This window comes from Gossypium arboreum, chromosome 9, assembly GCF_025698485.1.
Source record: "Gossypium arboreum isolate Shixiya-1 chromosome 9, ASM2569848v2, whole genome shotgun sequence".
Taxonomy (NCBI): domain Eukaryota; kingdom Viridiplantae; phylum Streptophyta; class Magnoliopsida; order Malvales; family Malvaceae; genus Gossypium; species Gossypium arboreum.
In genome coordinates this window covers 6,697,586-6,841,764 of record NC_069078.1, presented here as the reverse complement: position 1 = coordinate 6,841,764, position 144,179 = coordinate 6,697,586, and the positions used below count along the sequence as shown (strand labels likewise).

Below are 144,179 nucleotides of genomic sequence, written 5' to 3'. Positions count from 1 at the left end.
CTCAAATTAATGGTAGAAATAGATAGATTAGGTTACAAGGATTTCAAAAACATAAATATCATTAAAAACGGGGCTAGAACGAACTTACAATCGAGCTTGGAAGATGAAAAACCCTAGCTATGGTTCGCCTTTGAAAATTTCAGCCAAAGGTAGAAGATGAGAAAAAATTGACTTTTAATTTGATTTTTAATTCATTCATTAGCCAAATGACCAAAATGCCCCTAACTTAAAACATGAAATTTCTTTTACCTCATGTCTATTTTTGTCCAACTTAAAGTAAAATGGTCTAATTACCATCTAAGGACCTTCAATTTAAAATTTCATAACAATTAGACACATCTAGCATGTAGACCTTAACTTTTGCACTCTTTACAATATAGTCCTTTTTACTAAATTGAATGCTCAAACGTAAAAAATTTTTAACGAAATTTTCATGAAATCATTCCATAAAACTGTAGACCATGAAAATGTAATAAAAATATTTTTTTCTATGTCAGATTCATTGTCCTGAAACTACTGTTCTAACTAGGCTCAAAATCGGACTATTACAAATACGTTATTTAATCATATGAACTTACCTCAATAAACAAAGCGTAAAAGCGTAATCGATCAATCTGAGGCATTCGCTTTTCTTCGATCTAAATCCGTACGAGGTCCATCTTGATCTAAATAAATAAATTCAATTCATTTAATACTTCTATTATTCAATTCAATCCATATTTCATATTTTTGCAAAATTATAATTTTGCCATTAACATTTTAACCTTTTTATAATTTAGTCCTTAAGCTCGTAAATTGAAATTTAAATATTTTCATCCCCAATTCATGCTAGCAGAAATTGACTAGGACATCTACCAACTCAAACAAATCACCATTTCATGAATTTAACATAAATTTTATCATTTTACAAATAAGTCCCTAAATGACAATTTCATCAAAAACCCCTTTACAAAACTTGTTTATTTAACAACAAGAACTCATAATCTTCCATCAAACATAAAAAAAAATCATGTAAGAACATTCATGGCAAAACCCTAACTCTTTAATAGTTTTGCAAAAAAATCCTTGGGCTAGCTAGTTAAGTTACAACGATCCTGAAAACATAAAATCCATCAAAAAAAGGGACAAAAAAACACTTACATGCAAGGAAGGAGCTAGCCGAATGTTCAAGGTGCAACAATGGAGGTTTCTTTCCCATTTTCGATGGATAATTCCATTTAGGAAGATGAACACTTATTTTTATTTTATTTGTTTTATGCTTAATTTATTAATTACCATTTTAACCTTTATTTTTATCATTAAAATCATTTAATTATATGTCCATCTTTGTCCACTAACATTGTAAATGGTCTAATTACCATTTAAGTCCTCTTATATTAAGTTTCATAGCTATTTAACACCTTTAGCTAATAGAACTCTACTTTTGCACCATTTACGATTTAGTCCTTTTCATAAAATTAAGCATGCAAACGTCAAAATTTCTTAACCTAAATTTTAATATGACCCTACTAACATTCTGTAGACATTAAAATAATAATAAAATAATATTTTTTATCAAATTTTGCTGTCTCAAAACCACTATTCTGATTTTACTAAAAACGGGCTATCACAAGTATGTTGTCTTTTAAAGGGTTGTTTCTATTAACTGATATGATTGTGAAGCTGCAATTTGACCTAGTCTTTAGGTAAATATCATCCCTTATTTTGGTCAAATAAAATCATCAAAAAACAATTTAGATTATGATTTACTAGTAGATTTTTCTGCATTTTAAATTTATAAACTTGTTGTATAAATAAATAGCTTGAGAATTCAACAAAAGACAATAATTTTAACAAGTTCTTTAATACTTTCAGTTCTAGTTTACCTACAAATTGGTATCAAGAACTATTTCTTAAAGGACCTATGAAATCAAACAACCAAAAAAAATAGAACCCATAAACACTCTTTATCCACCTACATAAATACAAAACCATACCCATTAAAAATATGAATACAAAAGCTTCGTTGATTGCAATTGCTCATCTGATTTTTTACGGCTTAAATTATCAAGGATGGGCTATTAGAATGGAAGCCTATCTTGAAGCTATTGATGTGTGGGAAGCTGTAGAATAGGAATATGAAATTCCTTCCTTACCAAACAATCCAACGGTGGCTCAAATGAGAAGTCACAAGGATCGAAGGTAGCAAAGATCAAAAGCCAAAGCTAGTTTGTTTGTAGCAATCTCAAGTTCTATGTTTTATAGAATAATAATCTTGAAAACAACCAAAGAGATTTGGGATTTCTTAAAGCAAGAGTATGAAGGAGGCGAAAAGGTTAGAGGTATGAAAGCTTTGAACTTGTGCAGAGAATTCGAGTTGGAAAGGATGAAAGAAACAAAGACGATTAAGGAATACTCCAATAGAATTCTTGGTATTGTCAACAATGTTTAGTGTCCAAGAAATCTTGAAATGGTAAACTTGATGTTTAAGGTTCATTTAGGTGCACACGGTTTGGGACACCCCCGTGCCACCCAACCGTCTACCACACATGGTCTAAGACACGACCGTGTAAATTAACTCAGTGTGTTACACAGCCTAGCACATGGCCTGCGACACGGTCGTGTCTTATAAGTCAGGGAGTTACACGGTCTAGCACACGGTCGTGTGACCCAACTCATTAAGTTACACAGGCTGGGACATAGATGTGTGTCCTAATTTCGAAAGTTACACGGCCTGGGGCATTCTACACAGCCATGTGTCCCTTGTTTTTGAAATTTTTCATATTTTCCTAAAATTTTCTTATTTGTTTCAAATTAGTCCCTAGGTGTTTTAAGATCAATTCTTTAGTCCCTGAGGCTCGATTTAAGCCTTGTAAATGTAAGTTATTTTTGTAATTCAATTACTTTATGGTATTTGAGAAATAATATTGAAATGATAATGATTTTACTTGTTTATTTCTGTTGACTTGTTGTAGCATTCCTGTAACTCTATTTCTGTGACGGATATGGCTTTGGGGTGTTACAAATTTTCTTCTCCTCTGCCCGTGGTTTTTTTCTTAAAAGGGTTTCCATGTAAAATTCTATGTGTTCTTTTTTCCTTTCTTTTTTGTGATTCATTGTCATTATCAATGTTCAATTTTAACAAATTAGTATCAGAGCTTTCGGGGTTGCTTATCTCAATCACAATAATGGTTTCACTAAATTATGAAATTCTGTTATTGAATCGCAACACCAGATTCGCGTTGTGGTAGATAAAGATGCAGGCAGTTCTTACGAAGATGGATTTGGAGAATGCCCTGCTAGGGATAGATAATATGCCTTTGATATTGACGGTGGAAGAAAAGAAGCATAAAGATCGAAAGGCTTTGATGAAATTACATCTACACTTGTCGAATGAAATTCTGCAGGATGTGATGAAAGAGAAGAGCACTACTACATTATGGGCAAAACTGTAGCAACTATGCATGTTGAAAACTCTAACTAGTAAGTTACATATGAAGCAGCATCTTTATACTCATCGTTTAGAGGAAGGTGCGTCTGTGCACAAACACTTAACTGTGTTTAAAGAAATTGCCTCAAATTTGGAGACTATGGAGAAGATCTAGGGTTATTCTACTTTGTTCGTTGCCCTTGTCTTATTCAACCTTTAGAAACACAATTTTGTATAGTCGTGAATCTCTCATAGCTGATGAAGTCTATACTTCTTTGGCCTCGTATGACAAGATGAAAAATTTTATGGTTGGATCTGAATTTTAGGGAGAGGGTCTCACTATTTGTGGGAGATAAGAACGAAATATCGATGATGATTGTGGGAGGACAAAAGATCAAAATTCTCATAGTAAATCTAAGGGTAGATTGAGATCTTCAAACAAAGGTAAAACCTGTAAGTTCTACAAGAAGAAAGGGCACATTAAAATCTGAGTACTATAAGTTACATAACAAGATCAAAAGAGAGGCTATGAATCTAAAGGGAAAACAACCAGAAAAATATGGTGAAGCTGATGTTGTAAAAGACTACAGCAATTGTGAACTCTTAGTTGCTTCTGCCAACAATTCTAAAGTCAGTGAGGAGTGGATTCTTGATTTTGGCTGCACCTTCCATATGAGTCCCAATCAGGATTAGTTTACAACTTATGAAATAATGTCTGAAAGTATTGTTTTGATGGGAAATAATACTTCATGTAAAATTACAAGTGTTGGCACAATTAAAATCAAGATGTTCGATGGAGTCGTTAAAACTCTTAATGGTGTACGACATGTACCAAAATTGAAGAAGAATTTAATTTTATTGAATACTCTTAATTCAAAAGGACACAAATACAAATCTGAAAGTGGGGTTCTGAAGATTAGCAAGGGTTCCCTCGTTGTGGTGAAAGGGTAGAGAAAAACTGTCAAGTTATATGTTTTGCAATATTCTACTATTACTAGTGATGCAGCTGTCGCTTCCTTTTCCTTGTCAGATGGTGATGTTACTAGATTTTGGCATATGTATTTAGGGCATATGAGTGAGAATATCATGGAAGAATTGAGCAAAGGATGACTTCTTGATGGGCAAGGAATTTGCAAAATAAAGTTCTGTGATCACCAAGTTTTTGGGAAGCGAAAGAGAGTTCGATTCACCAGAGGAATCCATAACACAAAGAGAACTTTAGATTATATTCATTACGATCTTTGGAGACCATCTAGGGTTCCTTCGAGAGGTGGAGCTAATTATATGCTAAAACTTATAGTGAGACACTTGACAATTCGTCATACTCCACAGCAAAACAGCGTTGCTGAACGAATGAACAGAACGATCATGAAGAATGTTCGATGTATACTGTCAAATGCTAATTTGTCGAAGTCGTTTTAGGCTAAAACAGCCTCTATTGCAAATATTTTTATCAACGGATCTCTATCCGTTGCCATTGAGAAAAAGACTCCACAAGAGGTATGGTCTAGTAGTCCTGCTGATTATTCTGATTTAAAAATTTTTTAGTGTCCGGAGTATGCTCATTTTGATAATAGGAACTTGGAACTGAGATCCATTAATTGTGTTTTTCTTGGCTATAAGGTTGGTGTTAAAAGGTATAAGTTATGGTGTCCTGAAAATAGAAAAGTTGTGATTAGCATAGATGTTATTTTTTATGAAACTGCTATGCTACCTAACTTATCTCTTAAAAACTCTTCCAATAAAGAACAACAAAAGTAGGTGGAGCTTTAGATTGATCCAGGATCTACAAAAGAGTCGACTCCTCAAGATAGTACAAAAATTTAGAATAGAGCCACTTCTTCACCATAATATTCTATTGCGAAAAAAAAAGCTCTAAGAGAAATTAAACCTCCAAAGATGTATGTCGAGGGTGATCTAGTTGCTTATGCTTTAATGTGGCTAAAGATATAGATGTAAATCAAGAGTCATCTACTTATTCTGAGGCAGTTAGCTGTGAAGACTCAGAAAAGTGAATTTTTTCTTGCAAGAAGAGATGGAATCATTCCACAAGAACAGAACATGGGATCTTATAAAGCTTCCTAAAGGTAAGAAGGTTGTTCGTTGTAAATGGGTTTTCAAAAAGAAAGAAAGGACTCCAGGAGTAGAAGAACCCAAATATAAAGTAAGGCTTGTTGCAAAAGATTACAGTTAGATTCCATGTCTAGACTTCACAAACCTGTTTTCTCCAGTTGTGAAGCATAGTTCGATTCAAGCCTTACTTGGTATTGTGGCCATGTATGATTTGGAGCTCGAATAGTTAGATGTAAAAACAACGTTCTTACATGGAGAACTTGATGAGGATATTTACATACAACAACTAGAGGGCCTTATAGTCGTAGAAAACGAGGACTATGTTTGCTTGTTGAAAAAGTCTCTTTATGGCTTGAAACAATCACTAATGCAGTGGTACAAGATGTTTGATTCTTTTATGACAACTCATGATATCAAAAGAAGTAGTTTTGATTGTTGTTTTTATTTTAAGAAAAATAGTGGCAGTTCTTTTGTGTATCTACTCCTCTATGTTGATGACATGTTGATAGCAATGAAAAATAAATGAGAGATAAGAAAGGTCAAAGCCCAGCTTAGTGAAGAATTTGATAGGAATGATTTGGGAGCAGAAAAGAAGATACTAGGTATAGAGATTCTCAAAGATATAAAATCAAGGAAATTGTACCTAATTCAGAAAGGGTACATTGAGAAATTTCTTTTCAGGTTCAATATGCAGAGTGCTAAGCCTGTTAATACTCCTTTAACAACCCATTTCAGACTTTCATGTCTTTGTCTCCACAATTAGATGATGAGATTGACTATATGTCATGTGTTCCATATTCCAATACAGTGGGATCTCTTATGTATGCTATGGTTTGTTCACGTCCAGATTTATCATATGTAGTCAGTGCAGTTAGTATATACATGGCGAATCCCGTAAAGAACACTAGAAAGTAGTTCAGTGGATTTTGAGATACTTACGAGGTACTACTATTGTTTGCTTACAGTTTGGAAGAAATAGAGATAGAGTCATTGGGTATGTTGATGTTGATTTTGCTAGAGACCTTGATAAAAGAATATCTTTCACAGGTTATGTCTTTACAATTGGGGATTGTGCAATCAGTTAGGAAGCCACTTTGCAAACTACTGTCGCTTTGTCTACCACTGAAGCTGAGTAGATAGCGATTACTAAGGCTTGTAAAGAAACTATTGTGTTAAAGGGGATCTTTAGAGAACTTAATGAAGACCTTCAAATCAATACAATATTTTGTAACAATCAAAGTGCCATCTTTCTTACGAAAGATCAAATGTTTCATAAGAGAACAAAGCACATTCATGTTCAGTATCATTTTGCTTGTGATATTATTTCTCGAGGTGATATTATTATGAGAAAAATTATTCCTCATGATAATCTTGTAGATATGTTGACTAAGTCACTTCTTATAACCAAGTTTAAGCATTACTTAGACTTGGTCGGTATTCATTGTTTAAGATAAACACTTAAGGGGTTTCATGGAAGAGGTGGAGAACTTGTTCGTTAAGAATTTATGATGAACTTATTTATTGAGAATTTGTGTCATGATGGAGATTGTTAGAAGTTGTGCGACCCAAATTCTTATTAAAAATAACATACAAGTGGCAAGATAGGGCGAATGCCGAGGGGCAAAGGCCCCCACGATACAGTACAAGCTGCACAAGTAAAATCCGTATATAAGTTTACTTCCCCTATTTGATGTTGATTAGAATAAGATGTTTTCATCTACTGCATTACGTTTTCATCTACTGCATTACTTCTATTTGACTTTGATTAGAATAAGATTTTTTAAGCCTAGAAATAGACGTAATTGTCTCTCCTCTTGTATCATTTGAATTTAAATAGTTAATTTTCTTCTCTTTTGCCCATGGTTTTTTTCCCGAAACGTTTCTCTCTTTCTTTGTGATTCATTGTCATTATTGACATTCAATTTTAATGAAAGAAATTAAAATAAATAATTAAGATAAATAAAATAGAACAATAAAACTGTAACAGCCCGTTTTTAGGTCAAATCAAAACAGTGGTTTTGGGACCACAAATCTGAAGTCAAAATATTTATTTTATTATTTTAATAGGATTTAAATAATTATATACTTATTATGTGAAAGTTTTGTAAAGAAATTTTACCGTTTAAATGCTTAATTTGGTAAAAAGGACTAAATCGCGTAACGCGTAAAAGTTGAGTACTATTGTTTAAAGGTATTAAATAGCTATGGTTTATTAATATGGAAGTCCTTATAATTTTATTTGACTATGATTAATATTATTGGACATTTATGTCCATGAATTACATGATATATTACGTTTTATTATAAGGTTATATTAGTAATTTAGTTATTAAGTTTAATTTAATAAAACAAAACCAAAAATTTTGTCATATTTATTCATCCTTAGCCGAAAATAACAAAGAAGAAGTTAAATCTTTGATTAAGGTACGATTTTGACTCGATTTTTAATGATTTTTACATTTTTGAGCTCGTTGCAGCTTAATCTAGCTAGCCCGTACCTTCGTTTTTGAAACTGTTATAGATTTTGAGATATGCCATTGTTGAATACTTGGGTATTTTGAAGTTTCTTGTTAGATTATTAATGGTTGTTAATAGATATACAAGTTTTACAAAGTGATTTTTGACAAAAATGTAAAAATAGGGATTAAACTATAAAATTGTAAATTTTTATGGTTAAAAGTGTGAAATAATGAAATATATAGGCTGCTAGGAGTCCCTCTGAAATTGAGCTATCATGGGTTATAGCTTAATTGTGCAATTTTGCATTTTTATGTGCTAAGGACTAAATTGCAAAGTAGTTAAAAGTCTAGTATGTATGTCCTGTTTCCACACAGTCTAAGACATGGGCGTGTCTATTAACCGTGTGAGGCACACAGCCTGTTCGTACAGGCGTGTGATATTTGAAATGTTGAAAATTTTATAAGTTTCTAAAATTTTTATATGTTATCAATTTAGTCCCGAATGCATGACTAAGGCTTTGAAAGCTTGATTCAAATATATAATGAATGTGTATGAGTGACATTTACTGAAATGTAATGTTATTTGATAATTAATCATTCTGAACTGAGTGATAAGTCCTGTAATGCCTTTTAACCTATACCGGTGACGGTTACGGGTTAGAGGTGTTATATTTGTTGGTATCAGAGCCACAATTTAGTTGGCTCGTTTATTATATTACTATTAAATTTTAATTGAATTTGAATTATGTTAGCACCACTGAGTAAATGTTACTCAGTGTATGATTTTGTTTGTTTTCGTGCGCAAGTCTTGAACAAGTGCTAAAGAAGATCATAAGTCTTGAACTATGTGTGTGTTATGTTTCACATTTATGTATATATATCAAAGTTGAATTTCATCCTCTGATTGGTAAGCATTTATGCTTGTTTATATGAATTTGACTATTCAAACTAGTTGGTTATATAACAGCCTGGTTTAGACCCTAGTCAGAATAGTAGTTTTGGGACCATAAATCCAAGTCAGAAGAATATTCCAATATTATTTTCTGTGATTACAGTATGTGTTTAAGCATGTGTGAAAGTTTCGTATGAAAATTCAATCATTTGTGTGCTTAATTTGATAAAAGGATCTAACTGCGTAAAATGAAAATTTTGCATTCTATTTGTTAAAGTGCCTAATTGCTATGTCTCCTTAATTGTGAGGTCCTTATGTGGTTATTTAACCATGGATTGTATTAAATGACATTAATAGACATTAGTTGGTGGAATTTTAATGATATTAATAAGGTTATTTGAGTAAAATGTATATTAATGTTATTAGATTAATTAAAAAAAACATGAAAATTAAGTCATTATGCTCATCTATTACCGAAAATCAAAGAAAAATAAAAGAAAAAGAATCATTTAGGGTTCGGCTAAGCTAAAGCTCAATTGAGTTGTGATTTTTGATCGGTTTTTGATAATTTCTACGTTTTTGTGATCATTGCTTAGAGTTCTATCAAGCCCATGTTTGAATTTCTAAAATTATTGATGATTTTGAGTTGAGACATTGATGAAATTATGATTTTTATGAAGTTTGATGTTAGTAACTGAAAGATAGGTATTGGGTTAACATATTTTGTCTTCAAATTTTTGATGAATTTGAGTAAAATGAGCTAAATTGTGAAATTTGTAAATTGAGGGACTAAAATGTGAAATAAATAAAATATGTGGGCTTATAAGAACTCTATGAACATTCAGCCTAACATGTGTAAAAGGAGATTTCATGTATTTTGTGATTTTGTGAATTAGGGACTAAATTGTCAAAATGTGAAAATGTGAGGACTAATTTGTAAAATGTCCTAAATATGTGTATATGGATTGAATTGAATGATTTTTTGAATAAAAAGGTTAATTTTGAATACATATAGATCAAGAAAAGAGGAATTCAGAATTAGATCAGGGGAAATCGAAGGTTATAGAGTAAATGATCCAAATCGTCAATTCCGTTTACAAGGTAAGTTCGTATGTGATAATTGATGTTAAAAGTATGTTTCAATGCTTTGATAATGCATAAATTGTATATATATATATTTGACTATGGTTTGAGTAAGATGATAAAAAGACTATGTTCGGCACTAAGTGTGCGATTTGAAATAGCTTCGGCTATATGAGGCACTAAGTGTGCGATACTGAGATAGCTTAGGTTATTTGAGATGGCACTAAGTGTGCGGGATCGATCCAACTTCAGCTAACCGTTAGAGTACTAAGTGTATGAATTCTTAAAGCATGGAAAGACTTCTGAATGAATTAATGTATTTAAACTAGAGGTGAAAATGAATAAATAAGGGAAAGTTCAGGTATGTACGATAACTATGTGGTAGATGATATTATGTGTATGAAGTTTGATGAATTAGCATGAGCATATTAATTGTGATGGAATAGAATTGATGGATAATTTGAGAACTACTAAGTGTTCATTAGTTGATGTTTTGTATTATATAAATTCTTAATTATATTTAGTATGAACTTACTAAGCTTCAAAGCTTACTGTGTGAAATGTTATCTGTTTTACAGTGTTATAAAGTTAGCTCGGATCCGAGAATCGTCAGCGACTCATTCATAGTATCGGACATCTATTTTGATACCATTTTGAGAGTTGTACATATGGTATATGGCATGTATAGGCTAGAAGTATGTGAATATGTTTTGCAAAGTATATATCATGCGATGTGATATGGCTAGATTATGGTTGAATTTATGGTTTGATTTTGGTATTTAATATGTGATGCAAAGTTGGTATAATTGATGTATCTATATGACCTAGTGAGGAATGGTCAATTTGGTAAGTTAATAATGTGGTTTGGTTATGAAAATGGTATGTTTTAGTTTGAATAATGTGCATGAATTTAGTCGATGAATATGTGATATGAATGATGAATGTTTTGTGGTTGAAATTGGTTGGAAATATGATGTATTTGATGCTTGAATGGCAATTGTAGGGAGGACCCTAAAGGGGTGGCATCATGGCCTTGTAAATGGCCTATTTTTGCCCACACAGGCAGGGACACGGGTGTGTGTCTCAGCCGTGTTGCTCAATGGCCATTTCGAAATGAGTCTGGACAGACCACACGGTTGTACACAAGGGCGTGTATGAGGCCGTGTGGCCAAGTCAGTTTTGAGCACGGGCTAGACACATGGGTGTGTGACTGGCCGTGTGACCCAAGTCAGTAGTCTCCCTAATCTTCACACAGCCTGGCACACGGGCGTGTCTTGTGGTCGTGTGGACAAGTCAGTATGTATGCCCTGTTTTGCCATGGCTTAGATACACGGGCGTGTCTAATACCGTGTGAGACACACGGGTGTGTCTAATGCCGTGTGAGACACACAACCTGTTCACACTCTCACACGGGTGTGTAACCTGTATAACTTTGAGAAATTTTTAAGCTTTGAAAAATTTTGTATGAGCTCGATTTAGTCTCGACCCCTTTCTAAAGCATGTTTAAGGTCTCATTGACCTATATAAGGGACTCTATATTGATGTATGACTATGATGCTATGTTGATTGTGAATTGAATTCAAAATGGTTCGATTGTTTAGTAATGCCTCTTAACCCTAGTCCGGCAACGGATACGGGTTAGGGGTATTACAGGGTAGGCATGGATGTATTGAATGTTATGATTTGGTAGTTTTTTATTCCATTTGCGTGTGCCAAATTGATAATTATGTATTGGTGTAAAGTTTAGGTTTGTTTTAGGTACATTGTGGTTTGGTTTAAAGGTTTAAAAATGTGCATGTTAGGTTATTTTGACATTGAGTCTCGAAACAATAAGAACATGTCTCAAGACCATAAGAACAAAATTTACCTTTTCGTTTAATCAATTGCTTAATGTATCAAGACTTATCAAGCTAGTCTCGAGACAACTTAATCTAGATCTAGAGTAGGGATGAGCAAAACTCGATTTGATTCAGAAAAATCAAAAAAAAAATTCTAACTTTGAGTTAATCGAATCGGGTTATTCGAATTATTCGAGTCAACTCGAATTACTCGATTTGAGTTTCAAGTTCAAGTTGAGTTTCACAATTCAAATAACTCTAATAATTCAAGTAACAGATTGGTGTAAATACCTTTTTGGTCCCTATCAACTTTGAAAATAAGCAAATTGGTCTCTTTCAAAACAAAAATTACAAAAAAATTAAAATAATTCAAAAATAATTTCTAAAATTCAAAATATTTTTAAAATTTTTAAAAAATTAAAAATTCTAAATACATATATATAAAAAGTAAAATTTTAAAAAATTTAAAAAATTCTAAAATAATAATTTCATGTCCTAATTAATTATTCAAATTTATCATACTCAAGTATCTTATTTTTAATTTTTATTTGAAAAATATTTCAAATATATACATAGTTTCAAATTTATGTGCTCTAATATGGAATTAGTTATCTTTGTAACAATATTATTTGACATGTTTAAATTTTTAATTTAACTCTAACAATTTCACTCGATTCGAATTTCATTTCACTCGATTCGAATTTCATTTCACTCGAATCAATTCAAAAAAACTTCAAATTGAGTTAGGATGATAAAATAGAACTTGTGAACTTGATTAACTCGAAATTTTTTCACTCGATTCGATCGAACACTCACCCCTAATCTAGAGACAAATTGATCTTTATCTCGAGACAAGAGCACATCAAAGCTAAAATAGTTTTTGTCCTATTCTAGGCCTCGAGACAAGAAATCATTGTCTTGAGACATCCAAACAGCGAAGATAAAATAAGAAAATAAGGGAGATTCATCTTGAGACTTGGACCTTTGTTTCAAGGCATGGTCTCTACGGTCTCGAGACATTATTTCTTTGAAGCAAAAAAAAATACTTAAAACAAATTAAAGTCAGTGTTGAGATATGGATTTCCCTGCCTCGAGACATTATATTATAATTTGATATAAAGAGATGGATTCTTCGAATCCTGTAACAACCCTAATCTGTATCCGTTGTCGGATTAGAGCTACGAGGCATTATCAGACATAACGGAACATTTCGCAATCACTTCACAACCATAAGTCATATCATAATCAAATATTATCATAAAGTCCCTTTCTTAGGTCAATAAGACCTTAAACATGCATTAGAAGAAGGTCGAGACTAAACCGAACACATACAAAATTTTTACGAAACTTTTGAAAAAAAATTTGCTTCAAATAAGGGAACATGCCCGTGTGGCTAGGCCGTGTGCAAATCTAACTTAATTCGAAATTAAATATTTAAGGACACGATCAAGATACAAGCCCGTGTGCTCAATTGTGTAGGCAATTATATGACATTTGTAAGGCTAATTTATCACCAATTTGGGTCCTCCTACAAGTACAAAATCAAGCATCATATATGCAACATTTTCAGTCAAATTCAACTTCATTCATGTATCAATCAATCCATAATATCATCAACCAATTTCATGTTCACTCTCTATACCAAAACATACCAAAATCACATGCCAAATTCATTCACTCATACATGATCAACATCTCAAATTACCATATCAATCTCATACCAAAATTTATACCATACATACATACCATGAAACATACTTCCCAAAATAAGCTTATACCATACCTAAATGTACACAAACATTAACATCATTAACAAGCCATTTTCACATGGCTACATATATACAAATCAAAATGAACCATAACGAAACTAGCCTATACATGCCACTTAACCAAAACTCAAAGCTTTTATTTACCGAAACGATAATCGAATAGTGTGACAAGATCTCCTTCAACTTCCAACCCGAGCAAGTCTCTGAAACTCTATAAACATAGGATAAACACACAGAGTAAGCTTAGAAAGCTTAGTAAGCCATAAGCAAATAAATCATCTCAATGATATTTATAATTCAATTTAATTAGGTCGAATTTATCAAATCTCAACCAGATATATATTCATCATACTCGTAAATTCATATGTCCAAATTAAGTAACTCCACTTATCTTATTTACCAATAAACATAAAACCATGCTTTCAAATTTAAATAACAACCATTAGCTCAATCATAAATCAAGCTCACACATATTCATTAAATCGCCAACCAAACCATGGTCATTTATTACAAATCATATATAAAGTTATATCAACTTCTTTATAAACATTTCCAAACTCGAACATCATAGTTCGCCTTTATTCACATAAACCAATTTTGCATTCATGAATCATATAGTCAACCAAGATCAACTTTATTTTACTAATCATATATTACATACAAAGCATACTCCAACTCGACCATTTTAATCCCATTATCCATTCAAATTTTCAAACCAAACAATCATACATCAAAGCCATGTTTCATGTTTCATAATTCTCAAGTCCAAAACATAGGACCACAATTTCATATAACGAGCGTCTATAACATATCATTCATTTATATACATTCATATCATTCGTTGTCATATATTTCACATATGGCCATATGATACATAATCACCTTTCATTTCTGAATTTCATAAACAAATCACACGTACCTGAATCGGATGCCATTTCACCTAGTTATTCATTTCTCAGAATGCCCGTTGAACCGTTCGAAATCAATAAGGATACTCGGATAGCTCATAAGCTCGGACAATGCCAACGTCCCAAACGTGATCTTACATGTAATCAAATATCAATGCCACTGTCCCAGACAGGGTCTTACACTAAATCATATACGCTGTCGATGTCCCAGACATAGTCTTACACGCAATCTCAAATCGATGCCAACATCTCAGATGTGGTCTTACACGGTAACACATATCGGAATCCTATGTCATTACATATGTATCCTAACTATTCCTAGGTTCGTATGGGGCTTTTCGAATGTCGACACATTATCGGAACTTTCTCAATTGCACATATTCAATCAATCCAGGGTTGAAACATATTCTCCAAAGCTTAATTCAATTCGGCATCACTTATATATTTCTTTACAACTCAATTCAGCACATATAATGCACATACATTTCAATCACAAACGGACCGGAACGACTATTCGACAACTTTCGACTTTCCCAGATCCAAAATCGATTTCCTCTTTTCTTGATCTAATTCAATACAAATTTGGCTTGTTTAATAACATATTCATTTAATTTCATTCAAAATTACATAATTTGGGCATTTTGCATTTTAGCCCCTAACCTTTTACATTTTTACAATTAAACCCCTATTTCAAAACAACACAAAATACTCAAAATTGCATTATGCCCATGTTAGGCCGATTTTACCTTGGGTCCCTAGTAGCCTATTAATTCAATTTATTTCATATTTTGACCCCTCAATTTACAAATTTCTCAATTTAGTCCTTAATACACATTTTTATCAAAAATCACTTAATTAAACATAATAATCTATCAACAAAGATTTATTTTTCATCATCAAACAACAAATTCATCACACTATCAACAATGGAAAATCTCAAATTCTTCATTAAATCTGAAAATTAAGGCATGGGTTTACTAATATTTGAAATTACGATATCAAAAACGTAAAAATTATCAAAAATCGAACAAAGAACATACCCGAATTAAGCTTCCTAGGTGCCAAAACTTAAACAAAAACCATGGCTTCTTTTCTTCTCAACATTCGGTCATGAAAAAGATGAATACCCCATTATCTTTGTGATTTGTTTTATTTATTTCATGTTAATAAACCATTTACAATTTTAACCTTTGTAATTTAATTAGAAAACCATATAACATAAGCCCATAACTGTCCATCCCATGGTTTAATGGCCAAATTATAACATAACGATCCCATCTTTAATTAATCAAAGAAATTAAGCATTTTAACAATTAGAATGTCACTTTTACATTTTACGCGATTAAGTCCTTTTTTACAAATTGGGCACACAAACGATAAAATTTTCATTCGAAACTTTCACATATATTAATTCACATACTGTAAACACCAAAAATAATATTAAAAATAATTTTAAGACTTCGAATTTGTGGTTTCAAAACCACTATTCTGATTAGGGTCTAAACTGGGCTGTTACAAATCCTAATTTCATTTTTATCCCCATACAACCCTTGAATATACAAAATGTATTAGTTGGTATTCATTTAACTGATCTGTGAGTGTATATTGAGAATGTATGGATATTTACTTTTTTGAGTACTTCGATACTTGTTAAATGATATTGAATCCTTTTGAGTCGTTCTGGCAACATAATATGATATCACAAATTCAAATTTGGCAATTAAATTGAATGTAGATGTCACAAATACTATATGTATAAATACTTTTGCCTTTGCTTATAAACTTTCATTATTTTATAAATATTATATGTATTTAATATGTGTAAATCCTTTTAATTTTCATCATAATATGATCCCTACCACCTAATTATTTTATAACATTTCCATTATTAATATTGAAATTGTTTTAGCACCTATGATAGTACTTATGATAATACTTATGGTAATAGTCAGAGTGAAGACGATGATGTTAACAACCTTTAGGTATATTTTACTATGATTTATTTTATCATAGCATATTATTATAATTGAAACATTGTAGATTAATCATGATAAAAACATGAACAGTTGGATTAATCATGACAAAAGTGCTCTAGTGGCATCTGCCATCCACACCAATCGTTGGGATGGATGAAGGGTGTTACAAAAAGAATGGAAGATAAATTAGTATAATTTACAATTTGTTATGAATCAAAAATCATATTTTTATGTAATTTATTGTGATTATTACTTAAACATTTTTAGAAATATTGTTTGAATTGGAACAGATTGACCGGTCGGATTAGTTAGACTATGGATTGATTGGAGGACTGGTTCAAAAAGTGGCTTTGAACCGACTAGATCAAGAATTGATATAAAACAATTAAATCGATAATTAGAACGATTGAACCAGGATTTTTTTTTTGAATTTTTAAATATTTTTTAATCAAACTGATTAGACTGATCAAACTGATGAATCAATAATCTAATCGGTTCGATCTCCGATCTGACTTAAAAAAATTGACTTTTAGTTGTCAATTTTTTGAGAATTTATTGAATTCAATATATTATTGTACGGATTTTTAAAACTTTTATTAAATTAAATATAAAAACTAAAATATTTTTTATTATTTTAAATTATTATGCAATAAATAATTTTATTAAAATATAATATAATTTCTTACATTTCATTTATTTCCTAAAAGAAAGTTTAAATTCATTTCTTGTTTGTCAAGTACTCAAATTTATTATTTAAAAAATATTGCCACAAATATTATTGGAGAAGAAAAAATTGATTTATGTAGATTCAATTTAATTAAATGTATTATTTTCTTATTTAAATATTTGGAATAGATTATTTCTAATTCTAGAAACGATTTTAAAAGGATTAAGAATCTTTAATTTAACTTTTTATGTTAAAAAAAAGAAAAAGATTCTTTCGATTAGTGAATAGAAAAGAATAAATCAATGAATCAACGGTGATAACATATAGGAACCGACTCACTTCTTACATCCAACGGTCATGATAATTTTCAATAATAAAAATAATATTTTAGCCAAAACCCCAACATCCGAAATGGAAGTTGGAGTTAGGGTTTTTGAGGTCTATTTATTGCACTTCTGAGATTTACAGCTTTCAATGTTCTTTTCCCCATTGAAAAAATATTTTCGCTAGATTCTTTAATCCATTAAGATATCATGGGCAAGGGTCCAGGTCTCTACACTGAAATCGGCAAGAAAGCCAGAGGTATTAAAATTACGAATTTTTTAAGCTTTCAATCTGTAATTTTATGACTACCTTTCTGAACTTTTTTTCTTTTTGTTTTGGATTTTAGACCTTCTTTACAAGGATTATCAGACTGACCACAAGTTCACTCTCACCACCAGCTCTCCAACTGGAGTTGTAAGTTAAAACTTTTTGCTGGATCAAGTATTCAAGCTTTGATTTTCATTTCCTGGGTAGCTTTTTATTTTTGCTAAAGATTTATGTAGTTTTATGAAGGAAATGATTTTGGATTCTCTGTTCTGTGAAACCCAAGTTTTGTTTTGGTCACATTTTATAGTCTTGTTGGGATCTTTGTAGATTTATTTTTTCAGTTTCTTGATTTGATGCAAAATGCATGTGTTGTTAATTTCAATGAACCTAAACAGTGAATATTGGATTCATTTTCTAGATTTTTTTGGTAGAATCTTCCTGATGCATGTCTTATTATAAGCTTATGTTATTAGATAAAAGAATGTTTATTTAAGGTTATTTTAAAGATGTTGTCATATTTGTTTTCAAACGTATATTTATGTATATACATTGTTTTTTTTGGGAGAGGGGTTCTCTTAAGTAAGTAATTACAGTAGCTAATTTAGTGCATTTCTGTATATTTTGCTTCCAACACTTGAAATGTTGAAAGATTCATGTTTTTAGAGTTTTAGCATGGGCATCTCATTCTTTTTTATTGCTATGTATCATGTGTGATGTTCCATTCTTGATTTGCTACAAGAAATTTAACTAATTCTCTGGTATTATGGGTGTCCCCCCCCCCCCCTCCTTTTTATTGTTAGGCTATTACATCTGCCGGAACGAAGAAAGGCGAACTCTTTTTGGCTGATGTTAACACCCAGCTGAAGAATAAGAATGTCACAACTGATATTAAAGTGGATACCTACTCCAATGTAAGTATTTTGATTTGTTTCTTTTGTTTATTTCGAGTTTATTTGGCGTATAAGCTTTAGTCCTTGGTTACATATTTGTTAGCAAGTGAGATATGATGCTCTTTTCTCTAATTACTCTTTGGTCTTCATCCAATTTTTTTTTTTTTTTTTTTTTGAGAAGCTCAGTAGTTATGTTCCATGCCCTTCACATTAGAAACCTGTGCCTTATAAACTTGTTTGGAACATCGAATTACTAGAGCGTGATGTGCCTTTTAGACATCTAATCTTTTTGGATAGAATGCTATTCTATTGAAGAATCTCCTCGGTTGAGTTTATAGTTGCTCTTTTCCCCCTTGTATTCCTTTGATATTGAATAAATATGGTTCTTATTTTGGACATTATTTCTGGTGCTAAAGTAGTTTATGTTTATCAGCTCTATACCACCATAACCGTTGATCAACCTGCACCCGGGCTGAAAGCAATCTTTAGCTTCAGAGCCCCTGATCAGAGGTCTGGCAAGGTATGCAATCATGTTCACAAATTTTGGCTTTTAAATTTGAGAACATGTTAGAACTGCCTCTAGCAGTTAGAATGTTCACTATGCTGATCAACGATGCTATTTTCCCTCTTTATATACCAGGTTGAACTCCAGTATTTGCATGAATACGCAGGGATAAGCTCAAGCATTGGATTAACTGCAAACCCTATAGTTAACCTTTCAGGTGTGATTGGAACTAATGTTCTTGCACTGGGAACTGATCTCTCGTTTGACACAAAGACTGGGAATTTCACAAAATGCAATGCCGGTTTGAGCTTCTCCAATGTGGATCTCATTGCATCGTTGACTCTGTATGTGATATGTTCTATGTTCTCGTCTCTAGGCTTGCTATCATTGTATATGATCCTCATTGAGTCCCTTGTTTATTGATGCAGGAACGAAAAGGGTGACTCTCTTAACGCGTCATACTATCATATAGTGAATCCCATGACTAACACTGCTGTTGGTGCCGAGGTGACCCATAGCTTCTCTACCAATGAAAACACCATCACCATCGGTACACAACATGCATTGGATCCATTGACGATGGTTAAGGCACGGGTGAACAACGCTGGGAAGGCAAGCGCACTAATCCAGCACGAGTGGCGCCCCAGATCCCTCATTACCATTTCTGGGGAGGTGGATACCAAGTCCATTGACAAGAGTGCCAAGGTTGGACTTGCTTTGGCACTCAAGCCTTGAGCTTTATAAGAGCTCTCCATCTTGGAAGAGTACGGCAAGGTAAGCTTAGAATTTTGAAATGTAATCTGTTGACACTTTTTCATGGCGTTGCCATAGACACTTATGTCAGTGGTCCTTTTTTTCTTTTTGGCTTAAAATAAGAAGAAAACAAAACAAAAAGAAAAAGAAATGGCATGTTGGCTTCTTTTTGAACATCCCCTGTTTAACTGATATTCAGTATTTCTTTACTTGAATATATTTAATAATCCCTATCTTGCTAAAATATGTGTGTGTGTGTTAATTTTTATATAGAAGGGGTAGGGGTTGACCATAGGTAATTTGTATATTAGATTAGTATGGGATTAGTGTTTTTCATGTTGTAATTGTTGATATCTAATTTATTTTAGTAGTTTGTTTGGGTTGTATATAATATTTAATTAGATACTATTTGTCAACGTATTTGGATGGACCATGGACATCATTTGTGGATTAGACCTTATCCAATCATAAAATCAACCTTATTATCATATTACAATCAATGAATAAAAAAATTAAATTATAAGCCAAATTTGATAAAAATATATTATCGGTTCGTTTGAATTATATACAACATAAAATATAAGATTGTTGAAAAATTTACGTTTAGAATTATCAAAATTAAGATCCAAACAACTATTTTTAACCTAATTATTGAAAAAACGCTGATTATTAAAAATATATGTGACAGGAATTCTTTTTCCTTTCTTATTATTCATGATGAAATGATTAGGATTCATTGCATTAAATTTTCCCAACCCCATTTTACAGGGAAATTATATGGATCGAAATCGACCCAGCATAAATAGAATAATATTTTAAGCCAAAAAAAAGTTACTCGACCATTAGGGTTTCGACTGCGATGAGGTGTGTTTAGCTTATTTTTTATCTCACGTTACAGTACTGTTACAGTATTTAATCTCACTGCCATCGCTGTTTTTACACTAATCGCAGCTAAACGCATCGCCTATCCAAATTCACCCTAGATCTGTGGCATCTCTTAATTCACTGTCGATTTGTGGCATCTCTTAATTCACTGTCGATTAAACAGGTAAAGTCATATTATTATACAGTTTCTTTCTTTTTAATAATTTTTCTACAAAATTGATTTGTATTTTCCTGAAAAAGAAATAAATAAATTAATCTATTTTAAATATTATATTAATTTTTTAAAAAAACTATTTATTTATATAGTTAAAAGTTAATGTAATTTGCAAAATAACAAAATAATAACATGGTATACCATGTGCATTTTACACTAATACATAAAAATAAGTTTTCAACAAAATAATTAATTTATTCTTTAATTTAACTTACAAAATTAATTTATTTATTTTTAATAAAAAGACAAAATACAATTTTACTTAAATATTTGGGTTCAGAGCACATCTTCCAAATCCAAATGCTTTTTGAACGAAAACAAAGCATCTTGTGATTTATATATATGAATATTAAAAAGAGGAGCACTAAAATTGAAAGTGGAAGACAGAGAAGGAGGATAGAGTAGGCTAGGTTGAAGAGTGTATAATTATGATTGTGACACCAAACAAACTTTTGACTAATTAAAGGATTGGTGTTGGGTGGCTAACTGAAGGGGACTTTAGCTTTTGTGAACATCATACCATACCGTTTCATAATCATACCATCATCATTTCATCATCATATTCTAAGTCATGTAGTAAAAAAAAAAACCACCCTGTATGCATATATATATATATTGTACACAATTTTTTCTTATGTTAAGATGTTAACAAGACTAACAAGAGATCCATTTGTACAACAGCAAATCAAAGACAAGAGACAATGAAGAGGGGTAGGGTATATTGTGGGGTCAAAGAACAGATAATGCAACTTGCATAAAATTAGCCTCATTCTTCCCATTCTATTTCATCTACCATCTCCCTAGTTCCCATCACCATGCCATTATCCATTACCAGCATAGCTTTTCAGCCTCTAAATACGAGAGAAATAAGTGAGACAGGGGGCGGTGATGCTGCACGTTCAGTACGGCTTGTTCATTCAGTTCTACTGGTATAATTAAACAGTGGACATCACAGTCCGAAGAAGCAGATACCGGATAAGAACCGAATTCAAAGTATGAACATAGAGAAACTCAAACCTATGATTCTTTTGCTTTGGGCTTTGGCGATGGGTGAGGAGCCTGATGATTGCTTGAAGCAGACAAGCTCCTCATAGGTTGTCCTTTCCTCACTACGAATCCTGCTTGTGCTCTGGTGCCGTTTTTAGCATTTACATTGGACCTATTACGATTGGACTGCATAGTTTGGAAATAATAAGAAGAGCTAGCCATATCTTTAAGGTTTGGTAGAGGCTTTAGGATTTCAATAACTTCACTCATCCGAGGTCTGGCTTTGGGATCACGGCTAAGACATTGGGCAGCCAGCTGCGCAGCTTTCTGTGCACCTTTTATCGAAAAGTGGCCTTCAAGACGAGGATCTAAAATTCGAAAGAACCTTCTCTTGTCTCCTAGATGAGGTCTTGCCCATTCCACGAGATTGTGTTCCCCATTAGGTCGGTTTTTGTCCATGGATCTTCGGCCAGTCAACATTTCAAGTAAAACTACCCCAAAGCTATATACGTCACTCTTCGATGTCAAATGTCCTACATATATAGCCAATGATCTAGGTAAAAGAAGCTTTTCAACTCTAAACATTATAGAGAAATAAAAGTGAATACACGACATACCAGTCATTACATATTCTGGAGCAGCATAGCCATATGTTCCCATAACTCGAGTAGATACATGAGTTTTATCTCCTTCCGGACCATCTTTGGCGAGTCCAAAATCAGAGAGCTTGGCATTGTAATCCTGAAGTCGGGAACAAGTTTAGAACAATAATGCTACATATGGTAGAAGTACTATTTTTTTCGCATATTTTAGTATATACGGGAGCAATAAACTAATTCAATTTATAATATTCAACCACTCAATGACTTACTTTTAGCAAAGAGACGGGAAGTTTTCACTTATTTTGAATGTCTTATTTTTTACAAGAGTCGTTACTTATCTTTCTAATTTCAAGTTCAAATTTGTACTAACTATTCTTTTTTTTTTTTATATATCTAACTATTGTAATTCATATGTAATAAATATGCACTTCCCTCGTGTTATTACACTAGTAACCAAACGAGACATAAAAGAAGGAAAACTTATGGAGGGAACCTAGTTTCTGTTTTCAGTTACATACCGCATCTAACAGGATATTAGATGTTTTAAAATCTCTATATATCACTGGTCTTTCGGCTTCTTCATGAAGAAAGGCGAGACCCTTTGCAGCCCCAAGTGCGATTTTCATTCTAATAGACCAAGGAAGTGGCAAGGACCCTTCTGCGCAAAAAATGGTTGTTACCAGAGAAAATTAAACATCAAACACGAAAAATGCAAACAACAATGAATATGAAAACAATAACCACACATTAGATTTTTCATTCCAAGTTTCTAATGGTATGTCACTTTGAAAAGTTTCAAAGAGTTGACCACTTTGGCCTCACATTTGACGTGTTTACACAAAATTAAAATGACAAGTCAATTCTAGCATAAATTTTCACTATAATCACACATTTAGTACGGCAGCCTAATTATCAAAATCCAATTATTTGATAAATCGTTTCGTTGCCAATAGCGTTCAAGCTTATTAGGAGAAAGCATGCATGTCAACATAAAAAAGAGGAAAACTTCAGGCACCATTCCGTATCTGTAAGCTAAATTTTGTACAACTGACAACATTACCTTCCGATAACAAAACCCTAATTCTCGGTTTTGACCTAAGTTAAAGAGCACCATAGAAACCATACATTTATTAAACACAGCTAGCAGCATATGCATGGCTGAGCTATTTAAGTGTCGGAATACTTTGGTTAAACAATCATGTAAACCATGCAAAAGGTATATCATGATCCACAACGGTGTTACGTACTACGGAAGAGGTGGTTCTCCAAACTTCCTCGTGGCATGAACTCGTATACCAGTAACCTGTGATCATCCTCGATGCAGTAACCAACCAATTTAACCAAATTGGGATGAAGGAGGTTCCCAAGAAAATCCACTTCGGCCTGAAACATGAGGGGAAACATGAAATTTAAAATAGAAAGAAATGTACGGTATATGAAATGTAGATGTCATACCAGCCACTCTTTGTGACCCTGAAGTCCCTCAATGTTTAGTGTTTTGACAGCAACAGTAAGTCCAGTACCGGGTTTCACAGGAGCAGTTCCGTTCTCCTCAATCCAACCCTTGAAGACACAACCAAACCCACCCTCACCGAGAAGACTCTCAGGTCTAAAATTCCGGGTTGCTAACTTAAGGTCAATAAATGTGAATTTTCGAAGCTGCGAAGCAACTTTCAGTTCCTCACTATATTTCGGTGTCGAAGAAGCAGTTTCTGCATTACTAGTGGTTGTGGAAGACACGGGAACAACCGGTTGATCTCGGCTTTTCTCTCTCGTCGTCGATTTACTTTCAGCTGATAATATATACAAACAACAAGACAGTGAAATTAAAGATCATTCAACAATAGTAGCTATCAGATACCATTTCACATATTATATATGCATTTTTTACACAACAGTATTTAGAAACTGTATCAAAATGCCTCAAGGATTCATCTTATTGGCTTTTCCAAAATAGTAAATGGTAAAAAACTAGTTGCTTTTAAGTTTCAACTAATCACATCATTCACCAAAAACTGATTATTTGCCTAAAAAAAGAAACTCCATTAACATGCAAGTATATAGCATAAGCACCACAAAATAACTAATATTTATATAACTTTAATTAAGATTAATAAAGAGATCAATCTCAGATGAATTTCTATAAAAGTAGAAAAAGTTTTTAAAAGATATGTTGTTTAACACCAAAATACTTGCCTATAATCTAAAAATTTCTTATATTCTAGAGTTATTTATTCCTTTTTTCTTAAGATATTTTTTTTTAAAAAAAAGTATTTTTAAGAGATTAAAAATAAGATCATACCTGTTGTTCCACTCATAGAGTTATCAACTCTTGATCTTGAAGACATGCAACTTCCCAAAAATCTTAATTTAACCCAACATCCAGTTTCTTCTTCTTCATCTTTGTTCTTCCTTGATGATTTTTTCTCTCTTTCAGATTGATGGCCAAACCCCATCTTTCTAAAACCATCCAAATTCTTCTCAAAGAAAGCAACTTTTTCTTTCCTCCTTTCAATAAAACTGACAACTTTTTAATCTTAAAACATCTAAATACAAATAAAAAGTAGATTTTTAGCTGTTAATCACTAACACCCAGTTTATGAAATTTAGTCAAAAGGCAATTTTTGATAGACAGAGAGAGAGAGAGAGAGATTAAGCGCTGCTTGAGAAAGTGTTTCAACAAAGGGCAGATTGGGCAGTTTGAAACAGAGAAAAAGGGCAGCTTGGGCAAGAGAGAGAAACCAAATAAATAAGCATAAAAAAAAAATTCATCTCTGTGCTGCTAACTACCAACAGTGATCTTAGCATATTCCAAATCAACAAACAATTTTTTAAAAAAAAATTCCTGTATTTTTCCGAAATAAACTCCATTTATTTTTATTACAAAATATTAGCCATTTTCGTAATCTGAATTAAAAATTTTAATTACGCACCTTGTTAATGAACTTTCCTTAAATTAGAATTTATATTTTAAGATTATATAAGTTCATACGTGAACATATTAAAACTTGAAAATTAAAAATAAATTTATAAAATTTTAAATTAATAAATCGTAAAATTATATTTTATTTTTTAAATTTTAATATAACTCTATCCATTTTGTTATTGATTTAAAATCTAACAAGCAAAAATAAAAATAAAAGGATTAAATTTCAAATTTTTAAAAAGAAGATAGAGTAGAGGCAAAATTAGACGAAGAAAATCAGATGTTAGAAAAAAGAATGGAAGTGATATACTCAAAAAGATTTTGTTTTTTATTTATGTTAGGGTTGATCTTATATGTAAAGGGCATTAAGATACATAAAAATTCATTGAGACAAAGCCACGTTTGCATATAGGTAGGTTTATATTTTGCCTAATTAAAAAAAAACATGTTTTACAAAGAGACAAAGACAACAATCACTTTCATTGGTGTGGTTGTAGCCAAATTACCAAGTGCCTTTTCCATCACCATACGCCACTTAGTGGAATTACAAATCAATAACTTGAAATTTGATTCCCCTTTTTTTATCTTCTCATTATTTTTTTTGCTTTACTACATTTCTTTTTCACTATATACCTATACATTTTCTTTTTTTCGATTTGTGTTCAAGTTAATTATTTTAGACTTGATCATGGATCGGGTCATTTGTTTAAATTTGAAAATACGTTTAGAAAACGGAAGAGTTTAGACAAAATATGATATTTAAAAAATGAACTTGGGTAAAATTTAAAGCTTGTTCTTTATATGGGTCAAGCTTTGGGAAAGCTTTTTTGCTCGAGTCCGATCTGACCCGAATATTATGTTATAAAGCAATACTATATTAATTATATATGTTAAATAATTATTATATTTATATTAAATCACTAACCTAATAACTATTAAACTCATTACCCAAAACCTAAAAAAATTTACCCAACTAAATAACCCAACCCAAAATAAAAATTTTAAAATTATATTTAATACAATAAAATATTTATTATATTTATTTTTGTTTTTTACTATAATAAATTTTATTATATTTATGATAGTATTTTTTAATAATATTATCTTTTAATGTATTTTTAATGTGTTAGAAACTTTTATTTTAACTTTTTTAGTGCATTTAATGTATTATAATTTTTGAAAATTATTTTTAATAAAACTAATCTAAAAACTAAGTATGGGTAGGTTAGGTCAACCTTGGATTTACTTTTCTTAAATTGGGTCGGATTTAGACAAAAAAAGTAAATTAATTTTTCAAGTTAGATCAAACCAAACCCGAACTTAAAAAATTAGTCTAGATACCTTACATAACCATTCAAACCCATTATCACTTCTAATCATTATTTAATCATCATCAAAACAATTATTTTCCAATTTATTGCATAGAATTTTAATTATCCATCCTTTAATCTCTACTTTTTTTAATTTAAACATGTCTTAAAATAATCAAATCTAGCATTTCTCCTAATATTGATATGTAGAAAGATTTTTGTAATAATTTTAATTAATGTTGTTAGAAATAGGCTGAAGATCTAACTGATAATAAAAAATAGTTAAAATTTTTGAATAGATAAAACCTTAAAATTATAAATTTATTAAATAATAAATTATTTTTAAAATAATAATTGTTAACTCTATTCTAATTTAATTTTATTTGAATTTTTTTAATAGTAAAAGGATTAATTCAATCCATTTTATTAATAGATAGACTAATTTGATTAGATTCTTATCATAGAGAGACCTCTAAAGGACATCCATTTAAACTTAGCCTACTTTTAAATAGGAGAAAATACGAGCTTAAATAGTTTGAATTCACACCTTTTAGTTGTTGCTATAACAATAATACCAGTTGAACTAAGAATTAATCAATACTACTAACTATTTTTTATGAAAATTAATACTTAACAAAATCCAAAATTAAAAAAAAAAAAGTTTAATGGTCCCAAAAGGTTTTGTAATTTTCATTAGTAAAAAAACAATCAAACCACTCCATGAAAAATACACCCAATTAAGCTCTCAAATGTTAAGAATAATAATTTCTATCATTGACGATTAATGTGTTGACATGACAGTTAACAATTGCTCAGTCAATCATTTTGTTATTGATGTGGTGGTCCACATCAATAAATTTTTAAATGTAAAATTATAAATAATTTATAAAATTATTAAAAATTACTAAAATTTTTGAAATATCTAAAATATAAAAAATAAAATTATTAGAAGATTGTAAAAATTTTAAAAAATTGTTAAAATTTAAGAAATTGATTAAAAATTTAGGGAAATAAAAAGTATTAGAAAATATTAAAATTATAAAAAATTTAAATATTATTAGGAATTGTGAAATATTTAAAAATATAAAAAATAGAAAAATTAAACAACCTATTAAAAATTATAAAATAACTTTAAAATGTACTTGAAGTTATACAAAATTCAAAATTATAATAAAAGAAATTTCAATCCAAAATTAAAAATGAAAGGTGTGGTCCAAGCTCAAATAAGCTGAATAATTTTCATAAAACCTAATAAAATCTAAAACTCCTACCAGCTCAAATAAGCTTTTTACCTTTGGGGAGAGAAATTATCAAAATATTTTGTATTAACCATTTAAAAGGTATAAATTTTTAAATTAATTTATATTTAATGTATTATCATAATATTATTTATTATTATATTTAAAAGTTTAGAATATCTTATGTATAATTAAATTTACAAATAATTTATTAATTATTAAAAAATATTTAAAAAGTATATTTTGTGTATAATTATATTAAATTATTTAAATATTATCTAAATTAATTTTTTTTAAAAATTTTCAACATCCTGTTTAAAATAAACATTCTTAAATTAACACTTTCCAAAAGCATTCTGTTTTCAAATTAAAAATGAGTTGATCTATCTTTGTTGGGCCATGTAATTATCAAGGCCCAAACTTCTATTCAATTTTTATTTTAGCTTTTGTGGATTTTTTTATTAATTTTTTTTCTTCTTTTTATAATTTGGAAGAGATTTAGATGATCCAGCTGAACTCCACCATATGCTGAATGGAAGTAGCCTTTAAAACTTTTAAATTTAAAAAAAAACAAAATTAAAACTGAATATTCAACCCTAATACTTCCTATTGTCCAAAATTGATCAAATCCAACTTCTTCCATTAACATAATCACATCTATGCCACTTGCAATTATTATTGGACCATTCTTTTGATTTGGCACCACTATCCACATATTTCAAACCTTCAATTTTCTTTTCAAATCAACTTTAATCTTAACTGTAAAATTTTTATAATTTTTTTTCAGGAAGAAAATATGTACTTCAGTTCACGCGAATTTATATTTTCTTAATTATTATAATAATAATAGTATCAATGAAGTCAAAACTCAATCTATTTAATCAATATTTCAATCCAAAGAAAAATAATTAAAATAATAAACCGGAAATTTATTTCAATACAATAAAAATATTGAGATTTATTTAACAAAATTTTGACTAATTTAAACCCTCTTTTAATAGTTTAGCTTTTTTTATATAAAAAAATCAAACCCTAATTACAGATATTGACACAGGAGAAAGTTTCATACTAAAAGTAAGATTTAGTTAAGTCATTTCACGTTGAAATTTAACAAAAAAGAACGGTCACATTCAACTGGAGCAAGTGCTATTCGAGAACAATTAATCTATTTAGATTTACGAATTCTTATTGATTATTCGGTGGTAGAATGAAAATAATTAGGGGAAGAAGACCTCATGGGTAATGAATGGAAAAAATGCATGAAATTGGCTAAACATCTTATTCAAACAAATATAGAATTAGAATGGATGATTTTATGTGTATTATCAATTCTTCCTTTCGAGTTGAAACCGATCATTCAAATAGATGGGGTAAACTAATGAGTTCAATACTAATGAACTCTATAAAAAATTATCTATCGAAATAATACTCTAATCGATCTATTAACAATAAATAAATTTATGCCAAGAGAATTAATAACGTGTCAGGAAAATTATCAACCTTCAACAACAAATTTAATTCATATATATTTTTTAAATTATCTATAAACTTTCTAATTCGAAATCGATGTTCAATAGTTACTCACACCACAATTCATACACATTTTAAATGGTGATATTCAATACATTCAAGTTTTCCAAAGTGCAAATTTTATTTTATTTTTCACTTTTCTTCAAAGAAAATAAAGAAGATTTTAGGGTTTTAATAAATTGATCTTTTGGCTTCCATCTCGCATGTGATAGAATTGAGAAACTCATCATGGTTATTAAATAACTTCATAAATCAAACCAAGAGTTATCTAATTTGACAATTACAGTAAACTACATTAGCAGTCACTCAATTATTGATAAATTTCTTTTGTCATCTAATTATAAAAATTACAAAATAATTTGTAACACCCCATACCCGATACCATTGCCGGAGTCGAACACAAGGTGTTAACGGACTTAATTCATTAATTAAACAGCTCATACAATTCATTTTAAAATTTCCAGACAAGCTGGCTAACTGCATCACAGTCGCTTTAAAAATCATATCTCGAGTTACGAAACTCGAAATCCAATTCCGTAAATTTTTCCTGAAACTAGACTCATATATATATCTACTAATTTTTTTCTAGAATTTTTGGTTGGGCCAATTAGTACAGTTTATTAGTTAAAGTCTCCCCTGTTTCAGGGTTCAACTACTCTGACCTCTGTGTATTACGAATCAGATATCTCCCTGTACAGAGCTTCAATGACTATACCGTTTGTCTCTAATAAAACTAGACTCAATAAGGAATCTGTACATATAAAGCGTGACTTCTAATTATCTTTGTAAAATTTATGGTGAATTTCCAAAGTCAGAACAGGGGATCCAGAAATCGCTCTGGCCCTGTTTCACAAAAATTTAAACATCTCATAAAATATAGCTCATATAGCTGTTTCACTTATTCCATATGAAAATAGACTCATCAAGCTTCGATTCCATAACTTATTCATTATTTAATTCCATTTCTACTATTTTTAGTGATTTTTTAAACTCACGTCACTGCTGCTGTCTGAATCTATTTTATGGTAAATTTTACCTATTTCATGGTTTCCATGGATTAGCTAGCAATTTGACATACATAATACCAAATATGATCATGATTAGCCATTCCAATGGCTAATCATTACCAAGCATTTCTATTTCCATACCACTCAATAACCATATCATAAGACCATACATATAAAATGATTATAATGCTATACATGCCATACTCAAAATATACAAGCCATTATGCCAAGATGGTATACGGATAGTGTGGCGTGCCTCCGACCGTTCCGATTTCCGAGCTGGCTTGTCAACACTACAAGGAATGAAAAGGAGGAGTAAGCATAAATGCTTAGTAAGCTCACATGCAAATAGCAAGTAACATAACCATATAAGCAAACATAAAACATCATTTGCATAATCATCACCAAGACATTCATATCACCTTTTCATTTATCATCTTACCATATTGTTGTTATATCGAGTTTTCAACCCGAGGGTTAAGTACATACCTGTTCAAAGTATCCATTTCACAACACTTACCAATACGTCCCTTTCATCTTGAATATTCCTCCATTTGAGTAGAACTTTACCCGTTGAACACATCGGAATATAATTCGGACATATGGATAACTTGCACATAAGTGCCACATATGTAGCCAAGCTACCATGTAACCCGCCCATAAGTGAACTCGGACTCAACTCAACGAGCTCGGGCGTTCGCATCCATAAGTGAACTCGGACTCAACTCAACGAGTTCGGATGCCTAGTTACATCTCACGAACTCGGACTCAACTCAACGAGTTCGGACGCTCGCATCCATAAGTGAACTCGGACTCAACTCAACGAGTTCGGATGCCCAAATATCCCATGACATGTCACTTGTATCCTAATCCATTCCTGAGGTTCAACGGACCTTTTCCCAATCATGTGTCTCAACCATCTTCTACGGAATGCCGATACCGATACTCGGTAGTATTTCACATTTTCCAAGTATATCACATAATTTGACATATTATCAAACAATTATCACAAGTATAATATTTCATAATAATTATCATATCATTTAAAAAACATTAAAACATTTAAAATAATAACTATGTTACCAACCTTTACATATGAACTTACCTCGTATGCGAAAATGGCTATTTTACCATTTCGTCCACAACTTGGTATTTTCCCCATTTTAGCCCAATTTCAGTTTTCCTTGCTCTATCATTTAAAATATAGTCTAATTAGGACTCACATTATTCAAATTGACCCAAAATCATATTTTGGAAAAATTACAATTTTGCCCCTAAACTTTTGCATATTTACACTTTTGCCCCAAAGCTCGTAAATTAAAATTCAGCCTATTTTCTTATGTTTTATGACATGCTGATCATTTTTCCCTTCTATGGCAACATCAAATTCTCACCCTAACATGTACTTATGACTATTAGGTATTTTTACCGATTAAGCCCTTTTGCTCGTTTTCACTTAAAACCGAGTAGCACAAGTTGTCTAACATAATTTAAAACCTCGTATTCTATCATAAAACACCAAAATACACAAATTTCACCTATGATTATTTTTCCAAATATAAACCCTAGGTTAAATTATTGCTAGCATAAGCTAAATTGAGCTACCGGGACTCCAAAAACGTAAAAATCATTAAAAACGAGGCTAGAACGGACTTACAATCGAGCTTGGAAGCTTGAAAAACCCTAGCCATGGTTTCTCCTTGCTATATTCGGCCATGGGGTTGAAGATGAGCAAAATTGGCTTTTAATTTTGTATTTTAATTCATTTTACCCCTAAATGACCAAAATGCCCTTACTACTAAACTTTTCAAAAATTCCATCCATGTCCAATTTTTGTCCATAGACTTAGAAATTGGTAAAATTACTCTTTAATGACCTCTAATTAATAATCTAATTCAATTTTAAGCAAAATACTTCTAGAACACAAGTTTTGCAATTTATTCAATTTAGTCCCAAATTTCAAATTAAGCACTTTATGCATAAAATTTCTTCACGAAATTTTCACACAATCATGCAATCATATCATAGACCTTAAAATAATCATAAAATAATTATTTCTATATCAGATTTTGTGGTCACGAAACCACTATTCTGACTAGGCCCAAAATCAGGATATTACATAATTACTTAACTATTTGATTTTTTTCTTTTCTGGTTATCAACCTTTACGTGATAGCTTTTAGAATTGGCATGATAACAACTTTTTAACTTTTAATATTTATAAATTATATCAATTTAGTCTTAATTTTAAAAACTTAACCTTCAATGTTGACACATTACATTTCAATTTTACTTTTATTTGTGATCCTATTACCTAAAAAGTTGAAAGAATTCAAATCTAATTGTTTGGAATCAAAACTAAATTAACACAATATATAAATGTTAAAAATTAAAGTTGTTATATTCTATCAATTTATTTTTGGTGACTAAAAAAGATATAAATAATTAAATGATCATTCTATAACTTTTTATAATTAAGGTAAATTTGGATAGACAATGTGATATGATGCGATACTTTAACTTATTTTTTGTCTCATGCTACAATATCTAATCTCACTACCACTATTGTTTTTACCATTACTATTTTTACACTAACCGCAAATAAACACACTAATCATGCAAACACACTCGTATAAAAATAATATTCCATCATAGTAATACTAGGTCTTGGTACCAACTTTGATCAGCTAATTTATACTACTTTGTTACATTAAATATTTTTGAAAGCCCTAATGCGGTCAAATTCGAGGGTAATACAAGAAGGATAGAATTCATGATTAGAACATTTATTTACTATATCCAAAAAAAAAAAAAAAACGGAAACAAAAAACACAAAGCAAAAACTCAAAACATCATTTCAAGGCAAGACTCAAAAAAAGTAGTATGTGAGAAGTACAACATAGATTCATTCTCTCATGCTATCTTCACCATCTTCTTGTTCACTCAGCTCGAGATCGGCCAGCAACTCTTCCAATGGAACCGAAGGCAGATCATCCCCATCCGACACCGATACCATCTCTGATGGCTGGTAATCTTTGTTACGGTACAGTGATAAGTTGAACCTTAGCTCAGGGTTCTCTTCCAAATCCCTCAAGAACTCTTCATATTCTGTGTCCAGCTTCTGTTCGTTCGCTCTACCTTTAGATTCGTCTAGTTCCATATCAAGGGACTTAAGCTTCCATGGACGAGGCTTCCCACGCTTCTTCTGGCGTTTTTCTTCATAGCTCTTCTTTATCAGAATTGCCTCAGGAAGGACAAGTCCTCTATACTTATCGAGTTCAATATCATTATTGTTGGCCCCATAAAGGTCATACCCGAGTGCACGATCTCCAGGCTTTAGAATATGGCCTAGGTGTGTTCTTATGTAAAACAACTTCCCATAATCACTTACACGAGCCACCTCAGCATCTGCCATTACATATTTCGAGCCCCCAAGATTATATTCAGGAGAAACAACTTCAATGTTAAAGACATCATATTCCACCAGTTGCCTGCTACCAAGTAGGGACTTGAAGGAATGCCTCCAATACTGGTCAGTGTCCAAGAAACACTGCCTCAGAGTAAACGGATCCAACAACGTAATGTTGTTCGTAACTTTCGTGCAGATCACAAGAGGACCAAGGTTCCCCAAACTAGTAGCCACCTTTGGAGGCAAACAAATCAAATCCTCACGGCAAATGGGGGATATTTCGACTGAGAACGTGTACTTGTAATTGTAGCTATTACTCTTAGGATCATGAGACACAAGCTGTTTGTCATGTCTACTCTTTGTTGGAGCAACTTTACCTAAAAATTCGACAAACTTCACAGCATGACTCCTGTTGGAAAAGAAAAAATCAATTCCTTGATCCATTTGCTTGATTTTAATGGCATGGGCAGCAGCATCATGTTTCAGGATGAGCTGTTCCAAATAAAAGAAGGTTCGCCTGTGGGATACACGCTGTCTGAGTTGCACAGAAGCCACCCACTGGTCAGGATTCGCCTGATACCTCGTACAAGAGTCACACATGTTATCTTGTTGAACATACTCGACAACATAAGATTGCTCCAAAATCGCTCCATTAAGAACCTCTTTTTGAACCTTCAGCTTGACCTTGATTCTCTTAGAATGTGGTTCAGTCCAAATGAATTCAGCATTTACCAGCCTAACTTTCTTCAAATCAGTCTCCAGTCGTTTCACACAAAACGTCAAGAGCTCCTTTGATTCCAACTGAGCTTTTATCCAAGTTCTTGGGGGCTGCAAGTAGCTATCACAATCGGGACAATGCATAATGGTCACATGCTTTCGTAAACCTTCTGTGATGTCAACTTCAGACCTCAAACATGTTACACACATGTTGGCAGGATTTGGCGCCATTGAAATACCACATTTGCAACACAAGACAGTACCTCTTGTTTGAGGAACCACAAACATATCTGATGCCATAGCAACTGTTCCATAAAGATGATAATCATAAGTATATAGCAGCTCAAAGCAACATACATCAATGGCGGAAAAAGCTAATAACTAGAAACAAGCGAGTCAATCGTATGTCTGTCCTAATGAAGGGTTAACTTAAAAGCTGCTGTTTAACAACATCATTAGTTAAAACAACAGCAACCGACGTTGGAAACAATCCATATAAGTTCAACATATTCAACAAGACAACCTATTTACAAGCATGGCTGCCCATCGGCGCAAAAGGATGATTTTATATATATATATGTGTGTGTGTGTGTGTGTGTGTATTATAAACAGCTCAAAGAAACAGAAACTAAGGGCATAACACAAAGAATAGCCTTCTGGTTTTTACAATCATAAAAAAAATCAACAAAATCCCTAATTTAGAACAAGAAAAACCCAGATTTACAATATTTTTAATGAAATAAAATAAAATGAATTTTAAGAACAATCTTTCAAGTGAACATATTCAGAGAGTTACTTGTATACATAAGAAATCTCAATCACACTAAAATAATTAAAAAAAAATCTAATTCAATATGCAAAAAGAACATCAAAATCCCAAAAAATAAAAACAAAAAAGAACGAATTCATTAAAACTGATACTGCAAAATTATTGGAAACAAGAAAATTGAAGAAAAAAAATTAATGCCAGATTTTTTAAAAAAAATTACCTTTATGGCTGTCACCGCCAATACACCGCTAATCCGCGAGCAAAAAGAAAGAAGAAAATGAACTAATGCTTTCAAAACCCTATAATATAAAGCCGAAGGCGAAAGCCATTTTTGTTTTTGTTTCTTTTTTCGTTTTTATTTTTGGGAGTGTAATGGGCCTTTTGACCCATATTGTAGCGGGTTTCACTTAATTTTTTGGGCCCAAACTTTAAATTATAATTTTCTGGGCCAGAATAAAATTAATTTAATTAAATGTACTAATAATTTTTCATTACATTTGTAAATATTGAAAGAAATTATTGACAAATTATGAAAAGAAAATATAATTTAAAATAATATTAATTTAATTTATAATTTATAATTATATTTTTATCTTTATTAGTGTTAAATGTGTTTACAACATATTTTTTTCTTCTTGAAGATGTAAATTGAAATATGAAATTTTAAAAAGTTTTTATCAAACTCTAATTATGATTATTATTTAATAATTTTTTCATTAAATGTAATTAATTTATAAAGCTAGTATACTAAATCCCAATGTAGTGAAATATATAATAATATTTTAAAAAATATCCTTAAACTACTCGATAGTAAAATTCATAAAGTAATTGTGCATTTACGAAAAGTCTAGAAATTATCATGTTTGTCCAAACAAGATACATTATGATGGACCCTTCCATTTCTCAAGCCATGAGCATTGAGGCAATAAGATGAAGTTTTGTTTTTTTTTTTGCTTCTCATTTCTCAGTTAATTTTTTTCATAGCGATGAATCTACAAGAATTGTGTTAGTACAAATCTTCGGTGAGGAAAATCTCGAACACACGAACGGAACTCGAACAGAAGAAGAAATAGGACAAGGCTCCAAGGCATGTATCAAGCCACTATCTTTAAGGTTATATTCGCCCCCACCTATCTTCGGTGTGCAAACGAGTTCCAAGCAAATTAACCTCGAGGATACAATAAAGCCAATGACTATTTGCGTTTTGCACTGACGAGAATAGCCCACTACACACTGAGCAATGTATGGCAAGAAACTCAATTTCTATGAAGGATTTCTGCAGTAATACTTTACAGAATAATCTAATAATATTAGAAAACGAATGAAGGAAAGAAAGAATCTTAGAATTTGATGGTATATTTCCAAATGAAATCTCATTCCTATTTATAGGAATTTTCATGTCTCTTCATAAAGACATCTTTCATCAATAGGTGTCTTTTGAATAATAATGTCTTTAAAATTATTCATTTAATTATAACTATTCAAATAAAATTATTTAAATAGTTATAATTCTTTTTCAAAAAATCAAACAATATAATCTTTTGATTAATTACACCTATTCATTTATAGTTATTGGAACACTATAGATATTTGAAAATGTTCCAACAATCTCCCCCCATTTTCAAAATATTTTAGATTTTGATATTCTTAGAAATCAATTTGCATAAATGAAAGGTATCTTACGATTGAACCTTCACTTAGTGAAAACATGTTAAAGTTAATCGAAATTGTATGGTAGACTAAGCTTTGAACCAACTATTTCATTTGATTAACTGAACACATCTCACACAATGATTTCAACATCGGTCAATGCATAGTATCTAGGGACACTATTATAACCATGTGCCTGTGTCTTCTTTTCATGAGTGCTGTCAGAACCAAGCCCTTAAGCTCCTAGAAGCAGCCATACTTCTATTCACATAGGTTCCCATCAAGAGTGTTCCCGTAATTATAACACTCCAACATTTTAATGTTATGGGTCCATTAAGAGTACATTACTCATCCTTCCCTTATCATTACGGGTACCTAGCACTTTAGTCTTAGGATGGATTTATTTACAGTGCTAACAGACACATACTAATGATGTACTTTGTTTCATTGAACTCAAGACTTGACGTTATACCAAGCATTAAGTCGAGTTTCCATCATGGTGACTCTAATTAATGGGCTTGAGTCCTATCCCTTTTGAGGTCTTTTTTACTATATTTCTAGCAAGACTTTTTGTCAAAGGATCAGCCAAATTTTCACTTGACCTCACATAGTTAATAGTGATCACTCCATCAGAAATTAATTGTCGGACATAACTATGTCTTAATCCAATGTGTCTAGACTTTCCATTATATACTTGGCTATATGCCTTTGCTAGAGTAGCCTTACTATCACAACGGATAGAAATAGTTGAAATTGGCTTAGGCTATAAAGGTACATCATAAAGCGAATTTCTTAACCATTCTGCTTCTTTAGATACAGCGGCTAATGCAATAAATTCTGCTGCCATGGTGGAATCAGTAATACATGTTTGTTTCTTGAAACCCCAAGAAATGGCTCCTCCACCAAGAATGAAAATCCATTCACTAGTAGATGCATGATCTTCCAAACTTGTAATCAAACTAGCATCCGAATACCCTTCTAAAACTGGAAGATATCCATTATAACACAATCCATAGTTAATAGTTTTCTTTAAGTACCTAAGTACTCTATTCAAAGCTTGCCAATGCAAGCTACTTGGATTACTTGTGTACCTACTCAATTTCCCAACAGCATATGCAATATCTGGACTTGTACAAGTCATTATGTACATAAGACAACCAATTAGACTTGCATATTTCAATTGATCAATTTTCCTACCAACATTAGATACTAATTTTATTTGAGGATCCATGGGTGTAGATGCAGGTATACATTTGAAAAGATCAAACTTTTTAAGCATCTTTTCAATGTAATGTGATTGTGATAAAGCTATAGTGCTTTCATCTCGGGTTATTTTAATCCCAAGAATAACATCTGCTGCACCCATATCCTTCATAGCAAAGTTGTTTGATAAGAATTTTTTTTTTTGTTTTCTATTTGTTCCTAATCCGTGCCAAAAATAAGCATATCATCTACATATAAGCAAATTATGACACCTTTTCCATTTTTCATATTTGCTATATATACACTTATCGGATTCATTTATTTTATAACCATTAGCTAAAACAACATTGTCAAACTTTTGGTGCCACTGTTTTGGTGCTTGTTTAAGTCCATATAAAGATTTAACAAGTTTACAAACCTTATGCTCTTGTCCTGGAACAACAAATCCTTCCGGTTGTTCCATGTACACTTCCTTTTCCAATTCACCATTTAAAAATGCAGTTTTAACATCCATTTGGTGAACAACCAAATTATATATAGAGGTAAGTGATATTAAGAGTCTAATTGTAGCAATTCTTGCTACTAGAGCATAGGTATCAAAGTAATCAATATCTTGTTTTTGTGTAAAACCTTTGGCTACCAACCTTACTTTAAACTTATCAATGGTTCCATCGACCTTTATTTTCTTTTTGAAGATCCATTTACAACCTATTGGTTTGGAACCCGGTGGAAGATCAACTAAGATCCAAGTTTGATTTCCTATTATTGAATCTATCTCATCATTTATTGCTTCTTTCCAAAAAGCAGAGTCTTGAGATTTCATTGCCTATTCAAATGTAATAGGATCAGATTCCATATTATAACAATAAGGTATCTTATTACATATACTTTCACCTTTTCCTTCTACAAGAAACATAATAAAATCTGGTCCAAAATCTTTGACCTTTTTAATCCTCTTACTTCTACTTAATTCTTGACAAGATTCATCATTATTATCAATTTGTTCCAATGGAATCTCAATCTCATTTGAAGAATGAATCAATTGTTGTGGATGTAATTGTCTTGATATAGAATTAAATCTATTTTCATAAAAAATAGCGGCTCTTGATTCAATAACAGTATTAATTGAAATTAAATCATTTGGTTCAATTACCATGAACCTATATACCTTGCTATTATGTGCATATCCTATAAATATGCATTCAATTCCTCATTCACCTAACTTTTTACGTTTAGGTGTTGGAACTTTGATAATAGCTCTACAACCCCAAACCTTTAAATAATTAAGGTCTGGTTTCCTTTTCTTTCATTGTTTATAGGGGGTTATTTTAGTTTCCTTATTAGGAACTCTATTCAATATATGACAAGCTGTTAGAACAGTTTCTCTCCAAAAACCTTGTCGAAGATCTAAATATGATAATGATAAACCATAAATTATACATATTTTTACCCCATGTTTAATGTTTTATGGATGATTTCTCATTAGAATTAGTGAATTCGATGCTCCTAATGCTTTAATTTCATGTTTTATACTTAGGAGAGCAATGGAGAGAGAAAGGAACGAGAAACGGGCCAAAACGGAGAAAATAGGCTAAAGTACAAAATCAACACGGCCTGGAGCTCCTCACACGGGCAGACCACACGGCCGTGTCAATTTAGCAGGCTCGAATACAGCCTGAAGTAATCGAACACGGGCATGTGCCACGGGTGTGTCCCTACCGAGCCCAAGTTGAGTCCAATTTGGAAAAGGCCAATTTTGAGGGTTTTTAGGCGTTCCAAAGCCTATAAATACACCCTAGAGGAGGATAAAAAGGGAGACGGAGAAGGGGAGTAAGGAATTACCCCAAGGAAGCCGATTGATCCATCTCAGAAGCCGGATTCATCATCAAGACTGAAGATTTCTCCTCAATTTCCCTTCAGGAGTTTTGAGTTTTCTTTATGTTTTGTATTCTTTATTCTTCTAAGATGTTTTCTTATTTAGTTATGAACTAAAACCTCTAAATACCTAAGGGGAATGAAACTTAAGACGAATCTTGTTATTATTTTCTGAATCGTATGATAAATATTTAACTTGTTCTTAATTATGTGTTATTAATTCTTGTTTTGATATCCCAGATACTGATTCAAGACATGCTCTTATTCAGAGGAGGAATAAACCCTGTCTAAGAGTACTTTTGTCATAATTAAGCGGAGTTGATTACGCGCCTAGAAATAGGGTGACAAGATTTTGCCGGATTAAGGTGAAACCTAATAGGGGGATCCATAGATCGAGTTAATGTAACCCTAAAGTGTTAATTAGATAAAAGTCTCGGTTATTCAATTTAGGGATTAGACATTATTAGTCTTGAATAGGGATAATAACATAACTTAGGGATCTCTACGGAACAAGTTGAATGAATAAATAGTTCGATTCGAAGCCAAAATAACAAGTAAAGTCTAGGTGGATTTTTCCTTAGGTATTGTCTCAAGTCAATCGATTTTTCCAAAACAATTCCCCAAATCTTTTCTCTGTGCGTTCTTAGTTTAGATAATTGGTTAATTAAAACAAAACCCCATTATTCTTAGGCTAGATAATAAAAAGACAGTCATTACTAGTACTTTTGGTTCCCTTGAGTACGATATCCCGGTCTTGCCATTACTATACTATTGTTCGATAGGTGCGCTTGCCTTTTCGTCGTGATAATAGTTAGTCTAGGTTTGATCTTTATTATAAATATTTATTACTTGTTACGAATCACGCGATCAAGTTTTTGGCGCCGTTGCCGTGGAACTAAAATATTAGGAACGCTAAATTTTTATTACTTTAGCCATTTATTTTTCTTGAAATTTAATTTAATTTAATTTTTTTATTATTTATTAATTTACTTTTTCTTTCTCTTGGCAGACTTTTATAGTTTATGACTAGAAGAAACCCGTCGGGACCATTACTTTTTGACGAAGAAATTGATCGTACAGTTCGTAGAAATCAAAGAGAAATAAGGCGCAGCTTACAATACACGGAGAACGAGCAAGAAGATGATACTCAACTCCCAACCGATGAGATGGCTGAAAACCAAAGCAATCAGCTACCTCCTACAATTGTGACTAATCAAAATCCTACTCTACGTACTATGTATGATTATGCTAAACCTTCTTTAACAGGAACTGAATCTAGCATAGTTAGACCGGCTATAGCTGCAAATACTTTTGAACTAAAACCTAACACTATTCCGATGATACAGCAGTTTGTTCAGTTTGATGGTTTGCAGGATGAAGATCCTAACGCTCACTTAGCAAATTTCCTGAAATTTTGCGATACATTTAAAATCAATGGCGTTTCTGATGATGCCATTCGTCTTCGGTTATTTTCTTTTTCATTAAGGAACAAAGCTAAACAGTGGTTAAACTTGTTACCACGAGGGTCAATTACTACTTGGGAACAAATGACTGAAAATTTTTTACTAAAATACTTTCCGCTTGCTAAAACGACTAAATTACGTAATGATATCTCTTCTTTTGTGCAGATGGATTTAGAAACACTTTACGATGCATGGGAGAGATACAAGGACTTACTGAGAAGGTGCCCTCACCATGGGTTACCGCTTTGGCTGCAAGTACAAACGTTCCACAATGGTTTGAATCCCTCGACTCGGCAAATGGTTGACGCAGCTGCTGGCGGAACCACCAACAACAAAACACCTGAAGAGGCTTATGAATTCATTGAAGAAATGTTACTAAATAACTATCAGTGGCAAGTCATGAGGACTAAGCCAACAAAAATAGCCGGCGTTTATAACGTCGACTCAGTTACTATGCTGTCAAATCAGATAGAACTTTTCAATAAAAAGATTGATGGTTTTCTTAGTTCTACGCAAGTACATCCAGTAATTAGGTATGTCTCAAGCGGATGAGGTGTGCATACAGAATATCAATCATTCAATCCTACAACCGAAGAGGAACAAATCAACTATATGGGTAACAATAACTTTAGATCTCAAAATAATCCATACAGTAATACTTATAATACAAGTTGGAGGAACCACCCAAATTTCTCTTGGGGTGGTCAAGGGAATCAAAAGCCACAAAATCCTTAGGGTTTTCAACAGCCACGGTATCAACAAGAGAAGAAACCAAACCTTGAAGAGATGCTCTCTAAATTTATCTCGGTATCAGAAACCCATTTCTAAAATACCGAGACAACACTTAAAAATCAACAAGCATCGATCCAAGGGCTCGAAACTTAGATAGGCCAGCTATCCAAACTAATCTCCGAACGACCACAAGGTAGCTGGTACTCAAGGGAACACCTCAACGCAATTGATACTCAAGATAAGGAATGATTCATTGCACCTGAGCCAGAACCGAGGTAAGAAACTGTGGTAAGCAAATGGAGAGATTAGGTAGGTCAAAATACAAACAAACCAGTGACTGTTGAATATAAACCTCGTGTGCCATACCCTAACTCGACAAGGAAAAACCGCTCAGACGAACAATTCGATAAATTCCTTAAACTTTTGAAAAAAATTACATATTAACTTACCATTTATTGAAGCTTTGTCACAGATGCCAAATGAAATGAAATTTTTAAAAGAGCTTTTAGTAAATAAGCGGAAGTTGGACGAAGCATCGCATGTGGAGCTAAATGCAAATTGCTCAGTTATTCTACAGAATAAGCTACCCCACAAATTGAAAGATCTAAGGAGTTTTACAATTCATTGTTTAATTGGTAGTTTAGATATAAGTCATGCATTAGTTGATTTAGGGGCTAGTATTAACGTCATGCCTTACAAAATGTTTAAGCAACTAGGTCTTGGGAAACCTAAACAAACTAGGATGAGCATTCAATTGGCAGATAAAACTATAAGATTTCCTAAGGGTATTATTGAAGATGTACTCGTGAAAGTAGATAAGTTCATATTCCCTGTTGATTTCGTTGTTCTAGACATAGAGGAGGATAATAACACCGCTTTGATTTTAGGAAGGCCCTTTTTAGCAATTGTTAAAACAGTTATTGATGTTGGCACAGGTGAGCTTACACTACGTGTGAGAGACGAAACGATCGCCCTTCAAGCTCGTAATTCTGGCATCACATCGAACATTGAAGGTAATAGTCCACACCAATCTACTAAAACTGACAATATGACTTTGCAGAAATTAAGCTTCAAAGAAGTTCACAAGCCATGTTCCAGAAATGATAGAGGACACATTCATGAAGAATGAAGGCTACGGATAGAGGAGCTAGATGAATGGCGAGCACACAAACCGAGAACACATGATAAACCAAAACTACGTCAAAATAAGGTCGATACCTCTCCTAATCAACTTAAGGTTGGTGATAAAGTCTTACTAGATGCTGCAGATCCCCACATTATCACTACCATACCGAATGAGGAAATCTCTCTTACGATACTCAGTATTTTTCCATTCGGTACGATGGAGGTAAGTCACCCCAAGTTCGACACTTTTAAGGTAAACAAAACCTGATTAAAACCCTATTTTAATGAGATTGATAGCAGGAATGAGGAGTATAAACTCTTCAAACCACCCTGACCATTCACTAAAGAGGTAAGTCGAGCTTGGACTATAAATAAGCGCTTCTCGGGAGGCAACCTGAGCACTAACATATTTTGATTTCTTTATTTTTTATTTTTTATTTCGAACACTATAAATAATTAGATTTATCTTTGAATTGCAAAGTTTTTTAGCACACACGGCCAGGAACATGGACGTGCCTAAGATCGTGGCCAAGCAGGGGAAGAAACACGGTCGTGCAATATAGCCGTGTGGAAGCAGGACATGATCTCCCTAAAACACGGGATGCGATAAATCCCTACGGCTGTACGACATAGCCGTGGGTGAACTTGATAAGAGAACACGGGCGTAGGAATGGAAAAACACGAGCGTGCCAAGGGCAAGGCTTGATTCTGTTTCTTCGACATGGGCGTGAGACACGCCCGTGCCGTGAAGCTGTGGACAACAATACACGGGCGTGGTACCTTAACATACGTGCGTAGGAGAAGCGAACAAAGCTAGGCACGGCCGTGCGATATGGCCGTGGGCCACACACGCCCAAGACACACTGGTGTTGGATAGTAGCCGGGCACGATCTAAATTGCAAAATTCGAAAAACACGGGCTCACTTTCAGAGTACATGGGCGTGGCTCTAAGCCGTGTGGTTTTCCCCTATATAAGCAAACCACTATTTATTTTCTTCTTCCTTTTAAAACCCTAGCCGAAATCTCCCCTTCTCCACTCCCTAATCCTTTCCGACCACCATTCCCTAGATTCTCATTTCCCTAACCCCCAAACAATCATAAAATCCACTTCCCCTGCATTAATACTTACTTTCCCATTTCTTTTCCCTCTATTTGCCTTCCACACGGCTGTACCCCCTGCCACGCCCGCGCGTAGCCTCCAACTTCATTTTTAAAGTTCAATCTCTCTCCCTTAGCACTTTCAATGTTATCTTCAAGAGGAAAGAAAACCGTCGTACCAGCCTCGAAGAAGAGGAATTCACCGATGTGCTCTCGGGTTCGATTTCGGAAAAGGGCTCCACACATCTCATCGCAAACCATCCAGTGATGAAGATGTTTAGAAATATTTATTTTATTATTTTATGTTTTTAATTTTTATTCAAACTACTTTTTATTTTTTATTTTTATTTTTATTTTTAGCAGATTTAATATTTTATTATAAATTTCGGTTATTTCTTTTCGAGTATTTATTCTTCCTACTATCCCCTAAAAAGTTCCTGATTTTATCACAGTTATATAGAGCTCTTAAGCTCATCCTCACATAGGAACTAAAACTCCACCGGAAAAGGTTCTCCACGACTGCCATGTCCTGCTCGACCACGACCATAGCTACTACTAGATATAATATTCTTTTGGCGCAGGACTTATGGCCTAATGAACCTCTACGACCGTCGGAGTATCCTCCTCAACTCTTGAACCGATCACTCTCCAAAACTCTAGTTCGAGGAATTCATCATACAGGAAGTTTCACTTCTCTCCCTATCTTATTTTTATACTCTAATATCTATCTTTGTACATTGAGGGCAATGTACATCTTAATTGTGAGGGGAGTATTTATTTCATTACCAGAAAAATCCCTGAATAATCATCTTGTTCTCTTGAAAAAAGTCTCATATCATATTTAGGATAAATTTTAATTAATTTATGATTTTGATTGATATATCTTGAATTAAAACATAGGGATTTATGCATTAATTATTTAAACTTTAAGATAATAGAGAATCAAGCATGATGAGTTGATTTTTAAGAATTCAAAATCTTAGGCTGTTTCCCCAAGTCTAGGTATTACTTTGAATTGGAATTCACGAGTCTAAACATCAAAAAGCCATAATTTTTGTGAGATTTTTGAACCTTTTGAGCATCTATTCATCCTTTCATGCTAACTTTTATTATTGCTTTGAGTGCGTCAGTATTAAACTGTTATTCTAGAACTTGCTTGATTATGCATGTCGAGACCACACCATTTGATTTGATATATCAAAATGATTAAGGCAATTAGGATTAACCCACTCATGCCATGAAAAGCCTACCCCCACGATTAATCCCTAGTAAACCTCCTTGAGCCTAACAAACCAATTTTTGTATTACCTTTAATATTAACCTTTAACCCATTATTGAAATCCCCTAAATTAATCCCTATTTTTGTCGAGATTGAGTTGAATGGATTGCCTAGCAATGTTTTGTTCTTGATATTTAGTCAATATTTTTTAACTTGTTCTTAAATAAGCTCTGTTGTACGCAAGTGAAGATTAACTCTTTTTCTAGTTAGGCAATTTTTCAATTCAATCTCGATTCTAACCCTTTCTTTCAGCTTGTGACCACACCCCCCTAACCAAGCCGCACTACAACCCTTTAAAGACCTTTTGATTGATGTATCATCTTAAATTATAGTGGTGGAGATTTGATTTTCATGCAAGCCTATGGTAATGACTTTTCATTATTGACTATTGAGTGCTTCATTTATTGTCCTTAAACACCTCGAGTGATTTGAATGAATCTTTAGTGAGGATGTGAAACTCTGTGATATTCTGAATCAAAGGTAATTACTTAGATGCAGAGAGACACCTATGTTTGCATGATTAAATACTTAACTTGGAATGTTTGAAACTTTTATGTTCTTTTAGTTGAATTCTCAATGTATGATTACCTATGGATTATTTTGAGATATTATCGATAAGAATTATAAGTTGAGGAGAATTTATTTTGATTATGAGATGAGGATTTTACTTAAGGACAAGCAAATGCTTAAGTTTTGGGGGTATTTGATAAACCATAAGTTATACATATTTTTACCCCATGTTTAATGCATTTTATGGATGATTTCTTATTAGAGTAGTGAATTCGATGCTCCTAATGCTTTAATTTCATGTTTTATACTTAGGAGAGCATAGGAGAGCAAAAGGAACGAGAAACGGGCCAAAACCGGAGAAAATAGGCCAAAGTACGAAATCAACAAGGCCTAGAGCTTCTCACAAGGGCAGACCACATGGCCGTGTCAATTTGGCAGGCTTGATCATGGCCTAAAGTAATCGAACACAGGCGTGTCCCTACTGAGCCCAAGTTGAGTCCAATTCAGAAAATGCCAATTTTGAGGGTCTTTAGGCATTCCAAAGCCTATAAATACACCCTAGAGGAGGAGAAAAAGGGAGACGGAGAAGGGGGTTAAGGAATTACCCCAAGAAAGCCGATTGATCCATCTCAGAAGTCGGATTCATCATCAAGACTGAAGATCTCTCCTCAATTTCCCTTCAGGAGTTTTGGGTTTTCTTTATGTTTTGTATTCTTTATTCTTCTGAGATGTTTTCTTATTTAGTTATGAACTAAAACCCCTAAATACCTAAGGGGAATGAAACCTAAGACGAATCTTGTTATTATTTTCTGAATCGTATGATAAATATTTAACTTGTTCTTAATTATGTGTTATTAATTCTTGTTTTGATATCCCAGGATACTAATTCAAGACATGCTCTTATTCAGAGGAGGAATAGACCCTGTCTAAGAGTACTTTTGTCATAATTAAGCGTAGTTGATTACGCGCCTAGAAATAAGGTGACAAGATTTTGCAGGATTAGGGTGAAACCTAATAGGGGGATCCATAGATCGCGTTAATGCAACCTTAGAGTGTTAATTAGAGAAAAGTCCTTGTTATTCAATCTAGGGATTAGACGTTATTAGTCTTGAATAGGGATAATAACATAACTTAGGGATCTCTAAGGAACAAGTTGAATGAATAAATTGTCCGATTCGGAGCCAGAACAACAAGTAAAGTCTAGGTGGATTTTTCCTTAGGTATTGTCTCAAGTCAATCGATTTTCCCAAAGCAATTCCCCAATTCTTTTCTCTGTGCGTTCTTAGTTTATATAATTGGTTAATTAAAACAAAACCCCATTATTCTTAGGCTAGATAATAAAAAGACAATCATTACTAGTACTTTTGGTTCCCTTGGGTACGACATCTCGGTCTTGCCATTACTATACTATTGTTCGATAGGTGCGCTTGCCTTTTTGTCGTGATAATAGTTAGTCTAGGTTTGATCTTTATTATAAATATTTATTACTTGTTACGAATCACGCGATCAGATAACATTGAATTTACCATTTCGGTCAAGACTCTATTTTTCCTTTTAGCTACACCATTTTGTTGTGGTGTGTAAGGGGCTGAAACTTGATGGATAATCCCAGTGGATTCAAAATAACTTGGATTATAGTATTCTCCACCTCTATCTGATCTTAAGCACTTGATAAATGATTCACACTGAAGTTTAAATTCAGATTTATAAACTTTAAATTTATCAAGTGCTTCATCTTTTGAATGCAATAACTATACATAACAATATCTAAAACAATCATCAATAAAAGTAACAAAATATTTCTTTCCACCTAATGTAGGAGTATTATGCATGTCACATAAATCACTATGTATCAAATCAAGCAATTTTGTTTTTCTTTTAACCTTAGGTGCTCTATTAGTCTGTTTGAACTTTCTCTTGAATGGTTTAGTAGTCTGTACTTCCTCCATAACATGCACTTTGGCATTTTCAGAATTTAGATTCTGATCTTGCTTTCGATATTCTTCTTCAATACGAAGATGATTTGCCAAAGCCTCAAGAGATATTTCCTCTTTCTTATGTTTTAGACTTTTTTTAAAGTCTTTCCAAGATGGAGAAAGTTTATCTATTATGGAAGATACAACAATCATTTCATCCATTTTCATATCATATTGCTTGAATTGATTCAGCATCTTTTCAATATCACAGAATTATTCCATAACAGAACGACCATCAACCATTTGATAATTATTGAAACGACTGACAAGAAATTTCTTACTTGTAACATCCTCGGTCATGTATCTTGTCTCCAATTTGTCCCATAATTTTTTAACAGTGACCTCGTTTTGGTAGGTATCGAGCAAACCATCAGATAAACCATTCAATATGTGGCCCATGCACATGTAATCAGCATTGTCCCATTTTTGTCTTTCTCGGGTTGCAGCAACAAATTCGTTTTCAGTCTCGTCAGGTCTTGGAGTATCCAAAACATAAGAAATCTTCAAAGTTGATAATAAGAAGTGCATCTTTTTCTGCCATCGTCGAAAATTGCCACCATCAAACCGATCAAGTTTGACAAAATTGGAAGCCAACGCCCTTAGTGTTCCACTTTCATGAGTTGTGGTAGTCATCATGAAATATAACCTTAAAATTGTTAGTACAAATCTTCGGTGAGGAAAATCTCAAACACACAAACGGAACTCGAACAGAAGAAGAAATAGGACAAGCTCCAAGGCGTGTATCAAGCCACTATCTTTAAGGTTATATTTACCCCCACCTATCTTCGGTGTGCAAACGAGTTCCAAGCAAATTAACCTCGAGGATACAATGAAGCCAATGACTATTTGCGTTTTGCACTGATGAGAATAGCCCACTACACACTGAGCAATGTATGACAAGAAACTCAATTTCTATAAAGGATTTCTGCAGTAATACTTTACAGAATAATCTAATAATATTAAAAAAACCAATGAAGGAAAGAAAGAATCTTAGAATTTGATGGTATATTTCCAAATGAAATCTCTTTCCTATTTATAAGAATTTTCATGTCTTTTCATAGAGACATCTTTCATCAATAGGTATTTTTTGAATAATAATGTCTTTAAAATTATTCATTTAATTATAACTATTCAAATAAAATTATTTAAATAGTTATAATTCTTTTCAAAAATCAAACAATATAATCTTTTGATTAATTACACCTATTCATTTATAGTTATTGGAACATTATAAATATTTAAAAATGTTCTAACAGATTGGACTCACTACATGAAAGTTGCATAGATAATGTCTACAATATATATATATATATATATATATATATATATATATAGTAATTAATATTAAGATTACTTCATTATTAAATATGAATGAAAAACTTCAACAATCCTACAATCAAATATTAAAAGTAAATATTAATACAGAAAGTTAATATCATAAAAACGAGATCAAGGAAATTGATGACTTGATGACATGAAAGCCGGTGAGTAAAGCCCTGGTCAACTATGGCTATAACTATAAGAGTTCTAATACAATAACGAATTTAATGTTTCAAGATAATTATTAAGTTAATTAACCGTATTTTTAAATTTTTTAAATGTAATATAATGATAAAATGTTTCCTACATTTGGGCTTTGAGTTTGGAAGTATATTTATGTTAGGTAAGGATTTGATAAATATTTTTTTGAAGGATGGCTAATATGCTTAATTCAACATTGAAAAGTTATTTTGGTTTAGGGTGGGTTTGGATGAGCAGTTAGGTGTGATTCAGTGCGTTTAACTTACTTTTTGTCTCATATTACAGTATCGTTATAGTATCTAATCGCAAGTAAACACACCGTCCATCCAAATCCACTCTTAATCATGTTGTGGACAAAAAATAAAAATAAAGTGATTTGGGTTAATTATAGAGAGGTTTTTAGTTTTGGTCAAAAGTGAAAAATAAATGTTACGTGTTAGTCATTCAATAGGTTAATGTGTTACGTCAATAACCTGTTAGTAGATTAATGAAATTTTTAACGATAGTGATTAATTTGGACAATTATCTTAATTAGAGTGACTAAATTAAGAAAAAAATTAGAGTGATCAAAATAGCACAAATCTAAAATGTCCTATTTTTAGAGTAACTATGGATGTAATTTACCCATTATTCTTTTAGAAGTAGTGACTGGTTAAAGCTGGAATTTGGGTGAAGCGATAAATTTTTTAGAGAGTCAGAACTAAATTATAAATATTTTGTACGCTCAAAATGTAAATTTATCTTGTATTAATTTATAATTTCATCATTTCTTGAAGGGATTAAATAGAAAATATTTTATTTTGAGAGATCTATAATATAAGTTTACCATATATTAATTTCTAATTTTATCTTTTATAGAAAGACAAAAAAGTAATTTTTTCAATTTGAGCGACCAAACCCTTGCTCACCCTCTAAATTCGCCTACAATAGAATCTAAAATTAATATCAACTAAAAGTTTAAACATAAATTTTTTGCATTCCACTCGTGATTCAATCAAATAATAAATTTATTTATTTTTAGATAGACTTTTAATACAATACAAACTTAAATATTGTATAACATTACATGTAAATATTAAATGTTTATCGCTAGTTATTAGTATTTTTAATTCATTAATAAATTACCTAATTTTAATTTTAATTTTAATTGTAGATATTTGAAAAATATGAGTATTCAAGCAGGCCAAGAAAGTTCAGAACATGGTAAGAGGAAAGCGATTTCGATAAACTTGGGCCAATCTAGTTTTTTATTCTCAGTTTAAACGTTGAGGGGATGTAGCTCAGATGGTAGAGCGCTCGCTTAGCATGCGAGAGGTACGGGGATCGATACCCCGCATCTCCATTTTAATGTTTTTCTCTTAAGGTTTTTTAATACTTCAAACAAGCTCAGTTCAGTGCGCTGCTATTCTCTAGCCGGTGGAATATTTTCTGTTAAAACCTGTGCTTACAAACCTAAATTTTTTAAGTTCTTTCTTCAGCGATAATAGGTAAAACCATCTTTCCATTGTTGATGATATGTGAATATATATGTGTATATATATATAGTTTCAATGAAAAACAATCAGTTCATTGTTCTTAGTTTTGTTCAATGCTCATTCATTTTCAATTTCTCATTACTGGTATCATATTTTTCATTAAAGGGGAGAATTGATCATCCATCTTAAACATGTATTTACTTTATATAATAATCCTTAAAAATACATTTAAACTATAACATAATAAAATTCATTAAATTTACTATCTCCTATGTGCTAATTTTTTTTTTTAAAAAAAGTCTAGAAATTATCATGTTTGTCCAAACAAGGTACATTATTAGGATGGACCCTTCCATTTCTCAAGCCATGAGCATTGAGGCAATATGATGAAGTTTTGCCTTTTTGCTTCTCATTTCCCAAGTTAATGTTTTTCATGGTAATTGTAAATGCCCAAATTTGACAGGGCCTTAATAACAACTAAGCCCAAACCTAAAACTAAAACAAGCCCAAACTTATGGGGCCCAAAGGCCCAAGAACCTAAACCTAATCAGAAATCCTAGGGTTTCTGAAAGGTTAGGCGCCGCTCCTCCTACCCTCCCATGTGCATTGTCAGTGCCTCCAAGGCCCCGTCCCATCGCCTTCACTGTCACCTGCAAACAAGCAAAGAAGAGGACAAAAAAGGGAGCAAAGAACAGTAACAAAAGGAAAAAGAGAATAGAAGCAGGAAAAAAGCAGTAAAGGCAGTAATAAGAAATAGAATATTGTATATGATAGGCTATAAAGCCACAGGTAGAAAACCAATAGAGGGAGGGGGAAATCGAATGTAAATGAGGTTTTTTTTAAGATACAAAAAACGTTGTATTACATGAGATCAGAGAAATCAAAAACAAAATAAAAAAGGTTGTTTTTTTGGATTCTAGGCTCTTTTTTTTTCTTTCGATCCTTTTCCTTATTTTTGGTTTCAAATCTATTTCAAAAGAAACAAATAGAAAGAAAAGGGGTACTTACCTCGGGGTTTAGCCTTCGTCGATCGGGTTCTTCGTCTAAAACGAGAGCCTTTCGCGCTTTACCGGCCACCGGATATGGTGGTGGTCCGGCGACGGCATGTTTTACTTAGGGTCAAAACCCTAGAAGAGCAAAAAGGGAGTGTTCTACTGTTTTAAAAAAAAAATCAAGGGCCAAATGCAGTTTTTTAAAAAAAAAATTAGATTTATACTGTATATGAAACGGCACCGTTTTTGTGCTTAGGTTTTGGATTCTAAACGGCACCGTTTAGGCGCTAGACTTGCGACTCGACCTGTACCCAAGCAGGGATCCGCGCGTTTCCCATTATTGGGATATTTATGCGTGAGGTCCCTCCACCTCTGCGCGCGTCACGATTTGGCCCTTTCATTCATTTTACTCATTTTTATAAATTTGCCCGCATGATTTTTTTGATCACATTCAGGTCTTTTGAAACGCTGTGCATAGAGGGCTGGGAATATTTTCCCAATCAGTCCCTCGTTCTTTATGCGCGTTGCAATTCGGTCCTTGATGGCTATTTTTTCATTATTTACAATTTTGCACCTTCATTTTTAATTCAATTTCAGCCTAGTCCTAATCTATCTAATTTGTCTATTTATTTATTTATTATTTCAACTTTCTAGGAACTGTTTTGCTGTTTTTCATCTTAAGTTTATTTATCTTACATTATTTATGCTAAACCATATTATTATTAGTTATTGTAATCCTTTTACGTTTTATGAATTGTGAATCGTTACAAGTTTTAAATGTTTTACATATATTATTTGTATTAAGCTTATTTATTTTATTTTTTAATCTCTCATACATTATTTGTATTAAACTTGTTTATTTTATTACTTTAGGTTTTTTTCATATGTTATTCATTGTTAAACTTATTTATTTCTTTTATTATAAATCTTTCATAATATTTATTTGGAACAGTTTTATTATTCCCTTTTTAAAGTCTATTTTCATATAGAGTTTGTTTTAAATTACTTTATCACATTATTTATTTTGATCTATTTTGTATTATTATTTTCAATTATTTTATATTATTTACTTTACATTACTTTATAAATTATTTACTTCAAATTGTTATATATTTTATTTATGTTGGAATCTATATATATATATTGTTTATTCGAATCATTTCATTTATTATTTTAAATTCATCATATATTGTTTATTTTAAACCACTATACATATTACTAATTTGAGGTTTTTACATATCTTTTATTATAAATTATTTTATACATAATAAATATTTTAAATTTCGTATATGTTGTTTGGTTATACCATTTTATGCATTAATCATTTTAAATTCCTTTTATTATCATTTATTTTGAACTCTCTGTATATTACTTACTTTAAAATATTTTTATATATTCCTTATCTTATATACATATATATATGTATAGTTTGTGTTAAAATTGCCTTATTATATATATTATTGATTTCATGTTGTCTTATATATACATCTTTTTTTTTTTCTCTTTTAAACCAATTTATACATATATATATATATATATATATATATATATATATATATATATATTTCCTTTCAAATCCATTATGTATATAGTTTACTTCTTAAAAGAAATTTTTTATATACTTTTATTATTTAAAACTCTTCCATATATTATTATCTCTTTCATATATTATTTATATTGAGTTTTACATTGTATATATCATCAACTTGAAATAGACATATTTTGTTCTTTAAAATATTTTGTATATTGTTTGATCCAAACCCCTCTCTCATAACATCTATTTTAATAATCATTCATGTATTATTAGTTTTAATTTATACATGAATATTATTTCAAGTTTAAGCATGTGTTATTCATTTTTAATTTCTCATATAATTTCTAAATTGTTTTGTATCATATTGGTTCCTAGTTCCATATTGTTTTCTATGTTATATGTTTTATTATTTCATATATTGTTGTTTTAAGTCATTTTCATGTTGACTACCTTAATTTGTTCCATGTATTATTTTCTTCATCATATTTTTACAATTGCTTCTTATTTTCTTTTCTTTTGCTTTTGTGTTTATTTATTTTAATCGTTTATTAATTTAGATTTCATCATTGTTATCATTATTATTGTTATTTTTGTGTCATTATCTTATGTTAGTTATTTTCTTATTTGGTCATTCATATCAAATAGTTAAGAAGTAAGAATTATGTGATTATTGTGAACCGTTTTAGTATATTCACATTCTTGTTATTTATTGACATAATAATCTTATTCGTAAATTATCATTTTATTTTATTCCGAACAAAATAAATACACATCGTTTTAAATTTCATATTTGCTATTATTTCATAAAAAGAAAATTCTCTAATAAAAGCAATCTTCCGTATTCGGAAATGTTTCGTGTTTCGAAATTTAGAGAAATCGTGCCCTACGTGTTGGGTTTCGATTTATCTTTTGACCGAATAACCGAATATCCTTTTAAAAATTTCAATGCGTGAGTTTTGGAGATCATGAGATGATTTTGATATCGAAGGTTTGAAATGTCGTGTCTTACGTGCTGGATGTGATATTTTATCTCCTTGAAACAAAAGAATCTTAATATCCACTTCGAGTTACCCAAACATTCATAAAAAGGGGTCGCATTTTAAAGTTTATTTTAAAATCTTTTCAACTTTCGATATTAAGACGTTAATTAATCGATTAGTTACCAATTTTGGGCGTGACGAGGGTGCTAACCCTTCCTCGCACGTAACCGATTCCCGAACCCGTTCTCTCAAGTTTCGTAGACCAAAAATGTCGTTTTAGTAAATTAAAATGTTTTATTAAAATGACCAAACTTCTTGGTGATCCGATCACACCTAAACAAAAAAGATTGGTGGCGACTCCCAATTTTCGTTTCCATTTTTAAAACCAAAGTAGATCCCTGTTTTTTCAAAAAAATGGTTTCGACAGTAATGTTTCTACAAGGTCTGGATTCATTGCAAGAAAGCTGCACTGCTGTTTCTTTATGTGATGTGCCATTGATGTTTTCATAATCTATATTGTTAATCTTTACAGCTGATGTCTGCAAAATATATATAGTAGTTAACATTAAGGCTACTTCATTTTTAAATATGGACGAAAAACCATTAACAATCCTATAAGGGAATAAGAAGTCACGTTGTCCTACAAGTTGAGTTCCATATCAATAAATTAAACTAACGACTTACTTGATTCTTGCATTGTTTATGAGGGCAATAATATTGATCGGTAACAATAGGTCGAGTTGAAGCATGAGAAGTTATATCTTCAAATCTAATGTTCCTTGCATGACCATGTCCTCCCTAAACACACAACAATGCTAATTATCAATTATATAATAGTTATTAATATATATATTTTAAAGAAATGCATTATATATAACTGCCAAGTTTTGATTCTAACTCCATTAGTTGTTCCATGGAAAGAAACATTTCTTACATGAACAAATTCAACTTCCTCAGTTTTCCCCATAATTCCAAGGCTCCCAATGCTTCATGTGGCAATTAATATTAACACAGGAAGTTAATATCATAAAGCAAGAAAGGAAGATGATTGTAAAAGAGCATACCTTATTCCGTGACCCGGACTGCATTCGATGTTAGTGATATTAATATATTTAGAGCCATCTCCAATTGATATACAATCATCACCTGAATTAATGAATAAATATATATAAAATATTAAAACAAACATACATATATACAAAGTAATATGGAAAGTATAATGAAATGAAACCAGCAAAGGAAGAAAGAAAGAAACCGGTTTGAATGGTTGTATTGTGGATAGAGACATTGGTGGAACGTTGGATGTGAATGCCATCAGTGTTGGGGCTGTTTCCCGGAGCTTTGATTGTAAGTTGAGTGGCATGAATTGAAGTAGAGTCTTCAAATGCAATGTGCATTTTGGGACTGTCTTCAAAGGTTAAACCTTTGATATCTACATTCTTGGAGTGTCCTATCATAAAACCCTAAAACCAAAAGCCACATAATTCTCATACAATTACAGTATACACAATTTATGTCAATCTTTATTCTTCCATACCTAAAAACTTAGTATATCTTTGTAAAACATATCTTTAGAAACTGAAAAACTTGAAATTTGAACACATACCGTTGGTTTCCGAAGTTGGCACGTCTGTTACAAAGAGCAATGGACATGTATATATCAGTAAAACCCAACAAGAAAGTTTTACCATAATGTAAAATCTTATGTGCTTATACTACAATATAAACAATTACCTTTTGGTTATCTTTGCAAGAAAGTTTCCACCAATTATCTCCCTGGCCATTGATGGTACCAGATCCTTGAATATGGAGACCATCGAAATTCTTAAAGCCAATCCAATGGTGACAATTTGTATTGCATTCCCATGCAGAAGGTTTGGTTGGGGCTATGATTCTCCCATCAATCTGCACCCCAATTCATATGCAAAGTTTCTAATTAATACAATATTATATATCCTTAGTTTTATACACTACTGGTACTATTGCTAAATATATATAAATGGAAGTAGAGAAAGATAGATAGAAGTACCTGGAAAGTAATGTTATTAGAGTTGCAATGTTTGCCGTTGAAAGTTAAAGGTTGCAGCAGAAACGTCTTCCCTTGAGGTACAAGAAAGGTTGGTGACGGAGTTGATGAATCGCAAGCAGCATCCCATGCACGCTTAAACCCCTACAATACATAGATATTATATTATACACGACATTGCATTTATTATCAGTAGGCATACAACACCAGTACTTAAAATTAGCACCACAAACAGCAGATAAAATTAAAAGGAAAAAAAAAAAAAGAAAACCTTAGAATCATCCTTCTTTCCATCTCCAATAGCTCCAAAGCTAATGACATTGAATGTATTGTCACCATAGCTATCAATATTTATGTTGCTCTTCTTCAACTGACGAGAAGAGCTAGTGAATATAGTGCACTGGATCAAAAGGACAAAGAAGAAGATTTTCAAAGTTGCCATAGTATCGATGATTTCTTAATTTGATGCGTATGTGGAATGGAAGGTACATACATACATGCATGCATGCACACATATATATATATATAGTAAATTGTTTTCATAATCCAACAATGAAAAGTAGTTGGTTTTTGTGTTAATATTTACGTGAGTTTGTGTTCCTTTTCCTACTATAACTATAATAACTATATGAATATGTATTTCCTTTATTATTATTATTATTATTTTAGTAAGTAATCGAAGAGGTATAGTAAAAGTAGGAATCTTGAGTTGGAAGCATAGTCAGAAAGAAAGAACAATGAAATATAATAACACAATTAATTAATAAATTAAATGGATAAACTACAAAAATAGTTAATTTTATTTATCTCAGATTACATTTTAGTCACTTATGTTTGAAATATTATGTTTTAGTCACTTACGTTATTATTTTGTTAAGAAGGGGTTACTCTACTGTTAAACTCCGTTACCTACCTAACGACAGTCTTACGTGGCAGTCCAAATAAGTTTTAAATGTCAACTTGGATGTCCAATTACTGAGATGAAAATAGGTTTTTTTATTAAATAAATTTAATTTGGACAGTCACGTAAGACTGCCTGTTAGGGAGGTAACAAAGTTGAACGGTAGAGTGACTATTTCGTAACAAAATGATAACGTAAGTGACTAAACATAACATTTCAAACATAAATAATTAGACAAACAAAAATAATTATTTTTATAGTTTATCCAAATTAAATTAAATAATGAATTCAGGCCCATCGTTAAACCTACTATTGACTAATTATTTTGTGGTCTTCTCTTTAAATTTGCTACAACGTAAAAAAGAATTCATTATTGGAAATGGACATGATTATGACAAATTTTGACCAGATTATTTCATGATTTTAGCTATTGTTGGAGTAATGAAGTTTGGATATAAATAACGCTACTAACTAAATAAAATTTACACATTTGTTATTAAGTTGGAGTTTGATTTTCTGATTTCACATAGGAATAGCCAAAATATTAAAAAAACATTATCTAAACTAAAATGAAATTAAATTTATTTTCAAAACTATCACAAATTTATAAAGGGATAGCAATAAGATTTGTTTAAGGATTCAACGTGGGACTTCATCCATGGTTCAATCAACCATTTACCTATAATTAATAGAGATTTTTTTTTTTTACATTATTAAAGGAAATAGGTGAGATGACACGATTTTAACTCATGTCATCTAGATGTCTATGAGAGCGATGACACGATTTTAACTCATGTCATCTAGATGCATATGAGAGCTTTATTTCATAAATTGGTATTAAAATTATATTTTTTTTCATTTTGATCTAGATTTTTTTTTTTATATTTCATAAATAGTTTTAGCTTCAACGCAAAATGTATTGTCTGTACTTGAAATTGATATAGGTGATTGACAGGGGCGAAGCCAGAAAATTTTTTTAGGGGAGGCCGGATGAAATTTTAATTTTTTGTAGTTTATATTTTTATAATTTATAAAGGATTAAATTAAATTTTTATAATTTTAGGGGGGGCAAAGTGCAATTTTACCTTTACTAATTTAAAATTTTTAAAAATTTCAAGGGCCTAAAATGAAATTTTCCATTTTAGGGGGGGTCGGGGCCCATGCCATTTCCCTTGCTCTGACCTTTGGTGATTGAGTAGAGAATACTTAGTCTAAAAAAATCGGTAAAATAGTACCGTAACTTCAAGAGAAGAGGTACCTCTTTATAAAGGGTTGTAGTGACTAGGCTTGAGCAACTATTTACCAAAAAAAAAACAGTCCAAAGTTTTAAGATAATATATAGGGGCTTATGCTTACCCAGGGTTGAGAGATCAAGAAAGTTGATGACCTGATGACATGAGAGTCAATGACAAAAGCCTTGGTGAACCGCGATTGTAACTATAAGAGTCCTAATACAATAATGCATTTAATGTTTCAAAATAATTATTAAGTTAATTGACCGTATTTTTAAACTTTTTTTTGTGGTTAAAAAGTAGAAAAAATAGACTAATTACAAAAACTAGAGTAGCCCCTCAAAGGAGGAGGTCTCAAACAAGCATAAATCATAAGTTCTATGTTGGACCAATTTGACCATATGATTAGCTCCCTGATTTTTCTTTCTAGAAATGTGTCTAATGCTCCACTTTCTGAACCGTGACAGCGTCTGATGGATTCTTCGGACCAAAGCAGAATTGGACCCTTCATAAGTCCTTTCATGAATAGCTATAACCACTTCAAGACAATCAGATTGAATTAATAAACTGTTATAACCTTTCTCAATTAGAAGAGACAGTCCTTTTAGAATACTCCACGACTCAGTGTCAAAGATAAAACAATTCCCCAAATATTTATTAAACCCAAGAATCCAAGCTCCACTTTAATTTCACATTATTCCCTGCGAAACCAACTTCCTTCAGGAAAGGACCATTTGTACACAAAATGACCCAATCAGTAGTTAAAAAAGAAGACGAAAACTTACCTCGTCAGTCATTTGCCTTGCGCCTATTAGACAAGACGTATTACTTCGCTCAGCTATACGACACCCTGATAGTTTTACTATCACTCCATGAAGCACTTTGAAAAATGAAAAGATTGTGATTCTTCCACAAACACCAAGTGATGATCCCAAACAGACATTGTCAGTCAACATCTCTCAAACACCAACCTTACTAATTTTGCAAATTTAGAACAAGCCACTCATGTAAATTTCTTGCGTAATATATAGAAAACCATTCAACTGAATTAATTGGTCCTAAACATTTAATTGGTCCTAAACATTTCTCACAATAGTATAATACCTAATAGCATGAAGCATCATATTCAAAACCATGACCACAAACCCTACAGCCTGGATCATGCCCTATTACCCTCCGAGCTAGTTCCACCTTAGTATGCAGAAGCTGGTTGAATGCAAGCCAAAAAAAAAGTCTAACCCTTTGGGACCATTGGAATTTCCAAGAGATGCGCCACATCAGTTCTTTCGGATTCCACAACCCTTCTCGAAGCTTCTCATAAGCATTTTTGAGGGAAAAACAATATGTCGATGTACCTTTTCAAATGATCTTATTAACCTCTGCTATCAGGTTAGGTGGGGGAATCCTAACAATCTCTCGAACCACCTCCTTTATGAGCCAAAGGTGGAAGATATCTAGGTTCCAATTGCCACATCAGTTACCATATCACTTAGAAGGCACTCCATATCTAGAGAGAAATGAATAGGAATGATGTTAGCCAACAAACCCACTCTCGAAATCCATGGATCACACTAACACCTAATACTAGTACCATCTCCTACTAACTAAAGTAAATTTTCTCGAATGAGTGGCCAAGTTTTAGTGAGAGTTGCCCATAAGAAAGAACATCTACCCCGCGAAACAGATTCTGGCAAACCAGTAGATATCCCATATTTTTTCCTTAGAACTTGAATAGAAAGGGCCCTAGAATCAATTACAATACTGTAGCCCAATTTCATCATAAAGGAAGTGTTATGGTCTTACAGTTTACGAAAAACCAATCCCCCATGATCTCGAGGCTGAAAAAGGTTCCAACTAATTAAAGCCAATTTCTTCTTACAATTCGAAGACCCCCAAATGAACTGCCTAACCATTCGTTCAATTTCTTCACAGAGCCCTTTGGGAATCATCATTAATTACATGAAATAGCTGATAATTGCCATCAAAATTGACTAAGCCAAAGTGGCCCTTTCGAAAAGTGACAACTTCCTGGTGTCCCAGTTTTGAAGTTTACTGTGAATCTTATTAACGAAAAAACACAAAATGTTGTTAGTCACTCTATTGTGAAATAGTGGAACCCTAAAAATTTTTTCAAGATTCTGAACTCTGTGAAATCTGAGAATATGACATAAACTCCTTACTAAGTTATCATCCGCTCATTTTGAAAAACAAATACTCGTTTTATGCGCATTAATCTTGTGGCTAGAATAGTTGCAAAAATTGTCCAACACTTTTTTTAGAACCCTAGCTGAAGTCTCCTTAGCTTGATCAAGAAGAATCAGGTCATCAACAAAGAAAAGACGGGAAATAGAGGGACTTGAACGGGATAAATGAATAGGGATCCATCATGCAGAATTGATATCGAAAAGAATAAAATGTTTGAGCCATTCCATGCACAAGACAAATATATAAGGGGATAGACGACATCCCTGACGAACGCCTCTGATCGGCCAAAATTTCTAGGTTAGAGTGCCATTCCATAAAATCTGCATGGTGGATGTAACACCCCTAACCTAAATTCGTTGCTGGAATAGGGTTACGGAGTATTACCAGACTAATCTCATAAATAATCATACAATTCGAATTACAATTCTCACACCAATTAAAAACATTCAAACACAATTATATAGTCCCTAACATGAGCCCTCGAGGCCCCAAAAGAAGCATTAGAAGTGGTTTGGGACTAATTCGAATACTAAATAAATTTCTAGAAAAACATAGAAAATTTTCAAAGTGCAAGGGACACACGCCCATATGGTCAGGCCGTCTGGACATTCAAAAAGAGATCACATGGCCGTGCCCCAGCCCGTGTCTGACCCCATGTAACTCTCTGACTTGGGTCACACGGCCAACCACACGTCTGTATGACTAGCCCATGTACCCTTCAAAAGGTCCTCACATGCTCGTGTGCCAGGCCGTGTGAAAACTAGAGGGTATATTGACTTGTGTCACATGACCAGGCCACACGCCCGTGGGTTAGGCCATGTGAAGCTACTGACTTGGTTTTTAAATAAGTACCAGAGGATACATGGCTGAGACACATGCCTGTGTCTCTGCCCGTGTGGACAAAAATAGGCTATTTTCCAAGCCATTTTTCTCACCCAAACTTGCAACAACCTAAACCCATCAAATATCATATGACCATATCATCAATAGCATTCAAACCAATCTCAACCAAGTTCAAATCATGCAATATCAATACTAACAACCACAAGGCTCATAAGCATCACACTTAACCATTCAAAATCATACAAATATGCCTCCAAAGTATACCTAAATGATTAAAACTTACTTATTAGACTTGTGCCTAATTTAACATGCATACCACATTCTCAAGTTCAATTATTTTGTACTCAAAATACCAACTCACAATTAAGACATTTCCATGGTAATCCAAATACATACCAAAATGGGAATAACCACATATATACATACATAATCAACATATGCCAAATCAAGTAATATTAAATAACTAATTACATAACCAGAACATATAGGCTTTCATTACCCAAAAGACCTATACATGCCATATAACCAAAATACATAAAGCTCAAAAGTACCAAAACAATAGCTGGATAGTGTGATGAGATCTTCGACAACTTCCAATCCGAGCAAGCTCCGAAATCATTGTAACAGCTCGATTTTGGGCTCAGTCGAAACAATGGTTTTGAGACCACCAATCCAAAGTTATAGAAAGTATTTTATTACTATTTTAGAATTATAACATGTTTATATTAGTGCAAGAAAAATTTGGTGAAGAAATTTTAGCGTTTGAGAGCCTAATTACTAAAAAGGACTAAATCGCATAAAGTGTAAAAGTTTAATTTGATAGCTAAGGGTGTTAAATTGCCATGTATCATAAATTGGGGATATTTAAAGGGAAATAGACCCTAGAATAGTGTTTGGTTGGCCATGAGACAAGGAAGTCAAAATTAGGTGAGGTTTTAGTTACCTATTTTAACTAGTAATAATATTAAAATAAAACAAAAATGCTTCATATTTTTATTTCTTCTTTTTCACCAATTTTCAGCATCAAAAAGGGGGTTTAGAGAGCTCAAAATATCATCCATTAATATCTCTTTCCAGTAAGTCATTTAGAAGGTTATTCTTTATGATTTTTGTATTTTTTGGACCCCTTATAATATGAGCTTTCTAATAAGGGGACTATTTTGCAAAATGGTTGAGAGGCTAGGGTTTTTCCATAAAAGCATATGTGTTTTTAACTGAAATTTTAAGGAAGAATATGAGTTATGGGTGTGTAATAAAAAACTTTTGTGAAGTAGTTTTCATGGAAACCTTAACTAGGGACCATTTTGTATAAGTTGAAAATTAGATGATAAATGTGAGAAATGATGGAAATTTTGGGTTGCTATAAGAGTAAAAAGGGTTCGACTAGGATTAAGATATGAAGAGATTCAATAAAAATCGATTTTCAGACCTAGGTGTAAAATGATCATTTTGCAAAAGTATAAGGGCAAAATGACCATTTTGCCCAATTTTTAAAATTTTTGAATACCTAGATTAATAAAATGATTAAATTTGTGAATTTTTATCATTATAGATCAAGAATTACAAAATTCGAACCTAGACCGGGGGAAGGCCAAGCAAGTAGATTAAATCAACTAGTCGCCACATTTTGAGTTCCGAGGTAAGTTTTATGTAAATAATGCAACTACATTGTTATTACATGTGTTTGAATTGATATAACATAAATTTCTTGTTTGTGAAATGATTATGTATGATGAATATTAAGATATTAGAACTTCCGTTTGAACTTTAGGAAACAAATTGAATATTCATGCCATGACATTCGGGTTATTTGTGTGCTAGTGTAAGACATGTTTGGGACATGCATCGGCCACATTATGAGAGCCAGTGTAAGACCATGTCTGGGACATGGCATCGGCTTTGAGATGAGAGCTAGTGTAAGACATGTCTGGGACATGCATCAACCTCGAGATGTAAGCCTGTGTAAGACATGTTAGGGACATGCATCAGCTACGAGACGTGTCAGTGTAAGACCATGTCTGGGACGTGGCATCGGCACGTATAGAGGTGTCAGTGTAAGATAATGCCTGGGACATGGCATCGGTATGAATATGAAAGAGCTAGTGTAAGACCATGTCTGGGACATAGCGCCGGCCTCGATTTCGATAGTCAATGTAAGACCATGTCTGGAACATGGCGTCAACTTGATGGATGAGCCAGTGTAAGATCATGTCTGGGTAGCGCCGGCCTCGATTTCGATAGTCAGTGTAAGACCATGTCTGGAACATGGCGTTGACTTGATGGATGAGCCAGTGTAAGATCATGTTTGGGACATGGCATCGGCATTATACCCTATGTTGAGGCTTAATGAATATCCGATAGTATTCCAAATGGTTCAACAGTAAGAGTTTCAATTTAAGTTAAACGAGAAAAGTATAACCATGTTGTGAGTGGTATAGGTACCTATTTGAAACGTATGAGATATGAGCTCAATATATGCTATGTGAATTGTATTGGATAGTAATGAGTAAGTTGTGTTTATGCCTATTTTTGTACTATGAGCATGATGATGAATGGTAAAGTTGTTGTTATATTCATTTGCATGCAACTTACTAAACTTTATGCTTACTCCCTCTCATTTCTATTTTCTTATAGTGCCACCTAATTAGCTCGAGGATCATCGGATGTCGGAGGCATCGATCATACTATCATCCGAAGCATTGGTATAGTTAGATCTTTTATTTTGATTATGGCATGTATAGGAAATTAGAATTTTGAGTTTTGCGTCTTTGTTAATTGGCCAAATGTGATGGCTTCCTTTAGTATTAAGGTCATGAAAAATGGCTAATATTGAAAGTTATTATATGAATGCAAGATAGTCTTTCATGAATGTGAAATTGTTGGTATGTTTGAGTATATGAAATGTATATAAGCCTTAGCTATGGTTGTTTGGTTGAGGAATCATATTAAGTTAGATTTTGATATGTTGGTTGGCATTAGATTGTGTTTCAGGGTGGCAAAAGGCTTGGTAGATAGCCTCATATTGTCCATCCGGGTAGACACACTGGTGTGCACGGCCAGCCCTATAGGCGTGTTGTCTGATCGTGTGTCCCCTGCACATAAAAATTGCAAGTCAGTATGCATGGTAATAGACACACGAGCAGAGACACGGCCATGTGTCTCAGCCGTGTGGAGGACACGGCCTCTGGCCACGGGCGTGTGCCTTGGCCGTGTGCCCCTTATTGGATGCTGATGTCAGAAACAGAATGTCAAGGTTTTTAGACACGGGCTAGGACACGGGCATGTCATGGCCGTGTGAGGGACACGGGCCATAGACATGGGCGTGTGTCAGGCCGTGTGAAAAACCCTGTAGGTTCGAATTTGGAATTTAATTCACACGGGTACGGGACACGGGTGTGTCCCTAGATGCTTAGGCCGTATGTGTCACACGGGCCATCAGCACGGCCATGTTATAATGACCACATGGGCGTGTAGCCCTTCCATATGGACGTGTGCCCTATTTCATGAGTTATTTTTATAAAGATAGTTAAAGGACCCAGGTTGGTCCTAAATGGTTTCCAATAGATGTTTGGAGCCTCATAGGTCCATATTAAGGAGTTTAAACAAAGTTCAAAAAAATTTTAAATTTGATCAAGTCTTGGTGACTCGAAAACATTTGAATGCATGTGTTTAAGTTTAGTAACACCTCGTATTCTGCCCCGGCGTAGGGCACGGGTGTGGGGTGTTACAATCACTATAAAACACAGAAAAGTTCTACTTACCATTCATTCACAATTTAAAGAAGCATAAGTAAAAATAGGTAAGTTTCAATCAAATTCAATGGTTAGCACATAATCATAACCATGTTAGTCATGTTTGAATACATCAACTATGAATTACTTATTGTACTTCTCACAAATACCTGAACTGATTTGTATATTTCCTTATACCCTCGTATTGAACCATTTGCAATACTATTGGATACTCGGGAATCTTGCACACAAAGTGCCAAAACATGGTCAAAACCATATCAATCTCAAATCTCATATAAATGCTCACTCTAGAGCTATTACTGGGTCTGCTCACACAAGCTGATGGTCAAGACGTAGCTACATGGTGCTGCTCACACAAGCTGATGAGTAACCACAACACATGCCGAAAAATTCAGCCACCAGTAGAATGTACGAACCAAGTCCTAAAACACGGTAACCCCTAATGAGATGTCATTTGTATCCTAATCTATTCCTAAGGTTCAAACGGGATTCATACATTGTCGATAACTCGTCGAGAATTTCCATAGTATCGTATCGTCTCAATTATGACAATTTACCATTCAAACACATATAAATTAATGTTAATTAAACATACGAACTTACCTCGATCACAAAAACGACAAAATAGGATCAACTAGTCCGATACTTTATCTTTTCCTCGATCTAGATCCGTATGAGGCTTAACTTGATCTAAATAATCAAATTCAGTCTATTTAGTATTCATTCTATTCAATTTAATCCAAAATACATATTTTGTAAATTTATACTTTTACCTCTAATATTTTAACTTATTTACAATTTAGTCCCTATATCATAAAAATGTAGATTCATGCAATTTAATCCACACCCATGCTAGCCGAATTTCACACATTTACCACATAAATTTCATATTTCTCAATTTAATCCTTATTTGACATTTTCAACCAAAATCACTTTACAAAACTTGTTTATTTAACAACAAGCATTCATTTTCTATCATCAAACATCAAAACACCTACACATTCATCAATGGTAAAACCCTAAACTTTTAATAGTTTTGCAAATTAGTCCATTGGCTAGTTAGATTAAGCTACAACGACTCCAAAAACATAGAAATCATTAAAAACCGAATCAATACATGCATGGATGAGACATAAATGAACATTCAAGCTCTATTAATGGTGTTTTCCTAGCTTATTTTCGGTGGATGAATAACAAATACAAGATGATAGCTTTTGTTTATTTGATTTTTACTTAATTTACTTATTTAATTACACATTTAACCTTTTTATTAATCTTTAAAAACAACATATATAATGTTCATAATATTCCAATCATAATATTAATGGTTTATTTACAATATAAACCCTCCAATCATTTAATTTCATGTAACAGCCCGATTTTGACTCTATTCGGAATGGTGGTTTCGGGACCACGAATTCGAGTTAGAAAAATATTTTTTAAAATTATTTTTGGTGTTTATAATGTGTGAATTTGTGTGTGCTAAATTTTCGTTTTAAAATTTTATCATTTGGATGCCGATTTAAAAAAAAAAAGGCTTAATCGCGTAAAATGAAAATTTGATGGTTGAATAGAAAATGACCGAATTGAATATGTATTTTAATATGGAGTATTTATGGGGAAAATATACTATGCTATTAATAATGGATGGCATTAACCTTGTTTTATAATGAATCCAAATTATTATATAAAGGTTATTTAGGTAATTTAATAAAATAATATAAATTATAATATAATAAAACATTAAAGAAATCATGCATGTGTTCATCTTTATTTGACCGAAACTAGTAAAGAAAAGAAAAATAGAAAACAAATGACATTCGACCATTGTTGATTCAAATTCAAGGTTAGTTTGGTTTCGGTTTTTGATGATTTTTATGTTTTCTAAGATTGTTGCTTCGAATACTATCCGACCCATGCTAGAATTTTTGATTTCGATGAATATTTTGAATTATGCCATTGATGAATATTTGTGTTTTATGATGTTTGATGATAAATTATCAAATATAAGTTTTGGATTAATATGTTTTAGATTGGAATTTTTGATGAATTTGAGTAATTAGGGCTAAATTGTAAAAAAATAAACTGAAGGACTAAAATGAAAAATAAATGAAATGTGTGTATTTGTATGTACTAGAGGAACATTCGGCCCAAGCATTTTCCATGGAGAGTTTGTTTATTTTGTGTTTTATACAACTATGACTAATTTGTAAAAGTATGAAATATCAGGGGTAAAATGGTAATTTGCCTATTTATGTGTTGTTGGATTAAATTGAATGAAATTGTGTTTAAATGAGATTAATTTGAAATTGTATAGATCAAGAACAAAAGAAATCGGACTTGGATCGGGGAAAAGCAAAAATAGTCGAATAGTCAATTTACATTGTTCGTCAATATCTGAGGTAAGTCTATAAGTAATAAATGTCGTTAAATTTGAATGTATATGATCTTTATATGCTGGATTTAATTGTATGAATTTCTATTAGTTAGCTGAATGTATAAACGTTTATGAGATTTGGGAACAAGCTCGATTCATTTGAGATATGATGTTTAAAAAGCTTCGTATGAACCTTAAGAAATAATTAGGATTTCTGAAATATGAATTATGTGTAAGATCGACTTTGTATCCGTGATATTCAGGCTTTATTGCCTAGTAGGCTTTATGCCGGTGTATTGTATCAGGCCCTATGCTGGTGTATTGTATCAGGCTTTATGCCGGTGTATTATATCAGGCTTATTACCTAGCAGGCTTTATGCCGGTGTATTATATCAGGCCTATTGCCTAGCAGGCTTTGTACCGATATATTATTCTAGGCTTTATGCCTAGCAAATTTTATGTGAGCAACGGTAAAAGTAATCAAATGTGTTAAACGAGCTAAAGTGATCAGGTATGTGAATGTGGTTTACTTATTTCAAATGAAGACAAATTGATTGAAAGATATGTGATAAAAATGTTTGTGATGCTATTGAAAATGTATATAATTATGGGTAGTGCATTCGGTCTTATGATAGGTATAAGTATGTAATTTAAAAGCTCGATTTATGAGTATGTATATATGATTGCATATGTATAATCGATTATATATGAAATTATAACTTTGAAATTGGAGAATATATTGATAATTGATTTATATGTATATTCGCCATGGTATATTTTGAGTATAAATATATGTTTGATATGGTTTTTTTTAGAATGGAAATGTACATATATATATATATATATATATATATATATATATATATATATATGAAATTGTTAGTCTGATTCGGTTTTATTTTATTGATCTATCAAGATCATTAATTTGTTTAAATTGCTTATAACTTACTAAGCTAAGTTAGCTTACTTTGTGTGTATATATTTGTCTTTGTTTTATAGATTTTGGAGATCGTTATATGCTCGGGGATTGTCAGTAAAGTCAATCGCACTATTGTTTTTCTCGGTACTTTTGAAAGTTTTAAATTCAAACTTATGGCATGTATAGGCTATATTATCCTTTGGACATATTTGATTTTGATATGTATATATGTTAAAAAGCCATGCGAAAATGGCTTGTTTATCTTGTGAAGCATGTTTATATGGTTGAGTAAATGATGTGGTTGATATATTTATAAATAAGTTGTGGTTGACATATTTGGCTAGGAAACATATTTGTAGGTGAATATGTTTTGAAGTGTTTGATTGCAAAGTGAATAATTTATAAATAGCTCATTTAGTAAGCTTAATATATATATATATTGATTTGCAAGTGTGATGAGTTGTATGATTCGGCTTGTAAAGGTTTTACATGGTGAGTTTATAGTCAATTGTATAGTGATTATTTTATTTCGAATTGTATTGGCTAAGTGTGCACATTTTGTACATTTGAAAGAGAGAAATATTTGTATGATTCATGATGGTTATGATATGATCTCTTAAAGGTTAAAATAGTTGTATATCATTTGATGAGTTGAGTTAATTCGGCTCACGAATATTTGTTATACTAGTTATTTACTTTCGAATAAGGTATCCATGTAAAAGTTATGTCATAAAATGGAGTTGTATATTTAGTATATGAGGTTTGCATATTTGGATTGGTAATGAAATATTGAGGACAACTGGATATGACTTTTAAATTTTTAGTGGCATGCCATATCTTATTTCGATGCTATTATATTATTTAAGAAAAAATTTGGGTAAGTTGTGATTATATATATTTATATGTTTAACATTATTCGCTTATAACTTATATTGGACATATCTTGATTAAATGGTTCTGATATAATTTATAGAGATGTTAAATTGATTATTTATGTTACAATTGCTTGGTAATTGAGTAGTATGCTTGAGTATGGTTGTAATTTCCAGAAAGTTGTGTCTCGTTTGGTAATACCTCGTAACCCATTATGGCGACGGACATAGTTACGGAGCATTACCAGAGTTTACAGAATAAATACAATTAATTCATGTCATTTACTATTCATATTTGAAACCAATCATATTCAAACATATTGTCCCTTAAATGGACCTTCGATGCCCAATTTACGCATTTGAAACAAGTTAGGACTAAATCGGGAACTCAGAGAATTTTTCGCGAAATTTCAAAATTTTTCTTAAGTACAGGGGACACACGCCCGTGTGGCCAGGCCGTGGGGCTCACACGGCCAAGTGACATGCTCATATCCTAGACCATGTGTGCATTCGATGTGAGGCACACGGCTGTGTCCCAGCCCGTGTTCATACCCGTGTAACTCTCTGACTTGGGTCATACGATCATCCACACGCCCGTGTGCTAGGCCGTGTGGACAATTTTATTTTTGAAAATTAGGTGCAGGGGTCACACGACCAAGTCACACGCCTGTGTACTAGACCGTGTGACACACACGCCCATGTTTCTACCCGTGTGAGCAATTCAAAGTATACTATTTCTCAAATTTTAAGATGTAGGGGACACACAGCCAAACTACATGCCTATGTGCATGGCCGTGTGCCACACACGGATGAGATACAAGCTCGTATCTTTACCCATGTGGATAAAATAAAGCCATTTCCAAGCCTTATTTCTCACCTAACCTGGCATCAACCTATCCAACCAATTTTTTTACCATTACAAGTTACAATAAGACCTTCAATTCAACCCAATTTCAGTTCAATACATGTCATAACATCCCATTTATCTAAGTACTTAATCTTACCTAACTGACCATATAAACATTTAAGTATAATTGTGTAACTTCCATCATTTAACCATTTCAATACACACATCAAGAATGATAAGGCCTTATATAACTACATCAAAATATGATTAACACTAGCTATTCCAATGGCTAGTTATAACCAAAACATTTTATCATTATGCCTACTTAGCTTATACATGCCATTATACCAAAAGTTAGCTTGCTTTATACAGAAGTCCGAGGGATAGTCTGATGTGTCTCCGACCAAGTTCCAACCTTCACGAGCTTTCGAGTACTATAAAATAGAGGAAAGAAAAACCGAGTAAGCATTTAATGCTTAGTAAGTTCGTATAACTATAAATTTAACTTACCATTCATTTTCATTAAAATAAACATATAAATGACATCCAAGCAATTTGGATAAGAGCCTAAAACACAACTTCACTAATTATGTTAGTCAAGTAACTTATATAAATACCAAGAACATGAATGAGCTCATCATGTAATAACTTTCCTATACACATGCTTTTCATATCATATTTTCATATTTCCATATACATTTCCATGACAAATCATCTCAAGTTCAGTTTAACCATATCAAAACTTTGCTTGTTGAATTTATTTGAAATATCGATGGATACACATGTAGTACACTCGAAGTGTACAAAACTATAATTCGTCAACTCATATTCAGAGGTACCCATTAGGGCACATAACCAGGAAGCACTCTCTCGAGCTATAAAATAGGAAGCTCACAAAGAGCCTATTTGTAAGGCCTTGATAATTTATTTCTATTTCTATAAAATCTGACACAAATGTGAATCTAGTTCAGTGGTTAAGTGTTCTGGGAGAGTCTAAGAGGTCTTGGGTTCAAACCTCACTTCTGTTAAATTTTAATATTTTTTGGAAATAAGCCTTATCCTTGTCCAAAGGGTTATATTAAATTTCCCATAAATTCATATCAGAATAAGCTTGCTGATTCAAGTGGTTAGGGCATTAGAATGTTGGAGGTCTTGAGTTCGAATCTCTACACGAGCAAGGATGTTATTTTTGACTCAGTTATGTGCAAGTATTTCGATGGAGTTTGGATTTTGGGGTAGTTGTATGTTAGTGGAATAGAGGGAGAAAAATAAGAGATGTGTATCATATTTTTATCTTTCTTATTTTTGTTTTATTATTTTCTTTTTCCCAAATTTCGATTTCTCCTCCAAATTTCTGACGTCCTTTTTTCTTCTTCCCTTTTTTCGTCTACTCTGTTACTTTTTCTTTGATTGGTACCCTCTTTTCGTTCACACAAATTTTAGTGTTTCAGTCTACAGTATTAGTGCACTTTGGCAAGTGGTGATTGTAATTTTTGCTCGAGTAGGGGTTTGTTCTTTAAGTTTTTTAGAGTGATGTTATCTTTTCTGGTTGTACTAAAATTCGTGTTTTGGCAACGAAGAATTGTAAGGAACAGAGCTCTGCTCTTACGAAATCATAGTTGTTAACATTCGAAGTGTTGGGGTTGAAGTGTTGTCGGTTTCGTAATCATGATGTAATCGTATTTTGAGACTGACTTTGAGTGTTGAAAATGTCGATTGTAGGTTCTGGAAGGCTTGGGTGTGATTTCACATCAAATCAATACCAGATGTGTACCTTAAATGCAAAAAAAGGAGGCTTCAGCAAAAGCCAAAAAATTGCACTATCGACGCTTTAGTGTTGCCATTGATGATAGCTTGATGTTTTTGAGTGTTGATGATGGAAAATAAATCATTGTTGTTAGATTAACAAGTTTTATAAAGTGATTTTGAGTAAAAATGTCAATTTTGGACCAAATTATATAAGGTGGAAATTTAGTGGTTAAAATGTGAAATAAATTGAAAATATGGGCTGATAGTAATATATGGAAAATTCGGATAGCTTGGGTTTGTTTTTAATTTCATGAAATTGTGATTTTAAGTGATAAGGACTAAATAGAAAAAAATGTGAAATAATAGGGGCAAAAATGTAATTTTTCCAAAATGTGTAAATTGTGTTAAATTGAATGAAATGTTAATTAAATAAGTAAAATTTGATATTATATAGATTGAGATAATCGAAATTGGATCTAAAGCGGGGAAAAACAAAATCTGGGACTAATTGATCCGTTCAAAATCGTTTTAACGATCGAGTAAGTTTGTATGTAATAAGCATTGTTAAATTTATGCTTTTAATGCTTTGATATTATATAAATTGTATATACGTGACTATTTTTATGTTTAACGACATATCGGCTAAAAAAAAATGGCACTTAGTGTGCGGTTCGGAATAGCTTTGGCTAAATATGGCACTTGGTGTGCGATTGGAGATAGCTTCTGCTATATATGTATATGGCACTTAGTGTGCAAAATATTAAGAATGGCACTTGGTGTGCGAGATATTGAGTATGGTAGTTAGTGTACGAGATATCGAAGATGCAATGACTTTACGTATATGTATGAAATGGTAAGGATCGATACAGGTATGTACATGAGTTATGATGCATCCTTGTAAAGAAGTAAATAAGTAAGTCATGTTTATGAGAATGATTTTGTGATGACCTTGTGATTCTGGGTCCATGTTTATGTTGTATAAATATGTATTTATACCATGATGGTGGAAATGATTGGTGAAGGTGTGATGAGCTTATTTATCATCATTTTTGTACTAAAACTGTTTTGGACAGTAGCTATAGTCCAATTTTGTAAATTCACAAAAAAATTGTGGAAATCGAGTTAGAGGATGAATAAAATATGAAATTAGAAGAAACGGAATGCGCAAAAGAATTTCAGATTATGAGATATTTGAATTTTCGTGAGACAGGGTCAGAATGATCTTGGAATCCCCTATTCTGATTTTGAAAAATCATTAAAAATTGTAAAAAATAATTATGAGTTATAGTTTATATGCTTAGAATCTTTGATGAGTATACTTTCAAAAGAAACAAACAGTAACATCATTTGAATTCTGTATGAGGATATAATTAATTTTTAGTGAAGAGGGGTTGGAACTGTTGGAAGCGAAAAAAGGGGTAACTTTGAAGAATAAACTGTACTTATTAGCTAAACCAAAAATTTTGTAAATTTTATGGTAAGAATATAAGTGAGTCTTGTTTCAGGTAAAATTAATGGATCTTAATTTTGAGCTCCATAGCTCTAGAATAAATAATTTAACGACTATTACTCGAGTAGACAGCTTGATTGGAATTTGAACAAATAGTGGAATAATATGCAATTATAATTGTGATATCTTGAGAACATGTTGTAAGAATTTGGAAAAAGCATATTAATAAATTTCTTATTATTTTCATATGAACTTACTAAGTTTTATAGCTTACCGCCTCCCTTTTCATCTCTTATAGGTTTATATAGTTAGCTCGGGTTGGAGATCGCCGGAGATTCAATCACACTATCAAGCTATCATTTGGGGTATAAGTATTCAAATGCTTAAGTCTACGGTATGTATAGGGGCTCTATCTTTGTAATTATGTCAATGCTAATGTGGCCAAATGTGTTGGCCTATAATGGTTATAGTCTAATTTATATACAGCCATGAATGATGGCTTATGCTGATCATATGATTATTCATGTGTATTTGCCAATGTTTTATGGTGTGATCATTGTTTGATATGGATGACTGTTTGCATACGACTTAAGTACTCGATGATTGATTTTGGCATAATGGGCATATGGATAAATTCTAGCATAAGTGTGAAATGTGAAAATGTATTAATGATAATCTCGGTATAAAAGTTGTTATGATTAATCTTGATAAAGTATGATGCCTTGTGTATGCGTAAGTTGTTATGAGAATGTCATGCATAAGCTATATTTACGATTATTAAGTGTTCATTTATGCCATGTTGGATGCCATTGAGATATGTGAGTGTGCATGTGTTGTGAGGGTGGCAAAATGGCTTGGAACATAGCCTAGCATTTGTCTACACGGGCGTGTGACCCTACTTCAATATGAAATTTTCTAAGTTTTCCTAAAAGTTTTCAAAGTTTTCGGTTTAGTTCCGAATCATCTTCGATGCGTGTTTAGGGCCTCGTAAGCCCGTTTAAGGGACGTTATACATATGTATGAATGTTTTTTATTTGAATGAAGTTTTATGGCCCGATTTTATTTGATTGTGTATGTTTAAGTCCAGTAATGCGTCGTATCCTGTCCCGGCCTCAGACTTAGGTAAAGGGTGTTAGTTAAGCGGATCAAAGTTTTAATATAGCTACAGCTCTTTATACTACAACTACTACGGGTTCAGGCTTTCATTCGTTGAACTGTTTCAAGACAATCCAACCCCTTCGAGAAATTTTTCGAACAACCCAAGCTTGGGAAATCACATCAAGTAGTATAGTCTGATCTTCATCATCAATCTGGACCTCAATATTCTTTAAATCATTCAAAAGAGTAATAAATTGACTAATTTGATCTTTAAGGTGTTCACCTTCATTCACATGTACAATCCCCGCTTTAGCACTTATTGGTTAGCCAAAGGCTTTTTCGCGTAAAGGGTTTCTAACCTTTTTCATAAGGTGAATGTCATTTCTTCCATCAATACCACCTACAACACATTATTTGCTAGACATAATTGAATCGTGGATAGAACATATTTATCTAACCTCTCATTATCTGATTTATCCATGTCTACAAGCTTCTTCCCTGTAAGGGCCTTCTCAAGATCGCCTTGAATCAAAATTGTTATCATTCGAACTTGCCACAGATTAAAATTTGTGATGTCATCGAACTTATCAATGTCAAACCTGTGTTGCTGTCATCTTTGAATAGGTTGATTGCAAAAATCAAACTAGCTTTAATACCAGTTTGTTGGGGATAAACTCGATTAATCAATGAACAAGTAAAATAACAAAGAAATTGAAAAAATCGAACAATAATATTTTACATGGAAAACCATAGGCAAAGATAATTTCACTACAACGGAAAAAAGGAAAAGTATAAAGATGGAGATAAAACTAAACCCTAAAACCTAAAAAAGAACCCTATAAATGTAAACACAACATTCTCTTAAAGCTTGTAAAAGCTAATACCTAAATGTGTTATGGGTTATTTTTCTAGGGTGAGAAAAAGGGCCTATTTATAGGTAAAATAATATTAAAATAACCTACACTAGTAAAAGTTTAAGTGGAAAACTAAAAACAATTTAACTGGGAGAAGAAAAGCCGAAAAATACGAGGCATAACTTCAAAAATCTCCACATTGACTCGTATTTTCACAACGCATTCTTTACCAAAACCCGCCACTAACTTATCTCGAACTATGCAGGATATTAATTGAGTCGAAGCTATGTTTAGAAGTTGAAAGTCTTCTAGTCTTTGACTTGTGCATTGTCAAATCAAATCTGACTCGGGTCTGATTTCCACGAACGTAGTGCCCTATCTTTTTTATACATGCACCCAAAAGAGAACCTCTCTTATATTTTGTATGGTCAAAATGTAAATTTATCTTGTATTAATTTATAGTTTTATCATTTCTTGAAGGGATTAAATAAAATTTTTATTTTTATTTTGAGAGATCCAATGTATAATTTTACTATATATTAATTTATAATTTTATCATTTATAAAAGATGAAAAAACAAATTTTTTCAATTTGAACACAATTTTTAATTAGACTTTTAATACAATACAAAATTAAACATTGTATGGAATTACATATAGATATAAAATGTTTACCGCTAGTTATTAGTATTTTTAATTCATTAATTCATTACTTAATTTGAATTCCAATTATATATATTTAAAAATATAAGTAATTAAAGATTTCTACAGATTTTCTTTCATTCCATTTATGATTCAATCAAATAATAAATATATTTTGATTGAATTAGACTATCAATATCATACAAACTTAAACATTTTATGGAATGACATATGTATATTAAAATTTATCACTAGTTATTATTATTTTTATTCATTAACAAATTACCTAATTTTAATTTTAATTATAAATATTTGAAAAATATGAATACTCCAACGAGGCCTAAAAAGTTCAGAACGTGGTAAGTGGAAAACTTGGAGCAATTTGGTTTGTAGTGTAGATTTAAATAATTCCACCGTTGAGGGGATGTAGCTCAGATGGTAGAGCGCTCGCTTAGCATGCGAGAGGTACGGGGATCAATACCCCGCATCTCCATTTAATTTTTTCTCTTAATGATTTTTAATACTTCAAACAAGCTCAGTTCAGTGCGCTGCTATTCTCTAGCCATTGGAATATTTTCTGTTAAAACCTGTGCTTACAAATTACCGAAGTTTTTTAACTTCTTTCTTCCGCCATAATAGGTAAAAACATCTTTCCATTGTTGCGATGGAGATGATATGTATAGTTTCAATTAAAAACAATCAACTCATTGTTCTTAGTTCTGTTCAATGCTCATTCATATTCAATTTCTCATTACTTGAATCATATTTTTCATTAAAGGGGAGAATCAATCATCCAGCTTAAACATATATTTACTTTATATAATAATCCTCAAAAATACATTTAAACTATAACATAATAAAATTCATTAAATTTACTATTCCCTATGTGCTAATTTTAAAAAAAAAAAAAAGAGTCTAAAAATTATCATATTTGTCCAAACAAGGTACATTAGGATGGACCTTTCCATTTCTCAAGCCATGAGCATTGAGGCAATACGATGAAGTTTTGCCTTTTTGCTTCTTATTTCTCAAGTTAATGTTTTTCATGGTAATGTTTCTACAAGGATTGAATTCACTACATGAAAGTTGTACTGCTGTTTCTTTCTGTGATGTGCCATTGATGTTTTCATAAGCTATATTGCTAATTTCTAGAGCTGATGTCTGCAAAATATATATAGTAGTTAACATTAAGACTACTTTATTTTTAAATATGGACGAAAAACCATTAACAATCCTATAAGGGAATAAGAAGTCACGTTGTCCTACAAGTTGAGTTCCATATCAATAAATTAAACTAACGACTTACTTGATTTTTGCATTGTTTATGAGGACAATAATATTGATCGATAACAATAGGTCGAGTTGAAGCATGAGAAGTTATATCTTCAAATCTAATGTTCCTCGCATGACCATGTCCTCCCTAAACACACAATAATGCTAATTATCAATTATATAATAGTTATTAATATATATATATATATATATATATTTTAAAGAAATGCATTATATATACCTGCCAAGTTTTGATTCTAACTCCATTAGTTGTTCCATGGAAAGAAACATTTCTTACATGAACAAATTCAACTTTCTCAGTTTTCCCCATAATTCCAAGGCTCCCAATGCTTCATATGGCAATCAAATATTAAAAGAAATATTAATACAGAAAGACAATATCATAAAACAAGAAAGAACATATTGTAAAAGAGTATACCTTATTTCATGACCCGGACCACATTCGATGTTAGTAATATTGATATATTTAGAGCCGTCTCCAATTGATATACAATCATCACCTGAATTAATGAATAAAAATATATAAAATATTAAAACAAACATATATATGGAAAGTATAATGAAATGAAACCAGCAAAGAAAGAAAGAAACCGGTTTGAAGAAAGAAACCGGTTTGAATGGTTGTATTGTGGATAGAGACATTGGTGGAACGTTGGATGTGAATGCCATCAGTGTTGGGGCTGTTTCCAGGAGCTTTGATTGTAAGTTGTGTGGCATGAATCGAAGTAGAGTCTTCAAATGCAATGTGCATTTTGGGACTGTCTTCAAAGGTTAAACCTTTGATATCTACATTCTTGGAGTGTCCTATCATAAAACCCTAAAACCAAAAGCCACATAATTCTCATACAATTAGAGTATACACAATTTATGTCAATGTTTATTCTTCCATACCTAAATACTTAGTATATCTTTGTAAAACATATCTTTAGAAACTGAAAAACTTGAAATTCGAACACATACCGTTGGTTTCCGAAGTTGGCACGACTGTTACAAAGAGCAATGGACATGTATATATCAGTAAAACCCAACAAGAAAGTTTTACCATAATGTAAAATCTTATGTGCTTATACTACAATATAAACAATTACCTTTTGGTTATCTTTGCAAGAAAGTTTCCACCAATTATCTCCCTGGCCATTGATGGTACCAGATCCTTGAATGTGGAGACCATCGAAATTCATAAAGCCAATCCAATGGTGACAATTTGTATTGCATTCCCATGTAGAAGGTTTGGTTGGGGCTATGATTCTCCCATCAATCTGCACCCCAATTTATATGCAGAGTTTCTAATTAATACAATATTATATATCCTTAGTTTTATACACTACTGGTACTATTGCTAAATATATATAACTGAATTTACAATGGAAGTAGAGACCTGGAAAGTAATGTTATTAGAGTTGCAATGTTTGCCGTTGAAAGTTAAAGGTTGCAGCAGAAACGTCTTCCCTTGAGGTACAAGAAAGGTTGGTGACGGAGTTGATGAATCGCAAGCATCCCATGCACGCTTAAACCCCTACAATACATACATATTATATTATACACGACATTGCTTTTATTATCAGTAGGCATACAACACCAGTCCTTAAAATTAGCACCACACACAGCAGATAAAATTAAAAGGAAAAAAAAAAAGAAAAGAAAACCTTAGAATCATCCTTCTTTCCATCTCCAATAGCTCCAAAGCTAATGACATTGGCTGTATTGTCACCATAGCTATCAATATTTATGTTGCTCTTCTTCAACTGACGAGAAGAGCCAGTGAATATAGTGCATTGGATCAAAAGGACAAAGAAGAAGATTTTCAAAGTTGCCATAGTATTGATGATTTCTTAATTTGATGCGTATGTGGAATGGAAGATACATACATGCATGCAGGCATACATATATATAGTAAATTGTTTTCATAATCCAACAATGAAAAGGAGTTGGTTTTTGTGTTAATATTGACGTGAGTTTGCGTTCCCTTTCCTATTATAATTAGAATAGCTATATAAATATGTAATCGAAGAAGTGTAGTAAAAGTAGGAATCATGAGTTGGAAGCATAGTGGATGAAATATAATAACACAATTTATTAAGAAATTAAATTAGTTTAAATGATGAATTCAGGCCCATCGTTAAAGCCTACTATTTACTAATTAAAAAATAAATTATAAAAATAGTCACCCAATTAATAGTGTGTATTGTTTTGATCATTCAAATTTTAAATTTTTGTTTTAGTCATTATCATTATCAAGATTTAATATTTTGGTCATTCCTCTATTAAATCATTAATGGTAGCCTTTGACGGATGAATTTTTTAGTGTGTCTATTTTTAATTTTTAATTTTGAGTTTTTAAGAAGTAAAACTAAATTGACAAAATATGTAAAGTTGAAGGATAAATTTTGTGAATTTTTAAAATTAAGATTAAATTGATAAAATCTATAAATATTGGAGAATTAAATTTATTATTATGGCAATAAAAAAGTCAAATTAGTGATTTCACGTAGGAATGACCAAAATATTAAATTTAAAAATGTTAATGACTAAAATAAACAATTTTGAACCTAAATAATCAAAACAAAAACACGCTAATAATTGGATAACTATTTTTACAATTTACGCTAAAAAGAAATACATTTGGAGAAAACTTTAACCTGTTTTTACTTTATTTTATTTATACGCTATTTTTAAGTTATTTTTTAATACATGAATTTATCAAATTTGCATCTTCAGTAGTCAAACCTTAAAAGAAATTTAACTAACAAATTAATATCTAAATTATACCCTTTTTCTATTTTGGCATCTAAATGTTTTTTAAAGCCATAACGATACTTAAACTATTCATCTATTATCTATTTTACACCAAATTATTTATCAATTAAAAAGTTCTAGTTAATAATAGACCACCACGTCAATATAAAATTTTAAAAACATTTTTAAATTCCTCTTCTCCTTTTTTTTCTTTTACATTACTTCTCTCTTTATTTATTTTTATTTTTTCCTTTTTTACTTTTTTATAATGTCTGCATGACTAGCAAGACTTGAAATTTGCCTCTTGAGGTAAAGAAGCTAGCGATTAATTTTTTTTTTCAAATTTTATTGTCTACTTGTTTGACCTAATGGAATAAAAAAAAGTTCTTTCATAGGTCAAAACTAGAGTTTTCAAAATTGAATTGGACTAACTAATCAAATCAAGAACCGACCAAGATACTAGTTTGAAGATGGGGTTGAACCGATTAATCCAAAAATTGATATGGTTGAAGTGAGCTAAAAAAATATATATGTTGAACGAATTTTCTCTAACTTTTAAATATTTCTTATTTTTATACATTTTTTTATTAAATTATTCGATCGAATTGAACCAACCAATCAAACCAAAAATTATGTACTTAACTAGTTAGATTATGAAAACTTTAATCAAAATCATGAAGCTCAAAACCCACAAACATATAAAAGAAACTTGAGATGAAAAGAAAAATAAATAAATAAATAAAATTGTATACCAGTTTATCACTAACCTAGCTCAACCCATACTATACCTGATCTATTTTAACTCTAAACCAACCTAAGCCTAAACTTCATTTTCTTTAGGAAACAAAAATTTGGAACAATATTATATTAGGATGTAGTGTTATAAGTGTAGTTCATTCGTAATTTATACTTACAATTTTTTAATAGGTTGATTTAAATAAAATTCATTATTTACATTAATATTGTTTGTATTTATTTTAAATAATTTTTCACATAAAGTAAAATGTAAGTAAATATTTGTTCATTGATTACTTAATGTTTAATTAATACTAAGTTGCGTTACATAATCAGACCGTAACGTGAGAATACAACTTGTATTAGTAGGTAATTTAAAAGATTCATAGTCTGACAAATCGAAATTAAGTAAATCAGTTAAAGTACTATATGACATCTATCAAGTCCAAATTAGAAGATATATTGTCTTGAGTATCAGAGTGGTTTACTCTTAAAAGATAGAGATATGGATGTCATTGTTTGGATTGACAATACACCGAATAGGACCCAAATTGAATTAATCGTAGATTTGATTATGGATTAATATTCTTAATAAAAATGACAATATCATCTCAATACCAACTCAAGAAAATGACAATATCATAATAAACAATTGAAGTGCATTTAATATTCCTAATTTGATATATTTACCTATTTAAATTTTCTTTTACTCACCATTTAACCTTTTTTTTGTACATAATGCATTTGCGTTATTATTAGTTTCAAATATTACGTTTCATTATTTAATATATGTTATTCTTAAATGCATATATACATTCTAAATACGTGGTTTCCATAAGTATACGTATGTGATAGAATTTCTATATTAAAAGATTACTTCATTGGAGGTTATTTCTTTAGAAGTTATGAGCATCCATAATAAAATATGATTTATAATTGTCTATAATCTATAATATATATAAAAGCACGAATCTCGATAAACTTTTATACTAACAATAATACCTTTTATTGTGAATTATATTACTAAATTGATATTAGAACAATAATAACATTAATATAATTAATAGAATAGTGTATTAATTTGAAATTAATTAATTTAGTTATATCTTTTAAAATCCTACTTTAAAAATAACATAATATAATTGAATATAATTAGATAAATTAAAAATAATAAAAAATCCAAGTATTTTAATTAATAAATATAATTTTTATACAAAAATATGATTTTATTTTATATATGATAGTAATTAATAATGTTAAAATCAATTTTTTAATAATAATAAGTTTATTTAATCTAATCTAATATATTATATTTATATTAATTATATTATGTATGAGCTATTTTATGACCAATTTATTAACTATATTAAGAAAAGAAAATTTTGAATAGTGAAGGGTTTTTACAATCTTTCAAACTCTTATAGTTTGTAAAAATGCTTTAATAACAATTATAATTTTTTATTAGCACTATTTCTGAATAATCAAATAATTTATATATGTTAATTATGTTATTAGTTGTTATTTCATGAAAATTTACTTAATATAATTAATTGAAGTAAAATTATATTGTATTTTGAATATGAAAAATTATTATAATTATTTATTTAATTTTTATTATAATATTTGAATTGTTAAATATGTTAGTATTTTTAATTATGTTCAAAGGGTCAAATAACACGACAAACTAATTATAGTACATAAAATTATATTATTTTAAAAATAATAAAAAAATAAACGCAAAAAATCATGTGTACCGCATTAGACATTATAAACTAGTAATACATATGATAGGTAGGGATAATTTTTATTTTTATTTTTGAACTTTAATAAAATCAAGTTTAAATATATATCTTTTAAAATTTTAAATTATAACTATAAATAAAATTACAAATAAATTGACAAATTTGTGAACAAAGCTCATGGATTTGCATATAAAAATTAAGATTAGGTAGTCCCATTATACTTTGACAAACTATATGTGATTTTTATAAACTTGTGACTGGGCTGCATATTTCCATATTAATTTTATAACTTCTAAAATTATAATATTGTTTCAAGGGCATGGGGATGTAGCTCAGATGGTAGAGCACTCGCTTAGCATGCGAGAGGTAAGGGGATCGATACACCGCATTTCCAAATTTCTTTCTACATTTTTTTGTTAAAACCTGTGCTTAGAAAACCCAAGTTTTTTCTTTCTTTTTTCAGCCATAATAGATTAAAAGAAAATCATATTTGCATTCCATCCCATTGTTGGGTCCTCTGAGCTAAAAAAAATAATTAGTGATGGAGATGATATGTGAATATATATTGTTCCAATGAAAAACAATCAGCTCTCTTAGTTTTGTCCAATGGTAATCAATCAAACATGTAATCTACTCATATACATGTCTCTCCAAACAATGTACATTTGGATGTACTCTTCCATTTCTCAAGCCATGAGCATTGAGACAGTGCGATGAAGTTTTTGTCGTTTTGCTTTTCATTTTTCAAGTTGATGTTTTTCATGGTAATGTTTTTGCAAAGACTAGACTCATTGCATGAAAACTGCACTGTTATTTTTTTATGTGATGTCTCATTGATATTTTCATAAGTTATATTGTTGATCTCCACAACTACTGTATGCAAAAAATATATAGTAGTTAAAATTAAGATTGTTTCATTTATTAGTTATATAATAGTTATTAATATATTTTTTTAAAAAAATGCATTAAAGTATTTTATACTTGTATCTTTTGCACAAATTGGTTTAATAAAGATATTCATTAATTACATTAATACCCTTTGTATATTGTCCTCAATGGTTTTTGCATGCAAAGCAAAATGGATGCAAATATTGGCTCATTAATTATCTAACATTTAACTAATACTAAGTGTTATTACATGACCGAATCGTAATACAGAAAGACAGCTTGTATTAGTAGATGAACCTAAACATGCCCTTTGTCTAATAAAAAATAAGCAAACCGATTGAAAGACTAATATGTCGCTTATAAAGTCCAATTGGCGAGATGTTTTATCTTGAATATCAGAGTGGATGACTCTCAAAAGATAAAGACATAGATGTGATTGATTGGACTGATAGTACATTGAATAGGACCAAAGTATAATGGATCCTGAATCTGTTTATGGATTTATTCACTTGTGACGTTCATAGTGTGACATGTAACACCCCCAACCCGTATCCCTTGCCGGAACCGTGTTACGGAGCATTACCGGAGTTTACTGATCAAACAAACATAAATTTCAAACATTTCATATCATATAATATTCAGGTCAAAACCAATTAAACTCATACATACTGTCCCTTATTCGAGCCCTCAAGACCTAAAATACGCATTAGAAATAAGTCAGAACTAATTCAGAAACTCAGAGACATTTCGAAAATATTAAAAAATTTCAAAGCTGTAGGGTTCACACGACCATATGGCCAAAATGTACCTTAAATAAATGTTAAGCAATTAAAAAAAATCATTCGTTTAACTAGTTCAAAACACAATCAAACACATTCAAAACATATCAAAATAATCATCCTAGGTGCCTAACCAATGTACCCTCATTGGTACCACATTTATATCATCAATTTATATTATCAAAACATCATTCAAATTCAAATTATAAACATACCTAATTTAATCCATTTTACCTAGTTTATGAATATTTAAACATCAATTTAACATGTCATAATAAAACTTCAAAAACAAACACATATTTATATGTATATCAAACCAATATTAAACTTATAACGTCATTTACATTTAATCCACAAAATAATTATTATTTAGACATGCCGACACAAAAGGTAAACACCACCACATTTGAGTTCGGGATTATTATTGGATGATGGATCGACAATCAAAATTGAAGTACCTAATCTGCACAAGGAAAGCAAAACCGTACGCTGGGTATAAACTCAATGGTATTTCTATAATTCGAATATTTAAAGACAAAACAATATAATATGCACATATTAATTATAAGCACAATTGAATATTTAAAACCATATTTATTCATACAATGGCATTAACCATGCAGTACTAAATTCATGAATACATCATTATATACCATACTCAATTTTCATCATTTGCTATATAATAGCTTTCCATAATTTGTTCACATATCATTTAGACAAGGGCACTATGCATTCCATATTCAATTCATGAGTATATAACTCATGTATTCCATGTATTTACAACATATTTCGCATTATATTTTCAATTCACTATATCAATTTCATTTCTCATACCATGCCATTTCAATATCAATTATAAAACTTTATTATATGTTTACCACTATTAACACGACTTAGACTCAGACGGATACACGGATCCAACCAACACATCAGTTTGACACACAATGCATCATCGGATAATTCAAAGTCCCAGTGTCTCATCGAATAAATCTGAAGTAATAAATTGACACCTAGTGTCTCTTCAGTTAAACTGAAGTAAATTGGCACCCAGTGCCTCATCGACTCGAAGAAGTCCCTGAACTCTTCCAATCCTATGGCATGCCGTTTATATCCGACTCAGCCCGATATAGTTAATAAGGTTCCAATTTACTTTCCAAATACAACCAATATCCAATTATCATATTTGCACAATATCACATTTACACGTATATATTCATAATATATATTCCAATTCAATTCAATCAATATAAATTCAATAAATTCATCACTTACCAAATCAATTCATTTCAATTGTAAAATACAATAATTCTAACCTCAACACTTACCATATGCATTAAATTGAATTATAACAATTAACAACTAAGTTCGAGTTATAGAAATACAAACCAGGAATTCCAATTTACTATGATATGGAATTGGCATGCATGAACCAAATTGAATAGGTGAAGAATTTTGAAGGACTAAATCGTAATTTTACCAAATTAAGTGATGATTCAATGATGGAATTTTAAAAGATCATAAAGTGAAAAATGGTCAATTAGAAAGAGAGAGAACTCTAGAAGGCAATGATGATGTTGGGGATATTTTATAATTATTTAATTAGATAAATATTACTTTATTAATATTTTAATAAGATATTTTATTAATATTTTATAATAAATAGCTAGTATAAAAGGAGAGAAAGAGAAAGAGAAAGAGAAAGAGAAAAAAAGGAGGACCTCCCATCTTTCTAACATGAGTGAAAGGGAGAGAAGAAGAAAACTTTGTTGTTTTTACAATTTAGTCCTTCTACCAAAAATCCACTATTTTCACCTAGAATTTCAAGAAATTTTCATAACCACCAAGAGAGAAAAGTGATAAGGAGACTATAGAGAACAAGAAAATAACCTTGGATTCAAGAAAATGGAAGTTGGAGGAGAGAGAAAATCAAATTAAAGTTTGAAATCAATAAGACAAGGTAAAAACATCACAATTTCAATAAATTTTTAAGTTTGATATTATTGAAAAAGCATGAAAATGATGTTAAAGTAGAGTTTTCTTATATAAGGTTTTATGTTCTTAATATGTTAGTGAAGGGAAATTAGAGGAAGTGATGGGAAATATTGTACAGAAATGAAAGAAGGGTGCTATAAACTTGGTTATCAACATTTTTCACTGAAACAGTTTTGGACAACAGCAGTAGTCTGACTTTGAAAATTCACCAAAAATTGTAGAAATTGAATTATAGGTTAATTAAAGTATTATATTAAAGCCTATTGAGCTTAGTTTTACATAAAAAGAAACTATTTAAGCAAAATAATTTCATATTATGAGATATATGAATTTTTCTGAGACAAGTTCAGATTTATTTCAGGTTCCCCAATTCTGACTTTGGAAAATCATAAAAAATTGTAAAAAAATGGTTAGGGGTTTAAATTTATATGATTAAATTATTAATTAGTCTATTTTCAAGAGAAACAAATGAAAACATCATCCAAACCCGTACTAAGAGATAATTAATTTTAAGTTAAGAAAGGTCAAAGTCATCAAGCGTAGAATAAGGAAAAATTTGAAGAATTTACTGTACTTATTGGTTATATTATAAATTCTAAAAATTTTATGGTAAAAATATATTTGAGTCTAGTTTCAAAAAATGAAACAGATCTTAATTTCAAATTCTGTAGCTTAAGATATAAATAATTTAGTGACTATGACTCAAGTGGATAGATTTGATATGAACTCATAAATAAATAGTGGAATTATAGATAATGTTACATATAAGCATGTTATATACTAAAAGCTAAAGATTCTAACAAATATATACATAAAGGATGTGGAATAGAGAGGAGGAGGAGGAAAAAATATGAATGTATATATTTAGTAGATGAATTTGAAATGTTTTGAAATGGTTGTAGGTGAGTATGTTTTAAACAAATTGATAAAATAATAAGTAAATAATTGTTAATTGATGTGATATTGAATTCTTTGTTAAATTTTTATGAAAATTAAATTGATTGGCACAATTTAGAAATAAATATGAAAAATATATAAAGTGGGTAAACTAATTTTACAAGTGCAAGTCCTTCAATGGTCTTATTTGTAAAACTTTAATATTTGTGTTAATTTTATAAACTTTGCTATTTTTGATTGAATATCATGTTTTTATGAGAACTTGAGATTAGAAATAGATGTAAGTGGATGATATGTAAAATGAAGTGATGGTTATGACATCTGAATACGGTTCAAGTAATGACATTAAATAAACAAATAAAAATGAAGTGTGGAACTTGTAGGAAAATAGAGACGACGTCACGATGGCAAGTTTACCATGTCACGACGTGGAAACCCCAACGTCGCAATGACGGTTCAAAAATATTTATGAACTTTACAATTTGGCATTTGAACAATTGTGTAACAGTCCGATTTTGACCCTAGTCGGAATAGTGGTTTCGGGACCACATCTCCAAGTTGGAAAAATATTTTTATATTTTTTTTCATGCCTATTATAAGTGAATTGAAATGTGTGAAAATTTAACTGTTTGTGTGCTTAATTTGCAAAAAGAACCTAATCGCGTAAAAGGTAAAAGCTATGTGCTAGATGTTAAAAGTGCTTATTTGACTTGGCTTTATAATTGAAAGGTCCTTATGTGGTTATTATGCCATTTACTTAGCTAATGGAAATATATGGCCTTATTTCAAATGATTTTTATATGTTTAAATAAAGGGTAAAATGGGTATTTGTTTAATAAATATTAGTTAAATAAAACGATGCATAAAATAAAGCCATTATTCATGTTTCATAGCCGAAAATAGCAAATAAAATAAAAGAATAAGAACACATAGGGTTCGACCATTGTATTCCTTGATTGAGGTATGAGTTTTGTTCGATTTTTGATAATTTATACGTTTTTGTTATCGTTGTTTAGTATACTACAAAGCCCATGCTTCAATTTCTGATTTTTGAGATGATTTTGAAATATGCCATGGATGAATTCATGAGTTTTGTGTTGTTAAATGGTAAATTATGGAAGGTATGTTTTGGATTGACATATGTTGTCTTTGAATTTTTGATGAAATTGAGTAAATTGGACTAATTTGTAAAAATGTTATTTTGAGGAGCTAAAATGTGAAATAAATGAAATGTGTGAACTAGTATGAGTACTAGGAGAATTCGGCCAAGTTTGTGTATATGCAAATTATGTGTATTTTCTGATTTTATGAAATAAGGACTAAAGTGTCGAAATGTGAAAACATGAGGGCTAGTTTGTAAATTACCCTAAATATGTGTTTATAGACTGAATTGAATTATTTGGTGAATAAAATGATTAATTTTGAATACTTATAGATCAAGAAAAGAGGAGAGCAGATTTAGATCGAGGAAAATCGAAGATTATAGAATAAACGTTCGAGATGTACAAGGTAAGTTCGTACTTAAAATATGATGGTAAGTAAGTTTTGATGCCTTTATTATACATGGGTTGTATATAATTGAATTGGATAATATAATGATGAATCGGAAGTTTTGGCACTAAGTGTGTGATTTAAACTAGCTTTGACACTAAGTGTGCATTTAACTAGCTTCGGCTACTTGAGGCACTAAGTGTGCGATACCAACTTAATCTCGGTTATTTGAGATGGCACTAAGTGTGCAAAAATATTTAGCTTCAGCTAATCTTATAGCACTAAGTGTGCAGATGTTTAAAATACGAATAAGTATTGGAAAGTCTTATAACATTCAACAAGAGGTAAGTACGAAAGTGAACAAGTACGGAAAGATTCAGGTATGTATGATACCTAAGTGGTAGATGAAGTTACGTGTGTGAATTTCATTGAGTTGATATGGTTTTATGGATTGAAATTGTGCAAATACTCATATGTTGTTATTTTATGTTCATATACTATTAATGATTTGAGTACGAGCTTACTAAGCTTTTTGAAAGCTTACTTTGTGTGTATGTTTGAATTATTTTTGCAGATATCGAAGCTACCAAGCTCGGGGATCGTCAAGGATTGTCGCCACACTATCAAACCTCATTTTTGGTACTTTTGGAAATGTATATATATTTGAAGTATGGCATGTATAGGCTAGTAGTTGTGGAGTATGTTTTGTGATGTATATATTTAGCCATGTGATTTGGCTGATTTGTGTTTGAACTTATAGTTGTGAAAGGCTTATGATATGTGATGTTAATTTACAATTATGGAATGTTTTAGTTGGATAATAGAAAAGATAAGTTTGGTGAGTTCATGGTATAAGAATGAATGATGTTTTTGATATAATCTTACATTATGTTTTAGTATGAGTAGGTAAGGTTTATAAGCATGTAAATGGTTGATAATATTATGGCATGAATAATGTATGTGTTTTAGCATGAGAAATTGGTTGATTGGATTGTACATATATGCTTATTTCTCTTCTTGTAGGTTGACCCAAAAATGGGTGGCAATTTGGCTTAAACCAAGCTTGCATTGTGCCACACGGCCATAGCACACGGGCGTGTCTGTTGGCCATGGGCTTAAATCAATAGCTAGTTAAGAACCACACGGCCATAGCACACGGGCGTGTCTATTGGCCATGGGGAAAAGTTAGTATGTAAACTCTATTTTGGCACGGCCTGGTTACACGGGCGTGTGACTTCAATAGAATTGAGAAATTTTACTAAGTTCTAAAAATTTTGAATGCATTCGGTTTAGTCCCGACCTATTCCTAATGCATGTTTAAGGTCTTGTTGACCTAAGAAAGGGACTTTATGTTGATGTTTAACTATGATGCTATGATGTTTGTGAAATGAATGTGAAGTGTTCTAATATATCCAGTAATGCCTTGTAACCCTAGTCTGACAATGGTGTGCTATTGAGTATTGTTTTTGCATTATAATGTCAGAATGGGCATGCTGGTCTGGTGGTTTGTTCGGTGTAATTTGTCATTGGGTTCTGGGTTCGAGTTCTTGTAACGGCATTTTGAGTAGTATATTTTACTATTGTTAAATAGTGGATTTCTTTTACGTTTAAAAATAAATATTAGTCTTATTTTTAGGATGGATTTTTATTTTTTTATTTTGTTTTATTTCTTTATTTGTATTTTTGAAGTCACGTTCTCCTCTTTCCTCTGCTCTTGGCTTTTCTTTTTCTTTTTTTTTATTTCGTTTCTCTTTGAAAACAGTGGTGTGTGATTTCTGAAGAGCCTTTGATTTCCTTGTCGTTGAGTCAAGTTTGGACGCCTCTGATCGTGCATCAGGTGTGGGATTTGAAACCCCTTTTATATTATTTACGAAATTGTTGATTTGCTATGAAATTTGGCAATCTTTTTGTGTGTTTGGTAATTGGGCAAGTTAGGCTCGTGTGCTCGTAATTTTCTGAAATGTAGTGTGTTATGGTGGGTTTTTGAAGCAGCATGATTGGAGGTCATTTTCGTAACCGGAAAACTTGATTTTTAGGCTGATTGTGGGTGTTTTGTGGCCACACGGGTGTGTGCCAGTTCACATAGCCCTGTAGAGTCAGGAATTAGGGATTACAGGCAAAACTTGGTGCAACACGGCCGTGTGGCCTATTTAGGGATTTTTGTCGATCTTCACACGACCGTGTCATCTGGGCACACAGGCGTATGTGTTTGGGAATTAAGGTTTTAGTGATGTAGTGCCACATGGCCTGGCCACATGGCCATGTGGCTAATTTGGGGATTTAGGGATCCCACATAGGTGTGTGTTTTGGGCACACAGTCGTGTCTAATGGGCACACAGGCGTATGAGACCCTTACGCGGCTGTGTCTACCCTGTACTCTATTTTAGCTCAATTGGATAGTGAGTTACTCGGCTTGTTCCCACGACCATGTTCTTGGTCCACACGGGCATGTGCCTCAGTCACACGGCCAAGTGCCTCTCTTCACACGGGCGTGTGCCCCTCTTTACACAGGCGTTTGACCTCTTGCACGGCTTGGACAATTCCACACGGTTAGGGCACACGACCGTGTGGTCCTGAATCACTTATTTGGGTTTTGTGTGTGTTTCTGATCTGAAAATTGTATCTGTGTGCTTGAACCCTTGGCTGAGCCTTGGTAAGGGTAGTTAGGACTCTAATTTGGGTTGCTGCTTATGTGTTCATTATAATAGTTGTGTGAGATGTTTAACTCTAAACTCGGTTAACTGGGTGTTTGTGTGCATATCTGTTCTGTCTGACTGTCTATTAATGTGTCACTTTTCTGTGAGATCATTTGCATACATACACTTGCATAAAGTAAAGTTTTGGGTGGGATTGCGAAAAGAAGGGAGAGTGATTCTGATCTGATCTGGCAGTTTTACTGCAACATATTCATATAGCGATTTATCACACGGTACTGCATGTGCATTAGCTTCGTTGCGTACTATTATCTGATTTTGCAGTTTAAACTGCAACATGTCTGTACTACGGATTACCGCATTGCACTGTACAATACATACGCCAGCTCTGCTTCATATCGATATCTGAGTGGCTTAGTCCACATATATAGTGTGTAGGGTTGGATGGGCCCTTGAGGTCCTATGTGGTGTATTTAGGTTGGATGAGCTTAAATAGCTCTAATGGGGTGTGATCGGGGGACAGAGAGGTGGGTTGGCTGGATAGGTGGGTTTTATTACTTGAATGCATTTTATATGCATCTATTTGTGTGTTCTGGGTGCTAGACCATCTGACTGTATTATGTCTGTCTGTGTGTGATTTGGTGTGCTTGAGTGTTATGTTCTGTTGGGACTTTAGTTCCAAGTTTTCTTTCTGACTCAGTGAATATCTGTAAGTCTGTTGTGCTATTGATTTGAATTCCGTGATTTTGTTTTTAATCTTGATTCGAACTCACACTGAGCTCGAGTAGCTCACCGCCTTAGTGTTTCCCCTTTTAGGTACTTTTTTGAATTCTGACGTTGGATTCGGTATGTAGAGGTCTCAGACAGTCTCGATGAAAAAAAATTATCAATGTGTATTTACAGTTTCTATTTTGTTATTCGATTTTTGAACTGTAAGGTTTTGTAAACATTGTGGTACAAGTTTTGTTTTTGGATTTATATCGTGAATCCTATTTTGTTCATGAATTAAACCTAACTTAAATTTTTCTGATTGAAGACTAAATGGGTAAATGATTTTGGTTCGTAAAGAGATGGTATGATTATAATGGAATTTAAGATGACTAGTGTTGTAAAATTTTCTACAATCACTTAGGTGATCAATGTAACATCCGAGATTCGGTCTAAACTTCTGGGCCTGGTTTAGGGCTTTACAGAGCTCCTTTAACTCATAATTAGTTCTACCGTAAATTCAATTATTACTAAAATTAGATAATGATATACATTAATTAAATAATATGATAAATTGATCTAAAATTTTTAGTAGTTGCTTTGGCAACAAATGTGACATCCTGATGCCTTGACTTGGCGATTAGGTCATGTATGGAGGTGTTACGCATATAATTTGATTTAAGTAAAAGCTTGAGTTTAAATAGATAAGGAATCGAAAGCTGGTACGATGAGTATATGAATTTTGCAATATGTAGTATCATTCACAATAGTGAAATTCATAGCTCAAGAAATTGATAAATGATATCCTCTCATTAATATTACATGATAAATGAAAAGTAAACGTGGCTACGAGTCGTTTGCCTTTATGATAAATGACTTAATTACTATTTGATAGTAATTGACTTTTCATGAAGGAAGATGTAATGATTACAATGAGATAAATATGATCATATTGAGAGAACGAATTTATCCCAAAGAGATTAAGGATATCTTATGAGTGTAACACACTTATGACAAGGTCATTGGACGAGCATTTTATAGTATGCTCAAAGACCAACATTACATACTTATTTTACCTTGTTTATTAATATAAAGCATTGCCATTATTATTTCAGTTTCTTTTTCTGTGTATATAAATAAATTGAATTGTAATAAAGTCCTAATAAAATATGATTATTCTTAAAAGGTCATTAGTCAAGTATTATTGTAGGTTTGAACAATAATAATGCATTGAGACTAATGTGTAGTTGACTAATGACAAAGTGTTGTCATTGACATAGGGATGTCAAAATCAATACATGAGTATGTGTTAGAGAACAACATATTGGATTGACCCACTATAAATATGTTTCTTAGATTATTATGTAATAGTCACGACATTACTCAAAGTGATAACTATGTATATGATCCTCAAACTTGAGATCATCATTGTCCCAACATCATGAGTTGTATATTTTGACACAGTCAAATGTCTACCATAATAAGTTTTACTATAAAGACTAATACTGGGTATGCCGCAATCTATGTAGTGGGAGATGATTGATCAAGATAAGATTTATCTCTCCTACATAATGGGAGCAATATCTTTGGCATCTTGATGAAGTAAGACTAGAAATGCACGGTCATACTTGAATAAGTTGATATGAGATATCGCACTTATTTGTTTATTATAATAGTCTACTAATAATATCAAGAAATATGAGATTAGACTATGTAAGTGTGACTATTCCATGACTTGAGTCCAATCTATATATTAAGGATAAAAATGATATAATACATAAAAAATTGTCACAAAAATGTTATATCGAATCATGACTTCTTGTAACTTGGATAGCAATGATGCATTACTAGATGTCATTCATTACTTGTAATAATAGAAACGTACTACTACTACTACTACTACTACTACTACTACTACTACTACTACTACTACTACTACTACTACTACTACTACTACTACTACTACTACTACTACTACTACTACTACTACTAACGTTATAAGAGTCTACAAAGTCATACCCTATAGTTGAAGCGAACAGAATCTAAACACATTTGGTATTGTATTTACTTGTCATATGAATTAAATATTTATGGAGTGAGGATTTTTTAAAAAAATTAAATTATAAATATATCTATTTTTTATTTAAAAACTTGGTAAGAAGACCTCTCCAGTCCCTCTCAATTTTGATATTAAACAAATTGGTCTTTCTCAAAAACCTTAATCCCTGTCAATTTCGAAAGTGAGCAATTAAGGACAATTAATCATGGTGCTAATGCTCGCAAAATGAGCACCCATGTTATAAATTTTGTTCATTTTGATCATTCTAGTTAAAATTACAAACAAAAATCTTACATGGCATTCCAACATTTTTTTATTTCCCACCTTGAATATTTCATTATTTTACATTCAAATAATTTATTTTCCTTTATTTTCAACCTACCAATTCCTCCTATGCCGCATCATCAAGAACATAAATAGCACACAACTTTGTTTTATATGCTCTACATATCCATCCATTGCAATTAACACTGTCTACATTTTCTTTTTTTTTTTCTTTTACCTTTTCACACTTCAAGGAGTAAGGTATTTGAATGCATGAGATGTATAACAATATACAGTTGGAAAATTACAAAAATTACCTGGAATTTTAAATAGGATTTTCGTTTGCAATTTTAGCAGAAGCTATCAAAATGAACAAACTTAATAATGTGAGTGCCCATTTTGTGTGAAATTTTTTGAAAGTTAGGTGACTATTTGTCTAGTTTACCCTAAAATCTATACTACTATATATAAATTTCTTAAAAATGAAAATTTTTTGTGCCTTCCTTACATAACACTTGTCCATTTTCTTTTTCTTTTTTCTACATGAGAAGATGGCTAAATTTGAATTTTAATCTCTTTACTTTTGTGAGATTATATAAGAAAGGTTAAATTTCAATTTTGATCTTTATATTTCACTCACATTTAAAATTTTATCTCTATAATTTATTTTTGACATAATTTGCTACCTCAATTCTTATAATGCCTTTAGTTAGTCTAGTTCTACAACCAAACAGTCTTATCGCGATATTTTTTTTTTACTTTAGATGACGCAGAAAAGGTTTCCATAGGTCTTCATGACGCTTCTCCCGACGCTTCTGGAAATGTCGTCTATAGTGCAGTTGGCATAGGTTCCACGACACTTTTGAAAAAGCGTCGGCATAATGGAAAAAACATAGTCAAAGCCGGTGTTTCGTAAAAGTTGGCATAGGGTGGAATAGATGACGAAAAAAATATTGGAATAAAGCATACTTATGATGACCTTTAAAGAGTTGGGTCATGCCCACGTCAAATGTGACGTTAAAAAGGTTGGGATAGATAGGTTCTAAGCCAACCTTAATGGGGTAGACCCGTCTAAGGAACCTTTAAAAGGTTGGGATAAACTCGTCTGAGGCAATCTTTAAAAGGTTGGGATAGACACGTCTAAGGCAATTTTTTTTCTATTTTTTATTATTTCAATATTAATATATTTTCATAAACATTTCTAGTGTACAATGATAGAAATTGTGCTTTAAATACAACTAAAAAAATATAAAATTAAAATTAAAATAAAGGTTGAATATTCACTACAAAAATTGATCCAACAATCAAAATACACTAATATTTAGTCGAAATGTATACCACCAACATTCAACCCAATGTACAAAAGTAAACAAATAAAAAAAATACTTAAGATGATGGACATTGATATTGATGTTGTACTACATAAAAGTCAATACAGTCTGAAACTGTAACCTTACTTACAAGTTCTTCTTGGCATGGGGCTAAACTTGGGGACGACCCATCATTATTTGCTATTAAACTCTCTGGACCATCCGAGTTAAGGCTTAGATCATGGGAGTGTTTAGTGCTATTACCTTCTTCATGGGAATTTGTTTGCGTTGATTCATTGTCCCTAAAATAATCCATTGCAAGTGTTTATGATCCAATACAACATTTAAAGGAAAGCAAAAAACAAGGGAAGGAAGGGCAGGGAATGATACAAACATTGGTTTTGTTTTTGGTGTCAAACATTGAATTTTCATGTGCATGTCAGAATTATAAGTGTAATAATATTCTTTAGAAAAACATTCAATTTTATGTTTCTGTTGCACGGATACGTGTGAAAGAGTAAAATTATTGTACTAAAAAAATCACACTAAGTTCAATTCCCAAGAAAGAAAGGTGGATCACGAGGATCACTTAAGTACCAAGTCTTTCCTAGCCAGAATATCCCTCTATCGTAATTTAATAGCACAATAAATCACTACAATCACATTCACAAAATATGAACAATAAATAGTAAAGAACACCAGAATTTTAACGAGGTTCGACAAATCTTGCCTACGTCCTCGGGCACTACCAAATATATTTCACTCCAAAATACAAGTGAAACTTTACAAATAGGGAGAGAGAACAATGCCTTAAGTAGAGAATGGCAAATGTGGGATGATGAGAATGAGCAATGGTTGGCCTATTTATAGTTGAGGTTCAAGGGCCACCTTGCAAAGTCCCTATTCACTTACGGACCAAAAAATTGCTATTATCCCATGCCCAACACTAAATAAATATTTGGTGCCCATAACTTTGACCTTTCCAAGGTATGGGTAGGTATGGGAAAGGTATGGGCAAGGAATGGGGTATATTCTAATAATCTCCACCTTGAAGATTTGATTAGGATAATCTTATCTTCACACAATTCTTTCTGCCTTTGACAACAATACTTGATAGTGCCTTCTTCAACTGTTAAACTTGTAGGATATTGATCAAGTTCAAACAATGTTCGAACTTGGTTGCTGTTACTACCTTAGACATCATATCTGCGGGATTATCTGCAGTCATGATCTTCTGAAGACAAATTTTCCCTTCTTCAATAATTTCCCGCACAAAATGGAATCGTACGTCGATATGCTTTGTACGTGCATGATAGACTTGATTCTTTGCTAAATGAATAGCACTTTGACTATCACAATACACGTTAATATGCTCTGAACCAACCCCAAGGTTTTAGCCATACCTTGTAACCAAATAGCCTCTTTTACGACCTCTCGTTACAGCCATGTACTCGACTTACGTGGTTGTCAACGCAATCAGAGATCTGTAATGTAGACTTCCAACTTATTGGTCCTCCAAAGTGTAAACACATAACCGATGGTTGATCTTCACTTGTCCAAATCACCGCATAGTCGTAATCAACGTACCTAATAACACCTTTACCAAGTGTATTATCCTTGAACAGAATCCAACATCTACCGTCTTACGAATATACCGTAGAATCCATTTCACGGTTGCCAATGTCCTTTTCGAGATTATGCATATACCGCTCACTATACTAATCGCCTGTGAAATGTCGGGTCTTGTACACACCATTGCATACATCAAGCTACCTTGCATTAGAATACGGAACTTGCAACATGTATTCTCGCTCCATATTCGTCGAAGGAGATAGTTGTGCGTAAAGCTTGAAATGAGAAGCCAACGGGCACTTACGGTGTTTTGTCTCGCTCGTTCATGCCAAACTGCTGTAGTACCTTCTTCAAATCCTGCTTCTGAGACAAGCTAACTCTATCATGAGCTCTATCTCTCCATATTTCCATACCGAGAATCTTTTTAGCTTCTCCTAGATCTTTCATCTCAAACTCGAGATTGAGTTGAGTCTTTAATCTTTCAATCTCAACTTTGCTCTTAGATGCTATTAGTATATCATCAACATATAAGAGCAAGTATATGAAAGTTCCTTCTTGTAGCTTCTAAAAATACACGCAATGATCAAATTTACTTCTTGTGTACCTTTGCCCTTTCATGAACTGATCAAATCGCTTGTACCAATGTCTCGGAGATTGCTTCAATCCATAAAGCGACTTTGTCAGTTTGTAAACCCAATTTTCTTTTCCAGCAACCTTGAATCCGTCTGGCTGAGTCATATAGATTTCCTCTTCCAAATCACCGTGTAAAAACGCGATCTTCACATCAAGCTGAACTAGTTCAAGATCATATTGCGCAACCAAGGCTAGAAAAATCCGAATAGACGAATGCTTCACAACTAGAGAAAACACTTCATTGTAGTCTATTCCTTCTTTCTGAGCATAACCCTTTGCTACCAATTTAGCCTTGTATTGAATTTCATTTTTATCAGGAAATCCTTCCTTCTTTGCATATACCCATTTGCATCCAATTGCCTTCTTTCCCTTGAGTAGTGTCACCAACTCCCAAGTCCTATTTTTATGAAGAGACTACATTTCTTCATTCATTGCTTGCTTCTACTTTACACCATCAGGGTTACTTATTGCTTCTGTGTAAGTAGAAGGAACATCATCATCTGCAATTGGAAGTGCATAGGCCACTATATCATCAAAGCGAGCAGGCTTACAAATTTCTCTTCTTGGCCTCCTATATGCAATTGAATCTTGTTGCTGTAAAGGTTCTTGGGTAGGAACCTCTTCATCATTTGTCCCTCCAATATTAGCTGGATCATCGTTAACCTTTTCAAGCTCCACCTGCTGTAAAGTACTACTAGTTTTGTCATCCTTTTGTGAATCCTTGTACTTTAACATGGTTGATTCATCAAAAGTCACATCTCTACTGAAAACAATCTTCCTTGTATCAGGACACCAGAGACGATATCCTTTTACTCCATCAGTTATACCCAAGAATAATGCTTTTTTTGCTCTTGGGTCTAACTTAGATTCTTTTACATGATAATATACAGTGGAACCAAATACATGTAAAGAATCATAATCGATAGTGATTTACAGTCCACATCTCCATAGGAGTTTTTTCATTTATTGCAGCTGATGGCAAACGGTTAATTAGATGGCACGCATATATAACTGCCTCAGCCCAAAATTCCTTGCCCAATCCAGCATTAGACAACATACATCGAACTTTCTTCAGTATAGTTTGATTCATGCGTTCTGCCACCCCATTCTACTATAGTGTATTCCGAACAGTGAAGTGTCGTACAATGCCCTCATCTTGGCATACTTGTAGAAATAGATCATTTTTGTACTCAGTACCATTATCTGATCAAATTCGTTTGACCTTTCGACCAGTCTGAGTCTCCACCATCTTCTTCCATTTCAGAAATGCATCCAAAACTTCACTTTTTCTTTTCATTAGATACGCCCATAATTTTCTTGAATAATCATCAACAAAAGTAACAAAATAGTGCATACCTCCCAAAGAAGCCACTTTGGTAGGTCCCCACACATCACTGTGAACGTAGTCCAGAATTTCTTTCGTATTGTGAATTGCTAGACCAAATTTTACCCTCTTCTGCTTGCCCAGAACACAATGTTCACAGAATTCCATTTTGCAAGAATTTGCACCTTTCAACAAGCCTTGCTTCGCCAATGTCTGCAAAGCTTTTTCACCAGCATGTCCCAATCGCATATGCCATAATCTGGTAGCCTCTGAATCTACATCTTTTGTAGAAAATGTTGATGTTGATCCAATAATTATACTTCCGTTTAAAAAGTACAAGTTATTTCTTCTTGTACCTTTTATCACCGTCAGTTGCCCAGCTACTACTTTTAGTAATCCATCTCTCAAAGTGATTGTAAGCCCTTTAGATTCTAGGGCCCCTAATGAGATGAGATTTTTCTTCAGGCTAGGTACGTAGCGAGCATCTGTCAAGACTTGGATTGAGCCATCGTGATTCTTCAATTGGACTGTACCTACTCCCATTATCTTACAAGCACTATCATTGCCCATAAGAACAATTCTACCTTCTAGCTCTTTAAGACTAAAAAACCAGTCCTTATTAGGATACATATGGTAAATACATCCTGAATCCAAAATCCACTCATCCGTTTGCCATGCCATTGCCATACCAACCAAGCTAAAGTCTGACTCCTCATCATGCTCCGCTACACATGTATTAGAAATAGCCTTGCCCTTTTGTAGCTTAGGACAATTCTTTTTCCAATGCCCTTTTTCACGGCAAAAGGCACATTCATCTTTGGCGGGTCTCCCTTTGGACTTTCCTCTTCTACCAGATTTGCTGCTGTGTGAATGACCTCTTACTGTTAAGACTTCTGTAGTTGCATCTCTGTGATCTCTTTTATCTTTCTTTCGAGTCTCAGATCTATACAACGCACTACAGACTGCATCAAATGTGATCGTGTCCTTTCCATGAAGCAATGTGGTGGTAAGATGATCATATTCATTAGGAAGGGAATTCAACAACAATAATGCCTTGTCTTCATCTTCAAAATTCTCATCCAAATTTAGCAAGTCTGCTAAAATTTTATTGAATGAGTTTACATGGTCATTCATTGACATACCGGGTGCATACGTGAATCGATAAAGTTTCTTTTTCATATAAAGCCTATTTTTAAGACTTTTCGTTAGAAACTTTTCTTCCAGTGTATCCCATAGCTTCTTCGATGTCTCCCTCATGATGAGTACTTCGCTCTTTGGCCAAACATAGGCGGATTGTACCACACACTGTCTATTGATCTTGGCCCACCTTGTCATCCATCTTGTCGGGTTTTTCTTCAAGGGCTATATCTAGCTCTTGCGACATAAGACATCCAGATCTCACATTGCCACATACCAAAATTATTGGTACCGTCAAATTTCTCTACTTCAAATTTTGCATGTGTCATAGTAGTCCTTGTCGATGACGATCTTTCTTTGCCATTTTTCTCCTCAATCCCAACTCATCAGATATCGTGAATGCGATCAGTATCGTGAATAGTGCCGTATACGTGAATAGTGCCAAATACGTGAATAGTACCGTAAATGGTCGTATTCCCCAAGTACGAATCTGGCTCTGATACCAATTGTTGCGCGGATACGTGTGAAAGAGTAAAATTATTGTACTAAAAAAATCACACTAAGTTCAATTCCCAAGAAAGAAAGGTGGATCACGAGGATCACTTAAGTACCAAGTCTTTCCTAGCCAGAATATCCCTCTATCGTAATTTAATAGCACAATAAATCACTACAATCACATTCACAAAATATGAACAATAAATAGTAAAGAACACCAGAATTTTAACGAGGTTCGGCAAATCTTGCCTACGTCCTCGGGCACTACCAAATATATTTCACTCCAAAATACAAGTGAAACTTTACAAATAGGGAGAGAGAACAATGCCTTAAGTAGAGAATGGCAAATGTGGGATGATGAGAATGAGCAATGGTTGGCTTATTTATAGTTGAGGTTCAAGGGCCACCTTGCAAAGTCCCTATTCACTTAGGGACCAAAAAATTGCTATTATCCCATGCCCAACACTAAATAAATATTTGGTGCCTATAACTTTGATCTTTCCAAGGTATGGGTAGGTATGGGAAAGGTATGGGCAAGGTATGGGCAAGGAATGGGGTATATTCTAATAGTTTCATTTAAATTATCAAAAATCCTACTTTAATTGAATTAGTTCATGTAATTAAATTTGCATTAAAAAGAAAATCCAAATTACTTAGGAGATAACCATCTTCCTAAGATAACTCTTTCGCTTTTTTATTTGTTTCAACCAAACTTGAATATTCTAACAACTTACAACTACTAAATCCAAAGGTAACTATTCTCTTCACTAAGTCTAGTTACCAAAAGACCAAAAGAAGTTCAGTAGATAAACCAGCAGGAAGCAACATATACATCAGATTTCATATAGATGAATTAAACAAATTAAACAAATTAAACTCATCGCCATCTTCTCCTTCATCAATCATACAAAAACATATACATTAGATTTCATATGGATGAATTATATATAGCAAATGAAGAAATTGCCTCAAAACAAATTCGTCTTTCACAAAGTGCATTTGCAAAGATTTCCACTTTTAGTTAAGAAATTTAAAGAAAAAAATAAAAAGAAAAGGAACTATTATTATTGAATGAACATAATTTCTGATTCAATTGGTTCAACCCTTTTGTTCAGTCTGGTATATCAATCGGTTCCATAAATATAACTATTTTCTATAAAAAAATTTCTTGGTAAAATGACCTTTTTGGTCCCTCTCATTTTTGATATTAAGCAAATTGGTCCCTCTAAAAAACCTTAATCCCTGTCAATTTTGAAAATGAACAATTAAGGACAATTAATCATAGCGTTAATTCTTGCAAAATGAGCACCCATGTTACAAAGTTTGTTCATTTTGATCATCCTTGTTAAAATTGCAAACAGAAATCTTACATGGCATTCCAATTAATTTTTTTTTATTTTCCACTTTAGATATTAATATCTACCTCATTATTTTACATTCAAATAATTTATTTTCCTTTGTTTTCAACCTAGCAATTCCTCCAATGTCACCTCATCTAGAACAAAAATAACACACAACTTTGCTTTCTGTGTTCTAAATATCCATCCATTGCAATTAAAACTTTCTTCATTTTTTAGTATTATTTTATTTTACCTTTATACACTTCAAGGAGAATGAGGTGAATATTAATATCCAGCTAGAAAATAACAAAAATTAACTAGAATGGTAGGTAGGATTTTCGTTTGTAATTTTAACAAGAGCAATCAAAATAAACAAACTTCATAATATGAGTGCCCATTTTGTTAACTTTTTTATGCTTAAAATGAAATTTTTTGAAAGTCAAGTGACTACTTATCTAGTTTACCCTATACTGTTTTATATAAATTTCTTAAAAATGAAATTTTTGTGCCTTCCTTTCATGACATTTGTCCTTTTTTTTTCTACATGAGAAGATGATGGTTAAATTTTAACTTTAATCCCTCTACTTTTGTAAGATTATATAAGAAAGGTTAAATTCCAGTTTTGATCTCTATATTTCGCTCAAATTTAAAATTTTATCACTATGCTTTAATTTTGACATAATTTGCTACCTCAATTCTTATAATGTCATTAGTTAGTCTAAATGTTTTATTTTGAGTAAAATGTTTCTCAATTTTTAAGAAATTTTAACACCATTAAAATTTTCTATTAAATTTAGGTCCACTACAATGTCAACTTTTTGTTACATAGATATCAAGTGAGTACTTTTTTTAAAAAAAATTCAAAATGTATGACTCAAAATTTACGGGTAACGAAATTTTGGATCTCTGTTTTCGTAAAACGGAAATAAATATTTACAAAGTTAGTTGTGTGGTTAATTAGGTTTTGAATAGGTGAATTTGTCTAAATTAAGAGGAACTAGGTATAAGGACTAGATTGCAAATAGAGTAAAAGTTGAATTATAGAATAGAGAAAATTTAAGGGACTAAATAAGCAATTAAGTCAAAAGTTGACAAGTGTATGGTGATGGTGGTGACATGTGGATTAATAAAATACATATATTAAGAATAATTACCTATTTACTTATAATTTAAGTAAATAGTATTTTATTGTATTATATTATATATATATATATATATATATATATATTGTTATATTACAATTAAATTAAAACAAACAAAAAAAGAAACAAAAGAAATAAAAAGGAAACAAAGAGTGAAACGAAATAGGAAATAAAGAAAGGAGAAAAGAAAGAAAAGGAAAATTAAGGTTTTAAGGTTCAAAGGTTTAATTGCTAATGTTGTGCCGGATACCACGGCTAAGAAAGGAAAAGACAAAGTTGACGAGGAGTGACTCGGGAATTACGGTTTGTATTTCTATAATCTGAACTTAATAATTAATTGTTGAATTTATTACTTAATATGTATGGTAAGTGGATTGAGGTGAGTAATTGATATTGTGATATTGAATTGAATTGAACTGATTTTATGGGATATGTGATTATTTGAGTTGGAATGAATGTTGTTTGATATTGAAAGGTGAATGAAACCCTATTAACAATGTCGGGCTGAGTCGGATATAGTTGGCATGCCATAGGATTGGAAGAGTTCAAGGATACTTCGACCTCGAGTCGATGAGACACTGGGTGTCAAATTATTACTTCGGATAAATTCGATGATGTACTGGGTGCCAACTTACCTCTGCATGGTCGATGGGACACTGGGTGTCAATCTATTACTTCGAATTATCTGATGAGGCACTGGGTGCCAAACTGGTGTGTTTTGGTTGGATCCCTGTATCTGTCCGAGTCCAAGTTGTGTTAATAGTGGTAAATGGATGAATTGGCAATAAGTTTGAAATTGAATGACATTGTATGTGAATTGGAATGGATAATGAATTGAGTTGTACAAATAAGAAGCATGAATCATGGGATTCATGGAATGGAAATTGACATTGAAAGATGAATGTGAGAATCAAAGTTGAGAAAAGCTATTGAGATAGCTATTGATGATAATTGAATGTGTGATAAATGATTTATATATAAATTGATTATTTGAATGGATTTAGATATTGTATGAATTAAATGTGTATGTTTAATTATTTTTTTATAAGTACTCGGATTATAGAAATACCACTGAATTCATACTCAGTGTACGGTTTGTTTTCCGTGCGCAAGTTAGGATTAAAGTCAGATCATTGAATCAGCATCCAAAGCCGATCCGGAGCTAAAATGTGGTGAAGTATTTTTCTTTTTGTTTATAATAGCATGTACCTAGGATGTTGCAGTTTTCATTTTGGGGAAATGATTGTAAATATGATATAAACTGATATTAGTTACTTATAAACATGAATACATGTGTGTTATGTTGAGGTTATAAAGTGGTATGTTAAAGCTATTGCCAATTTTGGGTTAAATTGGTATGTTTTAAAAATTAGTTTGATTGATGATTATTTTGATTGTTTTGTTAATATGAGTAAGGTATCTATGAATGTTCATTGGTTAGGCATTTAGGTTGTCTATTTGAACAAGTTTAGAGGTGTTTAATCGTGTTTTGAAGTGGTTGAATAAATGGTTTTTGAATTGCTTGATGTTCAAGATTTGCAGGGTTGGTAAACTTGATGTATAAGGCTCATTTTGAGTCCACACGGCCTGGCATACAGGCATGTGACCAGACCCTGTGAGACATACGGCTATCACATAGGCGTGTGGTTCGGCCGTGTGTCCCCTACAACTTAAAATTTTCAAAACAGAATGCCCAGGAATCTTCACACGGGCAGAGACACAAGTGTGTGTCTCAACCGTGTGAGGCACACGACCTAGCACACGAGCGTATGATTTGGCCGTGTGATGCAAGTCAGAGAGTTACACGGGGTAGGACACAGCCTGAAGCACGGGAATGCAATAGGGTCACACGGGCGTGTCCCTTAGTCACACGGGCGTACGTGCCCTGCAACTAGGAAAAATTTTGAAATTTTTGCGAAAATTTTTTTTGAGTTTCTGATTGAGTCCCGGTTTGTTTCTAACACATATTTTGGACCTGAAGGCCTATAAAGGGACAATTTGATTAATTTATGTAGTATATGCAACTTAATTTGTTTAATGCTCGTATTTGATTTGAAAAGTTCGATAATGCTCTGTAACCCTATTCCAACGACAGATAAGGATTAAGGGGTGTTAACACCAGCAAATTTAATGGAAAAACTATAACGGTGATAACAAAGGGACCTAAATTTTTTAATTCGAAAAGTAAAAGAACTAAACTCTTGAAAATAAAAGTATGGAGATTAAATTTAGAAATTTACAAAAAGTATAAGAACTTTGAACTTATTGTAACCTTTTAATTTTTACTCTATAATTTAACAAAAAATAATTAATTAACCCAACTCGAAGATCAAGTAAAAATAATATAATATAACAAATTAAGGAAAATTTAGAATTTGCAGGGAGGAAAGAGATTTCTATAAACTTGCGCTAAAAGGAAAAAAACTTAAGGCAATTTCTTTTTTAAGTAATGAACTATAAAAGTCAAAATGGTACAAGCAAAGGGGATGTAGCTCAAATGGTAGAGCGCTTGCTTTGCATGCAAGAGGTACGGGGATTGATACCCTGCATCTCCACTTTTTGTTGTTTTTTTTTTTCCATAACGAATAATAAACACCTAAATTTTATAATCTTTACTGAAAGGGATGCACCTAATAACTAACTTAAAATCAAATCCCAAATCACGTTTCATAATAACAGAAAATGTAAATAATTTAACTTCCTAAGGAAATAAAAATAATAATCATTAACGAAATAAAAGAAAAAGAAACCAAAGCCGAGACTCTCCCAGTGTCTTGTCTACATCCTAGCCTAATGGATTATTTTTAAAGATGGAAATTTGGGGAGTGAGCTATGGAAACTCAAGGTGAGTCCCTTTACAATAAACCGAATCATACAGTTATTCTATTAAAACATTAAACACACATCATATATAATTACCAAGAATAGAAATTGATTATAAATAACTGGCAATTTCAAATACGGTAATTTAGTATGGCTACTTTAGTCAAGCATTAATAATATTTTCAAACATAGACAATCAACCGAATCAATTCCAAAGTTATTCACGTTGTTCATGAAAGATATATGCACATAAATCATCTCAATCGTTTCATCAAGTAACTCATTCATACATGCATAAATGGTCAAATATGCCATACAAATATCGGTTTAAAAATTGGCTGTCCTATCCCCAGCCACTAGCGGTCCAAAATCGTGAGTTCTCTAGAACTCCCTCCACCATTACACCAATTTTTGTGGACTTAATACTACATTTGGATTTTGGTAATTGTAGATAAAAGTTGTCAGTATAAGGCGTACCTTAATACTCGGCAGTCTCCCTAAAGTATGGTTCTTTCTTTCCGCCAAACCATTTTGTTGCGAAGTATAAGGTGCGGAACACTCATGTACCACACCTTGTTCCTCACAAAATACATTAAATTCATTTAAAAAAATATTCACCACCTCTATCACCACGAAACACTTTGATTTTCTTATTAAACAAATTCTCAACCTCATTTTTAAAATGTTTGAACATATCAAACGCCTCGCCTTTACTTCTCATGAGAAACATATAAATAAATTTAGAGAAGTCATCTATAAAAATGATAAAATATCATTTTCCACCTTTTGTTAGAGTTCCATTTAATTCACAAACATCAGAATGAATTAAATCTAACACTTACGAATTCCTTTCACACTTATTAGGAAACGACTTCTTGGTAATTTTTTATTGAATAAAAATTTCACATTTATCCCCAAAATCATCATTACTTAGACTTATATAACCATTCTTTTGCATACATTGTAAAGTTTTAAAATTTAAATATGTTAAACGCGCATGCCACAAAGGATAAGATTCAACGATATAAGTAGAAGAATTAACTTTATTCATATCAATGCTCAACTTGAACATACCTTCATTACAATATCCTTTTCCTACATATATATCACCCTTAAGAAAGACAAACTTATCAGATTCCAAGATAATCTTGAACCCATTGTTACACAGAATACTTGCGGACACTAAATTCTTTCTTACATCGGTCAAGTTTCACAAACTCTTGGTTCATTACTTTGAATGTAGTGGTAGCTTTCGTTGCCATCTCCAAAATTTGTTCTCTTTGATTGTTGGAAATCTAGAATGGAGAAGATAGATTCGGAAACGATATTGAAATAAACAGTAGACTTCGAGGTGCAGGTGACGCTTTCCAAAGAGAACTATTTGCCCCCACACAAAGTTGCTAGAGGGTTAAGACAAAGGTCCTCCTAGGATACAATAAAGCTTTTGAATTTCCTTTGATTAGCAAAATCAAGGAATTCACTAACTCTTACTTTAATTTCTAAAAGATAGGATTGATTGTAATTGTGATTTGTGAGCACTATAGACCCTCTATTTATATATACTCAATAGACACTATTTTGAAGAGTCACAATCCTTTATGTTTGATTTCCATTAGACATACTTCAAAGAAAAACATGTCTCCTGGAATCAAATGTATCTTTTGAATAAATCAACATTTTCTAATAAGTGCTCATGAATAATTATGAATTTGCAATGTACAATTTCCAACAATTAACACTTTTTTCTTTTTTTCTTTTACCTTTACACACTTCAAGGAGTAAGTTATTTGAATGCATGATGTGGATACCAATATCTAGCTAGAAAATAACAAAAATTAGCTGGAATGTCAAGTAAGCTTTTCGCTTAAAATTTTAACAGGAGCAATAAAAATGAATAAACTTTATAATATGAGTGCCCATTTTGTTAACTTCTTTGTGCCTAAAATGAATTTTTTGAAAGTTAAGTGACTATTTGTCTAGTTTACCCTAGAATATATACTACTATATATAAATTTCTTAAAAATGATTTTTTTTTCCTTCCTTACATGGCACTTGTCCTTTTTTCTTTTTCTTTTTCTTTTTCATTTTTATACATAAGAAGATAATGGCTAAATTTCAATTTTGATCCCTCTACTTTTGTGAGATTATATAAGAAAGGTTAAATTTCAGTTTTGACCTCTATATGTCGCAAATTTAAAATTTATCTCTATGCTTTTAGTTTTGATAAAATTTAACGGAAGATTATAATAGTGTTAATAAATGGACCTAAATTTTTTAATTCAAAAGTAAAGGAATTAAACTCTTGAAAATAAAAGTATAGAGATTAAATTTAAAATTTACAAAAAATATAAAAACTTTAAACTTATTGTAACCTTTTAAAATTTACTCTATAATTTAACAAAAATAAATAATTAACCCAACTTGAAGATATAATGTAACAAATTAAGGAATGTTTAGAATTTGCAGGGAGGAAAGAGATTTCTATAAACTTGCGCCAAAAGGGGAAAACTTGAGGCAATTTTGCTTTTAAGTAATGAATTATAAAAGTGAAAAGGGTACAAGAAGGGGGGATGTAGCTCAGATGGTAGAGCGCTCGCTTAGCATGCGAGAGGTACGGGGATCGATACCCCGCATCTCCAATTTTTGTTTCCTCTAGCTTTTAAAACATGTTTCTATTCCCCATTTGCACTGGTGATGAAATTTTAAAGTGAAATAGATACAGATGGAATCACGTAGCAGAATTCCTATGAAACACACCTGTGCTAAATCAACTGTTTATGACGATCACCGACGCTTTATCAGCTACCCAATTAATGGAATTTTGCTGTTACAAACTCTGTGCTTGCCATAACAGAGTACACCTTTTCTTTGCATTCCATTGTTGGGTCCTGATGGAGATAATAAGTGGATATTTCACCTCACCTTTGCTGGTTTGGTCTTCGACTCTTGAGTTTGCTACTTACATTCATATTCAAATTGTCATTCACTATCATATATATGCCTTGAACAACTTTAAAATTACAACCTGTCAAGTTCCGGTTTTACTTGCTTTTCTCAACAAACATCTTTCTTGTTCATTAAATTGATAGATATGGCTTTGCCAAGCTATGCCTATGAATAAAGAATAAAATAAAATTGATAGAGATCTTCCAGGAATTAAACACTTCCAGGAAAAAATGAACTTTCCTGTAAATTTTTGAGCAATGAGGACCGAGGAGAATAAGTTCGTGGAAGAATACTGGTGACGGAGAGCCAAAGATTAGACAATGACCGGTGACGATGAAGCTAATAGTCGGTGACGGAGAATAGATCATGAGTAGTCTAAAAGTTGAGGATTCTTCGAGATGTTTTCAAAAGGAGAACATGATAGTGGTGAAAGTGTTAGTGGATAAAATAGAGATGATAGGTGATGGTGGACGATTTTGATAATTATCCCATGTTATGCGTTTATAGATTTTGATTATAGATTTTTTTTTGTTACTGCCCATTCGACTTATGTTAAAAGAAATAAAGAAGTAAGGAAAATAAAGGAGGTTAACTTAGCGTAATTGTTTGAATGTGATAATTTAACTTAGCGTCAACCGTTAAACAGAAGTGACCATTAGGGTAGTTTGCCCGTAATCTTTATTACTTTGGAGAATAATACAGAATCGGATGGATCTGGGCTTTGGTGAAGGAGACAAAAGGGTCTGATACGGAGGTAGGCGGAAGTGATAATGGGGCTGAAATGATAAATTCATTAGAGGGAAAACTAGGGCAGGAGAAAGTAAAGAGCGAAGGGTCATCGAAGAAAATGCAAAAAGGAGAGGCTGAGGGTGGTGGAGTTGAATCAAACAAGATTGAACAAGAAAAATCATATTCATATAGCTATCATTTTTTCTTCACAAACATCACAATACCTATCTCTAGTTTACTGCATTCATTTTCGAATTTGGATTGGTTTCAGATGATGGGTTTTATTATTGTGATGTTTGTGAGGCACGGAAGGTACTGATATGAAGCGAACGGGAATGACAAGGACGAGGACTCCACTTCTGGAAATACAGCCACGGCCTGGTGCGTGCTTCTTTATTATCTTTGCGAAATTGTTTTGATATCTTTTTACTGGTGGTTTTATCAATGCTTGGGGGATTTTATCATTAGTGATTAGGGTTGATAGGATTGAATTAGCTGTTTATGTGAGGGGGAGTTCCGGAATTTAGCTTAAATGGTGGCATAATGAAACTGCTATGGAGTTTTATCTTTACATGGATGGATGGATTTAACTCATGATTCCTACTTCTACTGAACTTCTTTCTTTTACTCTTTTATTTCACTTTTAATTACTTCAATAATAAAAATTCATATTTATATGTAGTTGTATAGTTGCAGTATGAAAAGGACTAATTCTATCATAAGTATTCTAACTCTTAACAACTCCTTTTCATTGTTGAATTATGAAAACAATGTACTATATCAATACATACCCTCTATACGTATGTATCTTCTCTTCCATATACGCATCAAATCAGTACTATGGCAACTTCTAAAATCTTGTTGTTACTTCTTTTGATCCAATGCATTGTATTCACTGGCTCTTCTCGTCAGTTGAAGAACACCAACATAAATATCGACAATACATTTAATGTGATTAACTTTGGAGCTATTGGAGATGGACAGAAAGATGATTCTAAGGTTTTCTTTTCATTCTCTCTGCTCTCTGTGCTGCTAATTTTAACAAGACATTGTTTAGGATTGATGTTGCATGCCTACTGATAATATATGCTTGGTCTAATGGTGTGTATGTATTTTAGATGTTTAAGCATGCCTGGGATGCTGCTTGTGATACTTCAGCTCCATCACCAACCTTTCTTGTACCTCAAGGGAAGACGTATCTGCTGCAACCTTTAACTTTCAATGGCAAACATTGCAACTCTAATAACATTACGTTGCAGGTATTTCTTTCTCTAATTTCGATTGTAAATTTATTTACATATATATTTAGTGATAGTGCTAGCAGTGTATAAAACCAAGGATACATAATACGAGGCCTATGTCTTTTGTGTTAGTTAGAAACTGCTTCCTTTACATTTGTTTTGTGAAAACTTTGCATATAAATTGGGGTGCAGATTGATGGGAGAATCATAGCCCCAACCAAACCTTCTGCATGGGACTGTGAAACAAATTGTAACCATTGGATTGGCTTTGAAAATTTCGATGGTCTGCACATTCAAGGATCTGGTACCATCAATGGCCAGGGAGATAAATGGTGGAAACTTTCTTGCAAAGATAACGAAAAGGTAATTGTTTATATTCTATTATAAGCCCATAAGATTTCTACCTATGTATATAATATTTTCTGGTTAAACTTTCTTGTTGGGTTTTTACTGATGTATACATGTTCATTGCTCTTTGAAACAGTCCTGTCAACATCGGAAACCAACGGTATGTGTTCGAATTTCATGTTTTTGCATTTATGAAGATACTAAGTTTTTTGGTATGGCAGAAAAACATTGACATAAATTGTGTATACTGTAATTGTATGAGAATTATGTGGCTTTTGTTTTAGGGTTTTATGATAGGACACTCCAAGAATGTAGATATCAAAGGTTTAACCTTTGAAGACAGTCCACAAATGCACATTGCATTCGAAAGCTCTACTTTGATTCATGCCACTGAACTTACAATCAGAGCTCCGGGACACAGTCCCAACACTGACGGAATTCACATCCAACGTTCCACCAATGTCTCTATAGATAATTCAACCATTCAAACCGGTTTGTTTGTTTGTTTGCTTGTTTTATTTCATTATACATACATCTTTATGTACATTCTAATATCCTATACATATTTGATTATTAATTCAGGTGATGATTGCATATCAATTGGCAATGAATCTAAATACATTAACATTAGTAACATCAAATGCGGTCCAGGTCATGGAATAAGGTACGTACTTTTTCTTTTTTTAATTTGTTTTCATACTTTATTGCAATGATCTGTCTTCTTGCTTCATGAAGTTAAGTCTCTATCTGTTAATATTTGATTGTCATGTGAAGCATTGGGAGCCTTGGAATTATGGGAAAAACTGAGGATGTTGAATTTGTTCATGTAAGAAATGTTACATTCCATGGAACAACTAATGGAGTTAGAATCAAAACTTGGCAGGTATATATCACTACTCTAATTCATTTTTTTTTTAATTATATTAATAAAACTGTTACGTAACTTATAAATTATTGTCGTTGTTGTGTGCTTAGGGAGGACACGGTCATGCGAGGAACATTAAATTTGAAGATATAACTTCCCATTCTTCGACTCGACCTATTATTATCGATCAGTATTATTGCCCTCATAAACAATGCAAGAACCAAGTAGCGATTAATTATTAGATTTCATTTTATATTTGAAACAATGTAGCATTCTTAATTTTAATTACTATATATATATATTGCGACATCACTGTGGAGATTAGCAATATAGCTTATGAAAATATCAACGGGACATCACATAAAAAATAGCAAGGCAGCTTTCATGCAAGGAGTCCATTCCTTGCAAAAATATCACAATGAAAGACATTAACTTGATATACGAGAAGCATAAAGACAAAACGTCATCGTATTGTCTTAATGCTCGTGGCTTGAGAAACGGAAGGGTCCATCAAGTATATCTTGTTTACAACAAGAAGATAATTTTAGGCTTTTTTCTTTTTTAATTAGTTCATAGTATATTGTTTATAACATGATAATTATTTTTAGGTTTTTTAATTAGTAAATAGTATTCTTTAGGTTTAGGTTTAATGAATTATCTATTAAATATCACATTTAATAAAAATTATTATAGACAAAGTTTTCACTAATTTTCCATATTTCAATTACAGACTTTATAATTTCTATTTTTTTTGTAAAAAGCCCTTTTTTAAATTCCTTTCTTATTTTTAAAATTATTTCCAAAATATTTTATTACGTATTAAATAAAATGGAATTATTTTCGATTCGTTTGTGTAGTTATTTTAGTCCAATGTATAGAATAATAAATCATAATTTTTTAATCCATGATTGTTTCTAGAAAATTTTAAACTCCCGAAAGACTTACACTAGAATTGATAAAAAAAAAACTTGTCGAAACTATTTTTTGGAAAAAAACGAGGATCGACTTTATATTTTGAAAAGAAAACGAAAATTGGGAGTCGACACCAATCTTTTTGTTTAGGTGTGATCGGATCACCAAGAAGTTTGGTCATTTTAATAAAACATTTTGGTTTACTAAAAAATGATTTTGGTCTCTGAAATTTGAGAAAACGGGTTTGGGAGTCGGTTACGTGCGAGGAAGGATTAGCAAAATATCTCATTTTAATAAAACATTTTGGTTACGTTCAAATTTAATTAATGTCTTAATGTCGAAAATTGAAAAGATTTAAAATAAATTTTGAGATACGATCCCTTTTTATGAATGTTTGGATAACTTGAAGTGGATATCAAGGTTCTCTTTTTTCCGAAGAAGTAAAATATCTCATCCAACACGTAGGACACGACATTTCAAACCTTCGATACCCAAAATCATCTCATGATTTTCAAAACTCATGCATTGAAATTTTTTAAAAGGATATTCGGTTGTTTGGTCAAACGGTAAATCGAAACCCAGACGTAGGGCATGTTTTCTGGATTCCCAAACGTTGAACATTGCCGTGTTTTAGAATTTAGAAAACATGAGTGAAATTCTAAAGGAATATTCGATTATTTGAACAAACGGAAATTGCAACCCAAAGACGATAGGGCACGATTTCTGAATTTCTAAACTTGAACGTTACCTTCGTTTTAATGAATTTTAAAACACATGTGAAATTCCAAAGGAATATTCGATCATTTTGAACAAACGAGAAATTGCAACCCAAAGACGATAGGGCACGATTCTCAATTTCTAAACATCAAACATCACTTTTGTTTTATAAAGTCAACCCAAAATACATTAATTTGACTTGGAATGAAATAGAATCATGAATTTCGGATCAATAAATTAAAAATTACAATGCGACAATTACGAATAAAAGGCGAAATTACAAACATGGAACAATATATATGGATAAAACACTATACAAATGAGTGACAATAGTATGAAAATAAGTGAACAATTATAGCACACACAATGACAATAATCACTCAACATACATTACTTAAATATTAATAAATAAAGTGAAATGTAATGAATAAAACGAACAATAAAAATAAGCAATAAGACGATTCTAGACGAATAATTTGTAGAAAAAACAAGCTTGAAATAGACACTATGGAAAATAATTTAAAGTAAATGATATCAATTAATTTAAAATCATTAATATACAAGATAACAAAATAATATAAATAGAATAACTTAAAATAATAATTAAAAATGATTTAAAACGCATATAAAAGTTTAGAACAAATAATATCGTAAAAAATAATAATTTAGAATAATTAACATATAGAAGATATGTACAAAAGTTTGATATAAATAACATATGAAATTTTAAAATTAATAGTAGTAGAAATATTTATAATAAATAATAAAAGAATTTAACACGTTATCATATAAAACGATATAACTAAATAACATATAAGAAATTTAAGATAAATAATATATATGTATTGTCGAAACCATTTTTTTGAAAACGGGAAATCGACTTTTGAAAACGAAAAGTTGGGAGTCGCCACCAATCGTTTTTAATAGGGTGTGATTGGATCACCTCAAAATACGGTCGTTTTTAATAAATAAATAAATTTTTCAAAACGACGATTTTGGTCTGTGAAAATAGAAAACCGGTTCGAGTCGGTTATTTACGAAGAAGGATTAGCACCTCGACACGCCCAAAATTGGTACTTGATTGATTATTTAGTGTCTTAACGTTGAAAATTAAAGATTTAGACAGAGTTCAAAACGCGATCCTCCTTTTATTGGATTTTAAAACATTTAGGTAAGTGAAATGTGTATTAAAGACCATCTTACCTCAAGGTAAAACATTACATCCAGTACGTTAGGACACAACATTTTTGACCCTCAATTGTGAGCTTGCCTTTAAAACGTGCGTTTTAGCCTTAAGAGAATATTCGAATATTCAAGATAAACAAAGAAAGCGAAACCCAATACGTTAAGGCACGATTCTTCGAATTCTTTAAATTCTGAACATTGCCTTTATTTTGAAAATTTTTTGAGAGTGAACTGGTAAGAGGATATTCGAATATTCAAGACAAACAAAGAAAGCGAAACCCAGTACGTTAGGGCACGATTCTTCGAATTCTTTAAATACTGAACATTGCCTCGTTTAAAAATTTCAAATGAAATGTAATAAATAAATGAAATGTATTTTTATAAAAAAAAACTTGATAACATAAGGAATAAAACACGTGGCAATAACATCTCATGAATAATCTAAGATAATAAGGAAATGCAAAAGAACAACTTAGAATACATGCAATAACAGCACATCATATATTATAAAAATACCACCATTTATATCCAAGGGTCAATGCATAAGAAACCAATTTTAAAAGAAGTTTCAAATAAATCACCCAAATAAAATATAACAAGTTTTTCTAAAATAAAATAAATAATAGGAAAAAGAAAATTTGGAAATATAACTACATAAACTATAAGAAAATTTTAAAGGGTAATAAATATAAGAATTTAAAAAAATAAATAGGGGGAAATAATATATCAAATAGTAATCTACAAATGAATTTTTAAAATAAATATTATAAAGTAAATAATTTGAATGAAAGCTTGAATTATATCAAAATAAAAATAAGGAAGAAAAAATATGTAGCATAAATGAAATTCCAAAAAAATAATATGTAGAAGATTAAAAGTAAATAATATACAAAGTAATATATACACAGAACGACTTAATATAAATAATACATATAGTAGTAATAATAATATATAAAGGTATTTCATATAAACAAGTACGCACATGGAAAAAAAATAATCACAAAAGTATGAAATCAAGATAATATGTTGAAGCATGATTATTCTAAAAAAACTAAAATTTAATTGAGAGGAAAAAACAGAAATCCAAGGGACAATTTATAAGTAAAATAAATTATTAAAAGAATTTTGGGCTAAAATTAAATGCGTATAAATGTTCGAGGTCTAGAATTGAAAATGCCCCAAATTTTAAAATACTGCACTAAAAGGGGAGGGCCAAATTGAAATAGCGCGCAGGTTACAGGGATAAATTTAAATAATTTAAGAAACTTAACATGGCCCGATTGAAGACTAACGCAAAAGAGGGGCCTGATTGCGCAAATTACTCATTGAAAGGTACAATGCGCGTGGATCCAGGCCAAAAGGTGCACTAATTCCATTCCCCAATGCTGTTTTGTTTCCTTACCCATTGAAACTTATTTGTTTCCTTTTATTTTAACCTTAAAAAAATTTAGAACACCCAAAATTTAAAGCAAAAAACTTTTAAAACACTCAAAATTTAAAGCATTACCCTCCTTATTCATTTTTAAAAATAGAGTGAAAGTCGAATGGCCTAAATTTAAAATTATCGAACAAAGGGTTTCAGAACCACAAATCCGATTTAAAGAGAAATTTATTTCAATATTTTTGCATGAAAATTGATATGATAGGAAAATCGTATGAAAATATTGATACAAAAATTTTACCGATTTAGTAATTAGATAGAAAAGAAATTATTGAAGAAATTGGGTAAAAACAAGGTATCGAGACCTCTATCTCATAAAACCGAGTCAAAAATAATTTTATAAATATTTATGAAATGTTATTAATGTGATATTAAAATTTCGTTAGGAAATTTTAATGTTTGGGTAGTCAATTAAATGAAAAGGACTAAATTGTAATAGGTGTAAAAGTTGCTAGAATGATTAAATAGCTTAAAATTCTAATGAGAAAGGATTTAAAAGGCAATTAGACCCAAAAGTTATTTGGGCTGGACGGCAATGGGTATGAAATCAGCAGAAAAATTGATAAATTAAGGGTAAAATTGGAATATTACAAAATTAACTAAATAAAAGTAGGACTAAATAGGAAATATCTAGATTTTTCTTCAATTCCAGCAGCTAAAAACGCCATAGGAGGGTTCTCTAAGTTTGTATTTCATAATTTTTGCACCAAGTGAGTTAATCCTTGCCTTTTTCTTGTAATTTTTGTGTTTCTAAGACTTTTACAACTAGGTCCTACTATTAAATTCATTAGTTTTTGATTTCATGGATGAAATTGAAAGTCACCATGGTTGAGTGCTGTAAGTTTATGATGAAATAGAATGAAATTAAAGCTTTAATTTGCTTATGAGATGATTTTATTAGGTAATTTCAATAGAAATTGATTTTTAGGACCTAATTGTGAAAATGCTTGGAATTAAAGTCTATTGCTGAAATTCTGATTCCTAAAGGTTGTAAACTAGTTTAAGGTGATAGAATAAAATGTTGATTGAGAAAATCAGCTCAATTGAGAGGCTAATTGAGTAGGGACGAAATTATCATTTATTAAAAGCTTAGGGAAAATGGTAATAAACAGCTTGCACAAAAACAGTTTGGACAGCAGCAGTAGACTAACTTTGAAAAATCACCATAAATTGTATAAATCGAATTAGAAGATGAAAAAAATATGGCATCAAAGTTTATTGAGTCTAGTTTCTCATAAAAGAAATAGTGTAAGCAATGGATTTGTAAATTTTTAGATATAATGAATTTTGTGAGACAAGATCAGAATGAATTTGGGTTCCCCTGTTCTGACTTTGAAAAATCATAAAAATTTGAAGAAAAACAATTATGGGCTTAAATTTATATGTATAGAATCCTTAATGAGTATATTTTTAAGATAAACAAACGAGAACATTATTTGAATTCTGTATGAAGAGATAATTAATTTTTAGTGAAGAAGGGTCAGAACTGTCGACAGCAGAACAGGGGTGAATTTAAAGAATAAACTATACTTATTGGATAAACCAAAAATTCTAAAAATTTTATGGTAAAGAGATATATGAGTCTAGTTTCAGGGAAAATTAACGAATCTTAATTTTGAGTTCCGTAGCTCAAGTTGTAAATAATTTAGTGACTATGACTCAAGTAGACAGCTTTGAATGAACTATAAATAATAGTTGAATTATAGAGAATGTTGCATATGAACATGAAATGTATTAAATTGATAATTAAATTTATTTATTTAGATCCAGAAGATTCAAATGCGAAGCTAGATCGAGGAAAGGAAAAAGTTAGGGATTAGTAGATTTTTATTGTTTACAAACAAGTATCAAGGTAAGTTCGTGTAACTTGAATTATATTCTTAAATGCTTGAGATTGTATGTTATTGATGTGAATATGATTTGAGTGTTCATTGTATGAAAATTAATGAAACATTGATATATTTGATAAAATGGGAAGAAATCCAGGTTGAATGAAAGGAAAATTCGATGGATCTCTGAAAAAGAATTAACGGTAAAAAGGATCTAGCCCGGACGGGTGATCCTATCCTGATATAGCCCTTCCGAAGAATATGTGTAAAATGAATTTAGCCTGACGGGTAATCCAAATTAGGTTCAATTTAGCCTTGGACTGGTAGTTCGATCCAAGCTCATTAGAGTAATTGTCGCTGCGGGATTTAGCTCGATGGTAATCCATTGCAAGGTTGAGGTTCATGGAGTGTGTGCTCTCGAAATGGAAATGTCGCACATGAATATGAATTGACGGACCGGAATTGTACACTAAAAGTGTACCTCTGAAAATCCATAGAAATTCCGATAAATTCAACGGGATAAATATGGAAAATAATAAGGGAATGAAAATCATGGTATTGATGAGTACATCAATCATGGTATATATTATTGGTACATGGAAATTATTGTGCTAACTTGAATGTTGAGTTTGTGCATATTAGGGTAATAATACATTGAATGGATATATGGATGTTTATTGTATTGTATTGAAAATATTAGGTAAGTATAATTCTTGTTACATGAGCTTACCAAGCACGAAGTGCTTACCCCGTTTCCTTTTTCCCTGTTTTGTAGTGTTAAGAGCTCGGAGGTCGATTTGGTCGGAGACACATTACAATCATCAACCTCGTGGATTTCGGTATATAAAGAAACTTTATTTTGGAAATCAATGGCATGTATAAGCTAACAAAGTAAATGTTAACGTGAAATGAATGTAAAGTTAGCCATTAGTATGGTTAACAAACCTGGATTTAGATATGTGATGATGTTATCTTATAAATATGCATGAATTTATCTTGAAAATATGTTGAATTGATTTGGTTGATTTGGATTGGTCTCGATTTAATATTGCAGGGAACGTTAGATATTTATAAAGGGGCTATATTGAATATAAAAAAAAAATTTAATTCGTAAACTTCGGTAATGCCTCGTACCCTATTCCGGCAATGAATACGGGTAGGGGTATTACAAAAGCTCTCTACACGAACGCCAAATTCGGCAAGAAAGAAGGCCACTGTTATAGCCATGGACGAAATCCCCTGCCCGAATCTTCACATTTCCCAAGCATTCGAGTTCTAAATCACTAAGACCGAGGTAAAACCTTCTCTTTAATTCTTGTTTCAAATTTATTTGCATAAAACCCAATAAATAAATAAGAAAGAAAAAAATAAACGTAAATATAAAGAAAAACAAAAGACCCAAAGAAGAAGTAAAGTAACCTTTAGAACTTTGAGTTTGATTTTTTTATTGATTCCTCTTTTGTGTGTATTTTCTATTTTCTCCAAAAAAAGATCCCTTTTTACATTGTTTTTGAAGGCTTTTATAACCTTTTTTTTACAATTAATTTTCGTATTTGTAGGTTCGATTAAGCACGTCTCTGATGTGGGCTAGTAGTGGAGCGTACGGCTCGGTGGAGGCGAGCGACGTGCGGTGGTGGTGCGCTGGGCGTGGGCACAAGCAACAGCTTGCCTAAAGGTTTTCCTTTTGCTGGAAAAAGAAATTAAGTTATTGGGCTAAAAATTTGGGCTAGGGTTTAGTCTATTTTTTGTATTTTGGGCTTAAAACTAGTCTGTTTGGTTCTTTGGTTTGGGGATTGTATTTTGGGTTTTAACAGGTTTTGGGCCGGGCAAAAAATTAGGTCCAACAGTTGCCCCTCTTTGCTCATTATCGTGTAACAAGAATAGAGCAAAGACTTAGAAGGGCCAATTTTGCCAGGTCCTGTCAGATCTTGGCTTATTGGTATAACCTTATCGCAACCCACTGCATCCTATTGCTTCCAAATGCCTCATAGTCATTTCATGAAGATATGATTTGTTGAAACTTTATCTGCTCCGCTCTTGCTCTGCTAAGCTAAGACCTGTAATTTTAGCCTGTTACCCTACTGCTTAGGGGATTAAGGCGAGTCTTCGACCTGCTCCACCACTGCTCGGAGAGCCAGGATCTATAAATTTTAGCCTGTTACCCTACTGCTTAGGGGATTAAGGCGAGTCTTCGACCTGCTCCACCACTGCTCGGAGAGCCAGGATCTGTAAATTTTAGCCTGTTACCCTACTGCTTAGGGGATTAAGGCGAGTCTTCGACCTGCTCCACCACTGCTCGGAGAGCCAGGATCTGTAAATTTTAGCCTGCTCCATTCTTGCTTAATGAAGATAAGGCTAGTCTTCGACCTGCTCCGCTACTATTCGGCGAGCCTAGATCTGTAAATTTTAGCCTGTTACCCTACTGCTTAGGGGGTTAAGGGAAGTCCTGCTCCACCATTACTCGGCGAGCCCAGATCTGTAAATTTTAGCCTGTTACCCTACTGCTTAAGGGGTTAAGGCGAGTCTTCGACCTGCTCCACCACTACTCGGCGAGCCCAGATCTGTAAATTTTAGCCTGTTACCCTACTACTTAGGGGGTTAAGGCAAGTCTTCGACCTGCTCCACCACTGCTTGGCGAGCCCAGATCTGTAAATTTTAGCCTGTTACCCTACTGCTTAGGGGGTTAAGGCGAGTCTTTGACCTGCTCCGCCACTACTCGGCGAGCCCAGATCTGTAAATTTTAGCCTGTTACCCTACTGCTTAGGGGGTTAAGATGAGTCTTCGACCTGCTCCACCACTACTCGACGAGCCCAGATCTGTAAATTTTAGCCTGTTACCCTACTGCTTAGGGGGTTAAGGCGAGTCTTCGACCTGCTCCACCACTACTCGGTAAGCCAAGATATGTAAATTTTAGCCTGTTACCCTACTGCTTAGGGGGTTAAGGCAAGTCTTCGACCTGCTCCACCACTACTCGGCGAGCCCAGATCTGTAAATTTTAGCTTGTTACCTTACTACTTAGGGGGTTAAGGCAAGTCTTCGACCTGCTCCACCACTACTCGGCGAGCCCAGATCTGTAAATTTTAGCCTGTTACCCTACTGCTTAGGGAGTTAAGGCGTGTATCTTTAATCTGCTCCACTATTGCTTAGGGAGATAAGATCTGTACTTCATCTTGTTACCCTATTGCTTAGGGGGTTAAAGTCTGTCTTCGACCTGCTCCACCACTGTTCGACGAGCCCAGATCTGTAAATTTTAGCCTGTTACCCTACTGCTTAGGGAGTTAAAGCCTGCTGAAATTTTAGTCAATCCTGCTACGTTGTCCACTGGGGAATCCACTTGTAAAAGTGATTTCCTGGGGTCTATGCTTATGTCAAATTACTAGGATGCCATGATCAGAATAAATCAAATGCGCCTAACTAAATGTATTATGAATGTTTAAAAGAAAGAATGCAAAATGTCATGAGAATGATCTATTTTAACACTTGATTTGTCCTTGCTTGATGTTTGCTAAGGTAATACCCTTGACGTATGTTTTCTCGTTCATCTCATAGCAAAGAACCTGGAGAGGTGGTCAGACCCTTATCTCTCTTGCGCTTCCAGCCTTTTAATCCTGGTGAGTTCTAAATAATTGTCTTGTTTCAGGTTCTTGTATTATTTAGAGATCTTTCAGAGTAATATGCAAAACTTCTTTTGTGAAAGCGTTATTAATTCATTAATCATTATTTCAATATGAAATGCTTGAAAAAGATTATAGACATGGATAAGACTGAAGTTTATTATGAACAAAATCCATAAAGAATGGATTGAGCAAAGAAAGCAAATATTATTAAAATACAAAGAATGAGAAAGTGAAACTGGTGTCCCAGATATCTCGGCCTGAGCTTCTCTGTACGAACTTTCTGAAAACCACTCTAAGTTCAACATGTGTCTGGGAGATCTGTAGTACTTTGTCGATGCCCTTAAGATGTAGTATATCTCATTATTGTTAATTCAGGTACAGGATGGCTAGCACATGCCCCTATTTCTCATCAAACATTTGAATTGCCCTTTTACGGGTTTTCAATTCAAAGCCCCTTTGGTCTCAAAGCGCCCTTTGCGGGTTTTCGCATTGGCCTCTCCGATTTTTTTGTCCTTTTTTTTTTGAACTCAAGGCACCCTTTGTGGGTTTTCACATTAGCCCCTTTCCTCCTCAGGCGAAGTACTTCTTGACTGAGTCCGCATTCACTGGGTTAGGCTGACTCTTGCCATCCATTTCAGCTAATATTAATGCTCCTCCAGAAAAGACATTTTTCACTACATAAGGTCCTTCCCAGTTTGGCATCCATTTTCCTCTGAAATCCTTTTGCATAGGGAGAATCTTTTTCAATACTAAGCCTCCCTCATGGAACACTCTGGGGTGAACTTTTTTATTGTAGGCTCGCACCATTCTCCTCTGGTACATTTGACCATGACGAATAGCCTTCAGCCTCTTCTCTTCAATCAAGTTGAGTTGATCGTAATGAGATTGGATCCATTCTGATTCGACTAACTTCAACTCTAATAAAACTCGGAGAGAAGGGATTTCGACCTCAATAGGTAAAACTGCCTCCATCCCATAAACCAGTGAGAAAGGTGTTGCCCCGGTAGAAGTTCTGACAGATGTCCGATAAGCATAAAGGGCAAATGGGAGCTTTTCATGCCAATCTTTTTAAGTCTCCGCCATTTTCCCCACAATCTTCTTGATATTCTTATTAGCTGCCTCAACCGCCCCATTCATTTTCGGGCGGTATGGTGATAAGTTGTGATGTTTAATGTTGAACTGACTGCAGACTTCTACTATTGAGCTATTGTGCAGATTCAACGTGTTGTCAGATATGATTCTTTCTGGTATACCATAACGACATACGATCTCCTTCCTCAGGAACTTGCTGACCGCCAACTTTGTGACATTGGCGTACGAAGCAGCCTCTACCCATTTGGTAAAGTAGTCAATGACCACAAAAATGAATCGATGTCCGTTGGAAGCCTTTGGCGAAATTGGCCCAATAACGTCCATGCCCAACATTGAGAATAGCCATGGGAAAGTCATAACATGGAGGGGTGAAGGAGGCACATGGATCTTGTCTCCATAAATTTGACACTTATGGCACTTCTTAGCGTAATTGATGCAATCTCCTTCTATTGTAGACCAGTAATATCCGAATCTCATGATTTGTCGAGCCATTGTGAAACCATTGGCATGTGTCCCACAGATACCATCATGGACTTCCTCTAGAATTTTCTTTGCCTCAATAGCGTCAACACATCTTAACAGCACCTGATCCTTTCTCTTCTTATATAGGACCTCACAGTCTAGGACATAGCCACTAGCTAACCTCCTCAATGTTCTTTTATCATTTTCGGTTGCTTGAAACGGCTCTTCACATATTGTAAGATATCATGATACCAAGGATGATCATCTCTCTCTTTCTCTTTATCGACATTACAGCAGTGAGCTGGAACCTCACTAATACTCATCTGAATTGGCTTCATATCCCCCTATTCATTTACTTTGATCATGGAGGCTAGTGTAGCCAAGGCGTCAGCCATTTGATTCTCGTCTCACGGGAGGTAATGAAAGGTAATATCATCAAACTCTTCAATTAACTCCAGGATTAACTTTCGGTAACTGATCAATTTGGGATCTCTCATTTCCCACTCGCCTTTAAGCTGATAAATTACCAATGCAGAATCTCCATACACTTCTAATACTTTGATTTCGTGGTCTATAGCTGCCCGAATTCCCATGATACATACCTCGTATTCTGCCATGTTATTTGTGCAGTCAAAATCCAGCTTGCAAGTTAATGGATAATGATCCCCATTTGGGGATATCAGTACTGCCCCAACTCCATTTCCAACGGCATTTGATGCTCCGTCAAAATTTAATTTCCAAGAATGATCTTCAGGCATGTCTCCTTCAGCGATTGCTACATACATTAGATCTTCATTGGGGAAATTGAAATTTAAAGGTTCATAGTCCTCCAAAGCTCTACTGGTTAGGAAATCTGCTATTGCACTTCCCTTCATAGCTTTTTGGTTTACATAGACTATGTCAAATTCGGAGAGCAGAATTTGCCATCGGGCCATCCTTCCATTTAAAGCGGTTGACTCCATCATGTATTTGAGAGGGTCTAGCTTTGAGATTAGCCAAGTTGTATGGTACAACATGTATTGCCTCAACCTTTATGTTGTCCAAACCAAAGCACAGCATAGCTTCTCAATTGGCGGATACCTCATTTCACATTCAGTGAATTTTTTACTGGGGTAATATATCGCTCTTTCTTTTCTCCCGCCTCATCGTGTTGGCCGAGCACACACCCCATCGAATTATCAAATCTTCATTAAGTACAAGATCAATGGTCTACCAGGGCTTGGTGGTGTTAGCACTGGGGGACTGGACAAATATTATTTAAACTTTTCAAAGGTTTTTTGGCATTCATCATCCCATGCCCCAGGATTGTGCTTTTTAAGAAGACGGAATATGGGGTCACATTTCTCAGTCAGTTGCGAAATAAACCGTACGATGTAGTTTAGTCTCCTAGAAAACCTCGGACTTCTTTACGAGTTCGTATGAGGCGCCTCAGATAGCCTTGACTTTATCAGGGTCGACTTCTATTCCCTTCTCACTGACTACGAAGCCGAGCAACTTTCCGGACTTAGCTCCAAAGGTGCATTTTGACGGATTGAGCTTTAATTGGAATTTTCTCAACCTCAGGAACAATTTTCTCAACACTCGCACATGCTCCTCTTCAGTTCGGGATTTTGCAATCATGTCGTCAACGTAAACCTCAATTTCTTTGTGCATCATGTCATGGAACAAGGTTACCATGGCTCTTTGGTATGTGGCTCCTGCATTTTTCAACTCGAAGGGCATCACCTTGTAGCAAAACGTTCCCAATAAAGTTATGAATGTGGTTTTTTTCCATATCCTCAGGATGCATCTTGATCTGATTGTACCCGGAGAACCCATCCATAAAGGAGAACAGTGAATAGCCTGCCGTATTATCCACCAGAGTGTCTATGTGAGGCAATGGAAAGTTATCCTTTGGGCTGGCCTTGTTTAAATCTCTATAATCAACACACATTCGCACTTTCCCATCTTTCTTAGGGACAGGGACGACGTTAGCCACCCATTCTGAATAATTGACCACCTGTAAGAATCCGGCATTAAACTGCTTCTTGACTTCTTTCTTTATATTCATTGCTACATCGGGTCTTATCCTTCGGAACTTCTGCTGAACTGGCTTGTACTCCTTTTTTGTAGGGACACTGTGCACTGCTATGTCGGTACTTAGACCAGGCATATCCTGGTATGACCATGCAAAGACGTCCTTAAATTCTTGCAACAGCTCAATGAGGCTCTGTCTTGTTTTTTCGTTAACACAAGTACTAATTTTAACTTTATTCCCCTCTTCCAGGGCCACAATTTCAGTAGTCTCTTTGTGTGGCAGGATCTACTCCTCTTCTCGCTCCACCATCCTTAACAAATCGGGAGATAAACCACAATCTTCGTCCTCTTCAAAATTCTGAAATCCTTCAAAGCACATGTCTTTCTCAAAAGGAGATTCTGGGCTCGCATCAGCATTACTCATGACGTTGACATCTGGGGGCCTATTTGAGTATAAGAGAATACCTAAAGAAAACGAAATGAATAATTCCCTTGTACGGTATGATTGTGTATGAAATGAAAAGGAAAAAAATAATAATTGCTCGAACCGATATATAAAAATGTATTTTTTATTGAAAACAATAATGTTTGAACATGAGCCTATTTCACAAAAGATTCTTATTGTCCCTAGGCTAGAAGACAATAGGTGGGTTTCGAATATTACTCTGTGTTAGCTCTAAAGATTACAGGAATTTCTTCCTCAGTCCAGTTATCCAAAACACTCCCAGGCTCATACGGGCAAATGTTTGATAAATTCCTTTCCATCGCTTCCTCTTCAAAAGTGGCGTTGATGCTCCAAATTCCCATCACATCTTCAGTCATTCCTTCTTTCACTTTATGCTGTATGGAATGAATAAACCCTCCAGATACAAATGTTTGGGAAATGTGGGGGAAGTTCATCGGTTCCCATCTTACTTCTGTCCCACTTAATCTCGCTCTCCGCTGTTCTTGTTTCCTTTCAAACTCCTTCTTCACTTGGCTTACATCTGGCCTGAATCCCAAACCGAAGCGATCCCACTTGCCACTCAAGACTGGCACTCTAACTTGTCCACGGAGGTGCCTCCCAAGTCCTCTGCCAGGTAACGCCCCTTTTCCAACAGTCAGCTGCAGGCCCATTTTCGTAGCCCCTGATATCTTAGGTATCAGAATCCTGCTTCCTTCAGCTATAAACGTTGCGTTTACAAACTCTAACGATTGAAATGAACATTCAACCGCTTCCTTGTCATTCTCTACATAGGGTGCATCACTGGTAACTGACGCAATAATGTATTCCTCTGTATTTATTGTTATTAGTCATCCCTCAGTAACCATCTTTAGCTTCTGGTGCAGCGAAGATGGCACTGCCCTAGCTGAGTGAATCCAAGGTCTTTCTAATAGATAGTTATAGGAAAGCTTAATATCCATCACGAGGAAATCTACCTCGTATATGTTTGGGCCAATCTGAAGAGGTACCTCTATCCTTCCCATTACTTTTCTTTCTGTGCTATCAAATGCTCTTACTATGTTCTGACACGTCTTCATATGGAAACTGTCTATAGGTAAACGGTTTAACGTAGCCCAAGGCAATACATTCAATGCGGACCCATTATCAACTAGTACTCCGAGTAGCGTATACCCCTTGCAACGTGTGGTGACATGCAGAGCCTTAATAGACCCCTTACCCCCTAGCGGTATCTCATCATCGCTGAAGGAGATGAAATTGTCAGTGCTTATGTTGCCAACGAGACGATCCAATTTGTTAACCGAAATTTCATTCGCAATATAGGTTTCGTTCAACACTTTCGTCAATGCGTTGCGGTGGACCTCCGAATTTAACAGCAAAGCCAATACCGATATGTGATCCGGTTGTTGGTGTAGTTGTTCCACAACACTATACTCGCTGTGTCTTAGAAACTTCAAGAACTCCTTGGCTTCATTTTCTATTACTGGTTCATTAACCAGTGGTTCTGATCTCTCTACTTCTTGCTTGAGTATGATGGGCTTCCCTTTTGCTGATTCGGCTTCTGTGTTTAGCGTGTTAATCGAACCCTCCTTCCTTGAAACTGCTATACTACAATTATAATTCCAAGGCACCCTATGGATATCCTTGAAATGGAAAGCCCTGGGCTTTTGAATAATAATTCTCGGTGCCCCCTTGCTTTAGCTTCACTGATTTTTGGCCGTGAAATGATGACCACTGGGTGACATCCTTACAAACCTTCTCTATTGACTTCTCTTCAGCAGCACATACGTCCTCTTCTCCAGTAAGCTCAAAGAACTCTAACTCTTTATTGTCCATTAAGCCCTGGACTAAGGATCTGAATTTCTTGTAATTCTGGATTTCATGGCCCTTCTCGCTATAAAATTCGCAATAGTCATTCATTTCTTGGGAGCTGCTCCTTGAGCTCCGTGTGATCAGCCCCACTTTCAGCATTTTCTTCCAAAATTCCCTGAACAGAGTCTTTACTTCGTCCACATTCAACTTAACTCTCCTCCCCACATTCTTGATTATTGCATTTACCTCACCATCAGCATGGCTGGGTAATGGGTTACCTACCACAGGTGTGTCATCAAACTTCACAACATCCATGTTAATGAGCTTCTCGACTAACTTCTTAAACGAGAGACAGCTTTTTATTGAATGCCCCACAGTCCCCACATGGTATTCACACTGAGCATTTGCGTTATACCACTTGGGGTATGGAGGCTGCAACAGTTTTAGATAGGATAGTGCTACAACATGTGCATCGAATAGGTTTTTGTACAGCTCCTTATATGTCACTGGGATAGGGGTAAACTGTATCCTCTCCGTATCTCTCCTGGTGCTGGGCTCTTGCCTTGGTGAAGCTTGTTGGCCTGTGACTACCGTTCTCGATTGGCTAACAATGACAGGTTTTGAATAGCCTGAGCTCACATTGTTTACCTCGTTTTCCTTTTTCTTCGAGGTTGACCTTTTCGTACTTTCCCTTATTTCTATCTTTCTGCACCTTATTGCATTTTCTATCATTTTGTCAGACATCACTATGTCTGCGAAACTCTTATTTGCGCTCCCCAACATATGATTAATGAAAGGTGCCTTCAAGGTATTAATAAACAACATAGTCGTTTCTTTTTCCAGCAGTGGTGGTTGGACTTGTGTAGCGACTTCCCTCCACCTCTCGGCGTATTTCCTGAAACTTTCACCTGACCTTTTCTCCATGTTCTGTAATGTAATCCTGTCAGGTGCTACATCGGTCACATGGCCATACTGTTTCATGAAGGCCTGTGCCAAATCCTTCCATGATTTGACCTGAGCACGGCTCAACTGATTGTACCATTTGGCTGCGGCCCCAGTCAAACTATCTTGAAAATAGTGAATCAGCAAATAGTCATTGTTGACATATCCCGTCATTCTCCCGCAGAACATTGTAATGTGAGTCTCAGGGCAGCTGGTTCCATTATATCTTTCAAATTCTGGCATTTTGAACTTCAGCGGAAGTATTAAGTTTGGGACCAAACTGAGTTCCTTTGCGTCAACTCCGCAATAATGATCAGCACTTTCTAGCTCCTTGAACTTCTCCTCTATCCATTTGCACCGATCCTTGAGCTGCTTTGGAAGCTCCGTCCTTACTTTTTCCCCTTCAACCTCATTGAAGTCAAGGATCATGGGATTTTCCATATTGTCTCCAGAGTTAGAGCAAGAGCCCGTTAGAAAGTTTACCAGTACCGAAGTGCAGGCTTGATACAGAGGTTTAACATTAACAGACACCCTTGGTGGCTGTGTTTGAATGTTTACTGGGGCAAAGCTTGTAGGACAAGCAGAGTCATCGTTGTCATTCCCAGTATCACCCATAGGGCCTTTTCCTTTGTCAGAACCTCCCCTCAACAGCTGTGTCAGCTGGCTCATCATGTTGTTCTGTGACTCCAGCATGTTTTTCTGGGACTCCAGCATTTGATCCCTCATCTCCTGCTGGATCCTAGCCAGTTGTTCTTGCATCTGAGCTTGCAGTTGCTCTTGCATCTCCTTTTGCATTTGTTCTAATTTCTCTAACCTCTGATCCATATCCCTTGTTTTCCTCCGTATAGTAGTGATGTTCCAGGTAACTAGATAAATTATCACTAATTAATAGGGTTCTTTTGTGCAACTTAATGTTTATGATGCTATGCAATGCAAATGCATGACATGAATGCAAAAAGGAGACATCGATTCAAATTCAATTCCATTTAGAAAACTTCACTGAAAAACAAAATCTTTTACATAAAATGAATTACATATACGGTCTTGCCCTAACACTCAAAGCTTTTACTTTCCTAAGAAGGCAGGCTAACTCTCGCCCCCGATCTGACTCTAAATCATATTTGACTCCTAGCACATCTTCTTGGACTGCCAAAGTCTGTAAATAATCAGCTACCTCCCGTATCTGAGCTATAGCTTCGTTCATGAGGTAATCCCGATCTCGGACCTGATCCTGAGATCGGTGAAGTTGCTCCCCTAGTTGCTCATTTTTTACTTCCAATAATTCAATTTGATTCTCACAGTTCTGAAATGTAGTCTCAAGTTCTTCTACTTTCCCCTTCAGATTCTCGATCTTGCTTAGGCTAGCCCTTAATTCAATCACTGAGTTACGACTCCGATGTTGCTGTAGTGCCGTTTCTAACTCTGCCACCTGAGCTCTTAACATCTGTTTTTCATTCTGGCTATCATCCAAACTCTTTTTACAAGTGACTTCTCGAGCTTGAGCATCATGGAACTTATTCTCCCATCAATCAGCCCTAGCCTTTTCCTTTTGGATTTCTTGCCTCCATTTGTTCGTAGACGTTTTACCCAAGCCAAGATTTCTCATTGACTTATGCAATGCTTGTAATCGCCTCTCGACCGTCTAGGTCTTCCTCAACCTTTCTCTTTCTCTTTCTCAAATTCTCAGCCTCAGATTTTTGAACATCAACATCCAGCTTCAAGTACACTTTTTCCTCCTTCAACTGCTCTATTTTCTTTTCTAATTCCAAGGTCCTCTTTTCGAAGTCTTGCTTTATTATTTCCAATTCGGAGGGGACCACTCGCAGATATTCCTCTATCGGTCGAGCTTCTTCTAAATTTGGCCTCGGGATATTGTCGTTAACCATTCTACTCCACCATTCATTATACTCAAAGTTACCATTGGATTCATAACAACTCCCTTTATCCGGCAGGTTTGGTTCCAGGCATTATACATCTCGCGGCTCTTTTTCTTGGAGTCTTTCTCCCAATACGAGAACCCACTCTGAGTTAGCCCATGCGTCATCGGTATAAATTGTCTCGATCTATATTGCCTTAATACAAGTAGAGGGGCGTATCCAGTGGCTCCCCAAATCCCCAACAAAGGGACTCAATCATAACTCCCACATCGGTAGAGAATCTCATCGGAAACCATCCAAGGGGCTTTCCATTCGATATCCTCCTCCTGGAGATTTTGCAGTATCGCTATCCATTTTTCTTCTGTTATGTCATCTCTTCTCGATATGGTTATTATCTCTTTCAAAGGTGAGTAATCTCCGAGAAAAGGTCGGTAAGAGGCCTTTTCTACCCTCCAAAAGTGGCTATGAAACCATACTAACAAGAGTTGTGCACACACCCAATAAATCTGCCTTCACCGCCTCCGACATGCACTCAAAGATCCGAAAGTCTCACCAAGATTGCGAGAAGGGAGTGACTCATTTACCAAATCGGTCAAATAGATCGGTGATCGCTTCATCTACATGCCTTAAAGCCTTAGGGAAAATAACCAAACCATAAACGCTCAAGGCGAAAACATCAACTTTTTTCTTCATATCAGGGTGTGTCAGGATCAGATCTCTCAAAATTTCCCAAGGGATGCACTTTTCATTGCCTTTCTGCTGAACTCGAGCTGCAACCCACTGCTCACTCATCCCAGTGATGTTCATCAACCTCTTTATAAAGGTTGGGGTGTTGACAGCTCTAAAATAAATCTTATCAACTTGAAACCTCGGACAATGAAGCAAGGCTGTATATTCTTCGACAGTAGGTGCTAGATCCACATTTCCGAAAGTAAAACAACTGTAAGCGAAATTCCAAAATTGAGCCATGGCGCGGAACAAATACCTATCTACCTTAACATCGAGGAGATAAGGAATATCACCATAATTACAGTAGAGTAGCTGCTTCATCTCCTCATCCCAGTGACTCCATAATTCTTTCAACTTCTGAAGATCGTTCTGTACCACACTAATACGGGTAAAGTCCCATAACTCCGACGTGTACCCCTTTGTCAAGCTGTCACCTTTCTCTAACTGTGCATTTTCCGACCATCTTTGGACAAACGCGTTGTCTTTCACTTTATCAAGGAATTCGTTCTTCATGGAAAAACTTTCTATTAGTAACCGAACCGTATATCAAGACCTCCTTTTATGATGAAAATGTTATGCAATCACTATTAAAGAAAGAAAGAAAACACAAGTTAGAATCATGCATAAGAATAGAAATCAAAGCAATCAAGAAATTATCAAACGCCTATTCGGGCAACCACTAAGGCTAGGTGTAATTCTACCTAAGGCGGGTCCCTACAGCTCACTATATGTGGTTTAGTTCTAGAGTAATGGTACCGAACCAGCAGATTCCTCGACCCTCGCCCATTATAGGTTCATATGGATCAAGTTTGGTTCTGGGAATACATTTCCTTATGCCTGCAAGTGAGGTGAAAACCTCACGAAGACATAAGTACGGATGTACTCCGGAAGCGATCCCCTAGCCCATGCGAGGTGAAAACCTCATGAAAGCATAGTTTCTCACTCCCATTTAAAAGGTGTGACCACAACGGTCATGCAATATGATGCGAGAGTATATAAAGAAATTCAACGAAAAAAATAAACTCAATAAGGACACAGAAAATGCAAAGTGAGGATCATATATTTTTAGAAAAATCGAATTTCTAAATTTCGACAAGAAGACAAAAAATAATCAATTTACAGTTCGACTTTCTTATTGGTCCCCAGTGGAGTCGCCAAGCTGTCGAAACCATTTTTTTGAAAACGGGAAATCGACTTTTGAAAACGAAAAGTTGGGAGTCGCCACCAATCATTTTTAATAGGGTGTGATTGGATCACCTCAAAACACGATCGTTTTTAATAAATAAATAAATTTTTCAAAACGACGATTTTGGTCTGCGAAAATAGAAAACCGGTTCGGAGTCGATTCATCGAGGAAGGATTAGCACCCTCGACACGCCCAAAATTGGTACTTGATTGATTATTTAGTGTCTTAACGTCGAAAATTAAAGATTTGGACGGAGTTCAAAATGCGATCCTCCTTTTATTGGCTTTTAAAACATTTAGGTAAGTTAAATGTGTATTAAAGACCATCTCACCTCAAGGTAAAACATTACATCTAGTACGTTAGGACACAACATTTTTGACCTCAATTGTGAGCTTGCCTTTAAAACGCGTGCGTTTCAAATGTCCCAAATAAATCACCCAAATAAAATATAACAAGTTTTTCTAAAATAAAATAAATAATAGGAAAAAAATTTGGAAATATAACTACATAAACTATAAGAAAATTTTAAAGGGTAATAAATATAAGAATTTAAAAAAATAAATAGGGGGAAAATAATATATCAAATAGTAATGTACAAATGAATTTTTAAAATAAATATTATAAAGTAAATAATTTGAATGAAAGCTTGAATTGTATCAAAATAAAAATAAGGAAGAAAAAATATGTGGCATAAATGAAATTCCAAAAAAATAATATGCATAGAAGATTAAAAGTAAATAATATGCAAAGTAATATATACAGGAACAACTTAATATAAGTCATACATATAGTAGTAATAATAATATATAAAGATATTTCATATAAACAGTACGCACATAGAAAAAAATAATCACAAAAGTATGAAATCAAGATAATATGTTGAAACATGATTATTCTAAAAAACTGAAATTTAATTGAGAGGAAAAACAAAAATCCAAGGGACAATTTATAAGTAAAATAAATTATTAAAACAAAATTTTGGGCTAAAATTAAATGCGATAAATGTTCGAGGTCTAGAATTGAAAATGCCCTAAATCTTAAAATATCGCACTAAAAGGGAGGGCCAAATTGAAATAGCGCTTGAGTTACTGTGGATAAATTTAAATAATTTAAGAAACTTAACATGGCCCGATTAAAGACTAGCGCAAAGGAGGGGCCTGATTGCACAAATTACCCTTTGAAAGGTACAATGCGCGTGGATCCAGGCCAAAAAGTGCACTAATTCCATTCTCCAATGCTGTTTTGTTTCCTTACCTAAACTTATTTGTTTCCTTTTATTTTAACCTTAAAAAAAACTTTTAGAACACCCAAAAATTTAAAGTAAAAAAAACTTTTAATACACTCAAAAATTTAAAGCATCACCCTCCTTATTCATTTTTAAAAACAGAGTGAAAGCTCTCTACACGAACGCCAAATTCGGTAAGAAAGAAGGCCACTGTTATAGCCATGGACTAAATCCCCGCTCAATCTTCACATTTCCTAGGCATTCGGTTCTAAATCATTAAGACCTGTGTAAAACCTTCTCTTTAATTCTTGTTTCAAATATATTTGCATAAAACCCAATAAATAAATAAGAAAGAAAAAAGAAACGTAAATATAAAGCAAAAAAAAAAAATGACCCAAAGAAGAAGTAAAGCAACCTTTAGAACTTTGAGTTTGATTTTTTATTGATTCCTCTTTGTGTGTATTCTCTATTTTATCCAAAAAATCCCTTTTACATTGTTTTTGAAGGTTTTATAACCTTTTTTACAACCGATTTTCGATTTGTAGGTTCGATTAACACGTCTCGATGTGGGCTAGTAGTGGAGCGTCTGCTCGATGGAGGCGAGCGACGTCTGGGGAGGTGCTTGTTGGGCGGGGCACAAGCAAAGAGCTTGCTCAAGGTTTTCCTTTGCTGGAAAAAGAAATTAAGTTATTGGGCTAAAATTTGGGCTAAGGTTTAGTCTATTTTTGTATTTTGGGCTTAAAACTGGTTTGTTTGGTTCTTTGGTTTGGAGATTGTATTTTGGGTTTTAATGTGTTTTGGGCAGTGCAAAAATTAGGTCCAACATGTATATATACATAATAATTTAAAATACAAAGATGTATATAAAATTTTAAAATAAATATTACGTATAATAGTTTAAAAGAAATAACATATGTAAAATATTTAAAATTAATAATAATATAAAATATATGTTGCTCAAAAAAAAATAATAGTAATAGTAATAGCAATAATAATGTAAATAAATACAAAAAGAAAATATATAATGTGACAAAATCAATATAAAATTAATTAGTTTAATAAGATGATGATAGCAATAGTAATAATATAATAATAAAGTAGAAAATAATAATAGTAATAATAATAATACGTTAATAAGAATAATAATAGTATATTAATAATAACAATAATAGAAAGTAATGATAAAATAATAAATAATAATAATAATAATAATAAAATAAAGAATAGTGCCAACAATAACATAAATAGTAATAGAAAAACAATAATAGAAACAGTAATAATAATAAAAGTAATAGTAATAATAATGATTAAAATAAAATGGAACATGCGTGATGAAGAAAATAAATAAAATATGAAGGTATAAAATAAGTAAAGAAATAAATAAGCAACGAGAAAAAATAAGAATAATGACAGATGATGAAATTTTGTACAAAAATAAAACCAAATATACATAACAGTAATGTTAAGTATTTTAAAAGTAAAAGAATATAAATAATATTAAACCTAGGTATTTAAAAGGATAATAAACAATAAAAAATATAAAGAAAATGAACATAAATAATCAAAGTACATAATTGAAACTTAAATAGAATTAAAAAGGTAAACTGAAATTAAAATGAAATTTAAAATCTTAAATAATAGTAAAATGAGTGATTGAACAGATATAAATAGGAAAATGAATGAATAATAAAATAAAAAGGAATAATATATAACTAAACATGTAAATAGATAAATTGATAAATAAATGAATTAAAATAAGAGGGCTCAATTATAACTTAAATAAAATTAAGAAGGTAAATTGAAATAAATAAATAATAAAAGGGTTAAAATATAAATAATTAAATAATTAAAACAGCCTTAAGGACTAAAATGGAATGCACAAGATTATCCCAGGCCTTATAAACACACCGTTCTGCAGGGGGCCAAAATAAAATAAAAATAAAATTACAGGGGCAAAATTAAAAAAGGAAATAGGACTAAATCGCAACCGGCCATGAAAGCGGAAGGGGCTAGTGTGCAAATAGCCCGTTTCAACAAAAACACGCGGATCCTAATTGGAGCGGGTCGAGTCGACCCGTTTTACTCCAAAACGACGCTGTTTTGTGTCAGTAGGCACTAAGCCAAAACGAAGCTGTTTTATACATGTTATAAAAGCCTCAAATTTTTTTTAAAATTTCATTTCAGCATTCTCCAAAAAAAAATATGAGAGAACTCTCTCATTCCCTCTCCCCCTTTGCGATTTCCAGTCATCGGACTGACCACCAGCCGCCGTGGCTCCGCCGCCGTCGACCACCGTACACGGTGGTCGGAAATAAAAAAGGTAAATTTTTTATTTTTTTATTTTGCTATATTTATATATAAATATACTGTTTTTGAAAGAAAAAAATAGAGAAAATACGTTTGTATGTGTAGTCGAAAAATGAAAATAAAAAGGAAAAAGAAATGAGGCCTTAATGCGTTCGAATCTATTTTTTTTTCTTCAATACTTGCTGTTTTTTTTTTGTATTCAAATATATGTTTGAAAACGCTGATTTTACATTCACAATTTTCTGATTTTTTTTCAAAATCCCCCCCATTTTACAACGATTTTTCGAGGCTTTTATAACTTAATATTACACTTGGTCTTTGCTATTATTTGCTACTGTTTATGCTGTCATTTGCGTCTATCTTGCTTTCTTTTTGTTGCGTGTTTGCAGATCTTTGGAGGTGCAGGCGATGAGACGGTGGCGTGCTGCAGGCGTGGCCAGTGGAAGGGTACGGCGCACATGAGACTAGGGTTTTTTGCTCAGCTAATGGGATGTTTAGGTTGTGGGCTATAGGGTTGGTTTGGGTAGTAAGCTTAGTTGGGTTTAGGTCTATTTAGTTTTTATTTGGGCTGATGTAAGTAGATTGTTTAAAATTTTTTTTTTGGTTGTTGGGCCCCGAGAAAATTTGGGCCTCTACAAGACTAAAATCTAAAATTATACAATATTTTTATTTTTGAAGATGTAAACTAGAACAAAAATGATTTTAGGTTAAAATATATATGTAACTGTATTTTTATTTTAAGAAATTAATTTTTTATTTTTAAATGTCAAAATTCAGTTTCAGTTCTTAAAATTATTAAGATTATTTTACTAAATTTAAATTTATTAAAATATTTTTTAAATTGTATTGCTATTAAATGAATGTTTTTTATTTTAAACTATCACATCAAAAAAGGTAATCATATTAATAATTGAACATAAATTTTAATATTTGAAAAGGAAAAATTAAGCTCTTAAAAATAAAAATATAAAATTAAATTTTAAATTTACAAAAGTGGTAAATTTTAACCATTTATTTGATCTCACCACTAACCTTATTTATTTACTAGATTGGACAATAATATAACAAAATGGCATGTGGATCTCGGGCTTGGGTGCCTATAAATTCTTTAGGGAAAAATTAGGGCATCGAGTGTATAGCCGAATATGCAAAAAGGCGAGGGTGAGGGTGGAGTTTGAATCAAACAAGAAAATCATATTCTTACCTTCTTTTCTTCACAAATATCACAATAAAACATGGATGAAACTATCGATGCCCAAAGCTGCTTCTTGCATCGATGATAGAGTTCTATTATTGTGATATTAGTGAGGAACAAAAGGTATTGATATCGACGGCCATGACCAGATTCTGTCGGATAACACTCACCGTGTCGCTTCGCTTTATTATCTTTGCCTCTTTTTTTTTGACTGTTGATTTTATTAGTGCTATTTCAATTCGGGAGGCGGATTTGTTACTAAAAGAGAAATTTTGATAGAAAAGAAAGGAAGAAGAAGAAGAAGAAGAAGAAGAAGAAGAAGAAGAAGAAGAAGAGAGATCGAGAGGAAGGAATAACAGATGAATAGTTAGTTGGCCCTTCTTACATTTCGATCGTGAGTCCCCTTAAAATGCGCTTCATTAGACTATCCCTATACACACTCGCTTTTAACCGATCAACACGCATCTTGTTTTACAATAATGCTCTAAACTCCTAAACGCATCGTTTACCATTTACTTTATTTCTTTAATTTTAATTTTGTTCATAACAAATACTGTCTCCCAGAAAAGATTATTGTCCTCAAGTAGGGAAAATTTGCACACAACTGCTGCTGTGGCTCCCAATTAGCATTTTCAGGAAACATATTGGCCACTCCCCTAACACTCCGGTGACCCCAAACTTGTCAGAAAAGAAGTCGAAACCGTTAGCACCCGTAAGAAAACAATCATGCAAGCAAGGTAGGTATTGAGGACCATGCTAGTGGCAAATATCTTCTTGAGCTTCCATAAGTTAGGCATAAGAGATGCCTCTTTGGAAATGGTCATAATGGTTTCATAGCTCAGTATGGCAATGCTCAAATCCATGAAAGGTGAGAAATCAAATTTCCAAATAAGAGCAAGAAACATAAATCCCAACACAAATTGGATAGTAATGGACTCAGCATATAGTTTTTCATTCTTTGAAAAATGGCTCTGCTTGTTAGAACAACATATAGTTATTTTCGTTCCAATTTCAAGACCCTTGAGGCCTATCCAGTGTCGAGGAGATTGCACAAGTATATGCCTTCCTTGTTAGCCTTGCAAGTTGAATCAACATCTGTAGATTTGAGCATAACCACTGCAAGCCACCATCCCTTAAAGGATTTAGGTCAAAACATCAATTACGTACAAGGGCTCCCGAAGATGCTACAAGTTGCTTGCTTGAATCAAAGAGTTTATAATTTTAATTTTTAATAAAAAACCCATTTTTAAAATTCCTTTCTTATTTTTTAAATTATTTCCAAAATATTTTATTACGTATTAAACAAAAATGGCATCATTTTAATTTCGTTAGTTATTTTTAGTCCAATGTATAGAATAATAAATCATAATTTTTAATCCATGATTGTTTGAAGAAAATTTTAAACTGCCTAAAGACTTAAACTAGAATTGATAAAAGAAAAAAATTAAAATTATACAATCTTTTTATTTTTGAAGATGTGAACTAAAATAAAATGATTTTAGGTTAAAATATGCGATATCTCACTGTACTTTTACTTTTTGAAAATTATTTTTTTTATTTTTCAATTGCTAAGGTTATTTTGTTAAATTTAAATTTATTATAATATATTTTTTAATTGCATTGTTGCCAAATGAGTATCTTTTTATTTTAAAATGTCATACAAAAAGGTTAATAGTGTTAACAATTCAATATGAAATTTGAAAAGTAAGGGACTAAATTCTTGAAAATAAAAGTATAAATATTAAATTTTAAATTTATAAAAAGTACAAGGACCTATGATAAATTTTAACCATTTATTTAATCTCAGTTACTAACCTTATTTATTTACTAGATTGGATAGTAATAGAAAATGGCAAGTGGATCTGGAGTTGGGTGCCTATAAATTCTTTAGAGGAAAAATTAGGGCATCAGAGGGTATAGCCGAATGTGCAAAAAAGCAAAGGTGATGGTGAGGGTGGAGTTTGAATCAAACAAGATTGAACAAGAAAATCATTTCTTACCTTCTTTTTTTCACAAATATCACAATAAAACATGGATGAAACTATCGATCGATGATAGAGTTCTATTATTGTGATATTATTGAAGAACAAAAGGTACTGATATGAGGCCGACGGCCATGGCCAGATTCTGACGGAAATACACTCACCGTCTGCTGCGTGCTTCTTTACTATCTTTGCCTCTCTTTTTTCTTTTTCTTTTTACTGTTGATTTTATTAGTGCTATTTCAATTCTTGGGGCTGGGGATTTTATCATTAGTGGCGGAAAATAGTGAGTTGATTGAATGCACTGTATTGACTGAATCTTGTTATCAGTGGAAGATTGATGGTTATGGCGCCAATAGATCTGATGCCATTAACTTCGGATCTATCGGAGATTAGACGGCTTTTTTATTAACTTCGGATCTATCTGATGCCATTAATCCAATAGTTTATATGAGCAAAACCATGACAGTGTCCCAAAATGAAAAATCCAAGCAGCTACACCACCATATTGAAATCAAAATTGAAAGAAAAGGGAAAGACCTACCTAGCTTACGGGCCCTAAAACCTCCTCCATGTATGTCCATGCATGCAAATGCAATACCCTTTATTTCGATTGATGAAGGCAACCAGCCAATGAGATAGTGGGAGATGCAGCATTCTTTTGAGATGAAGCCACCTCCCATCAGAGCTCATTTCGAAATATTACTACACACGAACACTCACCATCCCTTCTTGTTTGCAACTACAATTCAGTTTTGTTTTCCTGATATGAGAAAAGCTCTCCATCCTGATCTTATTATTTGAATCCATCCAACAACGAGTAGAATCCAACAACATTCCCACGCTTATTATTCTTATTCTTAAATATTTGGGGAATGAGGATTTTTTTCTTTTCTTTTTTTATATAAAATAAAGTTATAAATATATTTGTTTCTTTTTATAATAAAAATCTTGATTTCTCTTAATTTTGATATTAAGCAAATTGGTTCATCTAAAAATCTTAATCCTTGTCAATTTTGAAATTGAGCAATTAATGACATTTTGTAATGGCATTAATATTTTTATTCAATTATACATAAATTTGATTGATATAATAACAAATTTAGTCCTTAAAATTTACACATTTTATCAATTTGGTCCTAATTTAACAAATTTAGCCAAATGTTGCATACTAAATTTGTTGAATTTTTATAATTAAGACGAAATTGACAAAACATGTAAATACAGAGAGCTAAACTTATTGTTATATCAATTAAAATTATGTATAATTTATGGAAGACATTAACGCCTTTGATTAATTCTCCTTAATTGATCACTTTTAAGAATTTATAGGGTTAAATTGCTCCATTTTTTAAAGGACCAAAAGCTCAATTTCAAAATTAAGGGTTACTCAACTTTTAAAAATTTCATTTTAAACACTACAAAATGTTTACAAAGTTTGTTCATTCTGGTCACTCCGATTAAAATTGCTAACAAAAATCTTACATGACATTTCAATTATTTATTTTTTCATTTTCCTCCTTGGATATTAATATCCACCTCATTATTTTACATTCAAATAATTTATTTTCCTTTGTTTTCAACCTAGCAATTCCTTTAACACCGTCTCATCAAAAATAGAAATTATACAGGACTCTGCTTTCTATTCTCTACATATCCATCCATTGCCATTAACACTTTCTTTCATTCTTTTTCTTTTAACGTGTTTCAAGGAATAAGGTATTTGAATGCATGAGGTGGATATTAATATTCAACTGGAAAAAATAACAAAAATTAGTTAAAATGCTATGTAAGATTTCCGTTTGCAATTTTTAAGGGAGTAATCAAAATGAATAAATTTTATAACGTGTGTGCCATTTTGCTAATTTTTATATGTTTAAAATAAAACTTTTGAAAATTAGATGAATATTTGTGTAGTTTACTCTAGAATATAATAAGAACAAATTAATGAAAGTTTAGAATAAGCCGGGATAAAAGCGATTTACATAAACTTGGGCCAATTTTGTTGGTAATAGAAAATAAATATGAAAATTGACGTTACCATGGGGATGTAGCTCAGATTCTTAGCATGCGAGAGGTACGAGGATCGATACCCCGCATCTCCACTACTTGTTTTTATTTCAAACAAGCTTGCAGCCTCTGCTCAGTGCGATGAGAATATTATCTTCAAATAGTTGAGTGAGACTCTGTTTCCCCCAGCTTTTAAAACATATTTCTATTCCCATTTTTATTGGTGATAAAGTTTTAAAGTGAAGTACAGACAAATGGATTCCTTAGGACTGTTTTTGCCCATCAGTTTCTATGAACACACCTCCACTGCTTATCACATTCACACGCACTTTTAATTAACTACCCATTGGAAGATTTTCTGTTTGTAGACTGTGCTTAGAAAGCATAAACAATGATCAGTAGAAGAAAACCCAAGCTTTTTTTTCTGCCACAAAAATAAAAATAAAAATCATTTATAACACCTTTGCTTTGCTTTGCATTCCATTGTTGGGTCCTGATGGAGATAGTAAATGGATATGGTTCCAAAATCACCCTCACCTTTGTTGTTTTTGTTTAGTAGAAAAATAATCAAAGATTAGTCTTCAATTCTTGAGTTTGCTACTTATTACGATATGGTATTCAATATTCAAATTGTCATTAACTTGTTTTTTCTTAAGAAACATCTTTCTTGTTCATTAAATTGATTGATATGGTTTAGCTTTACCAAAGAATTTCCATCAGCTTTTAAAGCTTTTGACTTGATTGAATGATAACAAGGAACAACAAGCTTTACCTATGAATAAAGAAATTAAAAAAATAAACTTAGATCACTTTCACCACAAGCCCTATTCTATTAACTCTTAAATCTAGAGATCTTCCAGGAATTACACATTTTCTGGACCTGGAACAACATCCCTTGTAATTTTGCTGCCATTGATGATCACTTCATAATTGGCACAACATCCCCTTGACACTTTGATTCTAAATATGCAGCAAGAGTTAGCAGATTCATGGGGATCGCAATCGTGGACGAAATATAAGAAGAAGAGGAAATAACTGGTAGAAACTGCAGCAGCAAACACAAAAACAGCTACAAGAGGGTGAACAAAGGTGGAGAATTGAAGAGCAAATCCGACTAAGATAACAGTGGCTAAAACCCATATGATAGATTTCAAGAAATCTTTCTTTGGTGAAGTGTGGGTTGGAGGTAAAGCTCGGAGTTGGTTTATGCAATACATGAGACCCAAATAACCAAAGTAAACCATAACTATGAAACCCACCATGGGAAAGTCACCATGGGTGTAGGCCTGGTACATTGTGGAGATGCAGTTAAATGTCAGATAATAGTCAGCTATGGCTGTTAGATTTATGGGGATTGCTGGATTGGTTGGTGGCAGATTTGTGGTTTGGTTTTCATCACCGATTGCCTTCATTGTTTTTGAATCGAAAAAGTTTTATGAGTTTTGAGATTATGGTGGAAACTATACGCAAAAAATGCTATATATATATATATATATATTTGTGTGTATATGCTTATGACGAAGTGATTGGTTCGTGGGCAAAATCAAAGAAACTGAAGAGAAAATACCTGGAAGTTGGCCGAGGAGCATAAAAATGTGTGGGGGCAAGTCTGGAGTTTCTAGGAACTAGGAATTGGGAAACTTCTTTGCATTATTTTTTAATATATGCGTGTGTAAATTCATGGAAGAGTGATGATATGTAATTGTCAAGTGTATAAGTTCATCGAAAGGATCCTTCAAGACAGAACTTCGAAAATCTCCTATTCGAGTTAAAGATCAACATTTTCATATCTATCATATATAATATAGGAAAAGGATTGTATGAACAGTGGCGCTTACGTCATCAGATCCTTTCCAATAGTTTTATGTCATCATCGATTCTTATCTCGAATTTCGTGATTTTATTCGAAAAAATCAAATCCAAATTAAAATACTGAAATTCAGGATAAGAATACTGATGGCATAAAACTATTGGAAAGGGATACAGATGACGTGGCGTCACTGTTTCATATAATCATTCCTCATATAATATATACGCACATTAGGTGGTTAAAGAGAAGATTTTTCATCCAAAAAAAAAATGAATGCTTTGCAATTTTGTAACGCCCCTAACTCGAATCCGTCACTGGAATAGAGTTACGGAGCATTACCGGAATTATCGATTTATTTATCAGATATTTTATTTCATCTAACATTCATATTTGGAACCAATTAAAATCAAACATAGTGTCCCTTAAACGTACTTATTTTTCTCGATATGTTTTACTTGAATTTATTACTTGTCTCACTATACTTAATTTCCTTGTATCAACGTATAAAAGATAATCACATATTTACATGTCATGATAAATATCATTCTCTTGCCATTTCTTCATAAACATAAATCAGGTAATTCATTATATCGATATTTTATGCATTTAAAAATACAATTCAAGTTACAATAACTTACCCGTTGCTTGTTCATGTTTATAAT

At 32.7% G+C, this 144,179-nt stretch overlaps 6 protein-coding genes and 4 non-coding genes across 13 annotated transcripts; 5 read left to right on the top strand and 5 right to left on the bottom strand.

Annotated features, from left to right (window-relative positions):
* Positions 1-17,452: 17,452 nt before the first annotated feature.
* LOC108454159 (mitochondrial outer membrane protein porin of 34 kDa) lies at positions 17,453-20,057 on the top strand. The gene is made up of 6 exons (XM_017752507.2): positions 17,453-17,656; positions 17,745-17,812; positions 18,466-18,576; positions 18,989-19,075; positions 19,196-19,404; positions 19,489-20,057. Exons 1-6 carry the CDS (start codon positions 17,608-17,610, stop codon positions 19,793-19,795), a joined length of 831 nt encoding a protein of 276 aa, XP_017607996.1. The 5' UTR covers positions 17,453-17,607; the 3' UTR covers positions 19,796-20,057.
* A 1,382-nt stretch (positions 20,058-21,439) lies between these two features.
* Positions 21,440-25,372, bottom strand: LOC108457201 (serine/threonine-protein kinase PBL34-like). Of its 4 annotated transcripts, none has more exons than XM_017756116.2 (6): positions 24,804-25,368; positions 23,957-24,294; positions 23,749-23,884; positions 23,020-23,159; positions 22,517-22,640; positions 21,440-22,432 (listed from the first exon to the last, which is right to left on the bottom strand). In XM_017756116.2, the coding sequence occupies exons 1-6, from the start codon at positions 24,955-24,957 to the stop codon at positions 21,930-21,932; spliced, it is 1,395 nt and encodes a 464-aa protein (XP_017611605.1). In that variant the 5' UTR covers positions 24,958-25,368; the 3' UTR covers positions 21,440-21,929. The 4 variants fall into 4 exon arrangements, with proteins under 4 accessions (XP_017611605.1, XP_017611606.1, XP_052874680.1 ...); XM_017756117.2 differs by having other exon boundaries at positions 23,020-23,156; XM_053018720.1 differs by having other exon boundaries at positions 21,440-22,640; positions 24,804-25,372.
* A 7,818-nt stretch (positions 25,373-33,190) lies between these two features.
* LOC108457199 (uncharacterized) lies at positions 33,191-35,756 on the bottom strand. The gene is made up of 2 exons (XM_017756113.2): positions 35,628-35,756; positions 33,191-34,943 (listed from the first exon to the last, which is right to left on the bottom strand). The coding sequence occupies exon 2, from the start codon at positions 34,936-34,938 to the stop codon at positions 33,418-33,420; it is 1,521 nt and encodes a 506-aa protein (XP_017611602.1). The 5' UTR covers positions 34,939-34,943; positions 35,628-35,756; the 3' UTR covers positions 33,191-33,417.
* A 5,974-nt stretch (positions 35,757-41,730) lies between these two features.
* LOC128281073 (small nucleolar RNA R71) lies at positions 41,731-41,837 on the bottom strand. Its single transcript, XR_008271288.1, has one exon. It is a non-coding gene; the product is annotated as a small nucleolar RNA R71 (small nucleolar RNA).
* Positions 41,838-51,108: 9,271 nt separating this feature from the next.
* TRNAA-AGC (transfer RNA alanine (anticodon AGC)) lies at positions 51,109-51,181 on the top strand. Its single transcript has one exon. It is a non-coding gene; the product is annotated as a tRNA-Ala (tRNA).
* Positions 51,182-51,826: 645 nt separating this feature from the next.
* LOC108455163 (uncharacterized) lies at positions 51,827-79,789 on the bottom strand. Its single transcript, XM_017753764.2, has 19 exons — positions 79,526-79,789; positions 79,258-79,395; positions 78,968-79,138; positions 78,840-78,863; positions 78,489-78,696; positions 78,298-78,379; positions 78,100-78,208; positions 77,893-78,006; positions 77,547-77,747; positions 57,118-57,246; positions 56,850-56,990; positions 56,555-56,725; positions 56,427-56,450; positions 56,052-56,283; positions 55,885-55,966; positions 55,755-55,806; positions 55,505-55,618; positions 55,207-55,359; positions 51,827-51,964 (listed from the first exon to the last, which is right to left on the bottom strand). The coding sequence occupies exons 1-19, from the start codon at positions 79,694-79,696 to the stop codon at positions 51,827-51,829; spliced, it is 2,454 nt and encodes an 817-aa protein (XP_017609253.1). The 5' UTR covers positions 79,697-79,789.
* TRNAA-AGC (transfer RNA alanine (anticodon AGC)) lies at positions 77,007-77,079 on the top strand. The gene has a single exon. It is a non-coding gene; the product is annotated as a tRNA-Ala (tRNA).
* Positions 79,790-109,166: 29,377 nt separating the features above from the next.
* Positions 109,167-109,239, top strand: TRNAA-AGC (transfer RNA alanine (anticodon AGC)). Its single transcript has one exon. It is a non-coding gene; the product is annotated as a tRNA-Ala (tRNA).
* A 673-nt stretch (positions 109,240-109,912) lies between these two features.
* LOC108455162 (probable polygalacturonase At1g80170) lies at positions 109,913-120,486 on the top strand. The gene is made up of 12 exons (XM_053018562.1): positions 109,913-109,980; positions 110,249-110,415; positions 110,547-110,587; positions 111,188-111,274; positions 111,394-111,534; positions 111,709-111,879; positions 112,001-112,024; positions 112,149-112,356; positions 112,447-112,528; positions 112,639-112,747; positions 113,109-113,243; positions 120,373-120,486. The coding sequence occupies exons 1-12, from the start codon at positions 109,913-109,915 to the stop codon at positions 120,484-120,486; spliced, it is 1,347 nt and encodes a 448-aa protein (XP_052874522.1).
* A 6,807-nt stretch (positions 120,487-127,293) lies between these two features.
* On the bottom strand, positions 127,294-130,021 carry LOC108455160 (uncharacterized). The gene is made up of 2 exons (XM_017753761.1): positions 128,198-130,021; positions 127,294-128,085 (listed from the first exon to the last, which is right to left on the bottom strand). Exons 1-2 carry the CDS (start codon positions 130,019-130,021, stop codon positions 127,294-127,296), a joined length of 2,616 nt encoding a protein of 871 aa, XP_017609250.1.
* Positions 130,022-144,179: the final 14,158 nt, after the last annotated feature.

Bases quoted from the DNA above. Each gene is read 5' to 3' on its own strand.
- LOC108454159 (XM_017752507.2), top strand. From the start codon at position 17,608: ATGGGCAAGGGTCCAGGTCTCTACACTGAAATCGGCAAGAAAGCCAGA. The intron at 19,076-19,195 runs GTATGCAATCAT...TTTATATACCAG, and splicing joins CTGATCAGAGGTCTGGCAAG to GTTGAACTCCAGTATTTGCA. The intron at 19,405-19,488 runs GTATGTGATATG...TTATTGATGCAG, and splicing joins CTCATTGCATCGTTGACTCT to GAACGAAAAGGGTGACTCTC.
- LOC108457199 (XM_017756113.2), bottom strand. From the start codon at position 34,938: ATGGCATCAGATATGTTTGTGGTTCCTCAAACAAGAGGTACTGTCTTG.
- LOC108457201 (XM_053018720.1), bottom strand. From the start codon at position 24,957: ATGGGGTTTGGCCATCAATCTGAAAGAGAGAAAAAATCATCAAGGAAG. The intron at 23,885-23,956 runs GTATGACATCTA...CTCATGTTTCAG, and splicing joins AGGGTCACAAAGAGTGGCTG to GCCGAAGTGGATTTTCTTGG. The intron at 22,641-23,019 runs GTATGTAACTGA...TCCCGACTTCAG, and splicing joins CTAATATCCTGTTAGATGCG to GATTACAATGCCAAGCTCTC.
- LOC108455160 (XM_017753761.1), bottom strand. From the start codon at position 130,021: ATGGATCAGAGGTTAGAGAAATTAGAACAAATGCAAAAGGAGATGCAA. The intron at 128,086-128,197 runs GTTTGTAAGGAT...TTCCATTTCAAG, and splicing joins AAGAGAAGTCAATAGAGAAG to GATATCCATAGGGTGCCTTG.
- LOC108455163 (XM_017753764.2), bottom strand. From the start codon at position 79,696: ATGGCAACTTTGAAAATCTTCTTCTTTGTCCTTTTGATCCAATGCACT. The intron at 78,697-78,839 runs GTATGTGTTCGA...TTTTGGTTTTAG, and splicing joins GCCAACTTCGGAAACCAACG to GGTTTTATGATAGGACACTC. The intron at 77,748-77,892 runs GTAAGTCGTTAG...TATATTTTGCAG, and splicing joins ATAAACAATGCAAAAATCAA to ACATCAGCTCTAGAAATTAG.
- LOC108455162 (XM_053018562.1), top strand. From the start codon at position 109,913: ATGAGTAGTCTAAAAGTTGAGGATTCTTCGAGATGTTTTCAAAAGGAG. The intron at 109,981-110,248 runs GTTAGTGGATAA...AGAATAATACAG, and splicing joins AACATGATAGTGGTGAAAGT to AATCGGATGGATCTGGGCTT. The intron at 112,025-112,148 runs GTATGTGTTCGA...CTTTTGTTTTAG, and splicing joins GTCAACATCGGAAACCAACG to GGTTTTATGATAGGACACTC.